This window comes from Callithrix jacchus, chromosome 14, assembly GCF_049354715.1.
Source record: "Callithrix jacchus isolate 240 chromosome 14, calJac240_pri, whole genome shotgun sequence".
Classification (NCBI taxonomy): Eukaryota; Metazoa; Chordata; class Mammalia; order Primates; family Cebidae; genus Callithrix; species Callithrix jacchus.
In genome coordinates, this window is record NC_133515.1 from 25653163 (window position 1) to 25797341 (window position 144179).

General features: G+C 43.4%; 1 protein-coding gene, 2 non-coding genes and 2 pseudogenes across 3 annotated transcripts; 4 read left to right on the top strand and 1 right to left on the bottom strand.

Annotated features, from left to right (window-relative positions):
• Positions 1-12074: 12074 nt before the first annotated feature.
• On the bottom strand, positions 12075-13323 carry LOC144579119 (putative uncharacterized protein CCDC28A-AS1; annotated as a pseudogene).
• Positions 13324-19143: 5820 nt separating this feature from the next.
• Positions 19144-27793, top strand: FOXI3 (forkhead box I3). Its single transcript, XM_035273503.3, has 2 exons — positions 19144-19933; positions 23072-27793. Exons 1-2 carry the CDS (start codon positions 19225-19227, stop codon positions 23689-23691), a joined length of 1329 nt encoding a protein of 442 aa, XP_035129394.1. The 5' UTR covers positions 19144-19224; the 3' UTR covers positions 23692-27793.
• Positions 27794-54996: 27203 nt separating this feature from the next.
• Positions 54997-55104, top strand: LOC118147540 (U6 spliceosomal RNA). The gene has a single exon (XR_004733992.1). It is a non-coding gene; the product is annotated as a U6 spliceosomal RNA (small nuclear RNA).
• Positions 55105-76258: 21154 nt separating this feature from the next.
• On the top strand, positions 76259-105780 carry LOC100388389 (large ribosomal subunit protein mL45-like; annotated as a pseudogene).
• LOC118147562 (U6 spliceosomal RNA) lies at positions 83870-83975 on the top strand. The gene has a single exon (XR_004734013.1). It is a non-coding gene; the product is annotated as a U6 spliceosomal RNA (small nuclear RNA).
• Positions 105781-144179: the final 38399 nt, after the last annotated feature.

Below are 144179 nucleotides of genomic sequence, written 5' to 3' on the forward strand. Positions count from 1 at the left end.
CAGCCTTAAATCTCTGGGCATTCAACACTATATGTGGAGATTTAATTTAAAAATGTTTTACTCTCTGAGCAGCCAATTGGTAGCTACCATTTCTCAGGCTGACAGAGAAGCCAGATGCACAAGGAGTTTGAGTGCCTCCCCCAACAACCCCAAACTGAGGGAAAAATTCCCAAGATCCTCCTCACTTGTAAAATTTAGGCCAGGCACAGTGGCTCACACCTGTAATCCCAGCACTTTGGGAGGCCAAGGCAGGCGGATCACAAAGTCGGGAGTTTGAGACCAGCCTGGCCAACATGGTGAAACCCCCATCTCTACTAAAAAAATACAAAAATTAGCTGGCCTTGGTGACGGACACCTGTGATCGCAGCTACTTGAGAGGCTGAGGTAGTAGAATCACTTGAACCTGGGAGGAGGAGGTCGAAGTGAGCCGAAATTGCACCACTGCACTCCAGTCTGGGGAATAAGAGTGAGACTTCATCTCAAATAAATAAATTTAATTTAATTTAATTTAAAATTATGCATTGTGTTGTGTAATACAGTCACGTCTCTGTGGCTTGCAGGACTTCTGAGAGGCTAAATGGATCAATAAATGGTGGCCAGGTACAATTGGAGAAGGAAGCTTCAATTCCTTGTATTTCAACAGAACCTTTCCTAAGGGTGCTGAAGAATAACTGTGCCAAAGAGACCATAGGCATCAAACTCCCCAGAAGCCTGGGGCCCATATTCACATAAACTGTCTCTATTGCAGACCTCATCAGTTTGACAGGCTAGGTATTTCCAAATCTAACTCTTACCCTCGATGGGCACCACAGTGGTGGGGGCAGGAAGTGGCAAGAGCTCTCCCATTCATGTAAATAAAGGTGACTGCATCCCCCTCATAGCTGTGGGTGGTGGAACTCCTTTTATTTCTAAGATTAAAAGAGCAAGGCTGTAGGGGCCAGAGGAATAACCTGTGGAAGGGAAGGGGCTGGGGTGGGCAGGGGAGTTGGCTTTGAGGAAGCAGAAGTCAGCTGTTTTACAGTATGGATTAGACACACACGCTCCAGGTGCTTTGAAACAAGTTCTCAAAGCACTCAGCGGTCTGCATTCTTTTCCACAGCTCTCTAAGAAAAGTGTCTCTTCTGGCTTAGGAAGAATCATAAAAAAATTGCCACCCTGACCCCCTCATCTTAATCCCTTGCCTTTTGGTGAACAATAGAGAAAACGCACCTGACAAAGGTGTTGGGCTAATGCCACAGCTCCTCGTCTCTTTCTGAAGAGCTGAGCGGGAGGCGAAAGATCAAGCTGAGCCCCTGATTTGTGTGTCTTTTGGAAATGCATAAAGCTGCAGACGGAAAGGCGGCTTTCATGTACAAATCATCTGAGGCTGGCGCTACTAGCCTTGGTCCTACTAGTCTTTGCCCAATGCTTTCTTTAATCTTGAAATTACTCCTCTTTTCAGATCTAATGTTTTTGCCAGACAAGATTTGAAAATACAGAGATACTGAGATGCATTTTCACATCCTCAGTAGGGGGAACGATTTGCCTATTTTGAAGTGGCTACCATTCAAATATTCTGCCAGAGACTTACTACTGAACAAACAGTACAAAAGCGTCATCAGGTATAACAAATATTACAGTCTTCTTTTCAAAAGACTTTCCTCCAAGTACTCTTCATAAAGAGTGTCAGCAATAAAAGTGAACTAATTTCAAGCAATAAAATCTAGCAGGTAGGTGAGGGGCGGTGGCTCACACCTGTAATTTCAGCACTATGGGAGGCTGAGACAGGTGGATCACTTGAGACCAGGAGTTTGAGACCAGCCTGGCCACCATGGTGAAACACTGTCTCTACTAAAATACAAAAATTACTGGGGCGTGGTGGGGCATGCCTGTAATCCCAGCTACTCAGGAGGCTGAAGCAGGAGAATCCTTTGAATCCGGGAGGTGGAGGTTGCAGTGAGCCGAGATTGCGCCACTGCACTCCAGCCTGGGCAATAGAGTGAGACCCCGTCTCAATAATTTAAAAATCTAGTAAGTGCATTCATATTGGAAAGTTACACACTTTGCTGTCCTATTTATTTTTGCAAAAGTGAACAGTGCATCAGGTTATGCAAGGGAAATACACTAAGGATTGGAAGAACTGCCAGCTCATCCATTCTGCTTTTTTTTCCCTTTTACCTTCTTGAAATCATTTAACAGGAGAAAACCTAAACGGAAAACAGGAAGATGGTCTACTATAAAGTGCTTGAATGCCTCAAGTTGATTAAATGCAAAAATTCTTTATTGATCAGTAATAGATATCAATAGACATATTAAACATAATATAGCTCATATCTGTCTGAAATGAAACAGTGCCTCAACAGTTTAATTTTGATAGTCAATATGCATATATTATTAACTAGGAAACCTGTCAACACTCAATAATAATGTCAAAGTGTTACAACAATAGGGAAATGCTGGCATCTTAATTACCTTTGTTTTACCACCACTTCTAATTTATATATTTTGTGTATATACACAAAATATATAAATTATCACTTTTAGATTAAGTAATAGTAAATTCTTGAAATAAATCTCTGACAGGAGATTTAGCTTTGTTTCAGAAAAATGAAGTCATGAAACCAGTAATCTTATTTCACAGAAAGGCTACAAAAATTCCAACGTGGAACATTTCATTAATTCAGCAATTATTTATTAAGCATCTGTGCCTCTTCTGAAGGGACAGAGGCCTCAACCCACACAAAGTAGAGCAGAGTACAGTATAGTCCAGCAAATCACAGTAGGGTAGAGTAGAGTGCAATAAAGTAGAGTAGGGTAGAGTATCATATATCATACAGTAGAATATAGTAGAGTGAAGTACAGTAGATTAGGGTAGAATAGAGTAGAGTAGAGAAAAGTAGAGTTGAATAGACGAGAGTACAGTAGAGTAGAGTAGGGTGGAGTGGAGTAAAGTAGAGTAGGATACAGTAGAGTGGAGTACAGTAGAGTTGAGTAGAGGATGGTAGGGTCGAGTGGAATGGAATACAGTAGAGTAGAGCAGAGTGCAGTACAGTAGAATAGAGTGGAGTGCAGTAGAGTACAGTAGAATATAGTAGAACACAGTGTAGTAGAGTACAGTATAGTAGGGTACAGTAGAGTAGGAGACAGCAGAGTACAGTAGATTATAGAAGAGTGGATTAAAGTACTATAGAATGCAGTGGAGTAGACTGCAGTAGAGTGGAGTCAGCACAGTACAGTAGAATGTAGTAGAGTACAGTAGAGTGGGGTACAGTAGAGTAGAAGACAGTAGAGCACAGTAGATTACAATAGAGTAGATAAAAGTACAGTAGACTAGAGGAGAGGACAGTAGAGTAGGAGACAGTAGAGTAGGGTAGAGTAAAGTAGAGTAGGGTAGAATGGAATAGAGTACAGCAAAGTAGAGTGAAATTAGAGTAGAGTGGAGTGGAACACGGTAGAGTGGTCATTTCTTATCAACACCCCTCTACCCTGAAGGGGTTTTGCCTGTCTATGGATGGCTGCAGACTGTAGTATTCTACATCAGTTTCCACCAAATCTGCCCAGGCTATGTCCACCCCTTCCCTAATTCTCAGTGTCCCTCCACCCACCCACCCTGACAGAGTACCCATGGCATCCTAAGACATCATCTACTTGTGTCAGCCTCCTTCATTCTCTGAGGGCTCTCTGCCTTCCTCTCTCACAATTCATTCATTTGTGGAGGAAATATTTATTGAGCAGCTACTCTGTGCCCTGCACTGTGTTCTATTCCTAGAAGCAAGCAAAACAGTCACAGCCCCTGACCTGGAAGTCCACAGTCCACAGTCCTCTCAGGGAAACCACAACCAAATATTTAAAAATGTCACAGAAACACATCCTAGTTACCAACTGTGAATGAGCTATGAATGAAGATTAATATGAGACTATTATCAAGCATCCCTCAGCCACTTTGGGGAGGTGGGGGAAGAGCCAGGGCTGTCTGAGGATAAGGCTGGGAGCCTCTGAGGAGCAGCAGCAACTAACTGACTGAAAGGCTGGGAAGGTGGTCAGACCAAAGAAGGGAAACTTCCCAAGACCCTCAGGAGGAAAAGAGCTTTCTTTCTTTTTTTTCCTCCTCCCTCCCTCCCTCCTTCCTTCCTTTCTCCTTTCCCCTCCCCTCCCCTCCCCTCCCCTCCCCTCCCTCCCCTCCCCTCCCCTTCCCTCCCTTCTTTCTTTGGTCTTACTTTGTCTTGCCCAGGCTAAAGTGGGAAGGTGGTCAGACCAAAGAAGAGGAATTCAGGAGGAAAAGAGTATTCTCTTTGTCTCTTCCCCCCCTTTTTTTTTCTCACTGTCTTGCCCAGGCTGGAATGCAGTGGTACAATCTTGGTGCACTGCAGCAGCCTTGGCTTCCTGGGTTCAGGCGATTCTCCTGTCTCAGCCTCCCAAGTAACTGGGACTACAGGCATGCATCACTACACTCTGAGAGACAGGGTTTTCACCATGTTGGCCAGGCTGGTCTCCAACTCCTGACCAACATGGTGAAATCCCATCTCTACTAAAAATACACAAAAATTATCTGGGCATAGTGGTGGGTGCCTGTAATCCCACCTATTCAGGAGGCTGAGGCAGAAGAATCGCTTGAACCCGGGAGGAAGAGGTTGCAATGAGCCAAGATTGCGCCACTGCACTCCAGCCTGGCAACAGAGTGAGACTCCATCTCAAAAAAAAAAAAAAAAAATCATAAAGTAAAAGATAAATCAGATTATATAAAAATTGTGAGCCGGGCGCGGTGGCTCACGCCTGTAATCCCAGCACTTTGGGAGGCTGAGGTGGGTGGATCACGAGGTCAAGAGTTCGAGACCATCCTGGTCAACATGGTGAAACCCCGTTTCTACTAAAAATACAAAAAATTAGCTGGTCACATTGGCGCGCGCCTGTAATCCCAGCTACTCAGGAGGCTGAGGCAGGAGAATTGCCTGAACCCAGGAGGCAGAGGTTGCGGTGAGCCGAGATCGCGCCATTGCACTCCAGCCTGGGTAGCAAGAGCGAAACTCCGCCACAAAAAAAAAAAAAAAAAAAAAAAAAAAAAAAAAAAAAAAAAAAAAATTGTGATGGCTAGCCAACACCACAAGCAAAATCAAATGCCAAATGACGAAACTGGAAAATAGTATTTGCAACGCATGACAGACTAAAGGCTAATATTTCATACATTTTATTAGGTGTTGACTACCCATCAGACACTGTGCTGAGTGCTCTTTTTTTTTTTTTTTTTTTTTTTTCTGAGACGGAGTTTCGCTCCTGTTACCCAGGCTGGAGTGCAATGGCGCGATCTCGGCCCACCGCAACCTCTGCCTCCTGGGTTCAGGCAATTCTCCTGCCTCAGCCTCCTGAGTAGCTGGGATTACAGGCACGCGCCACCATCGAGACCAAGTGGTCTCGATCTCTTGACCTCGTGATCCACCCTCCTTGGCCTCCCAAAGTGCTGGGATTACAGGCTTGAGCCACTGAGCCCGGCCTTGTGCTGAGTGCTTTATGAGGACTGTCCTGATTGATACTGACTTCAGCCCTTTGTGGTAAATGCCATACAGCACAACAATTAATCATAGGCTCTGAATTCGCCACTAATCTGTGTGGTCCTGGGGAAGTGACCTAAAATGATGATAATAGTCCCTTCTTTATAGGATTGTTTATAAAAATTAAAGGAAACAGGGCTGCTGCGAATGATTGGGCAGTTTGTGCCTGGAGGAAGGTAAACTACTAAGGGAATAAATAAGGCTGAAATCCAGTGCCTACCCTCGACCCCTGTACCCCACCACAGGGAGGTATGACCCCAAGGAAAGGGTGCCTTTTTCTTATTTGTGCCAAGGCACCATATAGACTAGCAGCCCTGAAATGAGAGAACTGCTTAGAAAAGTACCTGCAGTAAGTGGTCAATACAAGTTACAATTACTATTAGCATTAGATTACTGTTCTTATTCTCCAGATGAGAAAACCAAAGCTTAGAGAGGCCATGTAGTTTGCCCGTCAGAGGGCTAATGCAAAGATTCTTGTCAATATATAAAAATTCAAACAACCCAACAAAACATGCAAAGGACATTGATCACAGAAAAAGAATAAATATACGAGAAGATACAAAAACTTACTTATAATTAAACAAGAAGAAGTTAAAACAATAAAATATCTTTTTCACCTATACGTTTGGTAAACTTTGATTACATCCAATATTGAAAAAGAGTGTGTGCAGGGCATGGTGGCTCATGCCCATAATCCCAACATTTTTGGAGGCTGAGGCGAGAGGATCATGTGAGCCCAGAAATTTGAGGCCAGCCTCGGCAACATAGGGAGACCTTGTCACTACAAAAAATTAAAAATTATCCTGGTGAGGTAGCACACACCTGCGGTTCCAGCTACTTCGGAGAATGAGGTGGGAGAATCTCTTGAGCCAGGAGGTAAAGGCTGCAGTGAGCCATGTTTGTGCCACTGCACTCCAGCATGGGAAACATAGAGAGAACCTGTCTCAGACAAACAAACAAACAAAAAGACTTTGATTCTGATGTTTCTCCCATATCTCCCCAGCTTGGGAATTACTAGTTTATCATTTATGTCTATAAAACAACATTTCTTTTCATTTTAGAGGTTTTAAATAATTAATTATGCTCCAAATTCAGCAGTGCCAGAATCACTGGAGAGGGGAAGGAGGAGATTGGAAGAACTAGCCTGCAGGCATCCCTCTCTAGAAATGCAGACTCTCTTGGAGACTTGGAGTCTTGGGTGGGGCCAAGGAATCTGCATTTTAACAAACTCCCTGGATGACTCCACACTAGGACTGGGAAGCCTGATTAGAAAATTGGGTCAGTTCAACTTCTCCAATCTCAGCCCTGGTGAGTGGGGCTGATCCATGCAGATCTAGAATCAGGAAGCAGCCATATAGTCAAGGTTATCCCAATATTATCACGGTCGACAACAGCAGCAGCAGCAGGAGCAGTATCTTAGTTACTGTCATAGTCATCATCATCATCATCATCATCATCAAAAACATTTATGGGTACCTATTATATGAAAGGTAATCATCAACTTTAAAAAGCAGAAACAAGGGCGGGACACAGTGGCTCATGCCTGTAATCCCAGCACTTTGGGAGGCTGAGGCGAGTGGATCACCTGAAGTTGGGAGTTCAAGACCAGCCCGACCAACATGAAGAAACCCTGTCTCTACTAAAAAGACAAAATTAGCCGGGAGTCATGGCGCATGCCTGTAATCCCAGTTACTCAGGAAGCTGAGGCAAGAGAATCGTTTGAACCTGGGAGGCAGAGGTTGTGGTGAGCCAAGATCGTGCCATTGCACTTCAACCTGGGCAACAAGAGAAACTTCGTCGAAAGAAAGAAAGAAAGAAAGAGGAAAGAAAGGAAAAGAAAGAAGAAAGAAAGAAAGAAAGAAAGGAAAGAAAGAAAAGAAAGAAAGAAGGAAGGAAGGAAAGAAAGAAGGAAGGAAGGAAAGAAAGAAAGGAAGGAAGGAAGGAAGGAAGGAAGGAAGGAAGGAAGGAAGGAAGGAAGGAAGGGAGGGAGGGAGGGAAGGAAGGAAGAGCAGAGGGCTGTAGGATATAAAGGCTGTGAAGAATGAGTCTAGATTCAACCGGAAGTTGCTTAAGAAGAAGTATGGTAAGTCAGTAAAATATATCTGCTGCTTATACAAAGAGATTTCATATATAATGGAGGCCAGAAAACTTATGACACCACTGATTTGATTTTTTTGTGACAGGGTCTTGCTCTGTCACCTAGGCAGGCGTGCAATGGTACAATCACGGCTCATTGTAGCCCCCACCTCTGCAGGCTCAAGTGATTCTTCCACCTCCACCTCCCAAAGTGCTGAGATTATAGACATGAGCCCCTGCACTCAGCCCACTCCTTTCTGTAAGAGACGAGAAGAATTCAATCTTTCCAGAAGAAAACTTGTATCTTCATAGAGATCTGGGTGAGGATTTGCAAATCAGCATATCTTGTAGATAAGTTTTGCTCATTTGAAAGCCCAATTTAACCTTAAAAGACAAGCTTATTTCAGTTTTTCCCAGGAATGATAAAGTGACCTTTGAAATTGTGGAGCCTGGGCCAGGGGTGGCCGGGGCCACTGAGTCCCTTGGTCCCCTGGGTCATGCAGACTGGGAATCTTCTTGTCTGAAGCTCTGTGGGAGCAGGAATTCATTATTTATCTTTTTTCTTTTTTTTAGAAAAATAGTATTTGACTTACTATTTTTCATTGTTTATCAACTATACCTACAGCTAGAGCCAGGGTCTGGCGTGCTCAATAGATAGTTCTTGTATTCATAAATGAAAGTGGTCATAAACTCACCCGAAATGTTTACCGAAAACATTTTGCAGGGCATAAAAACCATTTGATGCAGCTGACAAAAGGTTTTCTTTCTCTGTCTCTCTTTTTGCTTTCTTTCTGTCTTTTGTGAGATAGTCTCACTCTGTCGTCCAGGCTGGAGTGTAGTAGCATGATCTCAGCTCACTGCAATCTCTACCTCCCAGTTCAAGCTCATTCCTCAGCCTCTTAAGTAGCTGGGATTCCAAGTGTGCACCACCACACCCAGCTAATTTTTGTATTTTTAGTAGAGATGGGGTTTCACCATATTGGCCAGGCTGGTCTTGAACTCCTGGCCTCAAGTAATTCGCCTGCCTTGGCCTCTCAAAGATCTGAGATTACAGGCGTGAGCCATTGTGCCTGACCAAGTCAAAAGATTTTCATAATCATAGTCCAGTAACAGTAGTCAGGGACAAGAAATCCTTTCTCTATTCTTTTTTGCATATTATCTTGGATTATACTTAGGTTGGTGCAAAAGTAATTGCGGTTTTTGCCATTAAATTACTTTTCGCCAACCTAACATCTTCATAAATTCACAACAGATCCTAGGATTTCTTAAGATGGCTTTGGGAAACAAATATTTACTGAATAAAATGTAGCAAGGCTGGGCACAGTGGCTCGTGCCTATAATCCAAGCACTTTGGGAGGCTGAAGTGGGAGTATCGCATGAGCCCAGGAGTTCGAGATTAGCCTGGGCACATAGTGAGACCCCATCTCCACTAAAATACAAAAAATCTAAAAGATTAGCTGGGAGTGGTGGCATGTGCCTGTGGTCCCAGCTACTTGGGAGGCTGAAGTGGGAGGATCACTTGAGCCAGGGAGTTTGAGGCTGCAGTGAGCTGAGATGGTGCCTCTACACTCCAACCTGGGTGACAGAGGGAGACCCTGTCTCAAACTGAAAAATAAAAATAAAATAAAAAGCCAAATCTATCAAATGGGGCAATTAAATACATTTTTCATTTCCCATATAGACACGTGAGAGCTGCAAGTCTTCATGCTGGTTTTTTTGGTTTGTTGGTTTGGGGTTTTTTTTGAGACAGAGTCTCGTTCTGTTGCCCAGGGTCTCGTTCTGTTGCCCAGGTTAGAGTGCAGTGACGCAGTCTCAGCTCACTACAACCTCTGCCTCCCAGGTTCGAGCAATTCTTATGCCTCAGCCTCTCCAGTAGCTGGGACTACTGGCATGCGCCACCACATCTGGCTAGTTTTTTTGTATTTTAGTAGAGACGGGGTTTCATTGTGTTGCCCAGGCTGGTCTCAAACTCCTAAGATCAGGCAATATGCCCATCTTGGCCTCCCAAACTGCTAGGATCACAGGCGTTACAAAGTTCAAAAAACAGATTTGTTTTACTAATGTAGAACAAAATTTGAAAATAATCCTCATTAAACTTAATATCATTTTGTTTCTACACCAATCAGAACAGTTCTATTCTTACTGAAGATCTATTTTCAGGTTTAGATCTTTGTTAACCAATGAAATTAACCTGTATTACAATATTTATGCTTACATTTTAAAACATTTAACAACATTACATAAGGAAACAATTTGTGTTTTTGAGACGGAGTTTCCCTCTTGTCACCCAGGCTGGCGTACAGTGGCGAGATCTCAGCTCACTGCAACCTCTGCCTCCCGGGGTCAAGTTATTCTCCTACCTCAGTCTCCTGAGTAGCTGTGACCACAGGCTGGTGCCACCACACCCAGCTAATTTTTGTATTTTTAGTAGAGATGAGATTTCACCATATTGGTCAGTCTGGTCTTGAACTCCTGATCTCGTGATCTGCCTGCCTCAGCCTCCCAAAGTGCTGAGATTACAGGCATGAGCCACCGTGCCTGGCCCAATCTTTGTATTTTTAGTAGAGCTGAGGTTTCACCATGTTGACCAGGCTGGTCTCGAACTACTGACCTCAAGTGATCTGCCCACCTCTACCTCCCAGAGTGCTGGGATTACAGGTGTGAGCCACGGCGCCCAGCCTGGAAACACTTTTATCAGTATTATTAATGATCTATTTATATTGTTTCCCTTCTGTTTATGGCAAGTGATCTTTTCAAATTTTTAATTTACAGTAATGCTGTATGGTTTCTTTTTCAAAAAATGGGGCCAGGTATGGTGGCTCACGTCTGTAATTCCTGCACTTTGGGATGCTGAGGTAGGCAGATCGCTTGTGTTTAGGAGTTCGAGACCATCCTAGGCAACATAGCAAAACTCTACCTCTACCCAAAATACAAAAACTTAGCCAGGGACAGTGGCACTCACCTGTGGTCCCAGCTACTCTGCAAGCTGAGGTGGGAGGATCACTCAAACCCAGGAGGTGGAGGTTGCAGTGAGCCAAGATCACTCCACTATACTCCAGCCTGGCTGACAGACCTCATAGCCAAAAGAAAAAAAAAACGGGGAGAAAAATTGAATGTAAGTTTAAAAATGGAATCAATTAAAAGAAAAACATTAAGTAGTTAGTAGCATAAGTGGTGTAGAGAATCAGCAAAAATCTCAATTGTATACGGTAGATACAAAAAAAGAAGAAAGAAAAAATTTAAAAAGTAAAAAAAAAAAAAAAAAAAGAATTGGCAAAAATCATGAAGAAGTTTTCAGAATGACCAAATTTGGCAAAACAGTGAGCTTTAGAAGAGTATGAAACCAGCATGCAGTGCAGACAAGGCTGGCTAAATGAGCTGCCTCTGCTAGCATCACATGTGTCATGCAGTGGGAGCCACTAAGAGTTGGAAACACGGGAGACTCATGACTGATCTGCCTTCTTAGCAGATCCTTATGAGGGTGGTGTAGAGAAAGGACTGGAAGGCACAAAAGAAGGCAGGGAGGCCAGCAAGGGACTGACACAGCACTAATCCAGGAGGAAGTGAAGGTGGGTGACCCTCAATGCTGCCAGTGGGATAGAGAGAATAAAGTGTTATCATGGCACGACTTGGTGACTGAGGTAGAAGACCCTTAATTTTCTGGCTTAGATAACCAGATCAACAACAGACCCTTCACAGAAATCAGGAACAAAGGATCCATACAGAACAAAAGAGGAGAATCCGGTTTTCAGGGAATTCTGCTGATGGCCAGGCATGGTAGATCAAACCTATAATCCCAGCACTTTGGGAGCCCAAGGAGGGAGGATAGCTTGAGGCCAGGAGTTTGAGACCAGCCTGGGCAACATAGTGAGACTCCATCTCTACAAAAAAATAAAAAATAAATTAACCAGGCGTGGTGGTATATGCCTGTGGTCCTAGCTACTTGGGAGGTTTAGATGGGAGGATGACTTGAGCCTGGGAGTTTGAGGCTGCAGTGAGCTCTATGTCACCACTGTACTCCAGCCTGAGCGACAGAACAAGACTCTGTTTCTAAAGAAAAAAAAAACAGTAAACGGCCGGGCATGGTGGCTCAGACCTGTAATCCCAGCACTTTGGGAGGCCAAGGCGGGTGGATCACGAGGGCAAGAGATTGAGACCATCCTGGCCAACATACTGAAACCCGGTCTCCACTAAAAATACAAAAATTAGCTGGGCATGGTGGCACATGCCTGTAATCCCAGCTACTCGGGAGGCTGAGGCAGGAGAATTGCTTGAACCCGGGAGGCGGAGGTTGCAGTGAGCTGAGATCGCACCATTGCACTCCAGCCTGGCACCTAGCGACGGAGAGAGACTCTGTCTCAAAAAAAAAAAAAGCAGTAATCGGCCGGACACAGTAGCTCATGCCTGTAATCCCAGCACTTTGGGAGGCCGAGGCGGGTGGATCACAAGGTCAACAGATCGAGACCATCCTGGTCAACATGGTGAAACCTCGTCTCCACTAAAAATACAAAAAATTAGCTGGGCATGGTGGCGTGTGCCTGTAATCCCAGCTACTCAGGAGGCTGAGGCAGAAGAATTGACTGAACCCAGGAGGCAGAGGTTGCCGTGAGCCAAGATCATGCCATTGCACTCCAGCCTGGGTAACAAGAGCGAAACTCCGTCTCAAAAAAAAAAAAAAAGAAAAATTAGCTGAGCTTGGTGGTGCACACCTGTAATCCCAGCTACTCGGGAGGCTGAGGCAGGAGAATCGCTTGAACCTGGGACACGGAGGTTGCAGTGAGCTGAGATCTTGCCATGCACTCCAGCCTGGCAAGAGAGTGAGACTCCATCTCAAAAAAAAAAAAAAGAAAGAAAAAAACAGTAATCAAAATTTTTTAAAGAGAAGGAATGGAAACCCACCTACATATTAGTTTGCTAGGGCTGCCACAACAAAGTATGATACAGACTGGATGGCTTGAAGAACAGAAATGTTACTAGGTGCAGTGGCTCGTGCCTGTAATCCAAGCACTTTGAGAAGCCAAGGTGGGCGAATCACCTGAGGTCAGGAGTTCAGGACCAGCCTGACCAACATGGCGAAACCCTACCTCTATTAAAAATACAAAAATTAGCTGGGTGTTGTGGCAGATGCCTGTTATCCCAGCTACTTGGGAGGCTGAGGCAGGAGAATTGCTTGAACCGGGAGATGGAGGTTGCAGTGAGCCAAGATTGCACTACTGCACCCCAGCCTGGGTGACAGAGTGAGACTGTTTAAAAAAAAACAAACCAGAAATGCATTTCCTCATAGTTCTTAGGGCTAGAAGTCCAAGACCAAGGTGTTGGCAGGTTCATTTCCTAAGGGCCTCTCCATTGGCTTGCAGAGGGTTGTCTTCCTGTATCTCCACATGGTCTTTGATCTGTACATGTCTGTGTGCAAAAATTTTATATACCATTTTTAAAAATACCTTGGCCGGGTGTGGTGGCTCACGCCTGTAATCCCAACACTTTGGGAGGCCGACGTAGGCAGATCACCTGAGGTCAGGAGCTCGAGACCAGCCTGACCAACATAGTGAAACCCTGTCTCTACTAAAAATACAAACATTAGCTGGGCATGGTGGCGTGTGCCTGTAGTCCCAGCTACTCAGGAGGCTGAGGCAGGAGAATCGCTTGACCCCGGGAGGCAGAGGTTGCAGTAAGCCAAGATCATGCCACTGCACTCCAGTCTATTGACAGAGAGGGATTCCATCTCAGAAAAGAAAGAAAATTGGGGGGCCAGGGCAATAGATGAGTCATCTGGAGGATGCTGAGTCACTCCATTGTGATAGAGAGCTTGGGGGAGACAGGAAGAGTGTGGACCAGAGAGTAGAGTCTAATGAAGAAGGAGGAGGGAGAGAAGGCAGAACTAAAAGACTTGAAGGAATTTTCAGTGAGAGAGAGGAGAAAGAATGTTCAGGCAGGGGCACTACTGAGCAAAGAAGATATCAATCTGCCTTCTGGCCCTGAGGTGGGAGGAGTCGGGGGAAATGCAGCCTTCAGTGGAGATCGCCTCAGGAGAGGACACCAAGGGAGGATCCTGGGGGAGCCATGATTCAGTCTGGGCAGGGGCATGCTGTCAGAAAAGATCTCCAAGGAAAGCTAAGACTCACCAGGAGGCTGGGGCCAAAGCAGAAGGAAGAGTGTGAGAAGTTAGCTGAGGAAGCTCAAGAATGGAGTTAATCAGCTAGAGCCAGAGGCCAGGAAGCATTCCAGAGACATGGGAGGAGCGAGACACAAGGGGAAGGGGCTCAGGTTCAAGCAGAACTGTAGATCAACAACCTTTGCTCAGGCACAGGAATTGCTGGAGCATGAACATTTTGGCCGATAATTTTTTCTCTATTTCTCTGGATTAAGTATATGAAACTTCCGTGGGATTCTCAGATGCTTAGGCTTCTAGAATCCTCAGGATTCAGTGTTTTTGCTAGACTTTATATGCCTAATGTTTGCAGTGGAAAAGGGCCGTGGGTCTCTGGTGTCAGCTGGTATATGGCTCGGTGGTTCCTGGGCCATGCCCCTGCTTCTGAGCGCCCTGGGTTTCATTTTTGCCCACTCGGTATTTGTAGCTCACTCCAGTCTTCCCCAACTTCCAGATGGCTGAGTGGGGTGACTGCCAGGAGCAGTTTGGTTAATATCAACATAAAGAGCTTGGAAAGGAAAGGGACTCGTGGAACAGAAAACAAACGCCACATTAGTGGAAAGCTTGCTCTCATGGGGGGATAGGGCTGCCTCAGTTTCGCACCAACACTAGACTTTGTAAGTGAAGTGTAAATATTGGTTAGAGGAGCAAATGAATAGTCCCTCTGAGTTCTGTTTCAGTCTGCAAGCCACAGCCTTTGAGGCATCAGAGGAATGGGAGAGAGGCTGTCCAGTTTGCCCCTCTCTAATGACACTACCAACTCTAAAATGAGAACCAAGTGGTCAGAAGTTGGAAATAAATAGGCCGAGCATGGGAGCTCATGCCTGTAATCCCAGCACTTTGGAAGGCTGAGGTGGGTGGATCACAAGGTCAGGGGTTCAACACCAGCCTGGCAAACATAGTGACACCCTGTCTCTACTAAAAATACAAAAAATTAGCCAGGCATGGTGGCGGGCGCCTATAATCTTAGCTACTCAGGAGGCTGAGGCAGAAGAATCACATGAACCTGGGAGGAGGAGGTTACCGTAAGCTGAGATCACACCGTTGCACTCCAACCTGGGCAATAAGAGTATAACTTCGTCTCAAAAAAATTTTTAAAAAAAAAATTGGAAAAAAATGACCAGGCCACATGCAGAGAGGCTCATGCCTATCTATAATCCCAGCACTTTGGGAGGCCAAGGCAGGCAGATCACTTGAGGTCAGGAGTTCAAGACCAGCCTGGCCAACATGATATAACCCTCTCTCTATTAAAAATACAAAACTAGACAGGCATGGTGGTGGGCGCCTGTAATTCCAGCTACTTGAGAGGCAGAGGCAGGGGAATGACTTGAACCTGGGAGGTGGAGGTTGCAGTGAGTCAAGATCATGCCACTGCACACCAGCTTGGGTGATGAAACGAGACTCTCTGAAAAAAAATATGACACCAAATAAGGAATCAGCTTCAGTTATCTCCATATCTTTCCTTAAATACATCATCCTTTCCTCATCAAAACAATAAATGCACTAATTAACTTTATATATTTTGGTCTCTTACTCTAAAAGCTGTATTCTCCGATCACAATTCAAGTTTTCTTCCATTCTTTTCTCACCTCCTTTTTCCTCTCTACTTGCACCAAAGTTTGCTTGTTTTTCGTCTTATCCTAACGTCTTGTTTCATAAAAGCCAAACTTTCTTATATTGTACTGAAAACAAAAAGCAGACATTTTCTAAAATCTTCCCACCAGTATAATAAGTTATTTTCAGAGTGGTGCATTTTCTCCATAATTGGATAATGCTTCTACTCTTTTTTGCTATTGACATTTTTCCCAGGTCCCATTTTGGGTTTTTGTTTGTTGTGTGGGTGTGTACTTTTACACTTCCTTGAATAAGCTCATTTCTGTTCCAACAAGGCATGTGTAAGTAGTCGTTTATTAATTCAACAGATATTGATTTTTCAAAAATTGATATTTGCTTATCCTATAGTGTGCAAGGTTTTTTAAAAAGTAAATTATAAGGCTGGGTGCGGTGGCTAACGCCTAAAATCCCAGCACTTTGGGTGGCCAGGCAGGTGGATCACTTGAGGTCCTGAATTCAAGACCTGCCTGGGCAATACAGTGAAATCCCGTCTCTACTAAAAACAATACAAAAAATTAGCCATGCATGGTGGCAAGCACCTGTAATCCCAGCTACTCTCGAGGCTGAGGCAAGAGAATGACTTGAACCCGAGTGGCGGAGCTTTCAGTGAGCAGGGATCGCGCCACTACAGTCTAGCCTAGGTGCTTGGCCGACAGAGGGAGACTTCGTCTAAAAAAAAAAAAAAAAAAAAATTACACATAAGGATTCATCATCAAAGAGCTTCAGATTTACATACTTGAAGATATCAGAGAAGTATACTAACTAGTGCAAGGTAGAAAACCAGGTAGGAGACATAGTTAGATTGCTATTTGTGGTGGTTTTTTTCACAGATATGAGTAAACCACAGTGCTGAGACGGGAAGAACCTTTTCTGCGCCCAGCAGGACGTTGGTCCAAGATGGCAGCCATTCGAAGTTAAGAGCACTGAAGCTATTCTCAATTCATATTACTGTTTTCTGCCTTTGGAAATATGTAGAAATGTTAACAAAAGCTAATGTGCCAATATTTCTAGGAGGCTAGAAATTAATGTGTAATACATTTTATATTCCATTACGGTATTTATTAAAAATAATTACATTCCATTCTAACTCACTGTTGATGCTCTGCCATTTCAAAGAAGCAACAAGCATGTTACCAAACAGCAGTGGAAAATAAATGAGAAATTTTATTTGGGTTGAATAATTTCTCAAAATGTTTTATTTTCCAGTGATGAAAAACATGCAACTGTCTACTATTTTTTTTTTAGACGGAGTCTCGCTCTGTCACCCAGACTGAAGTGTAATGACGCGACCTCCACTCACTGCAACCTCTGCCTCCCAGGTTCAAGCATTCTCCTGCCTCAGCCTCATGAGTAGTTGGAATTACAGACGCCGCCACTACACCCAGCTAATTTTTGCATTTTAGTAGAGATGTGTTTCACCATGTTAGCCTCTCTAACTCCTGACCTCAAGCAATCCACCCACCTCGGCCTCCCAAAGTGCTGGGATTACAGGCGCGAGCCTCCGTGCAGGGTCTGCAACTGTCTATTCTTATTTTATACTGGCATTGGTTCCTTAATAAGTTGCCTTGATTATATTGTAAAAGGCAATTTAACAAAACATTATTACAAAGAACTTGCATTTTAAACACAGTTTTTATCTGTTTATTTAAGTTCATCAAATGCTTTTTTCTGTTTAAATAAAAAACAGGGACCAAAAACAATTATTTTGATTTTGACATTCAATAATTCAGGCCATGACCAATAAAAATTGTATCTAATTAATACGTGACTGAAAATAGATATGAAAATGTAACTTCCAAACCCCTAGAGGGGGCGTCCACCCCACAGATCCCTACAGAGATGTATGCTGTAACAGAAGTGAAGAGTCGCTAGGTGGCTCTGTCATTTTTAAATAAAACTACGGTACACACACACACACACACACACGCACTAATGTACAGTTAAGAAACAAAATACCCCACACAGGTAGGACCTTTAATCAAAACAAGAAAGAATAATCTGACATCCTGGTCTCTCATTCTGAATAATTTGGAACTATTGGGCTGATAATATAAAGAAAAACTGCAAAGATAAGAGAAATTATTATATTCTTAAGGACATAAATTACTAAAGGAAGATGGTTTCAAATTTTTCGTAATTTATTGTCATCTAGGTTCCCAGCTTTTCTTTTGGAATTTCTCTTTTTAGTTTAAACCTTTACATGTAAGGACAAATATTAAATGTCGGTATTATAACTTATTTTTAAATGTTTTCCAATTTCTTTTCATAGTTGTCATTCTTATTTAAAAAAACCAAACAACTTCATTTCAGGCCATTCAGGAAGAAAAAACAAACAACACAGGGCTTCTCTAAATTATGAAAACATTTTAGATCCTTGAACCAAAATACAATCAAGACAGACACTATTCTCTACAGCATTTGCCAGGAGATTGAATAGAAATAGTGCTTTAAAGGGTGGACAATAATTTCCTTCTGGTCCCAGAAAAGACGATTAAGTAGTGACATTCGAAGTGTGATTTGCATTTTAGATAAACACATTTGCTGATTAAATATCATTGGATTTCGTTTTTAAGAGATGAGATAGCAGAAGAAAAAAAAATCCCCCCAAATACATAACTAATTTCATCATAAAAATAAATGCTTTCGAGGAGAAGGGAAGTTTCCGAATGGTTAAATATTCTGAACTGCCAGTGGGCAATTGGCAAATAGTTTTTCCTCTCCCTCTCGTTTAAATGAGAACCTCAAACCTGTCACGTATTAAGAACACATTTAGGAATACTTTTAAAAGTAAAAGAAACAGTTTTCTTATTGTTGTTTCGAGCCAATCGAGAATGATTACGTGGAATGTGAGGTCGCCACAGTATTTTACAGGTTTTATTTGTTTTCCCGGGTAGAGAGAAGCATTTAAAAACTTAGCAAAGGTTAAAAAAAAAAAAAAAAAGCAAAAGTAGAGGGCAAGTCTTGCCCGTTAGATGAGACTTTTTGTAAATGAGAGCTTCTTGCAGTTTAAATTACTTAAAGCTCTGAAACTTTCGTGCTTAAAATGCTAATTCCGAAGTTACGTATTTAAATATCTTTGAAAATATTCACCCTTATGTTTTTTAAGATAACAAATCACAACGAAAGCCCATACAACCCGCTCAAAAAACGAACAAATGCTTCCCAAATGTGAGCGAACCTACAGTTTGGTTAGAAAAACTCAAAACCGATTTCCTTTCCTCCGATCACAGAATCCCGAGGAGAAGGGGACACGCCAAGGGATCCCGTTAATAAACCCTACTGTATACCCCAAAGAGTTGTAAAGCACATCGATTATTTTCGACTGGAAGGCGATCGGTAGAGACTGGACATGAGTCCCGCAACTCGATCACAAAAGGTTCGGAGGAAAGAGGTAGAAAAGCCAAAGGACTAGGCAGGTGGCCCGAGCGGCCACCCCAAGTTAACCTCTTAGAAATCATTCATACTGTTCGGGTCCTCTTCCCTTTGTTTTAATGTTTGTGGCTTTACTTATTACGATTAAGAAACGCCGGCTAGGAATGGGGTGCTGCTTTTCGCTGGAAACCTGGAGTCGCCGGCCTCCCCGAGGCTCCCGAGGCTCCCAGGCCGGGGCAGAGGGGCAGCAGGGGAGGGGCGGGCGCGCTCCGGGTTTGGGCGCGCGGGCAGGTGGGGCGTGGCGGGGGCGTGGAGAGCCCAGGCCCGCGGCCGCCGCCCCGCTCCGGGTCCGCCCGGGAGGAGCCGCGCCGGGCTCGGTTATAAGAGGCCGGCTCGTGGGCGCTCCGCGAGTACTCGCCAGACGCCGGTCCGGAGTACCGGGCGCCCAGCGCGGGTGGAGGCAGAGCCGCAGGGTTGGCCCCCAAAGGGATGCTCTCGCCCGAGCGGCGAGACCAGCCCCGCTCGCCCCTCGCCGCGGCCGCGCCGCAGCCGCCCGAGGCCGCCGACATGGCCCTTTACTGCGGCGACAACTTCGGAGTGTACTCGCAGCCCGGCCTGCCTCCGCCCGCCGCCGCCCCGGGCGCCCCCTCGGCCGCCAGGGCGCCTTACGGGCTGGCAGACTACGCCGCGCCGCCGGCCGCAGCAGCCAACCCCTACCTGTGGCTCAACGGGCCCGGCGTGGGTGGCCCGCCATCCGCAGCAGCCGCAGCCGCCGCCGCGTACCTGGGCGCCCCCCCGCCGCCACCGCCCCCCGGAGCCGCGGCCGGGCCCTTTCTGCAGCCGCCGCCCGCCGCCGGCACCTTCGGCTGCGCGCAGCGGCCCTTCGCACAGCCCGCGCCCGCCGCGCCCGCCTCGCCTGCCGCGCCCGCGGGTCCCGGGGAGCTGGGCTGGCTGTCCATGGCCAGCCGCGAGGACCTGATGAAGATGGTGCGGCCGCCCTATTCGTACTCGGCGCTTATCGCCATGGCCATTCAGAGCGCCCCGGAGCGCAAGCTCACGCTCAGCCACATCTACCAGTTCGTCGCCGACAGCTTTCCTTTCTACCAGCGCAGCAAGGCCGGCTGGCAGAACTCCATCCGCCACAACCTGTCGCTCAACGACTGCTTCAAAAAGGTGCCCCGAGACGAGGACGACCCAGGTGAGGGCGGCCGGGCAGGTGCGGGGGCGCGAAGGCCGGCGCAGGGTTTGGTGTGCGGCTAGAAAAAGATCTGCCGGGACTCTCGTCCAGGCTGCGGGTGGGTGCAGGTGGAGGAACAACCACCCAACCCAGAAGACAAAGGGAAGGAGCAGGGGATCTTCTGAAGGAAGACTTGGTGAGGAAGGAGCTGACCTTTATATCTTCACTTGCAGAGGCCGGCCAATTAGAGAAAAGAAAAAATCCATATCCCCGAACAGGAGGCTACCCCTGGGTGGTGTTCATCAGGCCTTTTGAAGGGAGGGTCTACTTACAAGTGAGCTCTCAGATAAGGCAAGGTTGTGAGTTTCTCAGAAGACAAGGTGGGAGAACGGCGGACCAGCCAGCCTGTCCCTACGTACACTTCCTCCTCATCGGGTTCCAGAGAGGCTCTCTGTGTCCTGAGCAGAGCAAATACGGTGCTTACCTCTAGAGATAGTGGCATGGGCGTCATGAGACGGGGATCTGGGATGGGAGAACTTTAGCAGGGAATTTCTGCGAATTGCAGTTTGGGTACCTTAACTAGTTAGAAATTTAGAAATGAATATCCCAGATTTGCTGCGTTTGGGTTTAAGCCCAATAGCTCCTGGAGTGAGGAGGGCTGTGGAGTGAGTGTGCTCTTACCTGCCCTGATGAGAGGTGGAGGTGAAAAAATGATTAACGAGAAGAAAGAAACAGAGAATCCTACTTGCGGTTTTCAGAAGGAGCCCAGAACGAGGAAAAGGAAGGGGGTTGTGATTGGAAAAAGGGAATAGAAATGAAACCATTTTAGTTGCACATTACAGAGGTCCAGGATTTTGTGTAAATTATGTGAATATTCTGGAGCTCAGAAAGAGCTCATCCCTGAGGTCACTGTAGAGCAATGCTTTCCAATGGAAATACAATGCAAACCACAGATGATTGTTAATTTTTAAGTAATCCAAAGTTACTAATGAGATTCTTTGTTATTTTCCTTTCTCTTCCCTTTTTCCTATCACGACCCCCTTCCATTTCCTCGTTCTGGGCTCCTTCTGAAAACCTCAAGTAGGATTCTCCGTTTCTCTCTTCTCGTTAATCATTTCTTCACCTCCACCTCTCAGGTGTTGTGAACATCCCATGTGTATTTTACACTACATCTCGATTTGGACTAGCCATATTTCAAGTACCCAATAGTAATGTGTGGCTAGTGGCTACTGTATTGGGGCAGGGTATGCAGTTCTAGAAGACAGATCCTGGATCCTCTTGATTTGACATCTGTGTCACCCAAGATTATCATGTAAATTGTAGAATAAACTCCTCTGGACTTTACGCTAAAAGTTCAAGAGTCTATGGCTAGTTTCTTGTCAAAGAAGTTGGTACCAACGTGGCACAATATACATATCCAGATAGGTGGTGGGATTATTGAAATTGTAGTTAAATAACTTTTTTTCCTGTAACTATTTGCAGAACATGGTTCAGTGAAGGCAGCTTAGGCCAATGGTTAGTTAAAAATGCTGAGGTGTTTTTTTGAGACAGGGTTTCAGGCTTGTTGCCCAGGCTAGAGTGCAGTAGTGTGATCTCACTGCAGCCTCTGCCTTGCCAGCTCAGTTTTGCTGCCTAGCCTCCCAAGTAGCTGGGACTATGGGTGCCTGACACAGTGCCTGGCTAATTTGTATTTTTTTGTAGAGATGGGCTTTACCCATATTGCCCAGGCCGGTCTTGAACTTCTGAGCTCAAGTGATCTGCCCGCCCATTTCAGCCTCCCAAAGTGCTAGGATTACAGGCGTGAGTCACCTTGCCCTGCAAGAATGCTGAATCTTTTAGCCATTCATAGTGGTATGCTCCTGTCCTCCCAGCTACTCTGGGAGGCTGAGGTGGGAGGATCGCTTGAGGCCAGGAGGTCAAGGCTGCAGTGAGCCAAGGTTACACCACTGTACTCCAGCCTGGGTGACAGAAGGAGACCCTGTCTCAGAAAATATAAATAAATAAATAGTTTTTTTTAATGCTGAGTCTGGAGCCAGTCTGCTTACATCCTGACTCATGGCTAAATAGGAATATGGCAAGTTACTAACCAGTCTGCACCCCAGTTTTCCTATCTAAAAAGTGGAAGCAGTAATATTGCCTATCTCCATAAAGCTTTGAGGAATAGCTGAGGTTATCCATGTTAAGCACTCACCACAGGATAAATGTTTTACAATACTTTCAAACTTTGGATGTTTTTTTTTTTGCCAGAAGTGAAAAAGGCTGTTGGGAGGTGAAATCCTCCAAGATGATAGATCTTTTCTACCTCATTTGTGATGAATAGTGAGAGAAAATTTCCAAGAACAAAACTAGCATTACATGCAGAAAAATGAGGCGTTGGTGTCGGAAATTTATTTGCTCAATGGGTGAAACATTTGCACGATTTGTAGGAACAGGTCCTGCCAAAATGAGGAGGGGCTGTGGATTCCAGGAGCTTCCTCATAGTCAAAATTTATGCCATCCAATGCATGGTTAAAACAATTGCTCAGCAATAATTTTTTGTCATTTTGAGATTGCCTTTCTCCAGTGGGGCATTTTTCTCAGGTGAGGAATTATGAACTTTCAATGAATAATAATTATAAGTACTGTTTTTGCACTGCTTGCTGTGTACCAGCTACTATGCTGAAATATTTAATCTTCACAGTCAATCTACTAAATGGTACTACCGTTATCTCTATTTTATAAATAAAGAACAGAGGCTCAACTCTTTTTTTTTTTTATAGACTCGAGATCTCATTATGTTGGCCCAATCTAAACTTTAACTAGCACCAACTTTAAGTAGCATCAGAATTCCATGATTTTGCAATTCCATACAATTTGGATTTAGAATTAGTAAAGGTGTTACATGATTTAATTATAAGTATCTCAGAAACGGAATTAGATCTTTAAGTAGTAGACACTACCAGGAGGAGGTAGAGGTGGCCAGAACATCAGTGTTCCAGATTTCTCCCTGAAGCAAAGAGTAATATCTCCCCCCAAAAGAGGATCAATTTAAATATTAGAGCAAATTGAGCATCTTTGTCAGCATCTAATGAGAATCTGTACTCCTCCTCCCGGAATTGAAGCTGAGTACACAAGCATAAAATAGGTCCTTCTCTAACTTGGTCTTTCTCGTCTTCTCAGGAAAGGGTAATTATTGGACTCTGGATCCAAACTGCGAGAAAATGTTTGACAACGGGAACTTCCGGCGGAAGCGAAAGCGCCGCTCTGAGCCCAGCAATGGCTCCACAGTGGCTGCCGGGACATCAAAGTCCGAAGAAGGGCTCTCCTCAGGACTGGGGTCTGGAGTGGGTGGGAAGCCAGAAGGAGAGAGCCCCTCCACTCTGCTTAGGCCTTCCCACTCCCCAGAGCCTCCGGAGGACACCAAGAGTACTGCCTCATCTCCTGGAGGACCCATGCTCACCTCCACCCCTTGTCTCAACACTTTCTTCAGCAGTCTCAGCTCCTTGAGTGTCAGCAGCAATGTGAGTAACCAGCGGGCTCTCCCCGGCAGCCGCCACCTAGGGATCCAGGGGGCCCAGCTGCCCTCCAGCGGCATGTTTACCCCAACCTCCATCTCAGAGGCCTCGGCAGACACCTTGCAACTGAGCAACAGCACCAGCAATAGCACCAGCCAGAGATCCTATTACAGCCCCTTCCCTGCCAGCACCAGCGGGGGCCAAAGCACCCCCTTCAGCAGCCCTTTCCACAACTTTAGCATGGTCAACAGCCTCATCTACCCCCGAGAGGGCTCCGAGGTATAGAGCAGGCCCTCAGACTTGAGTATGCACACCTGAGACATGCACACATGCTGTAGAATGCAGATTCCAAGTCAGTAGGTCTGGAGTAGGACCTGAGTTCTGCATTTCTGTTGAGTTCCTGGATGATCTCGTGGTCCTTTGACCACACTTGGAGTGACAAGGGTGTAGTAGAGAACTCTTTTCTACAAGCCAGTGAGCTTTTACAGGTTTCTCTGCATGTGGGCCTCTCCAGAGAGAAATCTGCCTCACTCTCTTCTGTGATAGGTAGCCTGTGAGCCCCATGAGGGCAGGGACCATATTTTGTTTATCACTGTATGCCAGGATTGCAAGCTCAAGTGTGTACAGACGCCTAAAAAAACATAAGCCAACGAAGTTACTGGGTGAGAAAGCTAACAGCATTAGGTAACTGAAGCAGTAGGGGGTGGATGGGACAGACTAGCAGAAGGCTGCTGGAAACAGCTGGTTCTCCCTCACATGGCAGCATTCTGATTTCATTAGTATTATTTTATTTTATTTTGACAGTCTCCCTCTCTTGCCCAAGCTGGAAGGCAATGGGGCAATCTCGGCTCACTGTCATCTCCACCTCTCCGGTTCAAGCAATTCTCCTGCCTCAGTGTCCCGAGATGCTGGGATTACAGGCACCTGCCACCACCCAGCTAATGTTTTGCATATTGGCCAGGTTGGTCTTGAACTCCTGACCTCAGGTGATCCACCTGCCTGGCCCTCCCAAAGTACTGGGATTACAGGCATGAGCCATTGAGCCCAGTCAGCATTCTGATTTTCACACTTGATCTAAGCCAAAAGGTGGAGAAGCAATAGCATTGATTTTTTTTTTTTTTTTTTTTTTTTTTACTTCTGATTATTGTGTCAAGCATTTTTTTTTTTTGAGGCAGAGTCTTGCTCTGTAGCCCAGGCTGGAATGCAGTGGCATCGTCATCACTCACTGCAACCTCTGCCTCCCGGGTCCCAGTTCAAGAAATTCTCCTGCCTCAGCCTCCCGAGTAGCTGGGATTACAGGCACTCACCACCATGCCCAGCTAATTTTTGTATTTTTAGTAGAGACACGATTTCATCACATTGGTCAGGCTGGTCTTGAACTCCTGACCTTGTGATCCACCTGCCTTGGCCTCCCAAAGTGCTGGGATTACAGGCGTGAGCCACTGCACCAGGCCAGCATTCTGATTTTTGTAGAAGAACCAAATATCTGAATTTTTATAGGAAACCTCCAATTTTGTGTCTGTTGCCTCTAAAGTGTTTTTTATTTTTATTATACTGTCCTAGGCAACACCAGAAGTCTTTGAGCTATACATAGGCAACTCACAGGGTTACCTCTGTCTGATACATAGTATATTTTAATGGCAACAATACAAGCAGCCCTGTGTGCCTGGCACTGTTACAGGCACTTGGCATGCATTAATTCATTCAATCCTCTCGGCAACCTTGGGTGGTGGATATTATTACTCCCCCAATTTTCCACGTGAGGGAAATGAAAATCCAAGATGTTAGGTTACTTTGTCTATTTTGATCATCACTGTATACCAGGATAGCAAGCTCAAAAGGTGGCTAAAAAACAGTTGTGACTATTTCCAAGGTGAGACTGATAGTAAACTGGAGCCAGGATCAGACCTAGACAGTCTGGTTCCAGAGCTGGTGCTTGTAACTTCTGTGTTCTACTTCCTGCAAGACCAAGAAACCAGCCTCCGCAGGCAGATTTAAGTATATAGAGGGAAGAAATGGAGCTAAATCTCGTTTGACCAAAGATTCTAGTTGAAATAAAAGTCATTTGGTGCATTCCCCTGGGCAGCACCTCTGTCTGAATCCTGTTGCCACAGTCCAAGGTCTGGGGTGACCATTGTCGTAGATTGTCATCATTAGCCTGGCATCCTCTCCCTTTTAGCTTGTATCCTGAATATTTTCTTTTCTAACAAAGTATTACTAGAATTTTATTAAAAATAGCTTGTGTGTGTGGGTTTTGTTTTGTTTTGGTTTGGTTTTTGAGATGGTCTCCCTCTGTTAACCATGCTGAAGTACAGGGGTGAGATTTTGGCTCATTGCAGCCTCGACCTTTCCAGACTCAAACAATGGCCCTCCCTCAGCTCCCACAACCCACTCAGTAGCTAAGCTCACAAAGGTGTACTATGTCCAGCTAATTTTTTAATTTCTTAAATTGTTTTTAACCTTTAATTTATAAAATTTTAAATTTCTTATTTTAAAATAATTTTTAACTTTTTAATTATTTTTTTGATGGGGGGGGTCTCAAAAAAAAAAAAAATACAGACCTCACCGTAGCCTCAGTCTCCTGGGCTCAAGACATCCTCCTACCTCAGCCTCCCAAGTAGTTCTACAGGTGCACGCCACCACACCTAGCTAGTTTTTTGTATTTTTTGTAGAGATGGAGTTTCACGGTGTTGCCCAGGCTGGTCTTGAACTCTTGTGCTCAAGCGATCCACCTACTTTGGCCTCCTAAAGCACTGGGATTACAGGCATGAGCCACCACGCCTAGCCAAAAAAAGAAAAAAGAAAAATGCTCTTACATGGAATTTTAGGCCAGGTGCAGTGGTTTACATCTGTAATCCCAACACTTTAGGAGCCTGAGGTGGGAGGATAGCCTGAGTCCGTGAGTTTGAGACCAGCCTGAGCAACACAGCAAGACTCCGTCTACAAAATATTTTTAAAATAATGAAGAAATGGAATTTTATAGTTTGTAATACAATAAACCATTTGTGGTCAGTTTTTAAAAAGATATTTAATCTTATTTATTTTAGCACTCTCTTTTACTCCTCTTTTTTTTCACTGACCATTGGTGATGAATCTCTTTTACTTCTCAAACGTATCATTCGAATAATTTTTATAGTCAACCTTCTAGTGCCCAGCAGAATGCCTGATACACTCATCCACTAGTTACTGAATGACAATTTATTCAGGATGGGCACAGTGGCTCAAGCCCGTAAGGCCTGGGAGGCCCAGGCTGGCAAGAGCACCTGAGCCCAGGATTTTGAGACCAGCCTGGGCACATGGTGAAACCCCATCTCTACAAAAAATATGAAAACTTGCTAGGTGTGGTGGTGTGCACCTGTAGTCCCAGCTACTTGGGGGTGCTGAGGTGAGAGGATCACTTGAACCCAGGAGGTCAAGGCTGCAGTGAGCTGAGACCATGCCACTGTACCACAGCCTGGGTAACAAAGTATGACCCTGTCTCAGGAAGAAAAAGTTATTCAAAAAGTGTTCATTTGCTACTGCAGGCTCTGAGGGAAAAGTGTTCATTAAAATGCAGATAATTGTCAAATTTATGCAAACAGTGTTCTACAAGAATGAATTTATCGTCCCATGAATTGCCTTTATACCGAGTTTTTGGATATGAACGTGGCTAGTTTGGGTTTTAACTTTTTTAGAAACAGTAAAAGAATCGTGTTGTAAACAAAATTTAATTCCCTATGTATTTTTTCACCCTGAGACTCTCACAGCATTACTTAAAAATTTTTTTATTTTGAAATATACATGCAGAAAATTATTATTATTTTTTGAGACGGAGTCTTGCTCTGTCACCCAGGCTGTTGTGCAGTGGCACGATCTCAGCTCATGGCATCCTCCGCCTTCCAAATTCAAGTGATTGCCCTGCCTCAGCCTCCTGAGTAGCTGGGACTACAGGTGCACGCCACCATGCCCGGCTAGTTTTTTTGTATTTTAGTAGAGACAGGGTTTCACCATGTTGGCCAGGTTGGTCTCGATCTCCTGACCTCGTGATCTGCCCACCTTGGCCTCCCAAAGTGCTGGCATTACAGGCGTGAACCACACGCCCAACCCAAAAATTATTTTTTTAAACAGCTTATTGAGATAAAAATGATATCACCATCACTTTTTTAACATTATGCAGAAAGACAACCAAAGACTACCTACCCCCATAGTATGTGTACAAAAAATGCTTTCTATGGATATTTTTGTATATGAAAATATCATGGACTTATATAAATATTGTTTCTAGCACAACTCTATATTTGTAAATTAATTTATAATGTTAACCGGGGCAGCAAAGAAAAGTTTTCCCGAGAAAGTTCACTGCATGCTGAGAAGAAAAATCACATGAAATAAACTCAAAGTGGGATCACTTCTGGCTTCCTGGGCATTACTGCTTTCCTGTCTTCAGCTTCTTTGTCCTAAAGGACTAGAGATGTGAGCAGCGTGGCAACAAACCACTGTAGGGACTTTGTGTTGAGCAAATGATTGGTTTTTTTGTTTGTTTTGAGGCAAAGTCCCACTTTGTTACCCAGGCTGGAGTGCAGTGGTGCAATCTTGGCTCACTGCAGCATGGCAACCTCCACCTCCTGGATTCAAGTAATTCTTCCTCGGCCTCCTGAGTAGCTGGGATTACAGGCGTGTGCCATCTTGCCTGGCTTTTTTTGGGGGGAGGATGGAGTTTCACTCTTGTTGCCCAGGCTGGGGTGCAATGGTGCAATCTCAGCTCAGTGCATCCTCCAAATCCTAGGTTCAAGTGACTCTTGCCGCAGCCTCCCGAGTAGCTGAGATTACAGACGACCTCCACTACACCTGGCTAATTTTTGTATTTTTTAAAATTTATTATTATTTTTAAAGATGGGGTTTCACCATGTTGGTCAGGCTGGTCTCGAACTCCCGACCTCAAGTGATCCACCCGCCTCGGCCATCCAAGTGCTGGGATTACAGGTGTGAGCCACCACACCTGGCCTAATTTTTGTATTTTTAATAGAGACCAGATTTCACCATGTCGGCCAGGCTGGTCTCGAACTCCTGACCTCAGCTGATCTGCTTACCTTGGCCTCCCAAAGTGTAGGGATTATAGGCGTGAGCCATCGTGCGTGACCTAATTTTTGTATTATTAGTAGAGACAGAATTTTGCCATGATGGCCAGACTGGTCTCAAACTCCTGACCTCCAGTGATCCACACTTCGGCCTCCCAATGTGCTGAGATTACAGGCGTAAGCCACCTCACCTGGCCTGTTTATTTCTAATTGATTAATGGTTCTGCTATTTAGACTAAATTGAATTTCAGTGCAGCAAACAATTGATATTACAGGAAGAAACTGCTTTGAGGCCTCATACCTCAAGGAGAGCTCTGCAGCCTGGGGCACTGCATGTAGCCCATCATTTTGAAGGAAATAGCTGGACACTTGGCTCCTACTAGACCAGTGGTACTGATATTTGGGGCTGGGTAATTCTCTATTGTAGAGGTTGTTCTGTGTTTAACAGGACATTTAGCAGCACGTTTATAACTTTAAGTAGCTGCCTTCCAGCCTTTAGGACCTGGTGAGCCATACAGAGTAAGATGGCAAAGGAGAAAGTGAGGAATTAATAAGCAGGTTTCAGATTTCTTTCTTGACACCTTTAGATTCTTCATCCCATTCTTGAACTTACTGGAAAAACAGCAGCCTGGGAGGCCAGAGGCTTCAAAACTGTGTGCCTTTGTACCCTTCCCCCCTACACCCTCTCCAGCCCCAAAGGGCACTCACAGGTCCCCAAGTCCCTCCCAGGACAAACTGGGCCAATATTTGGCCACAAAAAAACATCTCTAAACTTCAGAGCCAACTCCCAAACTGCTTCTCTTCCCTCCAGAGATATCCCAGAACTTGGAAAGATCCTAAATCCTCAGGGTCTAACGGGTTTTTATTTTCTTCAGCTGCTCTATAGTTAAACCTTGAGGTTGTTAATGCACCCTCCCCTCCTCCTGTTTTCCTGAGACTGGAGACTTGATGGCTTCAGGGCTAGAGACCTGGTGGTCTTGCCTTTGTCATGGAAAGCTGTCAGCTGGGTGTGTGCTGGATGCTGGCTCCGCTGAAGAAAAGGAATTTCTTGTGAGATTTTTAAAACAAAAAAGGGCACAGAAGACTAGATACCTATTGAATTCCTCCCTACTTTTTTATTCATGATGTCCTCACCAAAGCCCTGGGAGGCATGAATAGCAGTCGTCATTTTTAAAAAAAGACAACATTACAATAATAACAACTCACTTACCAGGTGCCAGGCACTACCCTACAGCACATATTAAATATAAACTAGATGTACTAACATCTCAACAACTCTATGAAGTAGATACTGTTATTATCCATCTCATAAATAGAACGCTAAGGCCTGGGGAGTTTGTGGAACTGGGCGGTGGTCACAGATCTAAATGGTTGCTGCAGGTAAGTGGTGCAACAGGGATTCCAAATTGGGCCGTGTGATGTCAGAGTCCTCCTGACCTGAATCTATGATAGTGCCTCTCTCTTTCATTTTTTTTAATTATTATTTTTTAATTTTTAATTTAATTTAATTTTTTTTTTTTTTTTTTTTTTTTTTACAGACGGGGTTTCACCATGTTGGTCAGGCTGGTCTTGAACTCCCAACCTCAAGTGATCCGCCTGCCTTGGCCCCCAAAGTGCTTGGATTACAGGCTTGAGCCACCATGCCCGGCCTCTGTTCTCTGACTTAAATTGCTCACTACCTAGAAAAAGAGACAGATCTTTAGCAAGCATGATGAAGAGCAGTAGCAGATGTCCCCAGGGCAGGGAGGATCCCTGAGGCTGCTCTGAGCTTCCCCACCTAGCTATAAGTGATGGGGAGACAGAAAGGTTTAACCTCCTGGAAGAGTAAAGGACAGCTCCCAGGCCTGGGCCGAGAGGCTGCAGCTTCTGCTGCGAGGAGACAGACCAGAATGGTTTCGGGTGTACAAAGCCATGGTGCTTCTGTAGAAGCGACCGGGTCAAGTCAGGTGGAACTTGCTTCAAGGCCTCAGGCCTTTGCACATGCTTAGAGTCAGTTCCCTCAGCCCTTCCAGCCTCCAGGCACATTCTAGTCAAGCTAACCAGTCAGCATCAGTATCAGCGTCTACACTCCGTCCATACTCCTGGCCCTCAGCTTTCAGCCTCAGTCCTGCGTGGAGAGACTGACTTCTTTGCACTTCGAAGGAGGTTCAAGGCTACTAGTGTGTTGGAGTCTCCCCACAACCCCACCCCTCTTTACTTCCTTGAAATTTATTCAGTAAAACACAATGCAGGGATCCTTCTGTTCTGTAATGGGATTAGAAAGCAGGGCATTAACAAGCATGGTGACCTCTTTTCCCTCCCACCTCCAAGGATTATGTCAACTGACCCTACTCTACTCACCGTCAACTCTCCACACCTGAGCCCACTCACAAGCACTGTGGCCGTAGATCAGTTATACAAACTCAGTCCTGGGCCTCAGCCTTCCCCTCAGTGAAATGGTGATAGCAATATCTAGTCCCACAGGCTTGATGGGAGAGGTACCATTCACCTGTGTGTGGGCCTAAGTGTAACATCAAGAAGGGCCTCTGTGTCTGCTCCACTTGTCTCTTCTCAGAACGTCGGACATCAGTAGTATCCATTTTCCATTTTGTTTGCCTAACGACGCTGGGCAGTATGTTAGCCTTGCATTACAGAAAGGTAGGAAAAGAGTAGGGGTCTTGGCAAATAGCCGCCGGCACGGAAGTCTCACGGGAAAGGGAAGTTCACTCATTTATCAACAACTGCAGTTACCGAGTGAGTCAGTTAATCAATGTACCAAACACCTACTAACTCTTATTTTGCTTCTTCTGTTTCTGTCTCATGTCCCACATTCAAGCCTGAAACAAGAACTGCTCCATGATGTCTCAGGGATTCAGCTGCTGTCACCGCCTCTGTTGCCAGGAGGACCACAGCAGCCACGTCCCTGGGCTCTCAGCCGCAACTCTTCATTCCTTTCTACTGTTCCAAGGTCACTTGCCACTTGGAAGACAGTGGGATATTTATTCATATGGAGACTATATTGTTTTCCTGCTTAGAACTTTTTGGAAAGGTCTACTGGTGAGCAAACTCCCAGGTTCTTCTGTGGCCCTGCATGAACCATAGCTCCTGTCCCTCCCGCCTCTGCCTTACACGCTTTTAGACATTCACCGTCTATAGCTCCTCAAACATCCCACACTCATCTTTTTAAGTGTCTTTGCCGTTCTTCCTTCTGCCACACAAGCTCAATGCTACGTCTTCTCTGGCTTCAACTCTTTTCTTTTTTTTCTTTTAATGGAGAGAGGGTCTCACTATGTTGCCCAGGCTGGTCTTGTACTCCTTGGCTCAAGCAATTCACCCACCTCAGCCTCCCAAAGTGTCGGTATTACAGGCACTGTGCCTGGCCTGGCTTCAACTCGAAGGCCCCTTTTCAGAGCAGCTGTCCCTGAACAATCTAGTCCCTCCCCACCCCCACCAGCTCTCTTCAGGCTGCATTTTATTGATTTTTTTTTCTGCCTTAACTAAGACTTTGATTCAAAACAGAATACAGATATTATAAATAGAATGATTTCTTGGGGTGAGGAGCCAGCAGGGCATGAGAGACCCGTGAGGGCCATGAAATGATTGATTCACCCAGCCACGCTCAAGGGCGATCCCATCCATGCGTGTCTTAGCCTGTCTCATCCTTTTTTTTTTTTTTTTTTTTTTTTTTCCTGAGACAGGGTCTGGCTTTGTCACCCAGGCTGGAGTGCAGTGGTGTGATCTCGGCTCACTGCAAACTCTGCCTCCTGGGTTCAAGCAATTCTCTTGCCTCAGCCTCCCAAGTAGCTGGGACTACAGGTATCTTCCATCATGCCTGGCTAATTGTTGTAGTTTTAGTAGAGACGGGGTTTCCCCATGTTGGTCAAGGTTGGTTGCAAACTCCCGGCCTCAAGTTATCTGCCTGCCTCAGCTTCCGAAAATGCTGGGATTACATGCGTGAGCCACTATGCCTGGTCATCGTCCTATTTTGTGAAAAAGGCTCTGTCCAAGTGAGATCATTGTCGTACTGATCCTAAGAGAACGGTACCTACTTCCTCCTCCCCTTTTGGAGAAACTATTGCTCAGGGCATCCATGTTCCCAGAACTTTGTTTATGATACACCTCACTTGCCAGGCTGGCATTCTTGGGTAGAGAAAACAGAAAAATTTATCTTTCTCCTTTAGTTTTATATGATAGGTAAAATCTCAAGAATTTTTGCTGTGTTTAGCCTGGATTTAGAACTCAGCTTCCTCCATTTCCCCACACACTGCTTCCCCTTCCCATTTTCATACCTCCCCTGTGTCCTCCTATACATGAGAGTCTCTGCCAAACACCTGGAGTCTTTGATCATCAACCCTTCAGTTGCCCCCCAGCATTTGTTCTAGGTAGAAGACTTTCAAGTTCTCCTCTCCCCCTTTACTAGGTTTTGGGAAAGTAAGAAAATATTCACAGCAGCTGTTACAATGCCCTTTTCCCACAGACGGGCGGTAAGAGCCAAAAGATTGCCACTGAAGTAAAGCTTTTAAAAACCTTTCCTACAATAGGATTAACTGCCACGCAGCCAACAATGCCAGCCACAGATCATAGTGAAGTCAGCCATGGGCCCCAGCCTCTTCCGCAGCCTACTCCGAGTTTGTGCTGATGTTCCACTAGATCTACCTTTCTTAATTCAGAAACTAGTGAGAACACGTGTCCTACCTACCATTATAGGGTTTTGCCGTTACTGAAGTAGTTGTGGAAATGGCACTGTGTGGCACTTATCCTCCTTTTTAACATCTTACATGCCAGGTTTTCCCTAGAGAGGCAGCATCACAATTCATTTGATATTTCTGAATTCAGCGTTCCTTCATTTGCTCAGTGATATTTACTAAATGCTTACTATACCTACTGGGAGACACAGCCAAAAGCAATGCCCCAGTAAAGATAGCACTTATATTCCAGTGGGAGCAAAGAAGCAAAGAAGGACTGGCAGCAGGGTGACAAGTGCCTTGATCAGGGAAGCATGGGGGTCAGTGGGACTCTCTGGGAAAACCACCACACCCTGACCTGAGTAGGGGTTAGCCAGACAAAGGGTACGGAAGGGGAGGGACCAAGTGTGAGTGGAAGAAGTCATGCAGAGACCAGGACATGAAAGAACATAGTTCCTATGGGGGGAACTGGAAGAAGCTACCATGGGAGGCAGGCCAGCCCACAGCAGGGTCTCAGGCAGGGAAGGGAAGCAGAGGCTGGGAAGTGGCTCTACAGTCTGCGAAGTCCATTAAGCAAATAGAATTGGATAGAACAGAATAGAATGGGAGGGAGAATCTATTCTTTTTCTTTTAAAAAAAATTTTTTTTAAAGGTGACATGGTCTCACTATGTTGCTCAGGCTGGTCTTGAACTCCTGGGCTCAAAGGACCCATCAGCCTTGGCCTCCCAAAGTGCTGGGATTACAGACCACCTCACCCAGCCATTTAATTTCATTTTAAGAACAAAATCCATGGACAAGTGTGTTGGCTCACACCTATAATCCCAGCACTTGGGAGGCTGAGGAGGGTGGATCATCTAGTTCGGGAGTTTGAGACCAGGCTGACCAACATGAAGAAACCCGGTCTCTACTAATAACACAAAATTAGCCAGGCATGGTGGCGCATAACTGTGATCCCAGCTACTTGGAAGGCTGAGGGAGAAGAATTGCTTGAACCTGGTAGGTGGATGTTGCAGTGAGCCAAGATTGCACCATTGCACTCCAGCTTGGGCAACAAGAGTGAAACTGTCTCACAAAAAAAAAAAAAAAATGAAATTCATTTTAGGCCAAGTACAGTGGCTCAAGCCTGTGATCCCAGCACTTTGGAAAGCTGAGGATCACTTGAGGTCAGAGGGCTGAGGCAGGAGAATCACTTGAACCCAGGAGGCAGAGCATGCAGTGAGCTGAGATCGAGATGGAGCCACTGCACTCAGGTCTTGGCAACAGAGAAAGACTCTGTCTGAAAAAAAAAAAAATTATTTTAAGAATGAAATTTGGGCCAGGCACAGTGTGGCGGTTTTCCCAGAGAGTCCCACTGACCCCCACGCTTCCCTGATCAAGGCACTTGTCACCCTGCTGCCAGCCCTTCTTTGCTTCTTTGCTCCCACTGGAATATAAGTGCTATCTTTACAGAGTGGCTCATGCCTGTAATCCCAGCACTTTGGGAGGCTGTGGTGGGCAAATCATGAGGTCAGGAGTTTAAGACTAGCCCAGCCAAGATCGTAAAACGCCATCTCTACTAAAAATACAAAAAATTAGCTGGGTGTAGTGGTGGGGGCCTGTAATCCCAGCTACTAGGGAGGCTGAGGCAGGAGAATCTCTTGAATCCCAGAGGCAGAGGTTGCAGTGAGCAGAGGTCGCACTGCTGCACTCCAGTCCAGGTGACGGTGTGAGACTTTGTCTCAAAAAAAAAAAAAAATGAAATTTGGGCTGGGCGTGGTGGCTCAAGCCTGTAATCCTATGACTTTGGAAGGCCGAGCCAACGCAGGCAGATCACTTGAGCCCAGGACTTCAAGACCAGACTGGACAACATGGCAAAACCCCATCTATACAACAAAATACAAAAAATTAGCCAAGCCTGGTGGCACACACCTGTAATCCCAGCTACTGGGAAGGCTGAGATGGGAGGATCACTTGAGACAGGGAGGTCAAGGCTGCAGTGAGCCATGACTGGACCACTGCAGTCTAACCTGAGTGACAGAGTGAGACCCTGTCTCAAAAAATAAACTAAAATAAAATGATAAAATAAGAATGAAATTAGCGTTTCTCCTTTCGATTTTGGGTAGAATTAAAAAAAAATTGTGTTTCAAATAGAGCTCTTTGTAGGGAATCCTTTGGACAGACAAGATTTCCTAAAGAGACCATTCTGGAAGCTACTGTAGAAATATAAGTGCCAGCCAGGCACGGTGGCTCAAGCCTGTAATCCCAGCACTTTGGGAGGCCGAGGAGGGTGGATCACGAGGTCAACAGATCGAGACCATCCTGGTCAACATGGTGAAACCCCGTCTCTACTAAAAATACAAAAAATTAGCTGAGCATGGTGGCGTGTGCCTGTAATCCCAGCTACTCAGGAGGCTGAGGCAGGAGAATTGTCTGAACCCAGGAGGCGGAGGTCACGGTGAGCCAAGATCGCGCCATTGTACTCCAGCCTGGGTAACAAGAATGAAACTCCATCTCAAAAAAAAAAAAAAAAAAAAAAAGAAATATAAGTAAGAGGTGACAGTGGTCTAAAGTAGGGTAGGGATGCTGTGGAAGAAAACAATGAGCAGGTTTGGGAGATATTGAGGAGATAGGAGGGAACAGACTTTGTGGTTTCCAAACCCAGTAGTTGAGGGAGAAGGAAGAGTTTGAGATGACCATCAGGTTCTGCCTGAAGCAGCAGGTAAAAGGTGGTGGTGTTCACCAGGTCCGGGCCCTGCAGAGGAGGTAGGATTCTTTGTGGACCACCAGGAGGAACTTTGTAGCAGGAGATGCAGTCTATAGGTCTAGATTAGCAGAGGGGACCAGGCTGGCTTTATACATCTGGGAGGTATCCGGATGTTGAAGACAGATTTAAATTAGTCATTTAATAAAACTTTCATAGCAGCGACTTTGTGCTAGGCCCTGTGCTAGGGGCTGGAGATAAATGATGAGTAAGATAGACTTGTTTCCTTCTCTCTTGGTGTTTACACTCTAGCTGGGGAGACAGACTTCCACTAAATAAATTCGCAAATGAATCTGTCATTTACCAGGCAGCGTAAGTGCCATGAAGGGGCTGGGCACGGTTCTGTGAGCTATAAAAGCAAAGACAGGAATCTAGCCTGGGGAGTCAGAAAAGTTTTCCTGAGGGCATGCAGCTTGAATTGAGATCTGAAGAAGTCATCTTGGTTGAGCCAGGAGACAGGAGGGGAAAGGGCGTTTCCAAACAGAGGGAGCAGCACTTATACAAAGTCTGTGTCGCAGAGGGCTGGGGCACACAGGGACAACATGGTGGAACATCATCAGAGTTGCATTTTGAATGGGTGGGTGAGGTAGGGGAGTCTTCAGGGTTGGATGGACAAATGTAGGAAGCTATTACAGTTGTTGGTAAGTGATTGGAACCAGGATAGTGACAACAGAAAGAGACATGGATTCTCTTGAGAGATATCAAGGAATTAAAATCAACAAGACTTGGTGAGGCATTGGGTATGGAGAGGAAAGCCATCAAAGATGTATTCTGTGGCCTGGGAATTGAGCCAGGAGGAGAGCCATTTTTCAGGAGGGGAAATTGAAAAATTATTTATTTTAGTCTTGATATATTGCGCTGAGTTACCTCTGAGATATTTGAGCGCAAGTGTAGATAGATCAGATGCTCAGAGGAAAAGCCCAGGCTAGAAATTTAAATTATGAATCACTGAGATGGAAATATTAATTAAGGGACTTCTAGTTTCTGGTCTGACATGTGAAAAAGCTTGGAAGTTATGACTTCTGTACTTACAACAAGAAAAAAAAAACTGAACAAACTTTTCTTAGATCCATCAGAGAATTGAGGTCACAGGGCAAACTGCCATCCCAAATACCAGAGAAAGAGGTGGTTACTGAAAACCACAGAGAATCACATTTTACCAGGAACTGAAGCCTGTACTGATAGAAAAACTTAAACTCGGCCGGGCATGGAGGCTCAAGCCTGTAATCCCGGCACTTTGGGAGGCCGAGGCGGGTGGATCTCGAAGTCAAGAGATCAAGACCGTCCAGATAAACATGGTGAAACCCTGTATCTACTAAAAATACAAAAAAAAAAAAAAAAAAAAAAAAATAGCTGGGCATGGTGGCGCGTGCCTGTAATCCCAGCTATTCAGGAGGCTGAGGCAGGAGAATTGCCTGAACCCAGGAGGCGGAGTTGCGGTGAGCCAAGATCACGCCATTGCACTCTAGTTTGGGTAACGAGTGAAACTCCGTCTCAAAAATAATAATTTAAAGGCCGGGTGCGGTGGCTCAAGCCTGTAATCCCAGCACTTTGGGAGGCCGAGACAGGTGGATCATGAGGTCGAGAGATCGAGACCATCCTGGTCAACATGGTGAAACCCCGTCTCTACTAAAAATACAAAAAATTAGCTGGGCATGGTGGCGCGTGCCTGTAATCCCAGCTACTCGGGAGGCTGAGGCAGGAGAATTGCCTGAACCCAGGAGGCGGAGGTTGCGGTGAGCTGAGATAGTGCCATTGCACTCCAGCCTGGGTAACAAGAGCAAAACTCCGTCTCAAAAATAATAATAATAATAATAATTTTTAAAAAAAAAGAAAAACTTAAACTCTAATGGACAAATTGCAGGAGGCTCTGCCTGTGGACAAACTTAAAGAGTTAAAAACTCTGGCCGGGCGCGGTGGCTCACACCTGTAATCCCAGCACTTTGGGAGGCCAAAGTGGGTGAATCATGAGGTCAAGAAATTGAGACCATCCTGGCCAACATGATGAAACCCTGTCTCTACTAAAAATACAAAAAGATTAGCCGGGTGTGGTGGCACGCACCTGTGGTCCCAGCTCCTCGGGAGGCTGAGGCAGAAGTATCACTTGAACCCAGGAGGCGGAGGTTGCAGTGAGCCGAGATTGCGCCACGGCACTCCAGCCTGGTGACAGAGCAAGACTCCATCTCAAAAAAAAAAAAAAGAAAAAAAGAGTTAAAAACTCTGGTGAGGCCGGGCGCGGTGGCTCACGCCTGTAATCCCAGCACTTTGGGAGGCCGAGGCGGGTGGATCACGAGGTCAAGAGATGGAGACCATCCTGGTCAACATGGTGAAACCCCGTCTCTACTAAAAATACAAAAAATTAGCTGGGCATTGTGGTGCGTGCCTGTAATCCCAGCTACTCAGGAGGCTGAGGCAGGAGAATTGTCTGAACCCAGGAGGCGGAGGTTGCGGTGAGCCGAGATCGCGCCATGGCACTTCAGCCTGGGTAACAAGAGCGAAACTCCGTCTCAAAAACAACAACAAAAAAACAAAAACAAAAACAAAAAAAAACTCTGGTGAGGCCAGCACGGTGGCTCATGCCTGTAATCCAAACACTTTGGGAGGCCAAGACAGGCAGATCACTTGAGGCCAAGAGTTTGAGACCAGCCTGGGCAACATGGTGAAAGGCTGTCTCTACAAAAAACAAAAGCAAAAAAACTCTGGGGGTTTGGTCTTGCGAGGGTCCTCATACTTTCCTGAATTTTATTTTATTTTATTTTTGAGACAGAGTTTCACTCTGTTGCCCAGGATAGAATGAAGTGGTGATCTTGACTAACTGCAACCTCCACCTCCCAGGTTCAAGTGATTGATTCTTCTGTCTCAACCTCCCAAATAGCTGGGATTACAGGTGCGTGCCACCATACCTGGCTAATTTTTGCATTTTTAGTAGAGATGGGGTTTTGTCATGTTGGTAATCCACCTGCCTTGACCTCCTAAAGTGCTAGAATTATAGGCATGAGCCACTGTGCCCAGCCTTTCCTAAGTTTGACCTCCAGGATCTCTATCAAGTTCTCAGGGTGAAGACTGGAGGAGAAATCTTCTTAAGGTTCAGCAGGAGGAGGGGAAAGTAAGCATTTTGAAATAAATGGGTCAGCACCGTGGCTCACACCTGTCATCCTAGCACTTTAGGAGGCCAAGGTGAGTGGATTGCTTGAGCCCAGGAGTTCAAGACCAGCTTGGACAACATAGCGAGACCACCATCTTATTTAAATAAATTAAATTAAAAAGAAATAAGCTTGGAACTCTCTGTTTTCTCTAACAACTGACTGCCCTCGAAAATATTTTCCAGAGTATAATTGACTTGTGAGGAGGAAAATACCCAACTCCAGCCCTATCTAGCCTTCCTGCCTCACTTAAAAAGAAGAAGAGGCTGGGTACAGTGGCTCACACCTGTAATCCCAGCTCTTTGGGAGATCTAGGCAGGCAGATCACCTGAGGTCGGGAGTTCAAGACCAGCCTGACCAACATAAAGAAATCCTGCCACTACTAAAAATACAAAATTAGCTGGGTGTGGTGGCACATGCCTATGATCCTAGCTACTCAGGAAGCTGAGGCAGGAGAATTGCTCGGACCCAGGAGGCAGAGGTTGTGGTGAGCCGACATTGTGCCATTGCACCCCAGCCTGGGCAACAAGACCAAAACTCCATCTTAAAAAAAGAAAAGAAAAATGCTGAGAACCACTTGTGAAGGTCACAGCCCAGAGGCACAGGCTTTCAAAAAGGCTAAGACCTACTCATAGGACTATAGAGTAGTTTCTCTTCCCCAACACCTTACCACCACATTAATTGGCCTCCTGCGTAACAGTGGATTATAGTTAAAAGAACTGCAAGGCTCTGACACCATTTTCTGTCACTAGGAAAACAGGGGATACATGTGCGGGCACCATGGCTCACATCTGTAATCCCAGCACTTTGGGAGACCAAGGTGGGTGGATCATTTGAGGTCAGGAGTTCGAGACCAGCCTAGCCAATATGGTGAAACCCTGTCTCCACTAGAAATACAAAAATTAGCCAGGTGTAGTGGTGCACACCTGTAATCTGAGCTACTTGGGAGGCTGAGGCAGGATAATTGTTTCAATATGGGAAGTGGAGACTGCAGTGAGCTGAGATCGCACCACTGTACTCCAGTTTGGGCAACAGAGTGAGACGAAAGAGAGAAAGAAAGAGAAGAAAAGAGAAAGGAAAGAAAGAAAGAAACAAAGAAAGAAAGAAAGGCTAAGAATTTTCCAAAAATGAATGACTTTTTTTTTAACTCAAACTTTCCATAACACTGCAAAATTAACAAAATCTTTTGTTTTTTGAGACAGAGTCTCACTCTGTCAACCAGGCTTGAGTACAGTGGTGTAATCTTGGCTCACTGCAACCTCCACCTCCTGGGTTCAAGTGATTTTCCCTTGCCTCAGCTTCTCAAGTAGCTGGAATTACAGGAACTCACCATCATGCCCAGCTAATTTTTGTATTTTTGTAGAGACAGGGTTTCACTATGTTGGTCAGGCTGGTTTTGAACTCCTGACCTCAGGTGATCCATCCACCTGGGCCTCCCAATGTGCTGGGATTACAGGCATGAGCCAGTGGGCCTGGCTCCAAATTAACAAAATCTTAATTGAGACAGTGGATTTGGATAAAATCATTCAGCAAGAAGAGTGTGAAACAAGGGAAAAGGGTATCACAGCTGCCCCGAGGACCTCCATGACCTATTGCCAGGGAAGGGAGGATAATTCTACAAAGAAGGCACAGAAGGAAAGTGCAGAAAGGAAGGCAAGTAGGTTGATGTATCCCTGGAGCCAAGGAAAGTAATGTAATAAAAGAAACAGTCAATTGTGGTCAGTGCTTCTAAAGGAACACTATATATATACATATAGCATTCCATTTGTGTGTGTGTTTGTGTGTGTGTGTGTGTGTGCGTGTTTGTGTGTGTGTATTTTATAAATACGGACGAGATTGCTCTATGTTGCTCAGCTGGTCTCAAACTCCTGAGTTCATATGAATCTACTGCCTCCATCTCCCAAAGTGCAAGGATTAAAGGCGTGAGTCACCACGTCCGGCCAGAACATTGTATTTTTTATTTTAAAAGAGAATGCCACATTGTTACCTAAAAATTGTAGACATCTTTGTAAGTGTCTATGCCCAAGAGTAGGTGATAGCACTATTTCTTTAAAAAAAAATTTCTTTTGAGACAAAATTTCACTCTGACGCCTAGGCTGAAGTGCAATGAGGCAATCTCAGCTCACTGCAACCTCTGAATCCTGGGTTCAAGTGATTCTCCTGCTTCCGCCTCCCAAGTAGGTGGGATTACAGGCACCTGCTATTATGCCTGGCTAATATTTGTAGAGACGAGGTTTCACCATGTTGGCCAGGCTGGTCTTGAACTTCTGACCCCAGGTGATCCGCCCTCCTTCGCCTTCCAAAGTGGTGGGATTACAGGCTTGAGCCACCGTGCCCAGCCCCCAAAAATTTTTTTTGAGACAAGGTCTTGCTCTGTTGCCCAGGCTGTACTGCACTTACACAATCACTGCTTATGGTAGTCTTGACCTCCTGAGCTCAAGCAATCCTCCCACCTTAGCCTCCCAATTAGCTAGGATTACAGGTGTGTGCCACCATGCCTGGCTAATTTTTAAATTATTATCATTTTTGAAACAGGGTCTTCTTGTTTCTTTTCTTTTTTTTGAGATGGAGTCTCTGTCGCTCAGGCTAGAGTGCAGTGGCGTGATCTCAGCTCACTGCAACCTCTACCTCCTGGTTTCAAGTGATTCTCCTGCTTTGGCCTCCCAAGTAGCTGAGATTATAGGCATGCTTCACCACGTCTGACTAATTCTTTAGTGTTTTTAGTAGAGATAAGGTTTTGCCAAGTTTGTCAGGGTGGTCTCGAACTCCTGACCTCAAGTGATCCTCTGCCTCAGCCTCCCAAAGTGCTGAAATTACGGGCATGAGCCACTGTGCCCAGCTGAGACAGGGTCCTTCTCTATCACCCAGGCTGGAGTGCAGTGACACAACCATTGCTCATGGCTCACTCACTGCAGCTTCAGCCGCCCGGGCTCCGGAGATCTTCCCATCTCAGCCTCCTGGGTAGCTAGGACTATAGGCGTGTACCATCATGCCCAGAATTTTTTTCTATTTTTAGCAGAGATGAGGTTTCACCATGCTGGCCAAGCTGGCCCTGAACTCCTGAGCTGACGGGATCTGCCTGCCTCAGCCTCCCAAAGTGCTGGGATTACCGGTGTGGGCCACCACCCCGGACATATTTGCCGATCTTAAATGTTTGGGTAGAAGGTAAACACATGGATGCTTCCTTCACATTGCTCATGAGTGATTACAAAAATAAATGAGTTCTGTCCAAGTTAAATTTTAAAAAAAGAGAAAGAAATGAGAACTAAACAATTCCATTTAAGTTCTAGTTAAACATGACAAATGAAATGGGGATTTATCTTTATTCCCTTGAGATGTCACTAAACTGAATTAAATAAATAACTGCGTAAAATGAGTAAAAGACATGAGACAACAGGAAAGGGGAGACAGCAAAAAGACCAATGTATATAATTTAGTATCATTTGTGCCAAAAAAAAAGTGGTGGGGAAGAAGAAGAGTAGGTGCATGTTTGTTTACATATGCATAAAATGTTATTTGTGGAAACACAAGACTCTAGTTATATGGACATCCTGGAGAGGTGAGTGGAAGGGCTGGGAGAAGAGTGAGAAGGAGACTTCAATGCACAGCCTCCAGTACATCACCCACAGTGTGAATTCACAGTGTGAATGATGTAAATATTCTGCTTATCCAAGAATAAATTACTACAATTTGGCCAGATGCGGTGGCTCAAACCTGTAATCCCAGCACTTTGGGAGGCTGAAGCTGGCAGATCACCTGAAGTCAGGAGTTAAAGACCATCCTGGCCAACACTGTGAAACCCCATCTCTACTAAAAATACACAAATTAACCAGCTGGGGTGGTGCACGCCTGTAATCCCAGCTACTCAGGAGGCTGAGGCAGGAAAATCACTTTGAACCCAGGAGGTGGAGGTTGCAGTGAGCTGAGATGGCACCATTGCACTCCATCGTGGGTGACAGAGTGAGACTTCGTCTCAAAATAAATAAATAAATATAAAGACAGAAATAAATAAATTACTACTATTTAACATTTAAAATTTTTAAATAAAAATAAAAGTATTTCCAATAGAAGATAGTCATTAAGCAAATAATTGTATAAATAGCTCTATGATTCGTGAAGGAAATATTCAGAGTGTTGTCATAGATAAAACAAGGGAATGGCCTGAGGCCTGGGGCTTTGTGGAAGGCCTCCCTGAAGCTCGCAAATGGATAAGGAGAAGGCATTCCAGATGGGTCAAACATGGACAGCTTGCAGCAGGAAGGGGCAGTGAACAGACCAGTAGGACTCAAGTTTTTCTTTCTTTCTTTCCTTCTTTTTTCTTCAGATAAAGGTCACACTTACTTATTTATTATTTATTTTGGAGACAGAGTCTCACTGTGTGCGCCCAGGCTGGAGTGCAATGGCATGAACTCAGCTCACTTAACCTCCGCCTCCCGGATTCAAGCAATTCTCCTGCCTCAGCCTCCCAAGTAGCTGGGACTACTGGCACATGCTGCCACACCTGGCTAATTATTTGTATTTTAGTAGAGACAGGGTTTCACCATGTTGCCCAGGTTGGTCTCAAACTCCTGAGCTCAGGCAATCCACCCCCTCAGCTTCCCAAAGTGGTAGGATTATAGGCATGAGCCACCATGCCTGGCCTGGTCACAGATATTTATTACTGAACAAATCCACTAGTGCAGAAGCATAGAAACAGAAAATCATTTACTCAATAAAATATGTTCTACTGTCCACATAGCAGTGACATTTTCAGTTTGATATGGTAAGATGACAGTGACCTTGATGCAGCATAAATATATCAGCTCAAGTCCAATTCCTGCTCAGTTATCAGGGAGAACATTTAAGGCAGAGGGTGGAGCACAAGCAAAGACCCTGAGACAGAAGCGCTTAGGATGCTTGGGTGGGTGGGGTATGACAAGCACGTGATAGGGATGAGCTCAGAGATGGCGTGCGGGAGGACGAAAGGCGTAAAGCCTCATCGGCTATTATGAGGACTGTGGCTTTTTCTCTGAGATGATAAGCAACAGTAAGATGTTTCTTAAGAGGGGAGAGGGAGGATCTGATGTGAGCTTTGGAAGAATAAATCAGGCTTAGAGTCTGAGAATGAGCTATAGGGAGAGAAGGCTGAGATAGGGCAATCAGGTTGGAGGCTGTGAGGAGATAGGGATTGTTTGGATCAAGGTGGTAGCAGTGGAAGGGAAGAGCAGATTCTGGTCAGATTCTGGATTTTTTTTTTTTTTTTTAATGGAGTTTCGCTTTTGTTGTCCAGGCTGGAGTGCAATGTCGCAATGTCGGCTCACGGCAATTTCCACCTTCTGGGTTCTAGTGATTTTCCTGCCTCAGCTTTCCATAGCTGGGATTACAGGCGCCTGCCACTATACCCAGCTAATTTTTTGTATTTTTACTAGAGATAGGGTTTCACCAGGTTGGCCAAGCTGGTCTTCAACTCCTGACCTAGAGTGATCCACCTGCCTGGCCTCCCAAAGTGCTGGGATTACAGGCATGAGCCACCATGCCTGGCCCTGGATGTATTTTAAAGGAAGAACTGATACAGTTGTTTTGTTTTGTGTGTTTGTGTTTAAATTTTTAGTATTTGTTTGTTTTTGAGATAGAGTCTCATTCTGTTGTCAGGCTGGAGTGCAGTGGTACAATCTCGGCTCATTGCAACTTCCGCCTCCTGGGTTCAAGCAATTTTCCTGCCTCAGCCTCCCAAGTGGCTGGGACTATAGATGTACACCACCATGACCAGCTAATTTTTGTATTTTTAGTAGAGACGGGGTTTCACCATGTTGGCCAGGATGGTCTCGATCTCTTGACCTCGTGATCCATCGCCTCTGCCTCCCTAAGTGCTGCGATTATAGGTGTAAGCCACTGCACCTGGCAATTTTTAGTATTTTTAAAAAGTTCAGGCCGGGCAAGGTGGCTCACACCTGTAATCCTAGCACTCTGGGAGGCTGAGGTGGGTGGATCACCTGAGGTCAGGAGTTCAAGACCAGCCTGGCCATCATGGTGAAACCCCATCTTTAAAAAAAAAAAAAATTTCAAATCAGTGTGTATGGTTCATTTCAGCTCCTTCACTGACAAATCAGAGGGCAGGGATGCTTCAGTTTCTCCGCCTTCTCTTTGTCCATGATGACCAGAATGTAATGCTATAAAGGTATTTGCTGTATTGAACTTTAAATTTCGCATTGTCCTTTTTTCTTTTGAGAGGAAGTCTTACTCTGTTGCCCAGGCTGGAGTGCAGTGACGTGATCTTGGCTTACTGCAACCTCCAACTCCCAGGTTCAAGCAATTTCCCTGCCTCACCCTCCCGAGTAGCTGGGACTACAGGCATATGCCACCATGCTTGACTAATTTTTGTATTTTTAGTAGAGACGGGGTTTCACCATATTGGTCAGGCTGGTCTCGAGCCTCTGACTTCATGATTGGCCAGCTTCAGCCTGCCAACGTGCTCGGATTACAGGTGTGAGCCGTTGTGCCCAGCTTGTCCTTCTTTTTCTTGATCTTGACAGATTTGACATGTTTTTGCTAGGCTGTGAGCAGAAAGTGCTTGATTTCCTCCATTTTCCCAGGCACGGCAATGAGGCATGCAGGGAGTGGGGCAGACTCCTACCTGGGGTCCCCAGATTTTACCCAGCTTGGATTGTTCCACATTACCCCTCTTGGCCAAATACCACCCCAGAGACCTGATATAATTGTTGATACATCAGTTGCGGATGCATTGGATATGGGGTGTGAGAGGAAGAGAGGACTCCCCCAGTTATCACTGAAGGTAAAAAATCAGTAAGAATGGTGGAAAAGCCAGGTGCTGTGGATTACAAATCCCAGCACCCTGGGAGGCCAAGGCGGGAGGATCTCTTGACCTTAGGCATTCAAGACCAGCCTGTGCAACATAGCAAGACCCTGTCTCTACAAAAACAAACAAAAAATTAGCCAGGCTTGGTGGTGCATGCCTGTAATCCCAGCTACTCAGGAGGCTAAAGTGGGAGGATATCTTCAGCCTGGGAGGTGGAGGCTCTGTTGAGCTGAGATTGTGCCGTTGCACTAAACCTGGACAATAGAGGCCCTGTCTGAAACAAAAATGGAATAGTGGAGGAAGTGTTGGAGGTTTAAGGAGATAATATCAGATAAAAAGAAGTACAAAAGCTTACAAGGGTGAGTCCAGGTGATTTGGGATGATGGAGAAATCTCAGATGTCTTGGTGATTGACTAAATGGTGCAAGGGCACATGGGATAAGTCCTAATGGCTTCCAAGGCAGATTTTGGTGGTGAGGCTGTGAGTATTGAGGTGGAGGGGAGGGGAAAACAAGTAGTGTCTTGTCCTTAAGCAGTATTTTTATTATTTTATGAGAGCAACATTTTGTTTAGATTTACCTAAGTGTTCATTACTTTCTTTGCTCACTATCCCATTATCTTTTTTTTTTTTTTTTTTTTTTTTTGAGACAGTCTTGCTCTGTTGCTTAGACTGGTGTGTTCTTGGCTCACTACAATCTCTGCCTCTCTGGGTTCAAGCTATTCTTGTGTCTCTGCTTCTCAAGTAACTGGGACCACAGGTGAGTGCCACCACATGCAGCTATTTTTGTATTTTTAGTAGTAGAGATGGGATTTTGCCATGTTATCCAGGCTGGTCTGGAACTCTTGACCTCGGGTGATCCAAATGCCTTGGCTTCCCGAAGTGCTGAGATTACAGGCATGAGCCATGGTGCCTGGCCTGCTCTCTATCCCTTTTTGCTGAAGTAAATTGTATAGCTACGCTTTTTTCTCTTTCAATTGTTAAAAAAAATAGAGATGGGGGTCTCACTATGTTACCAAGGCTGGTTTTCAACTCCTGGCCTCAAGTAATACTCCTGCCTTGGCCTCCCAAAGTGCTGGATCACAGGTATGAGCCACTTCCCCTGGCCATATAGCTATACTTTTAATTTTTTTCTAGAGACAGGGTCTCACTATGTTGCCCAGGCTGGAGTGCAGTGGCTATTCACAGGCATGATCCCACTACTGATCAGTACCAGAGTTTTGACCTGCTCCATTTCTGACCTGGGCCGGTTCACCTCTCCTTAGGCAACCTGGTGGTTCCCCTCTCCCGGGACATCACCATATTGATGCCAAACTTAGTGCAGACACCCAATCTCTCTCTCTCTCTCTCTCTCTCTCTCTCTCTCTCTCTCTCTCTCTCTCTCTCTCTCTCTCCCTCTCTCTCGAGATGGAGTCTCACTCTATTGCCAGGCTGGAATGCAGTGGTGTGATCTCGGCTCATTGCAACCTCCACCTCCCAAGTTCAAGTGATTCTCCTGCATTCGAGCGATTGTCCCACCTCAGCCTCCCACTACACGTACGTGCCTCCACACCCAGCTAAGTTTTGTAGTTTTAGTAGAGACGGGGTTTCACCATGTTGGCCAGAATGGTCTTGATCTCTTGACCTCCTGATCTGCCTGCCTCGGCCTCCCAAAGTGCTGGGATTACAGGCATGAGCCACTGTGCCCGGTCCGCAATTCTTATCTTAAATAATGAAATCTGACAGACACTAAATGCCCACTTGTGGAGTACCAGATGACTGTGGGACCTGAGCTACCCATCGTGAGTATTGGGTGCTATTAGATCTACTAGCTAAAAAAAAAAAAAAAAAAGAAAGAAAGAAAGAAAGAAAAGAAAAAAGAGGCCAGAAGTGGTGGCTCATGCCTGTAATTCCAGTACTTTGGGACGCTGAGGCGGGTGGTTCACCTGAGGTCAGGAGTTTGAGACCAGCCTGGCCAACATGGTAAAACCCCATCTCTATATACAAACAATAAAAGAAAAGAAAAAAAGAATTGCATCCTTTTTTTTTTTTTTTTTTTTAAACTTGGCTCTGTTGCCCAGGCTGGAGTGCAGCGGCGCTATCTCAGCTCACTACACCCTCTGCCTCCTGGGGTCAAGTGATTCTCCTGCCTCAACCTCATAAGTAGCTGCGATTACAGGCACACGCCACCATGCCTGGCTAATTTTTGTATTTTTAGTAGAGACAGGGTTTCATCGTATTGGTCAGGCTGGTCTCAAACTCCTGACCTCATGATCTGCCTGCCTCGGCCTCCCAAAGTGCTGGGATTAGAGGCATGAGCCACCATGCCCAGCCAAGGATTGCATCTTAAAAGGAGAAGAATTATATATTGAAAGAGGCATGCTTTTATTGTAACATTTTAGTAACTTCCACAAGTATTCTGCTAACACTTGCCATAGACTCCTTAAAGCCTTCTTATCTGCTTTAGACACATTAAGCACATTGTATATATTGAGATAGGGTGAGAGAGCTCCTTATTACACAATTTGGAGTAAGCTAGAGAGTTTCCTTTCTGTGGACTCCACTCAAGGTTGTCAGATTATAGATTTATCCTTGGGGCAGGACAAACAAAGAACTACAATAATCTCTCCTTATTGATGAGAAATGTTCCAAGACCCCCAATGGATCCCTAAAACTACAGATAGTTCTGAGTCCCATATATACTATGCTTTTTCTTATACATACATACATACATACTTATAACAAAGTTTATTGTATAAATTAGGCACAGTACAAGATTAACAACAATAACAAAATATAACAATTATAAGAATATGCTGTAATAAAGTTATGCAAATGTGATCTCTCCCTCCCCCTCTCTCTAAATGTCTTATTGTACTGTATGCACCTATTGTTTTGTTTTTTTAGAGGGAGTCTCGCTCTGTCACCCAGGCTGGGGTGCAGTGGCGAAATCTTGGCTCACTGCAACCTCTGCCTCCAGGGTTCAAGTGATTCTCCTGCCTCAGCATCCAAAGTAGCTGGATCTACAGGCACATGCCACCACGCCCAGACAAATTTCTACTTTCTTTTTTAATTTATTTATTTCAGATGGAGTCTTGCTCTGTCACCCAGGCTGGAGTGCAGTGCCATGATCTCTGCCCACTGCAACCTCTGCTTCCTGGGTTCAAATGATTCTCCTGCCTCAACCTCCCAAGTAGCTAGGATTACAGACACCTGCCAACAGCCCCAGCTATTTTTTGTATTTTTAGTTGAGACAGTGTTTCACCATGTTGACCACCATGTGGTCTTGAACTCCTGACCACAAGTCATCCAACCGCCTTGGCCTCCCAAAGTGCTGGGATTACAGGCATGAGTCACCAAACCCAGCATATATTCACCTACTTTTTAAAATGTTATTTATTTATTTATTTTAGAGACGAGGTCTCAGCTATATTGTCCAGTTGTCCAGGCCAATCTTTTTTTTTTTTTTTTTTTGAATCTCACTCTGCCGCCCAGGCTGGAGTGCAGTGGCACAGTCTTGGCTCACTGAAACCTCTACCTTCCAGATTCAAGCGATTCTCCTGCCTCAGCCTGTGGTACTTGTGGGGCAAGGGAATCCAAGGGAAACAAGATTACACCTCTTGCTATGCTGTGAGTGATGAAGTCCTTTGACTCTGACCCAGAAGGAGACCCTCTTTCTACTAAAAATACAATAAGAATACTCCACATGTGCCACTATGCCTGAGCCCAGAAGTTCAAGACAAGCCTTGGGCAGGCAAGGTGGCTCATGCCTGTAATCCCAGCTACTCAGGAGGCTGAGGCAGGAGGAAAGCTTGAACCTGGGAGATGGAGGCTGCAGTGAGCTGAGATCACATCACTGCACTCTAGCCTAGGCAACAGAGCAATACCAAGACTCTGTCTCAAAAAAAAAAAAAAAAAAAAAAAGACATGCATGGATAGCTACTTCTTCCTCTCCATTATTATTGTGTCACTATTGGAGATAACTAGTGATGACCTGTGGGGTGATAAAATGGTAAAGTTATCAGCAGATGACACTTGTGGCATGCAGTTTGAGATTTAACCCTCCAGGCAGAGCTGTAAGGGTTTGTAGCTACCCCTACATGAAGAAAGCAAACTACTGGTAATTTCCTGTTTATTTAATTACAAAAAATAAAGCATTGTCACATAAATACTTTCATACCAAATACTATAGGCTATTTTTATTTTCTCCAATAGAAAGACCATATCTCAGGCCGGGCGCAGTGGCTCACACCTGTAATCCCAGCACTTTGGGAGGCCGAGGCTGGTGGATCACAAGGTCAGGAGCTTGAGACCAGGCTGGCCAATATGGTGAAACCCCACCTCTACTAAAAATACAAAAATTAACCGGGTGTGGTGGCGGGCACCTGTAGTCCCAGCTATTCAGGAGGCTGAGGCAGAAGAATCACTTGAACCTAAGAGACAGAGATTGTAGTGAGCGACAACAGAACATGACTCCGTCTAAAAAAAATAAAATAAAATATTTAGAATGGGAATTGCTACTAGTTATTATCAGATTAAGTCTATAACATATTACTATTATTCAAGCCCTTCACTGTTTTACACTTGCTTAACTGGAAAGCTAAATGTGGATATGAAAGGAATGATCCATCTTGCATCTTTCATATGTCAAATGTTTCTGATATCTCGATATTATTTAGCATGGGCTACAGTTGGATCCAGAGTTGCATGCATCTACTTAGTAAATGATTACAGCCTCAGCTTGGCATGGTGGCGCATGCCTATAATCCCAGCACTTTGGGAGGTCGAGGCAGGTGGGTTACCTGAGGTCAGGAGTTTAGGACCAGTCTAGTCAACATGGTGAAATCCCATTTCTACTAAAAATGCGAAAATTAGCCTGGTGTGGTGGTGTGTGCCTGTAGTCCCAGCTACTCGGGAGGCTGAGGCCGGATGAGGTGGAGGTTTCAGTGAGCCGAGATCGTGCCACTGCACTCCAGCCTGGGCGATAGAGGGATACTCCATCTCAAATAAATAAATAAATAAAATTATTACAGCCTCAGCTAGCTGCTCAAATAGCATACTGAATGAAGAGTCTCTGATAAGTGTATTTTTATCTGTAAATTCAGCCAGATCTAAAATTATGTGCTACTCTAAAAACCAAGTTCTACAATGTTTTCTGCTTTACAAAAAAACATAAATTTGTAAATGCCTGGATATTGAATACTATACAAAGCCAAATAATTAAATCTCAGTGAAATAGAAAAATTTATAGGACCATGTCAATTAATAAAACTGACGCTGGGCTGGGCATGGTGGCTCACGCCTGTAATCCCAGCTTTTTGGGAGGCCGAGGCAGGTGGATCACCTGAGGTCATGAGTTTAATAACAGCCTGGCCAATATGGTAAAACCCGGTCTCTACTAAAAATACAAAAATTAGCCTGGAGTGGTGGCAGGCGCCTGTAATCCCAGCTACTCAGGATTTTGAGGAGGAAAATTGCTTGAACCTGGGAAGCAAAGGTTGCAGTGAGCCAAGATCATTCCATTGCATCCCAGCCCAGCAGACAGAGGGAGACTCCATCTCAAAAAACAAACAAACAAACAAACAAAAACTGACACTGATGAGGCAGAAGCTCTGAACAGATCAATACCCATTGAAGAAATTCAAATGGTGGTCAAAAATGTACACCCGAGAAAGGTACTAGGCCAAGACAATTACATGAGTAACGCTACAATGCTTTGAAGACTGTACGTTTTCTTTATTTTATTTTGAGGTGCAGTCTTGCTCTGTTGCCAGGCTGGAGTGCAGTGGCATGATCTCAGCTCACTGCAACCTCTGCCTCCCAGGTTCAAGCTATTCCCCTGCCTCAGCCTTCCAAGTAGCTGGGACTACAGCCCCGTGCCACCACACCCGGCTAATTTTTTGTATTTTAGTAGAGACTGGGTTTTACCATGTTGGCCAGGATGGTCTTGATCTCCTGACCTCATGATTGGCCTGTCTCGACCTCCCAAAGTGCTGGGATTATAGAGTGAGCCACAGTGCTCAGACCCCAATGTTTTCTTTAAACATGTACAAGTATGATAATGTATTAATATTTTCTATGGAGCTAGCAAAATACTGATACCTCTCAAACTGAATAGCTCTCAAAAAAAAAAAAAAAAACTAGAGATAAATTTTACTTACAAATATATGCCAAGGTCTACAAAAGTCTATTGGGAGACACTCTGTGGGTCTCTTGTATATCTGCATATCTTAGAAATAGAAGTACTAACACCCTTTTGTTCCAGAGTACATTTTCTTTCTTTTTTTTTTTTAGAGATGGGTTTTCTCCATGTTGGCCAGGCTGGTTTCAAACTCCTGACCTCAGGTGATCTGCCCACCTCAGCCTCCCAAAGTGCTGGGATTACAGGCGTGAGCCATCGCGCCCGGCCGTCTACATTTTCTTTCTTTCTTTCTTTTTTTTTCTTTTGAGACGGAGTCTTGCTCTATCACCCAAGCTGGAGTGCAATGGCACTATCTTGGCTCACTTCAACCTCCACCTCCTGGATTCAAGTGATTCTCCTGCCTCAGCCTCTGGAGTAACTGTGATTACAGATGGCCGCCACCATCCCAGCTAATTTTTGTATTTTTTAGTAGTGACGGTATTTCACCATGTTGGTCAGGCTGCTCTTGAACTCCTGACCTCAGATGATCCACCCGCCTCAGCCTCCCAAAGCACTGAGATTACAGGTGTGAGCCACGGAGCATGGCCCACGGGTAAGCTAATGTCCCAACATATAGGTTTGATGTAACTTCTGTCATCTTACATTTTCTTCTTCTTTGTTGTTCTGTTCTGTTTCATGTTTACATTTTACTGTAGGGAGTGTATTTTCTGTTTCTCTGCCTATTGATCCTAGTGCAGCTCTGTCACTCAATGTTCGTAAATCTTTCTTGAACTCTAGGCGCCAGGTTACTCTTCTGAAAAATGAAAAACATATTTATTTGCTGTCTCATGGGGACTCATCTTTGCATCCTAGCAATGATTTAGGAACCCTTACTAGGTTAAACTGTCTCTTAAATTCAGTTTCTTCAGTGTTCAAGGGAGAAAGGACCCTTTTCCTTTGGGCTTTTGCTGTCCTCTGCTAACTGTTGATAATAGGTTCCTGTCAGAATAATGAACGGCTACCTCTGATTGCCTGCCGGGCTTTTGCAAGGAAAAAGGACTGTGAAAGAAATTCGGCTTGTTTTTGAGATTCTGAACATTTCCTACCACTGGAACAGCTAACCAACAACCAGTCAGCCAGTCAAACAAACAAAATCCCCTAACTCCTGGCAAAACCTTGCAGAGAAGGGCTCAGGTCTGGTCACACCAGTACCAGTGCCTGCATTTAGCTGCTTCTCTGTAAGACTCATGTCTTCGGTCTACACTACAGTTCTTCAGTTCACCTTAATAAGAGGAGGGCCTGCCTTGACCTTCCTTTCTCCCTACCTCGACCCTCTTTTGGTCTGGACCTGAGGCATCAGTACCTTAGCCTGCCGATAGAGAGGAAATATAGCGTGAGCTCCACCCCACGGCACAGGAGTTTGTACATGCTACTCTGGAAGCAGCTCGCAGTAAATCTGCAACCGCCTTGGTCAAGGAAGGTCCTATTACTAGTGCATTTGGGGCCTTGCCTTTTTATCTGCCCACTCTCCAGGACTGGGCTATAGGATGTCGCAGGCCCTTTTGTTTGCATCTGTTCTAGGGTTTCCCTCTCACTGGTGGGCTCACCCCAAGACAAGGCAAAAACAAGGCAAAACTCATCTCTTCCTTTCCTGATACTGACTTTTTGGCTTGGGGAGGTACCTGGAAGGCCGGTGCTCACCCACACCCGGCAGGTTTGAAATTTCTGCTCTAAGGCACTGGGCACAATCCCCAGGACTCCACTGGAATTACAAAAGATTTGCAAAGCTCTCTGCAGGAAACTCCTTTTTCTGACATTCAAGGTGTGTTTTCTGGTCTTTCATTTGGGAGACTGCCAAAGCAGATAAAAATCTATTCCCAAAGTACCCTAAAGCAGTCTTTCATTCCACCCACAGGAAATCACTGATAAAGAGGGCAGGGGGCTTGCTTTCTTCAATCCTTTTGGTCAGTAGAAAGCAACTCTTGAAGCCAGAATTAGCCTTTGCAAGCCTGTTTCTGGGCAAACCTATCTGCACCCTCTGCAGAATGCAGCTGGCAGTACCCAGAGCAGAGCAACGAACGCCCTGCTGAGAGCTGGGGATGGAAAACCATTTCAATATCCATATTTTAAAGCTTCTTTCTTTTTCTTTTTTTCTTTTTAAAAAATCAATCACTCTTTTAATGCCATGAAAATTCAACCAACTAATTTAAGGGTGTTTTCTGTTACGTTTTATCCATGCTTGGGAACAGGCATCATTGAGCGGAAGAGGAATCCTATCAAAAGGGTTCAAGTGATGCTGAAACAAGGTAGCTGACTGTCAGAGCCTGACAGGTGACACAGAAAGAACATCTTGGCCAGGTGCAGTGGCTCCCTCCTGTAACCTCAGCACTTTGGGAGGCTGAGGTGGGCAGATCACTTGAGGTTGGGAGTTCAAGACGAGCCTGGCCAACATAGTGAAACCCTGTCTCCACAGAGCGAGACTCTGTCTCAAAAAAAGAAAAAAAAGTCAGAACATCTAGAAGACAGGATCTAGGCCCTAGCAAGTTGGAAAACAAACTGCCTCACAGACTTGGGGAAACTCCATCTTCCCCAACTTAATGGGATCCCTCCAGAAGAGATTTAAGAAGGCAGGGTAGGTCTAGATCAGGAGCAAGCAAATCACAGCCCTTGGGCCAGATCCCATCCACTGCCTGTTTTTGCACAGCCTGAGTTAAGATTTTTTTTTTTTTTGAGACAGAGTCTTACTCATTTGCCCAGGCTGGAATGCAGTGGCGTGATCTCGGCTCACCACAACCTCTGCCTCCTGGGTTCAAGTGATTCTCCTGCCTCAGCCTCCCGAATAGGTGTGACTACAGGCACTTGCCACCATGCCTGGCTAATTTTTGTATTTTTAGTAGACACGGGTTTCCCTCTGTTGGTCAGGTTGGTCTTGAACTCCTGACCTTGTGATCCGCCAGCCGTGGCCTCCCAAAATGCGGGGATTATAGGCATGAGCCACCGTGCCCGGCCAAGAATGGTTTTTACATTGTTAAATGGTTGGAAGCAATCAGATGAGTACTCTTTATTTACACATAAAAATTATATAAAATTTTGTGCTCGCTTCGTCAGCACATATACTAAAATTGGAACGATATAGACAAGTTTAGCATGGCCCCTGCACAAATGTGAACACACAAATTCATGAAGCATTCCATATCTTGTTAATTAAGAAAAAGAAAATTATATAAAATTTAAATTTCATTGTCTATAAAGTTTTACCAGAACACAGCCTCTCTGATTCATTTTGTATATTGTCTATGTGTGCTTTGGCACCCATAGACACTGCACGGCTGAGTGGTAGAGAGAGGCCATGTACTCCTCAAAACCTAAAATGTGGCTGGGCATGGTAGCTCACGTCTGTAATCCCAGCACTTTGGGAGGCAGAGATGGGTTGATCATCTGACGTCAGGAGTTCGAGATCAGCCTGGCTAACATGATGAAACCCTGTCTTTGCTAAAAATACAAAGAATTAGCTGGGCATGGTAGTGGGCATCTGTGATCCCAACTACTCAGGAGGCTGAGGCAGGAGAACTGCTTGAATCCCGGGAGGCGGAGGTTGCAGTTAGCCGAGATCATGCCATTGCACTCCAGCCTGGGCAACAAGAGCAAAACTATGTCTAAAAAAATAATAAAAAGCCTAAAATGTCTACTTTCTGGCACTTAGAAAAAATGTGTCAAAGCTTGGACAGAATTGTAGATAAAATAAAGCCCTTGATTTGGCATAGCTAAAGCAGAATAGGTTTTACAGGTAGGCTCAATTCATGGTCCGTTAAAAACATTAACATAGCAAGACCTGATCTCTACAAATAAAAAATAAATAAACTAGCTGAACATGGGGGGATGTGTCCATAGTCCCACCTGTAGTCCCTTTTGAGTAGGAGGCTGAGGCAGGAGGATCATTTGAGCCCAGGAATTTGAGGTTGCAGAGAACCATGATAGTGCGGCTACACTCCAGTCTGGCAACAGAATGAGACCTTGTCTCTTACATATACATATATATATATTATCTATCTATCTATATAATATATATATACACATACAAATACACATAAATAATAAAATATATACAATAATATATATTGGTTATGAATAAATATACAATTATTTTATTTTCAAGAATATGTCAGTGAGATGTCTTGAGCCTCCATGGTCAAAGGTCATCTTTGCTTGCAATTTTTGTTTTCTTTTCCCTTAGCTACTTTTTTATTTCATGATAATGTTCTTAATTACTTTTAAAAGGAAAACATAAAACTTTTAGAACATGGGCAGCATTCAGAGACTTACTCAGTTCCCCCTTGCAGGCACCAGTGCCACCTAATTGTTTGCTCCACACAAAAGGTGGATCAGAGAAAATAGCTTCTTTATTCTTCCCTTTACATCATCTCCCCAGCACCTGGGGTGTCTGGATGCACGGAGACCGAGTACAACATGCATCTGATGATGGGTTACACCAAAGCGCACCAAGACCTAAATCCTTCCCAGATTTATGAAGATTTTCTATAGCTTAACTAGATTTCTAATTGTCCTGCCACCTGTACTGAAATGTACAGTATGTGTTAATCTCGAATTCTTTTCTGTTTCCATAATCTTGGTAAAGTTTCCTGCACTCAAATAGTAAATCCAGTTTGGTCCTTGGGCTTTAAAGAGGGAGCCAAATTCACTTTTATGATTTCCAGTATGAAGGCGTCTTTGGAGGCATTTGGGCATCTAAAAGCCCAGCACAATTTTGCTTTCCTGTGGTCCCTGTGCTGTGGCTTCCAGGTTGAAAACGTAAGTTCACAAGAGTCTGTTGCCTCATTCATTACATGATTTTTCAATCATTTCAGAAGAGTTTAGAAAGAAATAAGTAAGAGTTTCCACATCTTCAGCACACCAGGTGTTCTATTCTCCCCCAGAAAATGTTCGTTCGATGATGACTTGCTGGCTTGTTTATTTCCTGGTGGTATTGAGATTATAGGATGAAAAGGTAGACTCAGTACCTGTTAATGTAATCATTTTTCTGGACATTTTTAAAGGCAGCTCTATCTGAGTCTGTCATGTGAGCTTAGACTATATCAAGTTGAAATAATAACATTATTTGCCTTGCTATCTCACAGGGCTGTTTTCAGGAATTGAATGTGATAAAATATGTAACCATCTCTGAAAAGGTGAAGCCTTTTGCAAGTGAAAAGTACTCAGTCCTCTTTAAAATGAGGCTTTTTGGAGGGGTGAAAAGGGGTATACATATACACATCTTCAGTTGTAAGATGATTAAGTTCTGGCGATCTAATGTACAGCATAGCAACAGTAGTAAATAAGGTATTGTATTCTTAAAATTTGATCAGAGAGTAGTGTTAAGTGTTCTCCCCATACCAAGAAAAACAAAACTAGTTAACTAGGCGAAGTGATGGATATGTCAGTTTGATTGTAGTGATCAGATCACACTGTACATGTATATCAAAACATCACCTTGTGTACCTTAAATATACCCATTTTTATTTGTCAGTTATACCTCAATAACTGGGGTTTGGGTGAGGAAAGCAGGCTTCTTTTTCAGATTGTCACCTCCCTGTCAGCTACTTCCCTACGCCCAAAAGTTAAAGACAGTTTTTCTCTTTAGCTTACACCTTGAGTTTGTCTGTAGGCAAGTTGCTTCACTTGTCAGCTTCAGTTTCTTCTTCTGGAAAGTTTCATATAAAAAATGTATATTATATGTGTACGTTTGTAAGATGGTACATTGGAAGAAGCTGGGAAATTAGGACACAGGTATCTCCTCTCTGTACTATTTTTGCAACATTTTTTGTTGCTGTTTTATTTTGTCTTTTTTTTTCTAATGAGCATTATCATTCCATTTTTTTGCAACTTTCTATGAGTCTGTAATTTAGAATAAGAAGTTTCAAAAATAATGTGTAAAGCACCTGATACAATGCTCGGAAGTATTTTGGAAGTTCATTATTTTGTGCTATAAGCATTATGTAGAACAGAGTTTTATTATTATTTAATATTATTATCTAACCCCATAATAACTAATAATATTCGTTGGATGCCTACTCTGTGCTGGACACAATATTGAGGATTGTATTTTAAAATTCTGACAACATCCTTAAGTGGTAATTAAGGATTATCATTTCTATTTCATGAATGGGAAAGCCAGGGCATAGAGAAGGTAGGTAATTTGTCCAAGCTCACGAAGTTTAGAAGCTGAGGGAGCCAGGTACAAATTCAGATGGTCTGACTCCACAGTTCTCGTTCAAAAACAGATCATGATTTAGTCATTTGTGGGATTTTAGGCAAGATCAAATCTCTGGATGGGAAACCTGTGCCTCTGCCCTCTTATTTCCTGACTTGACTTCACAGTGTTCCCTGCCCGGTGGGTGAAGGATTCTACTTGATGAGATTTTGAGATTCCTTAGAACCCCTACCCCTTTCCAATAATTTACCTTACCCAACTCTCAAGCTGGTGGAACGCCAACTGATAAGATGCTCCTTCAGTTATGATAGTGGTTCCCTCATGGGGATGTCAGACGAAAAGCGCAGCTTCCCTGGTCTCTAAGCTGAAGAGATCTGGCCTGTTACCCTGGAACCTGTTTTTTTGTTTGTTTGTTTTTTGTTTTTTGAGGCAGAGTCTCCCTCTGTCACCCAGGTTGGAGTGCCACAATCTCGGCTCACTGCAAACTTCACCTCCTGGGTTCAAGCAATTCTCCTGCCTCAGCCTCCTGAGTAGCTGGAATTACAGGCATGCACCATGACACCCAGCTAATTTTTTATATTTTTGGTAGAGACAGGGTTTCACCATATTGGCCAGGCTCGTCTTGAACTCTTGACCTCAGGCGATCTGCCCAGCTCAGCCTCCAAAAGTGCTGGGATTACAGGCATGAACTGCTACACTCAGCCTTCCCAGAGCCTGTATTCTTTATTTGGTCTGCAGATAAATTCTTTTCTTTATTTTTTATTTATATAGAGATGGGGTCTCACTATGTTGCCCAGACTGAACTCAAACTCCTAGGCTCAAGCAATCCCCCAACTCAGCCTCCCAAAATGCTGGGATTACAGGTGTTAGCCCCCACACCCAGCCAGATAAATTATTATCTTTAGCCAGATTTGGGAAATCATGATTTAAGATTATGATTTCCAAAGATACCTGCTACAAAGCCATTTCGGGGCATGGGTTGTTATAGCAAGCTCTAAAATCTCACTGAGATTTTCAGACATGTGTGGCTTTGGGAGCAGACAGTCCTCCATTCTAATCCACTCTTCTGTTTTTGTATTTTGCAATTTCTTTAAAATGGAAACCGGCTGGGTGCAGTGGCTCAGGCCTATAATCCCAGCACTTTGGGAGGCCATGGTCGGGGACAGATCAACTGAGGTCAGGAGTTTGAGACGAGCCTGGCCAACACAGCAAAATCTCTTTTTACTAAAATACAAAAATTAGCCGGGTGTGATAGCGCACACCTGTATTGCAGCTAGTTGGGAGGCTGAAGCAGGAGAATTGCTTGAACCTGGGAGACAGAGGCTACAGTCAGCCAAGATTGTGCCACTACACACTAGCCTGGGTGAAAGAACAAGACTCTATCTCAAAGATAACAAAATAAAATAAAATGGAAGCAATTCAACCCACCTCACAGTGCTGCTGTGAAGATTAGTGTTAATGTCATAGGAACTATTGTGCTTTGTGCATTATCATTGCTGTTATTAATTTACCATCTACTACCATATAAATAGGGTTGAATTATCAGCCAAGCAGCCACCTTGAATGGTAGAGAGACAGGCCCTGAGGAAAGGCCAATGGATTCTGTTGCCCAGGCTGGAATGCAATGGCACCAAAATGGCTCACTGCAGCCTCTACCTCCTTCCTGGGCTCTGACAATCCACTAGCCTCAGGCTCCTGAGTAGCTGGGACTGCAGAAGCATGCAACCATGCCTGGCTGGTACGTTCAATTTTGATTAAATGGAGAAAGGTTTCCAGAGTGAGGAGCAACAGGTCCAGGTGGGAGATACAGTAGAAGTTTTTAGCAAGTGAAAACTAATCCAACGGGAAAGCTACTCTGCAGAGACACAAGTCTTACTTAACAAGCCTCGTCTCTTTAAAAGGCCAACAGCCCAGGTGCAGTGGCTCATGCCTATAATCCCAGCACTTTGGGAGGCCAAGGTGGGCAGATTGCTAGAGCTCAGGAGTTCAAAACCAGCCTCAGCAATATGGTGTGAAAGCCTGTCTTTACAAAAAATTAGCCAGGTGTGGTTGTATGCCTCTAGTCCCAGCTACTGGGGAGGCAGAAGTAAGAGCATCACATGAGACTGGGAGGTAGGGGCTATAGTGAGAAGAGATCACACCACTGTACTCCAGCATGGGTGACAGAGGGAGACCCTGTCTCAAAATAAAATGAAATAGAATAGGCCAACAGTGGTCAGTAGGGAGGTTGATGATGAATAATCACAAACTTATTACCACTGTTAAAATAAAGACTTAAGCAAACCAAGTCCACTAACTTTGGAGTAATGATGTCTTTGCATATAAGTACCTAGATTTTCTTTTTTAATTAAATTTTTTCTACATAAAGACGGGGTTTCACCATGTTGGTCAGGCTGGTCTTGAACTCCTGACCTCAGGTGGTCCGCCTACCTTGGCCTCCAAAGTGCTTGGATTACAGGCATTAGCCACCACGCCCAGCCGAGTACCTACATTTTCACCACCCTATTGGTGCCAGAAATGACTCTGCCTTTAGCCTCTTGCCTCCAGGGATGTGGTCCCATGCTTATGGGCCTTGATAGGCTGCATCATCATGACATTGTTCTTGGAAGTAGTGAATTTCCTGCCATGTCTATCTTAATCATATCTCAATCTGCACACCTACAGCAGACATTTCTCATTCTCTCAAGCAGAAGTAAGCCTCAGAAGACACTCAAGTTGCTCAAGTAAAACAGCAATTTGATGGCCATTTAAAGCTTTGATATCTAAATTTAACCTCAGATAAGCAAGGTAAACAACCAAGTATCTATACTGGTAGGTACTATCCCATTTAATTTTTTAAAAACTACTTTTGTATTTTACGAATTGAAACCAAATTCCTGAGGACTAACTTTTATTTATTTTTTTTTTTTTTGAGACAGAGTTTCACTCTTGTCATCCAGGTTGGAGTGCAATGGCACCATCTCCGCTCACCACAACCTCCGCCTCCCGGGTTGAAGCGATTCCCCTGCCTCAGCCTCCCAAGTAGCTGGGATTATAGGCATGTGCCACCACGCCCCGGCTAATTTTGTATTTTTGGTAGAAACCATGTTGGTCAGGCTGGTCTCAAACTCCTGACCTCAGGTAATCCACCCGCCTCAGCCTCCCAAAGTGCTGGGATCAGCATGAGCCATGGTGCCCGGCCTTTAGAGAATTCTTTATACATTCTGGATATAAGTTCATTTTTGGATGTGTGATTTGCAGACCCTTTATTACAGTCTGTTGTTTGTCTTTTTATTCTCTTAACAGAATCTTTCATAGAGCAAAGCTTTTAATTTTGATGAAGAGCAATTCATTGTTTTTTTTTTTTTTTTCAACTTATAAATCATACCTTCATTGTTATGTCTGAGAACTCTTTACCTAATCCTAGGTTATGAAGATTTTCTTCTAAGAGCTGTATGGTTGTTTGGGAGCATGATCCATTTTGAGTTAATTTTTGCATAAGGTGTGAGGTTATGTCAAGGTTTTTGTTTGTTTTTTTGAGACAGCATCTCACTATATTGCTCAGGCTAAGTTAAGTGGCATGATCATTGCTCACTGCAGCCTCAATCTCCTGGACTCAAGCAATCCTTCTACTTCCTGAGCAGCTGGGACCATGGGCATGCACCACCATGTCCACTTAATTTTTTATTTAATCTTTTAATTTTAATTTTAATTTTTAGATGGAGTCTTGTTCTGAGGCCCAGGCTATAGGCTTACTGCAGCCTCCACCTCCCAGGTTTAAGTGATTCTTCTGCCTCTGCCTCTTGAGTAGCTGAGATTACAGGCATGCACCACCATACCTGGCTAATTTTGTATTTTTAGTAGCGACTGGGTTTCTCCATGTTGGCCAGGTTGGTCTCAAACTCCTGACCTCAAGTGATCTGCCCACCTCAGCCTCCCAGAGTGCTGGTATTACAGGAATGAGTCACTGTGCCTGCCCAATTTTTTATATTTTATAGAAATGGGGTCTTGCCATGTTGCCTAGGCTGATCTCAAATTCCTGGACTCAAGTGATCCTCCCACCTCATCCTCCGAAAGTGTTGGGATCCTGGGATTATAGTTATGAGCCACTGCACCTGGCCAATGTTCTTTTTTAACCTATGAATACCCCATTGTTTCAAGACTATTTATTATAAAAGTTATCCTTCCTCCATTGAATCCCTTTTGTGCCTTTGTCAAAAATCTGTTGGTGAATATATGGGCCTATTTTTGTACTCTGTTCTGTTCCAATGATCACAAGTATCTGTTTCTCTGCTAGCACCACACTGTCTTAATTACTGTTACCATATAATAAGTAAGTCTTAAGATCAGGAAATTTGATTCCTCCCATTTTATTCTTTTTCAAAATTGTTTTAGCTATTCTAGTTCCTTTGTCTCTCTGTAAAAATTTCAGAGTCAGCTTCTCTACATCTACAAAAAATCCTGTTGAGGCTTTGGTAGATCAGTTTGGAGACCATCGACACTTATGGTTAGTCTTCCAACTAATGAACATGGTATGTCTCATTTATTTAGGCGTTTTAAAAACCTTTTTCACCTGTATTTTACAGTTTCTATTATACAGATGCTGTGTATGTTTTGTTAGATTTATACACAGTATTTCCTCTAGTTTTGAGCAATTATAAATGGTATTGTGCTTTAATTTCTGGTTTTTTTTTTTGTTTTTTTTTTGAGACGGAGTTTTGCTCTTGTTACCCAGGCTGGAGTGCAATGGCACGATCTCGGCTCACCGCAACCTCCACCTCCTGGGTTCAGGCACTTCTCCTGCCTCAGCCTCCTGAGTAGCTGGGATTACAGGCACACACCACCATGCCCAGCTAATTTTTTTTTTGTATTTTTAGTAGCGACGGGGTTTCACCATGTTGACCAGGATGGTCTCGATCTCTTGACCTCGTGATCCACCCGCCTCAGCCTCCAAAAGTGCTGGGATTACAGGCTTGAGCCACTGAGCCCGGCCTAATTTCTGTTTTCAATTGCTCATCACTAGTATATGCTTGTTAGCATGACTCCTTTTTGTATGTTGACTTTGAATCCTGAAAACCTAAATTCACTTGTTAGTTCTTGGCATTTTTCTCTTTTGGTGGATTCCTTGGGATTCTCCAGACAATCCTTCCTCAACAAATAGAGGCAGTTTATTTCTTCCTTTCCAACATGTGTGTCTTTAATTTCCTTTTAATTCATAGGCATATACACTTGTTTGTTCATTTTCCAGTTGTTGAAAACCTGATTTTTATTTTATTCTAGGTACCTCTTCTGATGTCATCATAAGCCTACGCTCTTTATCCAGATCTCTAGGATGCAGTCATATGTTGAAATTCTAAACTTTTTGGATTTTATTTTATTACTTGTTTATTTATTTATTTTTGAGACAAAGTCTCACTCTGTCACCCAGGCTGGAGTTTAGTGACGCAATCTCGGCTCACTGCAAACTCTGCCTCCTGGGTTCAAGTGATTTTCCTGACTTAGCCTCCCGAGTAGCTGGGATTAAGGCATCTGCCACCACATCCGGCTAATTTTTGTATTTTTAGTAGAGGTGGGGTTTCACCATGTTAGCCAGGCTGGTCTTAAATTCCCAGTCTCAGGTGATCCACCCACCTTGGCCACCCAAAGTGTGGGATTACAGGCATGAGCTACTGTACCCGACCTAATTTTTTTAATTTTAGAAAGATTGTTTCAAAAAAATTAACCAGGAATGAATGGTGCCAGCCTGTGGTCTCAGCTACTCAGGAGGCTGAGGTGGGAGGATCACTTGAGTCCAGGAGTTTAAGGATGCAGTGAACTATGATCACACCACTGCACTCCAGCTTGAGTGACAGAGTAAGACTGTCTCCAAAAAAAAAATAAAAGAAAAGAAAGGTTGTTCGTAGTATCTGTAAGAGTCAGGGTTCCCTAGAGGGACAGAAATAACAGGTTGGGATTTTAGATATATGTATCTAAAATTTTAATATATGTGTGTGTGCATCTGTGCATTATAAATGTATAAAACAGGCAGGGCTCAGTGGCTCATGCCTGTAATCCAAGCACTTTGGAGGCCAAGGTGGGTGGATCACCTGAGGTTGGGAGTTCAATACCAGCCTGACCAACACGGTGAAACCCCATCTTAAAATAAAAATAAATAAATAAATAAACGTATAAACAGGCTGATACAGTGTATTGGATCCAGGTGGGAAGTGAATCTTTAATGTATTGGATCCAGTCTGTTAGTGTTAGTGAATCTTTTATATATATATGTATGTATATATATGTGTGTGTGTGTGTATATATATATATATATGTAAAGGGGAGTTTGTTAAATATTAACTTAGACAATCACAAGGACCCACAATAGTCTGCTGCAAGCTTGAGGAACAAGAAGAGCCAGTCTGAGTCTCAAAACTGAAGAACTTGGAGTCCATGTTTGAGGACAGGAAGCATCCACCATGGGAGAAAGATGTAAGCTGGGAGGCTAGGCCTGTCTCAGTTTTTCACATTTGTCTGCCTCCTTTATATTCACTAGCAGCTGATTAGATTGCGCCCACCAGATTAAGAGTGGGTCTATCTTCCCCAGTCTACTCACTGACTCGAATGTTAGTCTCCTTTGGCAACACCCTCATAGACACACCCAGGATCAATACTTTGCATCATTCAATTCAATCAAATTGGCACTCAGTACTGACTATCATAGCATCTACTGCAATTTCATAACGCTTCCAATGGGTCTAGGGTAGCACCCTGTAATCAGACATACTAACTTTTTTTGCAAAGAAAATGAATATTCACACAAAGTAAGATAAATAAAGTCTACAAATAGTTTTACATCAGTCCTGGTCAGGTTTTGCTGCAAATGAGTTTGTGCTAAACTTAGGGGAAAAAAATCTTTCTGTTTTGAGAAACTTTTGGATTTAAGAATTGCAGAAAAGAGACAGTGAATCTATTATTTGACTTGGAATTTGCTGTTTCTCTGGATTTCTTTTTCTTCACCTGTAGATTTTTTTTTTTTTTTTTTTTTTTTTTTTTGAGACAAAGTTTCACCCTTGTTGCCCAGTCTGGAGTGCAATGGGGCGATCTTGGCTCACCACAACCTCTGCCTTCTGGGTTCAAGCGATTCTCCTGCCTCAACCTCTTGAGTAGCTGGGATTACAAGCACGTACCACCAAGCCTGGCTAATTTTGTATTTTTAGTAGAGATGGAGTTTTTCCACATTGGTCAGACTGGTCTCGAACTCCTAGTCTCAGGTGATCCTCCCGCCTCAGCCTCCCAAAGTGCTGGGATTATAGGCGTGAGCCACGGCACCTGTAGTTTTTTTTTTTTTTATAAAGACAGGGTTTCACCATGTTGGTCAGGCTGGTCTTGAACGCCCGACCTCAGGTGATCTGCCCGCCTTGGCCTCCAAAGTGCGTGAGCCACTACAGGCGTGAGCCACCATGCCTGGCCACCTGTAGTTTTTGACTGAATATGTTTGGAGTTTCTCTTCTCATTCATCTGTTTTTGTTGTACATTCTGTCTTCTGGGAATTCTCCATGATTTCTGGTCTGTTACTGACATCTATTCTCATTTGCTATAATAAACTTATCTTTCTTTAAGCCACTTTTCTGTCATTTTAAGGGATTTGGGGTTGGTGAGTATAAGAGGTGTGTTTGCACTTGCCACCTGAATCCAATATACCATATCAGCCTGCTTTCTGCTTTATGCATTCATGATGCACAGATGCACACACACAATGTTTTTTTAGAATGATCATGTGCTACTTTTGGAATCAATAAGTAAACATGGTCTTAAGCAGTTATGAATAGGATCCCGCCACCCTACAGCAAGGCATATACTGGCTATTCTACTTGTAAGAGAATGGAGGAAATATAGAGGGAAGGGGCGTGCCCAACAGAGCTGGGTCTCTTGCCACAGCTTCACCACTTCACAAGATATGGGACTGAAGGAGGCAGAAAAACACCAAATGGAAGCTCACTGCAACCTCTGCCTCCTGGGTTTGAGCAATTCTCTGCCTCAGGCTCCTAAGTAGCTGGAATTACAGGTGCCTGCCACCATGCCTAGCTAATTTTTTTGTATTTTTAGTAGAGGTGGGGTTTCACCATCTTGGCCTCAAGCACCATCTTGAGCTCCTGACCTCTACTGCACCCGACGACTGTGTTTTATTACTTTTCCATATTTTCCAAATTTTCTCTGGTGACCATGTAGACTCTATTTCTTTTTTTTAAATTTTATTTTATAAAAAAAAGAATTTAAAAAAACACAAAAAGATGGGGTTTCACCATGTTGGCCAGGATGGTCTCGATCTCTTGACCTCATGATCCACCCGCCTCGGTCTTCCAAAGTGCTGGGATTACAGGTGTGAGCCACTGTGCCCGACTCTATTTCTTTTTAAATTATTAAACATTCATTATGGCTTGGTTAAAAATTGATAATTTGATTCTTATCTCTGCTTTTTTATTCAATCCATTGTACTACTTTTTTTTTTTTTTTTTTTTTAAGATGGAGTCTTGCTCTGTTGCCCAGGCTGGAGTGCAGTGGTATGATCTCGCCTTCCCCGGTTCAAGGGATTCTCCTGCCTCAGCCTCCTGAGTAGCTGGGATTACAGGCATGAGCCACCACGCCTGGCTAATTTCTGTATTTTTAGTAGAGATGGGGTTTCACCATGTTGGTCAAACTTTTGTACTGTGTTTTATTGCTAAATTATAGAAAGAAATTCATGATGTTTTGAGCTGAGTGACTTTTTAAAAAAGAAAAATCCAGCCTCACATGAGTATACAGTTCAAAAGGTAAAAACTCACAGATACCCCTGCAAAACTTTCAGAATTTCCAGGGTTCTTTGCCCAGAATTTGACAATTATTTTTCTTTTTTTTTTCTTTTTGAGACAGAGTTTTGCTCTTGTTGCCTAGGCTGGAGTGCAATGGTGTGATCTTGCTCACCACAACTTTTGCCTCCAGGTTCAAGCAATTCTCCTATCTCAGCCTCCCAGGTAGCTGAGACTACAGGTGCCCGCTACCATACCTGGCTAATGTTTGTATTTTCAGTAGAGCCGGGCTTTCACCATATTGGTCAGGCTGGTCTCGAACTCCTGACCTCACGTGATCCACTCACCTCAGTCTTCCAAAGTGCTGGGATTACAGGTGTGAGCCACCGCTCAGGCCAACACTTTTTCTTTTTTAGAGTAAGATTAAGGTGCACTTTATACTTTTTGTTAAATGTACAGTTTAATGATTTTTAGTATATCCATGGAGTTGTGTAACAAATACCATAATCAATTTTAGAATACTTTCTTTATTTTGGAGATGGAGTCTCACTCTGTCACTCAGGCTGGAGTGCAGTGTCGTGATCTCGGCTCACTGCAACCTCCGCTTCCCGGCTTTACACAATTCTCCTGCCTAAGCCTCCCAAGTAGCTGGGATTACAGGTGCCCGCCACCACGCCCAGCTAATTTTTGTATTTTTAGTAGAGACTGGGTTTCGCTGTGTTGGCCAGGCTAGTCTTGAACTCCTGACCTCAGTTCTGCCTTGGCCTCCCAAAGTGCTAGGATTACAGTCCTGAGCCACTGCGCCTGGCCATAGAACATTTTCATCACTTCAAACATAAATGTCACATCTGTTAGCTATCCACCCCTCAACCATTTATGTTCCCCACCCTGAAGCAACCACTAATCTTTCTCTCTATATCTGCCCATTATAAATATTTTATATAAATAAAATAATATGCATTTTGTGTGTGTGACAGAATTCTTAGCATGTTTTGAAAGTTCACCCATGTTATAACAACTATCAGTACTTGATTTCCTTTTATGATCAAACACTATTCTGTTGTATGGATGTGCCACATGTGTTTATTTATCAGCTGATGCACAGTTGTGTTGTGTTCACTTCCTATTATAATACTGCTCTAAATATTCAGCTACAGCTTTCTGTGTGAACGTAAGTTTTCATTTCTCTTGGATATGTATCTAGAAGTGGAATTGCTAGATCAAGAAGTAACTCTATGTTAAACCATTTGAGAAACTTACAGATTATTTTTCAAAATGACTGCACCATTTCACATTCACAGCAGCAGTGAAGGTAACCACATAGACTTCCACAATAAAAGACATTTGTATTTTCTGTTTCAGGAGAAAGGAAAGAAACATTGAAAAATAGTTGTGGGTTCTAATTTTGTGTTTTCTGCAAAGAGGAAGTCACTTTGTTTTTATCAGTAAAATGGGAACAACCAAGAGTACCATCTGGAATTTCTGACCAGCACAACAGGTCTGTACTTGCTAAATACCATGAACAGAATTCTTTCACGGAAGCTCTTTGAACCTGAAACTGAGTAGTACTCAGTGACCATGGGTCCTCAATCTTAGGAAAGCCTTAATCATCCTTGGCCAGGGAGGCAGAACCGATACAGGAGTATGTGGGGTCTGCCCCCAACCCTCAATTAAAGGGCAGTTTATGCAACATGCCTTCTTTTTGAATCAGAGCCAGGGTCATTGTTGGGCTGAGGTAACATTAATTATTTTTCCGCTTGTCGGATTCCATGAAAAAGATGTGAAAATGGCCTGTTTGTGAAAGAGTGCAGGCAGAGGCTGTGAGCTGATTATGTCAAACCTAGTCAAAGCCTCCTTGGTGTGGGAGATTGTAATCAACAAAGCATGGCGGCATCTGCGCCCAGTTCAGGAGGAGCCCCATCAGCCTGGCTCCCCAGTGGAGACAGGAAGCCAGCTTTAACCCTTGCTGGGCTGAACTGGATTGACTATGTAAAGAAAATGTACTCTCACATCAATTTCCCAGTATATGTTTAGGGGACAGGGAAATGAAGGAGGTAATTATCCTTGTTTTGGGGGTGGGAAAAGCATTCAATTGCTCCCCTGATAGAGAAGCATCAATTCTTTCTGTGACTTGGGTAGCTATACTGATAGGTTAAGGCATAGAACTGCAAATCTTGAAAGATGCAGAAATAAACTGGGAACCAAAAGTCTGAAAAAGAACTTAGACTTAGCTAGCAGGGTGCCCCAGACTTTCTACACAGATGGGGCTCATGGCCTGTGCTCTGTTAGAAAGACATGTCCCAAAGTGGCAATGGACCTGCACTCACTTTATGCCAGGTTGAGATTTCTCAGTTATCCTTGTCAGAGAACTGAGTGGGGTAGCTAATGATGCTATGGGCAAACTAAAGCCGCTCACCCAACCCTGCTGTGCCCTGCTCCTGCCCTTGGCAGTCCACCCTTAGATCCAATGTTATCAATCCCTTTGCACCCAGTTTTCTTTTTCATAACCAATATTTGTTACGTCTTCTTTCCTTTTCTGAAATGAAATATATCCATGATAAAGCTTATTTATATATATGGCTATAAAAGAACAATATGCTGTAAACATAAAATAAATTGTTACTGGTCTGCAATGAGTTAAAAAACTTACACCGGAATAAAAACCAATACATCACTAAGCACACTAGTTTTGTTGACTTTCGGATTGTTTTTTTTAGTCTTCATCGAGCAAGACCTTTCTTTTCTTTCTTTCTTTTTTCTTTTTTTTTCTTCAGAGGGGGTCTTACTCTGTCACCTAGGCTGGAGTGCAGTGGCGCGATCTTGGCTCACTACAACCTCCACCTCCTGGGTTCAAGTGATTCTCCTGCCTCAGCCTCCCGAGTAGCTGGGACTACAGGTGAGTGCCACCACACCCATCTAATTTTTTATTTTTGGTACAGACGAGGTTTCACCATGTTGGCCAGGCTGGTCTTGAACTCCTGACCTCAGGTGATCCACCGCCTTGGCTCCCCAAAGTGCTAAGATTACAGGTGTGAGCTACTGTGCCTGGCCTAATTTTTTTTTTTTTTTGAGACGGAGTTTCACTCTTGTTACCCAGGCTGGAGTGCAATGACGTGATCTCAGCTCACCACAACCTCCCCCTCCTGGGTTCAGGCAATTCTCCTGCCTCATCCTCCTGAGTAGCTGGGATTACAGGCACGCGCCACCATGCCCAGCTAATTTTTTGTATTTTTAGTAGAGACGGGGTTTCACCATGTTGACCAGGATGGTCTCGATCTCTTGACCTCGTGATCCACCCACCTTGGCCTCCCAAAGTGCTGGGATTACAGGCGTGAGCCACCGTGCCCGGCCACCTGGCCTAATTTTTATATTCTTAGTAGAGACAGGATTTCACCGTATTGACCAGGCTGGTCTCGAACTCCTGACCTCACTGGCCTTGGCCTCCCAATGTGCTGGGATTACAGGTGTGAGCACCGCACCCGGCCAAAGACTTTCCTGATGAAAGAAGCAAGATGTTGACAGAAACATTCTAGTGCAGACTCCTTATCAGTATACTGACACTTTTGCCTGCTCTAGATGACGTAACATGCTTGAACCCCTACATAGAGACAATGTGAATGTTATAGCTACAAGCAAAGACTCATCCAGACATGAAATACTGGTAATTTAGTTAAAACCTATGAGTAGTGATGCAATATTCCAAAGTTTCTGGCAAAGTTAAGAATATATAAAGTACAACCCGCTCTTGATTTGCAATGTAGTTTGCATTCCTGGAAATATTAGTGCATATTAAGTCATTTATGTACAGTTTGGAATTAGGTTGTAGGCTCAGAGTGTTGGTATCTGAGATAATCTGGTTTTTTGTTTTTTTTTTAACTTCCTATGTGAATGTCCAGAAGAACATCAGAAAATCACAGAGCCTTCAAGATGTGAAACTATCTGGCATGCCACAAATCTCTAGCATCCATGGTCCTTTTCCATGCCCCAAGTCAGTGGTAACCCCCTATCACTGACAAGCAAAAATGGCCTCATACATTTACACACCCTATAGGGGTAGTGCCATTCAGTCTAATTCAACCCCTCCCTTAACAGATGGTCCTGGGAGGAAAGTGGCTTCCCCAAGATGAAACGTGTTTGAGGGGACACCAGGACTAGAATTTAGGTGCTTGATTCCCAATTCAGTCCTGTTGTCATAAGCCAGGAGTTTCCTAGGGACATTCTGACACTCACCCTGCTCATTTCTGCTCTCTGCCTACTAGTCCTGCTGGCCATTAGTGCACTATTACCCGTAAAGCATTAATGATCTAAGATGTTAACTTAAACCCTTGAAAGTCTCTTTGCAAGATTTTGATAAAGTTACCCTCAGGCGATTCTCAGGTAGAATGTCAATGGCTCACACATCGAGAACCAGTCCCTAAAGTCAGTGCTGGATGAAAAAAGTGGTTCTATGGTCAGATGTGTTTTGGAAATTCTGAATTAGCCAAAGTTAAAAAATTATTTTTCATGACCCTCATCCCCCCCTTTTGTTTAGAGGTTGTCTGGCTCTGTCGCTCAGGCAGAAGTGCAATGGCGAGATCTTGCCTCACTGCAACCTCCGCCTCCCAGGTTCAAGTGATTCTCCTGCCTCAGTCTCCTGAGTAGCTGGGATTACAGGTGCCCACCACCGTGTCCAGCTAATTTTTGTATTTTTAGTAGAGACAGGGTTTTGTCTTGTTGGCCAGGCTGGTCTTTAACTCCTGAACCCAGGTGATCCGCCCACCTTGGCCTCCCAAAGCTATGGGATTATAGGCGTGAGCCACCGTGTCCGGCCTCAGGCCCTTTAATAAATAAGTGAATATGTGTGTAAATCCCCAAGATGGAATGTGACTTGACTCATTTTCCAAATTTATTTGCTCCCAATCACCTCTTTGGTGTTTTCTGGTTAAGTAGCTTGTTGCTAATCAGATGTAGATTATTCACATCTTTACCCTCACTTTATAGATAAAAGAAAGGGGGGAACAGATACCACCTAAAGTGAGTAGTTTCAAAAAGCTGTAGGAAGTTTGTGTATTCTTTTAAATAGAACGTAAAGTAGACAGTTGGGCACAGTGGAGCACACCTGTAGTTCGAGCTACTCAGTAGGGTGAGGCGGGAGGATCAAGGAGTTGAGCCCAGGAGTTCAAGGCTATAGTGTGAAATTATTGCACCTGTCAATGGCCACTGCACTTCAACCTGGGTAACATAGTGAGACTCTGTCTCAAAAAAAAATTTCTTTTGACAACTGTTTTCTCTTCAAGGAAGAAAGAAAGGAGAGATATTTTTGATTTTTTAATTTTAATTTTCTAATCCTCATAAGGACAATTTTACGTTGATTCTTTTGCAGTTGGGGGATCTTATTCTTTTCATTGCTTGGGCACTGGCCAGTAGTTGTTAACCAAATAATGTTTGCTAAATGAATTCTTTGATAAATAATCAATAGCAGTCTACTTAAAAGGTGGCAGGATAGCTTCAGGTCATTCTGAGAAGTGGGATTGTTCTCTGTATTTCTTACGAAGAGCAAAAAGATCTGAAATCTTAAAGAATACGGAAAGAGCATTACAGTAAAACCTTTTAACCTCCACATATAAAACTAACCATAATTGACCAAACGCAATGGCTCACGCCTGTAATCCCAACACTGTGGGAGGCCGAGACAGGCGGATTACAAGGTCAGGAGTTCAAGACCAGCCTAGCCAATATGACAAAACCCTGTCTCTACTAAAAATACAAAAATTAGCTGGGTGTGGTGGCATGCTCCTATAGTCCCAGCTACTCTTGAGGCTGAGGCAGAAGAATCACTTGAACCCAGGAGGCAGAGGTTGTGGTGAGCCAAGATCGTGCCACTGCACTCCAGCCTGGGTGACAGAGCAAGACTCCATCTCAAAAACAAAAACAAAAACAAAAACAAAACAAAACAAAAAACTAACCATAATCAAGACAGGCAGGAACAGCTGGGTAGGTTACGTACTATATAAATTCTAGTGATGCCATTCACTATTTCTAAAATGTGTTTTTTCGGTTGACCTGAGCTAATATGACATATATATAGAAATAATTAAAAAACAAAGAGATTTATAGTTTTTTTATGTTCCGGGGGTGCTGTGATTCAAGCTTTGAGATGTATATACACATATGCATATATATATATATACATTCATGTTTTTTGTTATATATGTATTTTTTTAGATGAAGTCTCGCTCTGTCACCCAGGCTGGAGTGCAGTGGTGCAATCTCAGGCCTCTGCCTCCCAGGTTCCAGCAATTTTCCTGCCTCAGCGTCATGAGTAGCTGGGATTATAGGTATGCACCCCTGCGCTGGTCTTGAACTCCTGATCTAAGGTGATTGCCCACCATGGCCTCCCAAAGTGCTAGGATTACAGGCGTGAGCCACCATGCCCAGCATTTTTTGTTATATTCTTGGTTGGCCTCATGGAATACAACTAATCATGAACTACAGGGAATACACCGTGTGAGTGTTCAGCAAATTTTTATATGCTAAAGACTTATTGTCCCAAACCTGCTCATTCTCACCTATTACCCCTTCTCAGTCAAATGCTAGATCGCCATGTTTTTGCCCAGGCTGTTTTCTCTACTTAAATCACCCTCTCCCCTCATCTTCCTGACACATTGCAACTTATTCTTCAGGACCCAGTTTAATGTCACTTCTCCTCTGTGGTTTTTCTGAAACCTTTCTTTGTCACCCTCCTGCCACTGGGCAGAATGTCAGGCCAATTTTTTTTTTTTTTTTTTTTTTTGAGAAAGGAATCTTGCTCTGTCACCCAGGCCGGAGTGCAATGGTACAATCTCAGCTCGCTGCAACCTTCACCTCCCAGATTCAAGCGATTCTCCTGCCTCAGCCTTCCAAGTAGCTGGGGCTACAGGCATGTGCCACCACACCTAACTTTGTATTTTTAGTAGAAACAGGGTTTCACCAAGTTGGCCAGGGTGGTCTCAAACTCCTGACCTCAGGTGATCCTTCCGTCTTGGCCTCCCAAAGTGCTGGGATTATAGGTATGAGCCACTGTGGCCCAGCCTAAATTTTCTTTTAATAGTGACAGGGTCTCACTATGTTGCCCAGGCTGGTCTTAAACTCCTGAGCTCAAGCAATCTGCCTAACTTAGCCTCCCATAGTGCTGAGATTGCAGGCATGAGCCACCATGCCCCAGTCTATACTGTGTATTTCAATGTTTATTACATCTCATCTAATCATCTATCCACCTACCTAACAACCCACCTACCATATACCTATCTGACTATCTATCTGTCTCTCTATCTATCTATCTTCTAGGTATTACAGTAATAGCCAGGGATTGAGTCGATAGCCAAGAACTGAGACTCATGCTTCAATTCTTCTGCAGACTTCTATGCTTATGGACTTTCTAATTTTCTCAAGTCATGTTTTGTCTTATTGTCTCCTCATCTATATGTAGGTGGCTGGATAGGTATGCAACATACCCAAACTTGTTCCAAAAAAGAAATTGAACTGATGCTCATGTTTCAACGAGAACATTCTTGACAGCAGATGGCTACGTTTATGTTTTATATTGGAAGAGTTATCAAATATAAAAATACCAGCACTACTTATTTGGTTAAAAGATTAATTTATGATTAAATTTGAAAATGCATCTTTTATTTCTTTTCTCTGCCTGCAGCACCTTTCCTTTTGGTTCGTGAATTAGCTACCCCTTCCTAATTCACCCATTGTCACGGTAATGCTAATTTATCTGAGCCAGTGAAAAGGCAATGGTAAGCATCACTGTCATGTTTCCTATATCAATGGCTGAAAACTCCTAGAACCTGCTAATTCCAACCCCCGTAAGGTAGGTATGCCAACCATAGAAGTTAGTATAGGTTAGTATGCCTTGACCAGAAAACTGAGCCTGGTGTTTACAGAGCTAGCATTCCCATGGATGCAGCTGAACAGATTTCTCATGCTTAACAAAGGTTGAAAAATTCACCATCTGGAATATCATAGCAATGATCAAGACTCTTTCCAGCCTGACCAAGGGATAGTCTTAGAAAGTCAAACCTGAATCAATACACTATATATTTCCTGGGTAAGGTTTAGTTAAGGACCATCTTCCAGCTTTTGATCTCCAGATACACCTCAAGAAATGTAACACAAAAATAAAGTCGATGTCTAATCTGTATAAATAACAGCCACTGTCAGTTTTTAGGAGTTTCAGTAATAGCCACATTCCCTCAAACTCTGCTGCACAGCTTCATACATATGGGCTTTCTACTTTTCTCCGGTTAAGTTCTGTGTCATTGCACCTTTATCTAATGTGGGCATAATGAAAACTCTATTAAACACATTACATCTTCTTCATCTCCCTCACTAACCCAACTCCATCTTTCCTTTTAAAATTATCTGCTTGTACCATACATAAGTTTCAAACTACCACTCTTTTTTTTTTTTTTTTTGAGATGAAGTTTCACTTTTGTTACCCAGGCTGGAGTGCTATGGCGCGATCTCGGCTCACCACAACCTCCGCCTCCTGGGTTCAAGCAATTCTCCTGCCTCAGCCTCCCGAGTAGCTGGGACTACAGGCGTGCACCACCATGCCCAGCTAATTTTTGTATTTTTCGTAGAGACAGGGTTTCACCATGTTGACCAAGATGCTCTCGATCTCTTGACCTTGTGATCCACCTGCCTTGGCCTCCCAAAGTGCTGGGATTATAGGCGTGAGCCACCGCACCCGGCACACTACCACTCTTTTAAACTCTCTATATCCTCTTATGATCTTTTTCAATAAAAACTCTCAATTTTTTACTCATATGAATTCAATATATACCTATTTTCTCTTTCCTTTTCTTGGTTTATCTTTATTTCTCACCTGCTCATAATATATTAACTATAATTTATGTAATTGTTATTTGAAAAATATGCAGTTTGTTATCTTGTTAATAAATGAAAGTCAGACCAAGCACAGTGGCTCACGGCTGTAATCCCAGCACTTTGGGAGGCTGAGGTGGACAGATCACTTGAGGTGAGGAGTTGAAGGCCAGCCTGGCAAACCTGGTGAAACCCCGTCTTTACTAAAAATACAAAAATTAGCTAAGCATGGTGGGCACCTGTAATCCCAGCTACTCAGGAGGCTGAGACAGGAGAATCACTTGAACCCAGAAGGCAGAGTTTGCAATGAGTCAGATTGAGCCACTGCCCTCCAGCCTGGGCAACAGCGGGAGACTACATCCCCCCCCAAAAAAAAAAGCTTGGCACTATGGCTCATGCCTTGTGTTAGTCTGTGGGTTGCTATAAAATACCTGAGGCTAGGTAATTTATAAAGAAAAGAGGTTTATTTAGATCATAGTTCTGCAGGCTGTTCAAGCATGGCACCAGCATCTGCCTGGCTTCTGATGAGACCTGAAGAAACTTACAATCATGGTGGAATGTGAAGGGTGAGCCAGTGTAGGAGTGTCACATGGTGAGAGAGAGGACAGGGACATCTCAGATTCTTTTAAGTAACTGGATCTCATGCAAAATCATTACCATGAGGAGAACACCAGCCATTCATGAGGGATTTGCCTCCTTAACCCAAACATCTCCCACTAGACCCCAACTCCAACATCGTGGGTCACATTTTAACATGCAGTTTGGAGGAGACGAGCATCCAAACTATATCATTCCACCACCTGCCCCCACATCTCATGTCCTTCTCCTATTGCAAAATATGATCATCCCTTCTGAATAGTCCCCAAAAGTTTCAATTCATTCCAGCATCAACGCAAAAGCCCAAAGTCCAACAACCTTGTCTGAGACTCAAGGTAAGAGTTCCTTCTACTTATGAGCCTGTAAGTTCAAAAAAAAAAAAAGTTGTTGTTTATTTATTTATTTTTTGAGATGGACTTTCATTCTTGCTGCCCAGACTGAAGTGCAATGGTATGATCTTGGCTCACTGCAACCTCTGCCTCCCGGGTCAAGCAATTCTCCTGACTCAGCCTCCCAAGTAGCTGGGATTACAGGCATGTGCCACCACCCCCAGCTACGTTTTTTTTTTTGTATTTTTAGTAGAAATGGGTTTCTCCATGTTGGTCAGGCTGGTCTTAAACTCCCGACTTCAGGTGATCTGGCAACCTTGGCCTCCCAAAGTGCTGGGATTACAGATGTGAGCCACTGCACCTGGCTGGAAAGTTGTTTATTTCTAAGACACAATGGTAGAATAGGTGTTGGGTAAACCTTTCCATTCCAAAGGAGAAATTAGCCAAAAGAAAGTGGCAACAGGCCCCACACAAGTCTGAAACCCAGCAGGGCAGACATCAAATCTTAAGAGTCCAAAATAATCTTTGACTCCCTGTCCTGAATCCAGGGCACACTGGTATGAGGGGGGAGTTCCCAAGGCATTGGTCAGCTCCATCCCTGTGGCTTTGCAGGGTGCATCCCTTGTGGCTACTCTCATGGGTTGGAATTTAATGCCCCGGGCTTTACTAGGCTCAGGGTGTAAGCTTCTGGTGGCTCTACCATTCTTGGGTCTGGAGGGCCGTGGCCCCCTTCCCTTACCTCCATTAAGCAGTGTTCTGTTGGGGACTTTGTGTGGGGGCTTCATCCCTGCAGTAAGCTTCTGCCTGGGCATGCAGGCTTTCCCATATATCCTTTGAAATCTAGGTTTAAGCCTTCACTCTTGCATTCTTCATGCCAGTGGACTTAACACCATGTGAAAACTGCCAAGGCTTACAGAAGCTTGCAGTCTTTAAAGTGGCAGCCCAGGCTACACCTGAGACCTTTTGAGCCGAGGCTGGAGCTGGAGCAGCCTGGCTATGGGGAGCAGTTTCCCAAGGCTGCACAGGGCATGGGGCGCTGGCCTGGCCTCTAAAAACATTCTTTCCTCCTAGGCTTTTTGGGCCTGTGATGAGAGGGGCTTGCTCGAAGATTAGCAACTGGCTCCCTTTTAGCCATGCTAATGTCTCTAGCAGTGGCTGCCCCATAGCCTGTGCAAATTCCTCTCCTGAAAATGCCTCTCTTTTTTTTTGAGATGGAGTTGCCCAGGCTGGAGTGCAATGATGCAACTTTGGCTCACTGCAACCTCTGCCTCCAAGGTTCAAGCAATTCTCTTTCCTCAGTCCCTGGAGTAGCTGGGATTACAGGTGCCTGCCACCACCTCTGGCTAATTTTTTTGTATTTTTTGTACAAATGGGGTTTCATCATGTTGGCCAGTCTGGTCTTGAACTCCTGACCTCAGGTGATCCACCCACTTCGGCCTCCCAAAATGCTGGGATTACAGGCACAAGCCACCATGCCTGGACCTGAAAATGCTTTGTCCTTCTCTACCATGGGGCCAGTTTGCAAATATTCCAAATTTTTGTACTCTGCTTCCCTTTTAATTATAAGTTCCAACTTTAAGTAATTGCTTTCCTCCTGAACCTCAGCATAGGTTGTCTGACCAGGCCACATCTTCATCTTGAGCGTTGCAGCTTAGAAATTTCTTCCACCTTGCCAGGCATGGTGGCTCACGCCTGTAATCCCAGCACTTTGGGAGGCTGAGGTAGGTGGATTATGTGACATCAGGAGTTTGAGATCAGCCTGGCCAATGTGACAAAACCCTGTCTCTACTAAAAATATAAAAAAATTAGCTGGGCTTAGTGGTGGGCGCCTGTAATCTCAGCTACTTGGGAGACTGAGGCAAGGAGAGTAGCTTGAACCTGGGAGGTGGAGGTTGCAGTGAGCTGAGAGTATGCCATTGTACTCTAGCCTGGGCAACAGAACGAGACTCTCTCTCAAAAAGAAAAAAAATTTCTTCCACCTCTCTTAAGTTTAACCTGTCACAAATTCCTAGATCATGTACACAATCTAGTCAAGTTCTGCTAAGGTATAACAAACTCGAATTTTTTTCCAGTCTGAGGTTCCTCATTTCCATCTGAGACTTCCTCAGACTGGCCTTTACTATTGATATTTCATCAGCATTTTTGTCACAATCACTTACCCGGTCTCTAAGACATTTGAAACTTTCCCTTCTCTTCCTGTTTTCTTCTGTAACCTCCAAACTCTTCCAATCTCTGCCCATTACACAATTCCAAAGCCGCTTCCACAGGTCAAGCAATTCTCCTGACTCAGGAGATATCTTTATAGCAACACCCCACTAGTCAGTAGCAATTTTCTGTGTCAGTCCATTAGTGTTGCTCTAAAGGAATGCCTTAGGCTGGGTAATATATTTCAAAAGAGGTTTATTTGGATTGTAGTTCTGCAGGCTATACAAGCACGGCACCAGTACCTGGTCAGCTTTTGGTAAGGCCTAAAGACATTCATGATAATGGGTGCCAGGTGCAGTGGCTCATATCTGTAATCCCAGCACTCTGGGAGACCAAGGCAGGAAGATCACCTGAGGTCAGGAGTTCAAGACCAGCCTGGCCAACATGGCGAAACCCTGTCTCTACTAAAAATACAAAAATTAGCTGGGCATGGTGGCATGCACCTGTAATCCCAGCTACTTGGGAGGCTGAGGCAGGAGAATCACTTGAACCTTGAAGGCAGAGGTTGCAGCCAGCCAAGATCATATTGCTGCACTCTAGCCTGGATGATAAAATGAGGCTCCATATCAAAAAGAAAAAAGAAAGAAAGAAAAGAAAAGAAAGAAACTTACAATCATGGTGGAAGACAAAGGGTGAACAAGTGCGGGGATGCCATATGGTAAAAGAAAAAGCAAGAGAGAGAAGGAAGAGATCCTAGAATCTTTTAAACAGCCAGATCTCATGTGAACTCATTCGTATGAGGAGGGAATGAATGAAGCCATTCATGAAAGATACACCCTTATGACCCAAACATCCTACTAGGCCTCATATCCAACGTTTAGGATCACATTTCAACATGAGATTTGGAAGGGACAAGCATCCAAACTATATTATATCTGTGATTTCAACACTTTGGGAGGCTGAGGTAGGAGGATGGCTTGAGGCCAGGAGTTCAAGACCAGCCTGGGAAACATGGTGAAATCCCATCTTTACAAAAAATAAAAAAATTAGCCAGGCATGATGGTGTGCATCTGTGGTTCCAGCTACTCAGGAGGCTGAAGTGAGAAGATCACTTAAGCGCACGAGTTCAAGGCTGCAGTGAGCTATGATGGCCCCACTGCATTCCAGCCTGGGAGACAGCAAGACCTCATCTCTAACAATGATAATTTAAATGAAAGTTTTCTTAGTCTATCACTTATTTTTGTCATTGGGGTTTGCTTACTTTTTTTTTGTTTTATAAATGCCACTAGTAGGAATATCTTTGTATACTTCATTTTTGGTTATTTTTTGAAGGGGTTTATTTTCAGATAATTTCCAAATGGAATTACCTGACCACACCTCTTACAATATTGCAAGTTACTTACCTGAAGCTATCAAGTGATGTGCAAGTGAACCCATTTCTCATAATCACAGAGTGTTACCCTTTTAATTTTTGAAATCAACTCAATAGAGATATAATATCTTAAACCTATTTGGTGTTGTATTTTTTGCCCTCTACTGGGAAGCTTGTAAGTTTTTGAAGTGATTATAGACTGTCTGCATTTCCTTGAGTATAAAATATATTTGGTCACATTGAGTAGTTGCTCACTTTCACTCACTTGTGTTGCACATTTAATAATAATCAAACATAGGCCGGGCGCAGTGGCTCACACCTGTAATCCTAGCACTCTGGGATGCTGAGGCAGGCGGATCACCTGAGGTCGGGAGTATCATACCAAACTGTTTTCATGACTCCATAATATTCCATTGTATAAATATACAGGTTGAGTAGCCTTTATTCAAAATGCTTGGGACCAGAAATGTTTCAAATTTGGGATTTTTAAAAAATCTGGGCTGCCAAGATGGGTGGATCACCTTAGGAGTTCGAGACCAGCCTGACCAACATGGAGAAACACTGTCTCTACTAAAAATACAAAATTAGCCAGGTGTGGCGGCACATGCCTGTAATCCCAGCTACTCCGGAGGCTGAGGCAAGAGAATCGCTTGAACTCGGGAGGCAGAGGTTGCAGTGAGCCGAGATCACGCCATTGTACTCCAGCTTAGGCAACATGAGTGAAACTCTGTCTCAAAAAAAAAAAAAAAACTGGGAATATTTGCATTATACTTACCGGTTGAGCATTCCAACTCCCAAAATCCAAAATTCTAAATGTTCCAAACATTCCTTTAAGCATCATGTCAGTGCTCAAAAAGTTTCAGATTTTATATTTCGGATTTTCATGGAATACTCAACCTGCACTACATTTTATTTATCCACTCATCTGATGATAGACATTTGGACTGTTTCCACTTGCTGACTATTATAAATAATGCACTACGAATATTCATGTTAAAGCTTTTGTGTGGACATAACGTTTTCAGTTCTCATGAACTAAGAGTAGACGTGCTGATTAATTCTATGCATAAGATTGTATAGTAATTCTATGTTTGACTTTTGAGGCAATGCTATACTTTTTCCAGCATGTAAGTGGCTGCATCATTTTACATTCTTAGCAGCAATGTATAAGGTTCTGATTTTTCCTTGTCTATACTTCTCATTGTCTATATGTCTGATTATAGCCATCTTGGTGCATGTGAAATGGTAACTCATTGTAATTTTGATTTGCATTTTCTCAATGATTGTGTTGAATGTTGTTTCATGTGTGCTTATTGGCCATTTTCATTATTTATTTATTTAATTTATTTTTTTGAGACAGAGTCTTGTTCTGTTGCTCAGGCTGGAGTACAGTGGCTCAATCACAGCCCACTGCAGCCTCGAATTCCTGAGCTCAAGCCATCATTCCACCTCAGCCTCCCAAGTAGCTGGAACTGCTGGCACCAGGCACGATGCCCAGCTAATTTTTTTTCTTTTAGTAAAGATGAGGTCTCTCAAAATTGCCCGGTCTGGTCTCAAATTCATGGCCTCGAAGATTCCTCCATCCTCAGCCTCCTGAAGTACTGGAATTACAAGTGTGAGCCACTATGCTCTGTGCCTTTGTATATTTTCTTTGTAGAAATGTCTGTTTAAATCTTTGTAAACTGAATTATCTTTTTTTGGTTTTGCCTTGCCTTTGTCAGGCTAGTATTGTTTTTCTATTGTTAAGCTGTCATTTTTCTTTATATATTTTGGATACTAGGCCACTGTCTGGTAGACAATATACAAATATTTTTTCCCATTCTGTGAGTTGTCTCTTCTCGATGATTATAAATTACAGGATTTGATTTTCCAAGTTCAAGCTAGTTTATATTTGTCAAGTTTACTCATGCTATAATGTGTGGTTTGGCTTATTATATTTTGTGTGGGATTTTTACTTAGGTACTAATGTGTTTCTCTCTCTTATTTTAAGGAGGGTACCCATTTGTTATATCACATAACAAAAGATCCAGATGTGGATGGGCTTAGATACCCTTTCTCTGAAGTTCTCTGGGCTCTTCCACTTTCCAGGAACATACTTTTTTTTATTTTTATCTTTTTCTGCTTCAGACTGTTTGTTGTCAAATAGAAGTACCATCACTCAGGTCTACCCACAAACCACCCAGACACTCAGCATGGCAGGCAAGAAGATCCCAGGGCTGAGCCAGTACAGCTGTCACAAGGCATTGATGATCAAGGTAACATCACCCAGTAGAGAGGCAGTAAAGGGTGGTGTCACCGCTGTCAGCCTTGCTGAGGTCACCGGCATCCTCTGCTTCTGTGAAGGGGCTGGCAGGCAGGCATGCCTCACCTCTGCAGGCTGCCCTAAGTTTGCCCAGGGTGGCAGGGGTGGGAAGTGCCAGCCAGCACAGAATGAGGGGAACCCAGGTAGCAATTAAGTGGGGATAAATAGCCATTACCAAGGAGGCATGACAACTGCAGGAGACCGCAGTCTATTCACAAGCAACTGCTTATTTTCCCATTGATCCTTGGCGGGATAGGGCCTTGCCTTCTGCAGCACCCCAAATAACAGGCTCGCAAAGCCCAGTGCTAAGAGGTGGCATCTGAGAAGAATCCGCTCAGGTCTTCCTGTCTGTTTTATCTTAAGGCCTGCCAGGAGAAGAGATAATTACAGGTCTGATATTTTGTTCCATCATAGACAATGGAGGGATCAACACATGCCTCTCTGAAATCAGATTAAAAAATTTTTAAAAGGTTTCAGCTCAGGAAGATATCAGCATTTCCCACAGGTTTCAGTTGGATGACAAGGGAGAGATTGAGAAGGAAGAAAGGAAGAAAGGGAGGGAGGAAGGAAGGAAGGAAATGAAACTTGATGACTCTAAAAACAGAAATCATCAACATGGAGGGTGCTAAGCAGACTTTGCTTTTCTATTGTCCCGTCCCCTCCCCCCGAATATCTTTCCCTTGGCTCGTCACACAATCTGAAAGGCACCCATTCAGGACTTATTCAATCTGAAGCCAAGAATCCCTATTGAAGCCTAATCTCTCCAGGAAGGTTTGCATGGATGTTAGACCCTCTGCTGGACCTGCCTTTATCCTTCAAAGTCGCTATAAAGCATGGTTTGGGTCTCTTTAGGGAAGCAGTACAGTCTAGAGTTAAATGCACAGGGTTCAGAATTAAATTTCTACATTTGACTAGAGTCCTGTATTCACTAATGTTGACCGTGCACTATGTGACCTTGAGCTTCAACTCCCCACGCCCTTATCTGGAAAATAAAGAGAGCAGTGCCTTATCTTGTATTATGTCTGATGACAAAATACGTGAAAAGACACTTAGTTCATTCATAGCAAGGACCAGTAAATGTTAGCTGGATTTTTCCCCATCCTGATGAGGGGAGTAATCAGTCCAAGAATGAGCACTGAGCATCCAGAAGGGGTTGCAAACTCACATGGCTTCAGGGGTCCAGTGATGCTGGAGACATGTTAAGCAGGCAGGGTGTCGCTTTTTCAACAACCACACTTTTTACAGCAGTGTCATGTAATTTGTTTCCATTGTAAATGACTCCCTATTGAAATTTGAGGCATTTACCATTCCCCCCAAATCTAAGTCATAAATGTTTATATTACTTTGGTTTGGTTTGGTTTCTGCAATAAGAATGTATATTTTTATAATAATTTTTAAAAACCAATGAAGATTTGGCTAGGTTCCACAGCGCATATACTACAAATTAGAACAATACAGAGAAAATAAGCATGGCCTCTGCACCAGGATGACATGCAAATTCAAGGAGCATTCCATCAAAATAAATAAATAAATAAGGATTTGAAGTAATGAGAGAGAGAGAGAGAAAGGGAAATTGAGATGAATGAAACCTAGTCTAAGCCAGAAAGGAAAAGTCCTTTCTTTTTCTCTCTTCCTTCCTTTCTTTCTTCCCTCCTTCCTTCCTTCTTTCTATTCCTTTTTTTTTTTTTCTGATATGGAGTTTTGTTTTTGTTGCCCAGGCTGGAGTGCAATGGTGCAATCTCAGCTCACCACAACCTCTGCCTCCCAGGTTCAAGGGATCCTCCTGCCTCAGCCTCCTGAGTAGCTGGGATTACAAGGATGTGCCATGCCCAGCTAATTTTTTTGTATTTTCAGTAGAGACGGGGTTTCTCTACTAAAGCTCAAGTTGGTCGGGCTGGTCTCAAACTCCTGATCTCAGGTGATCTGCCCACCTCAGCTTCCCAAAGTGCTGGGATTACAGGCCTGAGCCACTGCGCCCAGCTTTCTTTTCTTTACTTTTTTCTTTTTTTAATTTTCTTTTCTTCTGATACAGGGTATCACTGTGTCACCCAGGCTGTAGTGCAGTGGCACGATCTCTGCTCACTGCAGCCTCAATCTCCTGGGCTTAGGAGATCCTCCCACCTCAGCCTCCTGAGTAGCTGAGACTACAGATGAAAGCTACTATGTCCAGGTAATTTTTGTATTTTTTGTAGACATGTAGTTTCACCATGTTGCCCAGGCTGGTCTCAAACTCCTGGGACTCAGGCAATCCATCTGCCTAGGCTTCCCAAAGTCCTGGGATTACAGGCATGAGCTACTGTGCCTGGCCCAAAAAGTTCTTTCATATTAAATGATTTTGTTTTCAGCTTTATTGAGTCATAATTGGAAAATAAGTATTGTATACATTTTAGGTGTACAATGTGATGTTTTTATATATGTATACATTGTGAAATGATCACCATAATCAAGCTAACTGGCATATCCATCACCACTCATACTTAACTTTTTTTTTTTTGGTGGTAAGAACACATCAAGTCTTTTGTGACAGTTTTAAGAGTGGAAGGAGCAGGCCGGGTGCTGTGGCTCCCGTCTGTAATCCCAGCACTGTGAGAGGTGGAAGCGGACGGATCACTTGATATCTGGAGTCAACACTATCTTGGCCAACATAGTGAGACTCCCTCTCCACAAAACAACAAAAACAAAAACTAGATTAGCTGCGCATGGTGGTATGTGTTTGTGGTCCCAGCCACTTGGGAAGCTGAGGTGGGAGGATCCCTTGAGCCCTGGAGGTTGAGGCTGCAGCTACTATACTCCAGCCTGAGCCACAGAGTGAGACCCCTGTCTCAAAAACAGAGAGCAAAGAGTGGAAGAAGTCAAAGGACCCGAGTCCGGCCACAGTGGCTGTCTCTAGGTCTGAGTGGGCTGTGAAGAACTTCAGCAGGGATGGCTCACACAGAAGCTGTGGCTCTGAGCCTGGCAAAGCTCTGATCTATAGAACAAGGACTCAGAGAGGCCATGAGGTGGAGCCAGGTTAGATGTGGAATCAGAAAAGCCAGATCCCAGTACTAGCCTCTGAACTTGCCTAGCTCTAGGCTCTTGAGAAATTCTTCAAACTTTTTTGAATCTCACTTTCTTTGTCCCCAGGATGAGGATACAAGCTGATACCTCGAGGGGTGGTTGGAAATATTAAAGGGGTTATATATGTAGAAATCATATGTAGGTTGTTAAACTATACTTTGTAAGTGTAAATTACAAAAGAGTGTTGAATTTGTAATCTGAATGTCTAGTCCTCACTTTCTCACTTGCCAATCTGAGCATCGGTCATCTCTTATATAAAAGGGATTTAGAAACCTTTCTCCTACCTTAGCAGGTTGTTTGGGGTGATGCCCAGTCTACTCAGTGTACTTGGAAGTACATTGGTTGTGGAACAGGTAAAACATAACAAGAATAAATGACTTTTATTTGTATTATTTCCATCAGAATTGCTGCGCTATCTAACACAATGCCTTGCCCCGACAGCTATTTGGTGAATTAAAATGATTCTGATTAATTTCATCCTATCATTTTCTGGTAAGCAACTAAGGTGGTTTCTTATTGGCTGCAGGATACACCCAAGCTCCTCTTCAATCTTCACACCTCTTTCTAATCTTGTCCTACCCATGTAAAGATAAATAAATAAAACATGAAGGGCGGGCACAGTGGCTCTCGCCTGTACTCCCAGCACTTTGGGAGGCCGAGGCAGGTGGATCACCTGAGGTCAGGAGTTCCAGATCAGCCTGACCAACATGGTGAAATGCTGTCTCTACTAAAAATACAAAAGTAGCCAGACGTGGTGGTGGGTATCTATAATCCCAGCTACTCAGAAGGCTGAGGCAGGAAATTGCTTGAACCCAGGGCTGGAGGTTGTAGGGAGCCAGGATTGTGCCATTGCACTCCAGCCTGAGCAACAGAGCAAGACTCCATCTCAAAAAATAAACAAACAAACAAAATCTTGATTGAGGTATAATTATGTACAGAAAATGAACCCGTTTCGGTAGTCATTTGGCTATGTTTAGGTACTTATAAAGCCATTTACGCACCATCCAGTCAAGATGTAGAACACTTTCTTCACCTCACAGAACTCCCTCCTGCCCCTTTGTGGTGACTGCTCATCCAGCTCATCACAGATCTTATTTCTGTCACCATAGTTCAGTTTTGCTTGCTATAGAACTTCATATAAATGAAATACACAGTGTAGTCTTTTTGTCTGGTTTCTTTCACTCAGCATGATAATTGTGAGATTCATCTGTGTTATTGGAGATATCAATAATTCATTGTCTTTTTCTTGCTGAGTTATATTCCACTATGTAGATGTACTTCAGTTTCTTTATCTAGTCCCCCATTGATGAACGTTTGGTTGATTTCCAGTTCTCAGCTATTATGAATAAAGCTACTGTTTTAGTCTGTTTTTGCTACTATAATATTAGAATGCTAGACTGGGTAACTTTTTTTTTTTTTTTTTTGAGGCAGAGTTTCGCTCTTGTTACCCAGGCTGGAGTGCAATGGCGCGATCTCGGCTCACCGCAACCTCCGCCTCCTGGGTTCAGGCAATTCTCCTGCCTCAGCCTCCTGTGTAGCCGGGATTACAGGTGTGCGCCACCATGCCCAGCTAATTTTTTGTATTTTTAGTAGAGACGGGATTTTACCGTGTTGACCAGGATGGTCTCGATCTCTTGACCTTGTGATCCGCCCGCCTCGGCCTCCCAAACTGCTGGGATTACAGGCGTGAGCCACCACGCCCGGCTAGACTGGGTAACTTATAGAAAACAGAAATTTATTTCTCAGAGTTCTGGAGTCTGGAAACTCCATGACCAAGGCATCAGCATCTGGTGAGGGCTATTCTCTGCTTCCAAGATGGAGCCTTGAACATCGCATCTTCCAGAGGGGAGGAAAACTGTGTCCTCACATGGTGGAAAGTGGAAGGGGAAAAAAAGGGTCCAATTTCTTCCATTAAGCTCTTTTATAATAGTGTTAATCCACTCATGAAAGCAGAGCCCTCCTGATCTGAACACCTTCCCAAAGGCCCTACCTCTCAACACTGTTGCATTAGGGATTAAGTTTCCAAAACATGGCCAGGCATGGTGGCTCACACCTGTAATCCCAGTACTTTAGGGGGCCTAGGCAGGAGGATGTCTTGAGCCCAGGTGCTCAAGACCAGCACGGGCAATATAGTCAGTATTCATCTTTACAAAAAATAAACAACTAGCCAGGCATAGTGGTGTGCACTTGTGGTCTCAGCTACTCAGGAGCCTGAGGCATGAGGATTGCTTGAACCTGGAAGGTAAAGGCTACACTCAGCCATGATCATACCACTGCATTCCAGCCTGGGCCACAGAAGGAGAACCTGTCTTTAAAAAATAATAGTAAAGTAAAATAGGTTTCCAATACATGAATTTTGGAGGGACACATTCAGAACACGGCAGCTGCTATTGTATAAATATTTATACGGAAGTGATTTTGTGGATATCTGCTGCTGCCTAGAAGTGGAATTTGCTGGATCATAAAACAGGTGTTTTTGTCATTTTTATATGAAATTTATAATCTGGTATACAAAGGTGATAGTACCATTTTATTCTCTTATCATCTGTGTATGAAGTTCTCGTTTGTTCCACACCCCCTTTTTTTTTTTTGAGACAGAGTCTTGTTCTGTCACCAGGCGCCAGGCTGGAGTGTAGTGGCACAATCTTGGCTCACTGCAATCTCTACCTCCTGGGTTCACGCAATTCTCCTGCCTCAGCCTCCAAGTAGCTGGGACTACAGGCACACGCCACCATGCCCAGCTAATTTTTGTATTTTTTAGTAGAGACAGGGTTTCACCATGTTGGCCAGGATGGTCTCGATCTCTTGACCTCATGATCCGCCCGCCTTGGCCTCCCAAAGTGCTGGGATTACAGGCGTGAGCCACTACACCCAACCTGTTTTGCATCCTTATCAACTCTTGCAATTACCAGTCTTTTAACGCTTAGCTATTATTGTGGTTTTCATATGCATTTCCTTGATGATTCATTATGTTGAACATAACTTCTTGTGCTTATGAACCATTTGATTATCTTCTTACGTGATTTCTGGTCAAAATTTTGACCATTTAAAAAATTGGGTTGGGGGCTGGGCATGGTGGCACACACTTGTAATCCCAGCACTTTGGGAGGGATTTTTGAGAAATTCTTTGAATATTTTTGAATTTCATTGTCTTTGTCCCCAGGATGAGAATATAAGCAGATACCTCATGGGGTGGTTGGGAATACTAAAGGGATCATATATGTGCAAATCTACCTGGGAGGCTAAGGTGGGAGGATCCCTTGAGCCCTGGAGGTTGAGGCTACAGCTACTGCACTCCAGCCTGAGCAGATCACTTGCAGGGCAAGAAAATCATTTGAGCTCAGGAGTTTGAAAACAGCCTGGGCAACATAGCAAGACCTACTCTCAAAAAAATGGGTTGGTTTTCCTATATTAATTTGTATGAATTATTATTATTATTTGTTTGTTTGAGACAGAGTCTTACTCTGTCGCCCAGGCTGGAGTGCAGTGGCTTGACCTCAGCTCACTGCAACCTCTGCTGCCCAGGTTCAATTGATTCTCTTGCCTTAGCCTCCCAAGTAGCTCAGATTATAGGTGCCTGCCACCATACCCAGCTAATTTTTGTAGTTTTTAGTTGAGATAGGGTTTCACCATCTTGGCCAGGCTGGTCTTGAATTCCAGACCTTGTGATCCACCTGTCTCAGCCTCCCAAAGTGCTGGGATTACAGGCGTGAGCCACTGTGCTTAGCTATTGGTGTTATTATTAACTAATTTATTTATTTATTTATTTTCGAGACAGAGTTTTGCTCTTGTCACCCAGACTGGAGTGCAATAGCACAGTCTTGGCTCATTGCAACCTCAGCCTCCCAGGTTCAAGGGATTCACCTGCCTCAGCCTCCCAAGTTGCTGGAATTGCAGGTGCCCACAACCACACCTGGCTAATTTTTGTATTTTTAGTAGAGACAGGGTTTCACCATGTTTGTCAGGCTATTCTCAAACTCCTGACCTCAGGTGATCCTCCCACCTCAGCCTCCCTCCCAAAGTGCTGGGATTACAGGCGTGGGCCACCTCGCCCAGCCTGAATTATTTCGTATTGTGATTCAAGACATTTGCTACAAATGCACATTGTGAATATTTTCCCTCAGTCTGTAGCTTGCCCTTTTATTATCTTTGGAGAATAGAAGTATTTATGAAGTCAAATTTATTTATTTCTTCTTTAACATTTTTTGTGCCCTGTCCAATAAATCTTTGATAACTTCAAAATTGTTTTTCTGTTGTGTTTTATTTCTGGAAGCTTTCTGGTTTGGGTTTTTATGTTTTGTCTGTGATTAATTTCAAGTTAATTTTATATGTGGAGGCCGGGCGTGGTGGCTCATGCCTGTAAACCCAGCACTTTGGGAGGCTGAGGTGGGTGGATCTCGAGGTCAGGAGTTCAAGACCAGCCTGGCTGACATGGTGAAACCCCGTCTCTATTAAAAATACAAAAATTAGCTGCCTGTAATCCCAGGCAAATCCATCTAAAAAACAAAACAAAACAAAAAACAAAAATAAAATTGCATGTGGAATGAGATTGTGCTGGGATTAAATTTTTTTCCTTAAAAGATATAGTTTCAACACTGGTTTTTTTTTTTGAGATAGAATCTTGCCCTGTTGCCCAGGCTGGAGTGCAATGGCTCGATGCTGTTGGCTCAATGCAACATCCGCCTCTTGGGTTCAAGCGATTCTCCTGCCTCAACCTCCCGAGTAGCTGGATTATAGGTGAGCACCACCATGCCCGGCTAATTTCTTTGTATCTTTAGTAGAGGTGGGGTTTCACCATGTTGGCCAGGCTGGTCTCAAACTGCTCACCTCGTGATCTGCCCACCTCAGCCTCCCAAAGTGCTAAGATTGCCGACTTGAGCCACCGTGCCCAGTCAGCACTGCTTTTTAAGAATAACTTTCTTGACCAGGCTCAGTGGCTCACGCCTGTAATCCCAACACTTTGGGAGGCTGAGGTGGGCAGATCATCTGAGATCAGGAGTTCAAGACCAACCTGGCCAACATGGTGAAACTCCATCTCTACTAAAAATACAAAAATTAGCTAGGCATGGTGGCAGGTGCCTTTAATCCCAGCTACTTGGGAAGCTGAGGCAGGAGAATTGCTTGAACCTGGGAGGCAGAGGCTGCAGTGAGCCACTACACTCCAGCCTGAGTGACAGAGTGAGACTCTGTCTCAAAAAATAATAATAACAGGCTAAGCATGGTGGCTCACACCTGTAATCCCAGCACTTTCAGAGGCCTAGGTGGGCAGATCACCTGAGGTTGGGAGTTTGAGACCAGCCTGACCAACATGGAGAAACCCCGTCTCTACAAAAAATAAAAATAAATAATCATTCAACAGATTTAATAGCTATGAAGCTATTTAGATTTTTAAATTTCTTCTTGGGTCCATTTTGATAAATTACTTTATTATGGCTTTTTAAAAATAATTTTTCTTCTTTTTTTAATTTTTGATTTTTAAAAAAATATGTATTAGTTTTTTTTTTTTTAAGTTTTTGTTCTTTTCAATCTAATCTCATGACAGATTAGATAAATTATGGTTTTGGAGGCTGGGCGCGGTGGTTCACGCCTGTAATCCCAGCACTTTGGGAGGCTGAGATGGGCAGATCATAAGGTCAAGAGATCAAGAGCATCCTCGCCAACATGGTGAAACTCGTCTCTATAAAAAAAAAAAAAAAAATTCTGGTTTTGAAGGAAGCTGTCCATTTTATCTCGGTTGTTGAACATATTGGATGAAGTTCTTTATAAGATTACCCTATTATTTGTATATATGTGTAAGATCTATAGTAAATAAAAAGAACACTCCTGCACTGAATAGGAGTTGGCAGAAAATCTCTAAGAATCTTTCTAATGTGAGACTTCAGGAGTGATAACCTGTTATGAAATGAGAGATCATATGGGCCTTCTCTGCAGTTCTCTGCCTCTAGATTTTCTTAGTTCTTCAGCTATCAATCAAAAGTAGGCATCATGTTCTCACCAGTAACATTCTTTCCTCTCTACCTCATCTTCCTTTCTCTCCCTCCCTTTTAGAGGAGTTGCTCCAAGCTTTTGCTCTATTGCAAATGAACCTAAAATGGCAATTTAAATTTGCAATGGTAATTTGAATGCAGTGGTTTCCTTAGCAACAAAAACTTATTTGTGGTTCAGACTTTGGAATTTAAAAAATCTCAGAGGTCTAATTAGTACTTTTCCTGAGCAAGCCATTTACAACCAATATTTTGAAAACCCAACATAATTTTAATATAATGAATTAAGATTATTGTATCACAGCAGGTACATGGGGCATTGGATTCCCCAACCCACTTTCCACAAACTTCCTGGAACTAAAACTTAACAAAAATTCCTAAGGACATAGTACCAGCTTCTCCAACCCAGCAAGTCCTGCGTGGATGAAATACTGACCACAGAAAAGACAGCCATTCTTGCCAAATCCCTGACCATTTTAACCCAGTAACAGGCATGGCTTAGAGTTAGAAAGGTTTCATTCTTGGGTGGCACAGGCATACGGTGTCAAATCCTCCTCCCAAACCACCTGCTACCTCCTACCTCCAACACGTACACACAGACACACGCGCGCGCGCGCACACACACACACACACACACACACACAGCAGTGTTCTGCACTGTTTCTTCTCCAAATTATCAAATTATCCAGTGGTCAAAAGGTATTTGGTCCCATCCAGTCTCTCTCAGTTTGTGGTAGGACTAATTTGTTAATGGGGCTCCAGAAGGAAAGTGCCTAATGTTTCTTCTAATTGGACATGACTGCTTCAGAATGACTGCGGCTGCCAGCCAGTTCTCACTGTCCCCGAGGCTGGATAATAAGCTTCTCCCATCGGGCCCTGGGTCCTGACCAGGACCATCTGCGGTAATGAACTTGGAAGGCTCATTGTAGATTGCAAAAAAGGAAAAGAGAGAGAAAAGCACAGTCCAGCTCTTGTCAGGGGGCTCAATTATGGCTTCTGTCAGCTTAACAAAAGAAATTCAGAAAAAGCTAGGATTAGAAGGGGTGCGGGGGAGCAGGCAAAGAAGGACGGGTGATGGGGGAGACCCATGATGGCAGAATCAGACTGAAATTCCTCCAGGGCCAAGGTTTCTGGAAGGAGAAGCTCAGAGGTCACCACAATAGGGATTCAGTTTCCAGCGTCCAAACGTGAGGCTCTGCAGCGGTGGGCACCAGGGATCAGGGTTCAGTGCGTGTCACTTATTTGAGGGTACAAGCTTCTCCCTACTCGCTGCAAGTCCCCAGAGGGATGGGGACTATGTGCACATTATAGGCTGATTATTACTATCATCATTGTTGATTGTTTTCCAAAACAAGATCTTGGAGAATTAAGATATTTTTTTAAAGCCCTTTTATTGTGAAATGATACATATACAGAAAAGTACCTATCACGTAACTCTATGGCTTAAAGTATTATTAAAAAGGAAACACGTGTAATCAGCACTCAGGCAAAGAAATAGAACTTTGTCAGAAGTCTCATCCTGCTCCCTTCCTGATTGCAATGCCTTTCATCATCCCAAAAAAGAAGTCACTCTCCCATGCTGATAAGTTCATTGTCTTTATAGTTTTACCATCTAAGTAGGCAGCTCTAAACATTTTAGTTTAGTTTTGAGTGTTTTAAGCTTTATCTAAATGGGAATTAATACAGTGTATATTGGTCTGGCTTCTTTTGTTCAACATTGTGAGATTCATCTAGGTTGTTGCATATGTCCACAGTGGGTTAATCATGATAGTGGGTTTATAGTTGGAATATTATGTCATGTAAATATAGCACAACTTATGTGGTCAATTGCTGAATGGTGTTTGGGCTGTCAAATATTTTTTGTCCAGGAGCAATGCTTTTAGGGATATTCTTGTCCATTAGTACACATATTTCCAGAGAATATAACTGGAAGAGAATCTGCTGAGTGAGAAGCATCCCAGAGAGATTTGACAAGACTAGTTCTTGAGTCATTGTAAACAGCTAGAGAAGAAACTGCTCATCAGAAATTTGTCTGTTAGACCAGGTGAGGTGGCTCATGTTTGTAATCCCAAACTTTGGGAGGCTGGGGTGAGAGGATCGCTTGAGCCCAGGAGTTAGAGACCAGCCTATGTAACATTAGAGAGATTTTGTTTCTACTAAAATAAAATTAGCTAGGCATGGTGGTGAGTGTCTATAGTCCAAATTATCTGGAAGGTTGAGGTGGGGAGATCACTTGAACCCAGGAGATTGAGGCTGCAGTCAGCCATGATTGTGCCACTGTACTCAGCCTAGGTGACAGTGAGCAGTAAGACTTTGTCTCAAAAAAAAAAAAAAACCTTTTCTTCTGCCCAGATTACCAGCCTCCAAAAGGGCCTTGAATGATCCTCATATTCTGATATTCATGTTGTTCTGTAGCCACTTTCCACACTGTATCAAAGGTGGGTGTGGCCCATTGAATAGGGTAGAAGTGATGGTCTGTGACTTCCAAGGCTAAGTCATTAAAGACATTGTGGCTTCTATCTTGCTCTCTTGGGTCATTCCTTCTGAGGGAAGTCTGCTGCCCTGTCATGAGGATACTCAAGCAGCCCTATGGAGAGGCCCAGCTGGCAAAGAGCTGAGGCCTGGAGTAAGCATGGATGAACCATCTGATTCTCCAGCCCCAGTCAAGCCTTCAGATGACTGCAGCCCTGGCTGTATCTTGACTTCAATCTCATGAGAAACTTGGAGCCAGAATTACTAGCTAAGCAACCCTTGGATTCCTGACTCTTAGAAACTATGTGAGATAATACATGTTTGTTGTTTTAAGCTACTAAGTTTTGGGTAATTTGTTATGCAGCAGTAGACACCTTGGTTTATTTAGTCTGGCAGAGGTGGGAAAACAAAGCATTCCCAATTATCAGCTGTTCAGAAACAACCTATAGTGTATATTTATCTTCTTCTACTTGGCTTAGAAATTAAAATAGTAGTCACCATCAGACTGAGTTTTCATTCTTTTTCTCTTTCTTTTCTTTCTTTCCTTCCTCTTTCTCAAGTGTCCGCTTTGACCTAAATTCCTGTGATTAGAATTCCTCTCCTCTCCTCCTCACCTCTATTTCTTCCTTTCCTTTTTTTTCCTTCCCTTCATATTTTCTCTTCTACCTTCTCTCCTCTGCTCTCTTCCCTGTCCCATCTCATTCCCTTCTCTCTTCTCCCATCTACTCCCCTTTGTTCCTCTCCTCTCTTCTTTATTCTCCTGATTCATTTATTCTTCCATTTCTATTTTCTCATCTTCCGGCCCCTGCTACTCTCCCCATTTCCCCTTCTTGCCCCAGGGAAGGAAAACAAGTTTTACCTTGGCTGGGACTCCCTGCCAAGAAGAAATGAACCATTTCTTTTTTTTTTTTTTTCAGACACAGTCTCGCTTTGTCACCCAGACTGGAGTGTGATGGCGCAATCTCGGCTCACTGCAACCTCTGCTTCCTGGGTTCAAGTGATTCTCCTGTCTCAGCCCTCTCGAGTAGCTGGAACTACAGGTGCACCACCACGCCTGGCTAATTTTTGTATTTTTAGTAGAGACAGGGTTTCTCCATATTGATCAGGCTGGTCTCGAACTCCTGACCTCAGGTGATCCACCTGCCTTGGCCTCCCAAAGTGCTGGGATAACAGGTGTGAGCCACCATGCCTGGCCCAAAATGAACCATTTCTAATTGTAGAGTTTGGATGTAGTCCTTGCTAAACCTTATGTTGAATTGTAATTCCCAATGTTGGAGGTGGGACCTGGTGGGAAGTGATTGCACCATGGGGACATTTCTCATGAATGATTTAGTGCCATCCCTTTGGTATTGTCCTTGAGATAGTGAGTTCTCTCTTCCACTCCTGGTCTGTGTGAGGCTTTCTGAAACCTTTTCTGTATATCCACACAGGCATGGTGGCTTTGTTGTATTTACATGAATGGGACTACACACTCTATATGTGCTGTGATTTTCTTCCTTTACATGCAATATTCAGTACCATGGACTTCTACCCATGCCAGGACTTCCTGATCTTCTTCATTCTTTTTAATGGCTGCATATGTACAACCATTTTACCATCCCTTTCTTGAAAGGTATTTACATTCTTAACATTTTTTTTTGCTCTTAAAAAATGGCAAGGCTGGGTGTGGTGGCTCATGCCTGTAATCCCAGCACTTTGGAAGGTGAAGGCAAGAGGATTGCTTGAGCCTAGGAATTTGGGACAAGCCTGGGCAACATTGTGAAACACCTTATCTATTAAAAAAAAAGCCGATGTGGTGGCTTTCACCTGTAATCCCAGCACTTTGGGAGGCCAAGGCTGGAGAATCCCTTGAGCCCAGGAGTTCAAGATCAGCCTGAGCAACATGGTGAGACCCCCCTGCCATCTCTACAAAAAAAAATCTAAAAATCAGCTGGGCATGGTGGCACATACCTGTAGTCCCAGCTACACAGGAGGCTGAGGCTGGAGGATTGCTGGAGCCTCGGGAAATCAAGGTTGCAATGAGCCATGATTGTGTCACCACTGCACCTCAGCCTGTGCAACAGAGCAAGACCCTGTACCAAAAAAAAAAAAAAAAAAAGCTGAGCCCGGTGTGGTGGCTCAGCCATATAATCCCAGCACTTTGGGAGGCCGAGGCGGGCGGATCACAAGGTCAGGCGATCGAGGCCATCCTGGCCAACACGGTGAAACCTCGTCCCTACTAAAAATGCAAAAATTAGCTGGGCATGGTGGCGTGTGCCTGTAATCCCAGCTACTCAGGAGGCTGAGGCAGGACAATTGCTTGAACCCAGGAGGCGGAGGTTGCAGTGAGCTGAGATTGCGCCACTGCACTCCAGCCTGAGCCTGGCGACAGAGCAAGACTCTGTCTCAAAAAAAGAAAAAAAGAAAGAAAGAAAAAATTAGTGAGAAGTGGTGGCACGCCTATAGTTCCAACTACAAGGGAGGCTAAGGTGAAAGGATCACTTGAGTCCAAGAGTTCAAGGCTGCAGTGAGCTATGACCGCACTACTCCACTCCAGCCTGGGTGACAGATCAAGACTCTGTGTAAAAATTAAAAATTAAAAATGCTGCAATAAGCATCCTTTTAATGTTATGGAGTACTATTTGAATATTTCTTCATAGGGGCTCATGGGCAGATATCTTACATCTTGACAGTTACTGTCAAATTGCAACAAACCCAAAGAGAAAGAGGCAGCCAATCATTGAAGGAGTCTTGAAAACACTCCAGGCTAAAGGACCTTGAAGGCAAAGGCAGAGGAGAGGGGCAGAAGAGAGTTAGACAAGAGGCTGAAGAAAAGTAGGGTGGTTGAGTTTGGCGAGAAAGGAGATGAGGAAAGTGACCTTAACTGAGGTTAGTAAGATAAGGTCCCAGTCAAAAACAGAAATTGGGAGATTGCATTCTATTGTCTGCAGTATTTGGCACCATAGAGAGGTATTAAACAAGTGTGACCCCAGAGGGCTGTGATTACCTGATGCCTTCAGGCACTCACCTTGAAGTCAAAGTCAGCCTTCAGCCTTAGGTCATTCATGGACAAAGATACAGGAGGCTACATGGATTGTTCTGGAGATAACCTAAATGATTCAAGCTCCAATACAGTAAGATCTCTGTTTCCATGGGTTCTGCATTGGTGGATTCAACCAACTGCAGACTGGAAATATTTGATCAACACTGACGACTGGAGAAAGAAAAAAAAAGACAAAAAAATTGGAAACAAAATTGCATCTGTCCAGGTGTGGTAGCTCATGCACGTAATCACAGCACTTTGGGAAATGGAGGTGAGAGGATTGCTTGAACCAGACTGGGCAATATGACAAAACCCATCTCTACAAAAAAAAAACAAAAACAAAAACAACAACAACAACCCACAAAAATTAGCTGGGTATGGTGGTGTGCACCTGTAGTCTCAGCTATCAGCTACTCGGGGAGGCTGAGGTAGGAGGATAGCTTGAGCCCGGGGGGTGGAGGTTGCAGTGAGCTGAGATTGTGCCACTGCAGTCCAGCCTGGGCAATCGAACCTTGTCTCAAAAAAGAAAAAAAAAATCTGTACTGAACATGCACAGACTTTTTCTTGTCATTATTCTCCAAACAATACAGTACAACAACTGTTTACATAGCATTTACATTCTATTAGGTACTATAAATACTCTAGAGATGATTTAGAGTATACAGGAGGATGTATGTAGGTTATATGCAAAATGCTATGCCATTTTATATAAGGGACTTGTGCATCCACAGATTTTGGTATATGAGCGAGTTCCTGGAGTCAGTCCCTCTTGGATACCAAGGGACAAATGCACTTTTCAATTAAGTGACTTAAACAATGGCAGAAAAAGTTCATTTTAGTCATGGGCATACAAATTCTTTCAAGTTTATGAAAGAAGTTGGCAGCTCAGAACTCCAACCAGGCTGAGAGACTCTTGGGCTTTAGGCTGATGGGAACAGAGTTTGGGAAACGGTAGGGGAGATTGAGGCAGGGACGGGTGCATCGTTGCACCAGAAAAGGAAGAGAGTCTAAGGTTGATGGGGTGGATCAAGTGGCTCCTTGTGGTAGGAAATCTTGAAAAAAGAATTTTTAAAATCAGTAAATATTACAAGCAGATGTTAAGGGAAAGGAGTTCCCAGGTGGGTGGATCACGAGGTCAGGAGATTGAGATCATCCTGGCCAACATGGTGAAACCCCGTCTATTAAAAAAAAAAAAAAAAAAAAAAAAGGCAGATGCCGTGGCACCTGCTTGTAGTCCCAGCTAAACAGGAGGCTGAGGTGGGAGGATCGCTTGAGCCCAGGAGTTCTGGGCTGTAGTGCTGTATGCCGATCGGTGTCCGCACTAAGTTCGGCATCAATATGGTGACCTCCTGGGAGCAGGGGACCACCAAGTTACCTAAGGAGGGGTGAACTGGCCCAGGTCGGAAACGGAGCAGGTCAAAACTCCCGTGCTGATCAGTAGTGGGAGTGCGTCTGTGAATAGCCACTGCACTCCAGCCTGGGCAACATAGCAAGACCCCATCTCTCTTTTTTTTTTTTTTTTTTGAGACAGAGTTTCACTCTTGTTACCCAGGCTGGAGTGCAATGGCGCGATCTCAGCTCACTGCAACCTCCGCCTCCTGGGTTCAAGCAATTCTCCTGCCTCAGCCTCCTGAGTAGCTGGGACTACAGGCGTGCATCACCATGCCCAGCTAATTTTTGTATTTTTAGCAGAGATGGGTTTTCACCATGTTGACCAGGAAGGTCTTGATCTCTTGACCTTGTGATCCACCTGCCTCGGCCTCCCAAAGTGCTGGGATTATAGGTGTGAGCCACTGCGCCCGACATGCGAGACCCCATCTCTAAAGAAAAAAGTTTTTAGGCTGAGGTCAGGAGTTCGAGACTGGCCTGGCCAACATGGAGAAACCCTATCTTTATCTTTTTTAAAAAAATAAAATAAATTTTTAAAAAGTTTTTAAATTTTAAGTTTTAAAAGAATTAAAAATGTTTATAATTTTATAAAAAATAAAAAAGATTGTTTCTCCAATTTATATTTATCCAATATAATCTAAATTCCAGTGTCTTTGATATTTATCAGCCACTGGAAAATACATAAACAACCTTTGTAAAATTGGAAATTTTATATTTCTTTTTTCCTCCCAGAATCTTATCCTAATATAATTTTGCTTGAAAATCTTTTATTGACCAGACATATGGCTCATGCCTGTAATCCCAGGACTTTGGGTGGCCAGGATGGGAGGATCACTTGAGCCCAGGAATTCCAGACTAGCCTGAGCAACATGGTGAGACCCTGTCTTTATGAAAAAGTTTAAAAATTAGCTGGATGTGAGGACCGGGAGCAGTGGCTCATACTTATAATCCCAGCACTTTGGGAGCCCGAGGCAGCCAGACCATGAGGTCAGGAGTTCAAGACCAGTCTGACCAATAGAGTGAAACCCTGTTTCTACTAAAAATACAAAAAAAAAAAAGTTAGCTGGGCATGGTGGCAGATGCCTGTAATCCCAGCTCCTCAGGAGGCTGAGGCAAGAGAATCACTTGAACCTGGGATGCGGAGGTTGCACTGAGCCAAAATTGTACCATTGCACTCCAACCTGGGCAACAAGAGCAAAACTCCATCTCAAAAAAAAAAAATTAGCTGGCTGTGGTGGTGCATGCACTTGTAGAACGAACTACTGTGAAGGCTTAGGTGGGAGGATCACTTGAGCCCTGGAGGTCAAGGCTGTAGTGAGCTGTGACCATGCTACTACATTCCACCCTGTGTGACAGCAAGACCCTATGTCAAAAATAAAATAAATGAAAACCATTCAGTGAAGAAAATAATGCCAAGTTATTAGTGTTTTTCCCTCTCTCAATTCCTGAGAAATATATCAAAAAATCTTATACAAAGTTAACAAATAATATTTATTTATTTATTTATGCATCACCTCCCTCCCCCTGCCTGCTAACAAATAATTTTTAATTATATCTGTTACCCTTTCTCTTAGAGACACCTTGTCAATGAAACCAGGTTAAAAGCTATTTTCAAATGGGTAATGGTGCATTTTACAATTTTTCCTGACATCTGTGAACAAAGTTCCAAATATACACACCATATTTTATTTTATGTTAATTAATAAATTACCTTAAAAATAAAATAGAGATAATATATTGCTATGTTGTCCAGGCTGGTCTTGAACTCCTGGATTCAAGTGATCCTCCCACCTAGGCCTCCCAAAGTGCTAGGATTAAAAGTGTAAACCACTGTTCCCAGCCCACAGTTGATTTTTAAAGATAATTTTGGAGGCCAGGTGTATTGGCTCACATCTGTAATCCCAGAATTTTGGGAGGCCGACACAGGTGGGTTACCTGAGTTCAGGAGTTCAAGACCAGCCTTGCCAACATGCTAAAACCCTGTCTCTACTAAAAATACAAAATATAGCTGGGTGTGGTGGCAGGCACATATAATCCCAGCTACTTGGGAGGCTGAGGCAGGAGAATCACTTGAACCTGTGAAGTGGAGGTTGCAGTGAGCAAGATCGTGCCATTGCACTCCAGCCTGAGAGACAAGAGTGAGACTTCATCTCAAAAAAAAAAAAGGCCAGGTACGGTGGCTCACGCTTGTAATCCAAGCACTTTGGAGGCCAAGGTGGGCGGATCACCTGAGGTTGGGAGTTCAAGACCAGCCTGACCAACATGGTGAAACCCAGTCTTTAAAAAAAAGAAAAGATAATCTTGGAATATCTTTAATGACCATGATATACCAACATGTATAACAGACACCTGAGAATTGAAGTTTAGTAATTTCATTTTATAATGAAACATGATTATGTTTAATAATAAAATATTTGCAAACAAACTGATATAATGTCTAGGTTTTATTTCAAAATAATGAAGGTAAAGAAGTGGGTGACAGTGGGCCGAGCATGGTGGCTCATGCCTATAATCCCAGCACTTTGAGAGGCCAAGGCGGGTGGATCACGAGGGCAAGAGATCGAGACCATCCTGGTCAACATGGTGAAACCCCGTCTCTACTAAAAATACAAAAATTAGCTGGGCATAGTGGTGCATGCCTGTAGTCCCAGCTACTCAGGAGGCTGAGGCAGGAGAATTGCTTGAATCCAGGAGGCGGAGGTTGCAGTGAGCTGAGATTGCGCCATTGCACTCCAGCCTGGGTAACAAGAGCGAAACTCCCTCTCAAAAAAAAAAAGAAGTGGGTGACAGTATAGAAGAAAGAGATTTTCCATTATTGAACTTTACTGAAGCTGGATGATGTGTACATGAGATTTCATTACACCATTCTTTCTAACTTTCTAACTTTCCAGTATATTTACAATTTTCCAGAATAAAAAGTTCACACATGTAATCTCAACACTTTGGGAGGCCAATGCAGGAGGATCACTTGAGCTCAGGAGTTTGAGACTAGCCCAGGCAATATATTAAGCCCTCCTCTCTACTAAAAATTAAAAAAAAAATAGCCAGCTGTAACAGTCTATGCCTGTGGTCCTAGCAACTCCAGAGGCTGAGGCAGGAGAATCACTTCAGCCTGGGAGTTCAAGGCTGCAGTGAGCTATGACCACGCCAGCCTGGGTTACAAAGTGAGACCCTGTCACTAAATAAATAAATAAATATTAAAAATACAAAAATAAAAAGTTAGAAAAAAGAGACAAAAAATGAGTTATGTTTAAAATCATGGTTAGAGGCTGGGCACAGTGGCTCATGCCTATAATCACAGCACTTTGGGAGGCCAAGGCAGGTGGATCACTTGAGCTCAGGAGTTTGAGACCAACAGGGTGAAACCCTGTTGCTGCTAAAAATACAAAAATTAGCCAGGGGTGGTGGCACATGCCTCTAGTCCCAGATCCTCAGGAGGCTGAGGCAGGAGCTTGAACCTTGGGAGGTGGAGGTTGCAGTGAGCCAAAATTGTGCCTCTGCATTCCAGCCTGGGCAACAGAGTGAGACTTTGTTTCAAAAAATAATGATAAAATAATACCATGGTTAGAACAAAATTAATAAGCATATCAATAGGTTAGAAGGATGAATTAATCTTAATAAACTGATACTCATTTTTAAAACTTCTGGTCATTATGTCTTATATCGAATTTAAAGGAATGGAAGAGGCCAAGTGCAATGGCTCATGCTTATAATCCTGGCATTTTGGAAGGTCAAGGTGGGCAGGTAGTTTGAGACCAGCATGGGCAACATGGTAGAAACCCCCTTTCTACGAAATATACAAAAAAATTAGCCAGGTATGGTAGTGGGTGACTGCAGTCCCAGCTACTCAGGAGGCTGAGGTGCTAGGATCATTTGAGCCTAAAAGGTTGAGGCTGTAGTGAGCCAAGATTGTGCCACTGCACTCCAGGCTGAGCAAAAGAGCAAGATCTATCTACATAAATAATATTAAAAAATAAATAAATGACGCCGGGTGTGGTGGCTCATGCCTGTAATCCCAGCACTTTGGGAGCCTGAGGTGAGAGAATCACCAGGTCAGGAGTTTGAGACCAGCCTGGCCTACATGGGAAACCCCGTCTCTACTAAAAATAAAAATAAAAAAATATTAGCCAGACATGGTGGCACATGCCTGTAATCCCACCTATACAGGAGGCTGAGGGAGAAGAATTGCTTGAACTGCGGAGGCAGAGGTTGCAGTAAGCCGAGATCCCGCCACTGCACTCCAGCCTGGGTGACAGAGCGACACTCCATCTCAAAAAATAAATATAAATAAATAAACAAACAAACAAACAAATAAATAAAAGAATAGAAGAGAAAATCAGAAGAGTAAACAAAGAAAAGGCACTGGTAATGACAGTCTATAAAAGTTATATGGTATTTACTTCAGCAGCACATATACTAAAATTAGAATGATGCCAAGAATATTTCGATGGTCCCAGTACAAGGATATTTTTTAAATAAATTTTTAAAATTTAAAAGTTATACCCATAATCGTTATTGAGAGCATTATTTATAGTCAAACCCACTCACCACATAAGGCAGAGGTTCAAAGGTAATATTTCACTGTCCTGCTCAGACGTATCAAAATCTTCCCAAGGCCCGGTAAGATAGTCCAAACCCCATGATAGACTCTTATCATGACAGTTCTTGCCCATTTTCTCCAGTCCACCTTTCACCAAGCACCACACCATTCCACACTCTGCTCTCCAGCCATTAAAACTTTTTCTCACATTTCCACTCAATTACACATTTGGGTGTTGGAACATTTGGAAGAATTCACTTGTAAATCCATTTGGGTTTAGTGTATTCTTTGTGTGAAGATTCTCAAATAGTCATTCAATTTCTTTAGTCGTTATGGAGTCTCCATGTTTTGTCTTTATTCTCAAGTATTTTAAAATTTATTTTTCTTTTTCAATCCCAGCTGATATGTAGCATCAAGTAAGATTTTTTTAACTTGAGGCAAAATTCACATAATATAAAATTAACCATTTTAAAGTATATGATTCAGTGGCATTTAATATATTAATAATATTGTACAACCACCACCTCTAACTAGTTCCAAAATATTTTTATTACCCGCAAAGGAGATTTCATTCCCATTAGCAGTCACTCTCTATCTTCCTTTCCTGCCTTTCTCCTCCGGCCTTGGTAAACCACTAACCTGCTATCTGACTTTATGGGTTTGCCTATTCTGAATGTTTCATATAAATAGAATCATGTCATATGTGACCTTTTGTGTCTGGCTTCCTTCATTTAGCATGTTTAGCATGTTTTAGTGGTTCATCTGCATTGTAGCATGCATCAGTTCTTCCTCATTATTATTTTTTTTTTCTGAGACAGCGTCTCACTTTATAGCCTAGGCTGGAGTGCAGTGGCGTGGTCACAGCCCATTGCAGCCTCCACCTTTTGGGCTCAAGTGATCCTCTCACCTCAGCCTCCCAAGTAGCTGGGACCATGGGCATGTGCCACCACATCCAGCTAATTAATTTTTTTTTTGTTTTTAGAGGCATGGTCTCCCTATGTTGCCCAGGCTGCTGACACTCCTGGGCTCAAGGGATCCTCCAGCCTCAGCCTCCCAACATGTTAGGATTACAAGTGTGAGCCACCATACCTGGCCTTTCATTCCTTTTTAAAAATAGTGATAAAATATATAGAGCTTTGGCCGGGCATGCTGGCTCACGCCTGTCATCCTAGCACTTCTGGAGGCCAAGGCGGGTGGATTACCTGAGGTCATGAGTTTGAAGCCAGCCTGTCCAACATGGCGAAACCCTGTCTCTACTAAAAAATACAAAACTTAGCTGTGTGTGCCTGTAGTCTCAAATACTCAGGAGGCTGAGGCATGAGAATCACTTGAACCCAGGAGCAGAGATTGCAGTGACCTGAGATTGCACCACTGAACTCTACTAGCCTGGGAGACAGAGAAGACTCCATCTCAAAAACTAAAAAAAAAATAAAAATAAACATCTTCCTGGTGGCCTTTGTGTGAACAAATGGCAGCCCCCATACCTCAGGGGTTGTCTCTTTTATCGAGGGTTCTGGGCTGGTGGTCTTGGCAGCTAGTTCTGGTGATTCAGTCTGCAGCTATATTTCCAGTAAAAATTAAAAAACGTTTCACACCTCCTATTTATCAACCTAAATACAAAACCTAAAAGGAGTTTATGGAACATGCCTGGAAAGCAGGACTGGTTATTCCTCCAGAACCTTTGGATTGTCTCATACATCTGGCCTGTACAGCTGGTGTCTTTGATGCCTATGTTCCTCTTGAGGGTGATATTCAAATGTCATCTCTTTTTTTTTTTTCAAAGACAGGATTTCACCATGTTGGCCAGGCTTATCTTGACCTCCTGACCTCAGGTGATCTGCTCGCCTTGGCCTCCCAAAGTGCTGAGATTACAGGCGTGTAATTCATTTGTTCAATTCTCTGTTTCAGTCCTTCCTTTGAAAGAGACAACATATGCCTGGCCAAATGTCATCTCTTTCAAAGGAAGGATTGAAACAGAGAATTGAATGAATGAAGAATAACGCAGCATTACAATTAATCCAGAAGACAAAAGAGTATGTTGATAGCCAGGTGCGGTGGCTCACGCCTATAATCCCAGCACTTTGGAAGGCTGAGCGGATGGATCATGAGGTCAGGAGTTCGAGACCATCCTGGCCAACATGGTGAAACCCCCGTCTCTACTAAAAATACAAAAATTAGCCAGGAGTGGTGGCTCACGTCTGTCATCCCAGCTACTCAGGAAGCTAAGACAGGAGAATCTTGAACTCGGGAGGCGGAGGTTGCAGTGAGCCGAGATCATGCCACTGCACTCCAGCCTGGGCGACAGTATGAGACTCTATCTAAAAAAAAAAAGTATGATGACAATTTTGAAACAAAGGACTTTCCTGAGAAAGCTAAGGATGTCTTTAGTGAACCTTACCTTTGTCTAAACAACTCACACATGACCGCCTTCATACCTTGGTAACTGAACACTTTTCCAGACATGACCTGGGATATCAAATATAAGACCATCTGCTGGAGCTTCATGGATGCTTTAGAGCCCTATCATGTGGTTTAAGTTTGCTGTTCAAATCTGATAAACGAGGGCAACATATACGGCTAGGTCACCGTAGGCATGCACACCCAGCAGACTCTGGCCATCCATGACCAGTTTGGCCGGTTGTTGTATGGACAGGGAGATGTACTCAAGGGTGTCTTGGAGTATGTTTTATTTGAAAAGCACCTGACAAACCCCTATGGAAGCTCGAGAATGCATGGCAAGATTGTTCCCCATCTAATCTAAGCACCATCCTTAAGACGGTGATGATCCCTGGCCCTCAGCTGAAACCAGGGGAACAGTATGAAGAAGCACAAGGAGAGGCCCAGAATTCTCAGCTAGTCTGATGGCAAAAATAACTTCTGGGGTGAAGCGTGGGTGATGAGGCTTCTGGAAGTTTGATGTTTTCCATCCCTATCATGCTATAGAAAGAAATACCTTTGTTCTCTCCCAACCTGCTCAGGTCTTTTCAGCAGTCTCACCATCAACAACCATGGCTGATGGCTGGGCCCAGGCAGGTGACAGGTGTAACGTGGCCACGAATCCTGTTCTTCTGTTTTAAATTGTATGTCTAGCTTCTGAGTCTAGATGAAAGGCAGTATGTTTCAGAGAACGTTGGATACCAGTTTTTCTCACAGCAGAGACTGTGGGAGATAACCAGTAGAATTCTCTTTGTAATCACAGGGCAGAGATCAGAGTTTGAAATAAAACACTGTCAGAGTGCTGCAGTGGTGGTGGTGGGGAACAGAACATAAAATTTACAATGAACCTGTTTTTTTTTTGAGATGGAGTCTCGCTCAGGCTGGAGTGCAGTGGCACCATCTCAGCTTACTGCAACCTCTGCCTCCTGGGTTCAAGCAATTCTCGTACCTCAGCCTCCTGAGTAGCTGGGATTACAGACATTAATCTATGGTAATCCCATAGATTAATGTGGGATTACCATAGCCAGGTAATTTTTGTATTTTTAGTAGAGATGGGGCTTCACCATTTTGGCCAGGCTAGTCTCAAACTCCCAACTTCAGGTGATCCACCCACCTCAGCCTGCGAAAGTGCTGGGATTACAGGCAAGAGTCACCGCACCTGACCCAATTTAACCATTTTTAAGTGTACAATTCAGTGGCATTGAGTACATTCACATTGTTGGGTAACTTTCACCATTTCCAGAAACTTCATCATCCCAGACTGGAAGTCTGTACATGAAGCAGTACCTCCTCATTTCCCTCTTGATAACCACTATTCTACTTCCTGTCTCTATGAAGTGAACTATTCTAGGTTTTCCATATAAGTGGAATCATACAATGTTTATCCTTTTGTGTCTGGTTTATTTCACTTAGCAGAACATTTTAAAATTTCATCCCTATTGTAGTATGTATCAAAATTTTCTTCCTTTTTAAGGCTGAATTATACTCCATTATATGTATATACCACATTTGTTTATCCATTCATTTGTTGATGGACATTTAGGTTGTAACTACCTTTTGGCAATTGTAAATAATACTGCTGTGAACCTGGGTGTACAAATATCTGTTTGAGTTCCTATTTTCAGTTATTTTGGGTGTATACCCAAAGTGGAATTTCTGAGTTCTATGGTAATTCTACATGGTTTAACTTGTTTATTTGTTTTAATTTACTTTGTATTTCAATAGGGTTTTTTGGGAACAGGTGGCGTTTGGTTACATGAGTAAGTTATTTAATGGTGATTTCTGAGATTGTGGTGCCCCAATCAACCAAGCAGTGTACACTGTACCCAAATATGTAGTTTTTTATCCCTTATACCCCTCCCACCCTTTCTACCAAGTCCCCAAAGTCCATTGTATCATTCTGATGTCTTTGCCTCTTCATAACTTAGCTCCCAATTATAAGTGAGAACATAGGATGTTTGGTTTTCATTCCTGAGTTACTTCACTTAGAATTGTCTCCAATTCCATCCAGTTGGCTGCGAATGCCACTATTTTGTTCCTTTCTTATGGTTGGATAGTCATATGGTAGATATATCTACCATATTTTCTTTATTCACTCGTTGATTTTACTTTTTGTACAACCACCGGACTGTTTTCCACAGCAGCTGCACCATTTTACATTCCTACCAGCAGTGCCTAAGGATTTCAGTTTCTCCACATCCAGCCAACACTTGTTATTTTCTGTTTCTTTGTTTTTTTGAGACAAAGTTTCACTCTTGTCGCCCAAGCTGGAGTGCAATGGCATGATCTCGGCTCACTGCAACCTCTGCCTCCCAGGTTCAAGAGATGATTCTTCTGCCTCACCCTCCCGAGTAGCTGGGATTACAGGTGGCTGCCACCATGCCCAGCTATAGTAGAGACTGGGTTTCACTATGTTGGCCAGGCTGGTCTTGAACTTCTAACCTCAGGTGATCCACCCATCTAGGCCTCCTCAAGTTCTGGGACTACAGGCCTGAGTCAAGTGCTTCGCCTCTGTGTTGTTTTTAGTAATAGCTATCCTAATGTGTGTGAAGTCCTATCTCTTTGTGATTTCAATTTGCATTTCTTTAATGATTAGTGATGTTAAACACCATTAAGAATACAGAAAATGGCCGGGTGTGGTGGCTCAAGCCTGTAATCCCAGCACTTTGGGGGACCGAGGCCAGCAGATCTTAAGGTCAAGAGATCAAGACCATCCTGGCCAATACGGTGAAACCCCATCTCTACTAAAAATACAAAAAAATAGCTTGGCATGGTGGCTCATCCCTGTAATCCCAGCCACTTGGGAGGCTGAGGCAGGAGAATTGCTTGAACCTGCGAGGCGGAGGTTGCAGTGAGCCAAGATCACATCACTGCACTCCAGTCTAGCAACAGAGTAAGACTCCGTTTCGAAAAAAAAAGAATATAGAAAATTAGAACCTATTGAAAAGGTTGATTGTTGCTCTGATGGGCACATACAGAAACAATTGGAGAATATAACATCTCTTGAAGGACATAAGAAAGCTTTATGAACTTGACTAGGCACTAAGCCGTAATATAGAACTCAACTTCAAAAATCTAGTGTAGCCAGGCGCGGTGACTCGTGCCTGTAATCCTAGCACTTTGGGAGGCTGAGGTGGGTGGATCACCTGAGGTGAGGAGTTCAAGACCAGCCTGGCCATCATGGTGAAACCCTATCTTTAAAAAAAAGAAAAGAAAAGAAAAAAAAAACAAAACGAAAAATCTAGTGTAGACTTTAGGTTCTTTGTCAATAAAGATTTTCAGTAAGACATCATTAATAAAAAACTTAAAAAATTACTTGGAACCTTAAAAACACACTTCTATTGGACTTGAATCTTCTGTAAAGAAAAAAAACACACTTCTAATTATCTCATGGGTAAAGAATCTTTGACTTGAAAGAAATATTGATTTCCAAATCTGTTGAAAATTAAAAATCATTTAGAATTTAATTTTAGCAAAAATATAAACAATTACAAGATGCAGTTAAAGCTCTGATCAGCTAAAGCTCTCCTGCTGAGGCAGAAGAATCCTTTGAACCCTCGAGGTGGAGGTTTCAGTGAGCCGAGATTGTACTGCTGCACTCCAGCCTGGGAGACAATATGAGACTCTGTCTCAAAAAAAATAATAAAAATAAAAATAAAATTTAGATCTTCAAATGCTTGTATTAGACACTAAGAAAAATTGGCCACGTGCAGTGGCTAATGCCTGCAATCCCAGCATTTTGGGAAGCCGAAGTGGGTGGATCAGCTAAGGTCAGTTGTTCGAGACCAGCCTGGCCAACATGGTGAAAGACCGTCTTTACTAAAAGTACACAAATTAGCTGGGCGTGGTGGCTGGCGCCTGTAATCCCAGCTACTCATGAGGCTGAGGCAAGAGAATCGCTTGAACCTGGGAGGCAGAGGTTGCAGTGAGCTGAGACTGCACCACTGCACTCCAACCTGGGCAACAGGAGGGAAATTCCTCAAAAAAAAACAAAAAACAAAAAACAAAAAAAAAAAACAGAAAAATAAATAAACTAAGAAAAATGAAAATTAATGTAGTAAGCATCTTACTAAAAGTTAGGAAAAGGATACTATCTAACTTGCTATGCATTACAGTCTCTGAGTTTGTAATTTTAATTCCTGGAATTTTCCTATCATTTCCATTTTTTTTTAAGCTTGCCTCTTTATTTCTGATGTTTTTCTATGTTATGCTCATTTTTGTGATTGTATCCTTTATTTCTTTAATCATCTCACACACAGCTTTCTGTATTCTCTACCTGACATTTGCAACTAATTTTTTATTTTTAGTTGAGAAGGGGTTTCATCATGTTGACCAAGCTGGTCTCGAACTCTTGACCTCAGGTGATCTACCTACCTCAGCCTCCCGAAGTGCTGTGATTATAGGCATAAGCCAGCTGTCTATTCTGTACTCTGGCAAATTTGAATTATTATTATTGTTTTTGTTCTTTTCTTTTTCTATCCAGCAGTCTCACAAACCAGAATAAGTTCAGAGAGATTTTCTGGTATTGTTTTATAGTGGAAATGTTGTTCAACAATTCCCCTCTTGTTTACCATTTTCTTTGCTAAAATTGCTTCTTGACTCTCAAATCACCCTTTGACATTAAAATTTGGCTTCTCAAAATACACACTTTAGGAATTCCATTAGTGACGTTTTATTCCTACAAACTCCCTCAGTTTTTCTTTTCTCTTTCTTTCTTTCTTTTTTTTTTTTTTTTTTTGAGATGGAGTTTTGTTTTTGTTGCCCAGGCTGGAGTGCAATGGCGAGATCTCGGCTCACTGCAATCTCTGCCTCCTGGGTTCAAGCGATTCTCCTGCCTCGGCCTCCTGAGTAGCTGGGATTACAGGTATCTGCCACCACGAGTGGCTGATTTTGTATTTTTTACTAGAATCAGGGTTTTTCCATGTTGGCCAGGCTGGTCTTGAACTCCCGACCTCAGGTGATCCACCCACCTTGGCCTCCCAAAATGCTGGGATTACAGGCGTGAGCCACTATACCTGGCCTCATTCAGTTTTTTTTTTATCTAACAAAGGCCTTCATTTTTTCAATGTGAAGCTAGCTTCACATTGAAGATATTTTTCACTATCTTTGATATTCATTTGTTCCTGTTGAGAAGCTAACTTCCAGTCTAATTCTTATTACTACACAGAGATTCTTTTTTTTTCTTAGTAACTTTTTTCTTTGAGACAGTTGTGCTCTGTCACTGACGCTGGAGTGCAGTTGGCATCATCTCGGCTCACTGCAACCTCCACCTCCCTGGTTCAAGCGATTCCCCTGATTCAGCCTCCCAAGTAGCTGGGACTCAGCCACCACAGACGCATGCCACTACACCCGGCTAATTTTTGTATTTTTAGTAGAGACGGGGGTTTCACCACGTTGGCCACGCTGGTCTTGAACTCCTGACCTCGTGATCCATCCACCTCGGCCTCCCAAAGTGCTAGGATTACAGGTGTGAGCAGCTGCACCCAGCCCCCTTTTTTCTTTTTTTAATCTCATGTCCATCTCTGATCCATTCTTAGTTACTTTTCAGTAATCTTGCTGTCTTCAATGTTCTTCAGATTTATTAAGATATGTCTCAGTATGGAGTTCTTTTTATATTGCTCTCAATGAGAGTTTTTATCTTTTCAATGTCCATCATCAATTTTGAAAAATTCTAGCAACCATCTTTTTGAATACCACCTCTCCTTCATTGTTTCTATTCTCTTTTCTAAGAGTTTACTTTAATATATGGTAAAACTCATTCCATCATTTCTTTTACTTAACCTCTTCATTATATTTTCCACCTTTTTTTCTCCAAGTCACATTCTTCATAATTTCTTTATATTTATCTCCCTTTCATCAGTTCTCGCTTTAATGTATATTCTCCTATTTAATTTTCCTATTGAATCTTAAAAATCAAATTTAATTCTTATTTATAGAAATATATTGGCCGGGCACAGTGTCTCAAACCTGTAATCCCAGCACTTTGGGAGGCTGAGATGGGTGGATCATGATGTCAGGAGTTCAAGACCAGCCTGGCCAACATGGTGAAACCCCATCTCTTAAAAAAAAAAAAAACCTGATTAGGTTTCTGAGTCGATGTCCAATTTATTGATTCCCAGTGCTGGGATTCAAGCAACCCACTGCGCTGGCCAAAACAGCAGCAATAAGACTGATGGTGCTCTTCTGCCCAGGAATCTCTGGTCTGGCTTCCTTCTTGAGTCCGCAACAAGTGGCTCTGCCTTCCCGGAGCTCCAAACACCGGTCAGTAAGGGAACCAGTCCCGTTTACTCTTCATGAAGAGCTGCCGCGCCAAGGCACCAGCAAAACCGCTGCGTCAGCCACAAGAGTCGTGCTGGCGACCCGTGGGGCTCCTCCACTAGAAATCTGCTGGTCCCTGAGCGACAAAAATTTGTCTGAAAGTGTGGCGTCCTCTCGTTCTCTGAGCTTTCACTGGGAGCTACAATCCTGAGCTGTAGAATGAATCCAAGCTGGAAAATACTTTTCAGGATATTATCCAGGAAAATTTTCCCAATCTAGCAAAGCAGGACACTATTCAACCCCAGGTAATACAGAGAACACCACAAAGATATTCCTCAAGAAGAGCAACCCCAAGGCACATAATTGTTAGATTCACCAGGATCAAAACAAAGGAGAAAATACTAAGGGCAGCCAGAGAGAAAGGCCAGGTTACCCATAAAGGGAAGCCCATTAGACTTACAGCAGATCTCTCAGCGGAAACCCTACAAGCCAGAAGAGAGTGGGGGCCAATATTCAACATACTTAAAGAACAGAACTTTCAGCCTAGAATCTCATATCCAGCCAAACTAAGCTTCACAATTGAAGGAAAAATAAAATCTTTTATGAACAAGCAAGTACTTAGAGATTTTATTACCACCAGGCCTGTTTTACAAGAACTTCTGAAAGAAGCATTATACATAGAAAGGAACAACCAGTATGAGCCTTTCTAAAAATATACCAAAAAGTAAAGAGCATCAACATAAAGAAGAATTTACATCAATGAATGGATAAAATAACCAGTTAACATCAAATGGCAGTAACCCTAAATTTAAATCGACTAAATCCCCCAATCAAAAGATACAGCCAAAACCTAACGGTATATCCAAAGATACACAAAGACTCAAAACAAAGGGTTGGAGAAAAATTTACTAACCAATGGAGAGCAAAAATAAATAAATAAACAAAAAGCAGGAGTTGCAATTCTCACATTTGATAAAATAGATTTCAAAGCAACAAAGATACAGTGGTAAAAGGATCAATGAAACAATAAGAGATCTTAATACCCAGAAACATAAGACCCATAACGAGATTTAGACTCAATGAGACAGAAAATTAATAAGGATATCCAGGACTTCAACTCAGATCCAGAACAAGTAAACTCAATAAATATTTATAGAGTTCTCCATTTTAAATACACAAAATATTGATCAGCCATTATTAATACCCATTTTTAGAATGAAGCAATATTCCTGTTCTCTCTCCCTCTTTTTCTTCCTCTTTCTTCCTCTCCTTCTCCCCTTTTTTTACTTTTCAACATCCTAGTTCCTCACCTCTACTCAATACATTGCTCTGAACACCTGATTCCTTGTGATTCTCCCATCCCACTGAAACCTCCAATCCATTAAAAAAAAAAAAAGAAAAAAATATACTGTGTATTCATACTAATTTTTATTTATAGAAATATACTAAATAAGTGTATTCATACAAGTGAACATTTGTGTGTGAGTCTGTTTCTGGACTCTTTATTTTGTTCCATCAGTCTATTTGCTTATCCTTTGCCAACACCACAATTCTATCACAATTGCTTTACAGTAAGTTTTGATATCAGCAACACTGGTCCTCCTACTTTGTCTTTTTCCTTGAGATTGTCAGTTATTCTTGGCCCTAAGGAATTATAAACACACACACAGGCACACACACAGTTGAGATTTTGATGGTGATTGCATCAAAACTATAGATTATGTTGGAAACGGACATCTTTATAAACTCGAGTCTTCAAATCTATGAAGGAGGTATGTCCTTGTATTTATTTAGATTTTAATTTTACTCAGTAATGATTTTAGTTTTCTCTGAAATGCTCTGTTCTTCTTTTGTTGGATTTTTCTTAGGTATTTGGTGGTTTTCAATGCTATTGGAAATGATGTTCTTAAAATTTGATTTTTGAATTATATATTGCTAGTATGTAGGAATGCAACTAAGTTTTCTAAAAAGGTTTTGTATCCAGCAATTTTGCTAAGGTCACTTACTAATTATTTTGTATTACTTGCACATTTATTAGAATGCACAAGTAATAAAAATTTTATTATTTATCTATTTATTTTGAGATGGAGTCTCGCTCTGTCTCCTAGGCTGGAGTGCACTGGTGCGATCTTGGCTCACTACAACCTCTGCTTCCCAAGTTCAAGTGATTCTGCTTCATCCTCCCAAGTAGCTGAGACTGAAGGTGTGCATCACCACGCCCAGTTAATTTTTTTGTATTTTTAGTAGAGACCAGATTTCACCATGTTGGTCAGGCTGGTCCCTAACTCCTGACCTTGAATGATTCACCCCCCTCAGCCTCCCAAAGGGCTGGGATTTACAGGTGTGAGCCACCATGCCCAGCCTTGTATTTAATATTTTTGAACCATATAGTTGATGTCATGTAACTGAAACCATGGAAAATGAAACCCACCAGGCACAGTGGCTCACACCTGTAATCCCAGCATTTTGTGTAGTCGAGGCGGGTAAATCACTTGAGGTTAGGAGTTCAAGACCAGCCTGGCCAACAGGGAGAAATCCCATCTCTACTAAAAATACAAAAATCAGCTGGGCATGGTGGCGCGTGCCTGAATACCAGCTACTCGGGAGGCTGAGGCAGAAGAATCCTTGAACTGGGAGGTGGAGGTTGCAGTTCCACCAAGATCGAGCCACTGCACTCCACACTCTAGCCTGGGTGACAGAGTGAGACTCTGTCTCAAAAAAAAAAAAAAAAAAAGTGAAACCAGGACTAAGTGGGGGACTTCTGTAACTCTTGAATTTCTTTAAATAAATATATTTATGTTGATTCTACAGCTTTTTCTGCTGACTCTTGGTCTTGAATCTTTGATCTCAAAACCTTGTCATGTGTATTTCTTTCTTTCTTTTTTTTTTTTTTGTTTTTTTTTAGATGGAGTTTCGCTCTTGTTACCCAGGCTGGAGTGCAATGGTGTGATCTCGGCTCACCGCAACCTCTGCCTCCTGAGTTCAAGCAATTCTCCTACCTCAGCCTCCTGAGTAGCTGGGCCTACAGGTGCGTGCCACCATGCCCAGCTAATTTTTGTATTTTTAGTAGAGACGGGGTTTCACCTTATTGACCAAGATGGTCTCGATCTCTTAACCTCATGGTCCACCCCTGGGCCTCCCAAAGCGCTGGGATTATAGGCGTGAGCCACCACGCCCGGCCTGTCATGTGTATTTCTACTGTGAGCTCATATTAGTTGAAATGTTACCGGTGAGAAGCTTCTGAGGTTTCTGAAGAAGGTATATGTCTTAAGAAAGGATTTGTATTATTTTTCTTGATACATCTTAAAGCATTGCCAGGTTTGGTCCACTTTATTTTTAACTCATGTAGAAATTTCCAAATGTGCAAAATTGGAAAAGTATAACATTCCATCTATCCATCATCCAACTTCAATAATCATCATGTCATGGACATTCTAGTTTCCACTGATAGCCTCTACCCATGTCCCCCTCAATTATCATGACATGTAAATTACAACATCTTATAATTTATAATTGCACCTATAAATATTTCACTATGTACATCTAATAGATAAGTACTTTATTAAAAGCCCCAAACCACATTACCATTATCACACCTAAAGAAACCCAGACCTTTGACTATGAGTTTTCTGAGAAGACTCCCTGAAACCACCTAGAACCAAGCCCAAGACAAACTCTTTTCCATGCTGTCTTCTTCCTATACATTTTTTTTTGGTCCTGTCGCACTCCTTCCTTATGGTGTAGCCCTTTGTGGAGGTCCAGCTTTAAAAGGGGGTGTCTGATTTTACTCCTGGCTCTGACCTGGGGTCTTTGTCTAGTTCCCAGCAAGTGGTCTAAACTCTAGGCACTAGTGGTGAAATGGTGCCCTCAGGGCAGCTGAGGATTCAGAGCTGCTGATTACCCAGCATTGCCTCTTCTCACAAGGATTTCCCTTTGTTGTTTGACCTTCTTTTTGCAAGCTCATCCAGGCATTAAAGGGTGGAGCTGTTTTGTATTGGAGAATTTCAGTATATTTAGGTTACCTTATTCCTGGAAATCCTGAACTCATACTTAATCATGCAGTTTTAGAATTATCATTTAACTATCCCTTATCTAGAATTTTGAGCAGAAAGAATGCGGTGCTGCATGGAGATTTCCTCCATAAAATGATGTTAAACCCAAGACTTCGTAAGAGAGGGCTGGGTAAAGAGCAGGGAGGACGTAGTGTTTGAAAATTGGGAATAGTATTTTAAACAGAGGAGGCAGTCATATGAAGCCTTTGCGGCAGGAAAGGGAGACACAAAGGAAGAGGACTCAGTATGAACCAACCCAGAAAGACCTGCTTCATGCAGTCTATTAGACTGGGTTGGAGCAATGAGATTCCCCCAGAAGTTGAAATCTTTGGTGTGATTTCCCCAGGTAGCCCCTCTTTATAAAAGTTCCAGGATATACAGAGGACGTTCCCAGCTCTCTTCAACAGCAGGTGGTTATTGTCATTGTATCAGTTAGGACATTGGGGCTGGAAAACCTAAACTGCCCACAAGCTTGGTTCCATACTTAATAGATGAGATTACCCTGTACATTTAGTAAGACTTACAGCAAGTGGCTGGTCTGGGTGGTAAACAAGACACCCTCAGATTCCTTTACTCAGTGTCCCACCTTCCTTTTCTTGTGCTGTTTGGGAGACATTTTCCTCAGCAGGTAACTGGAGCCCCAAACTAACCCAGGAAGCTTGGGTGGCTTCCCCTTGGGGGGCAGCTGCCTGGGAAGGCAGCCAACTTGCCTTTTGGTCTTCTGAGGGAAAGCCAGGGCACAGGTTGGGGCTGGGTAGAGGGGGGCTCAGCCCTCTCATATGCCTGCCAGTAGCCTTGCACACTTCTGTTACCAGCATCACTTTATTAAAAATGCAAGTAGAATGACTCCATTAAATATCAATTACTTGGTGGTTAGTAGACTTTAAAAGAACTCACTCAAATAATGCATGAACCATATTTCTCCTTTTGTTAGAGAATGCATTGGTTTCCCAGAATTGCCTCAGCAAAATATACCACAAACTAGAAGATTTAAAAGAGGAGAAATTCTCCTCACACAGCTCTGGAGGTTAGAAGTCCAGAATCAAGGTGCTGGCAGGGTTGGTGCCTTTGGAAGGCTCCCAGGGAGAATCTGTTCCGTGGCCCTCTCCTAGCTACTGGTGCTGCTGGCAGCCCTTGGCAATCCTCAGCTTATAGGTATGTTATTCCAACCTGTGCATCTGTGCTTCCATCTTCACATGGCTTCTCCCTGTATTCTTTTTTTTTTTTTTTTTGAGACAGAGTCTAGCTCTTGTTGCCCAGACTGGAGTGTAATGGCATGATCTTGGCTCACTGCAACCTCTGCCTCCCAGGTTCAAGCGATTCTCCTGCCTCAGCCTCCCGAGTAGCTGGGATTATAGGCATGCGCCACCATGCCTGGCTAATTTTGTATTTTTGGTAGAGACAGGGTTTCTCCACGTTGGTTAGGCTGGTCTCGATCTCCCCATCTTAGGTGATCCACCTGCCTCGGCCTCCCAAAGTGCTGGGATTACAGGTGTGAGTCACTGCGCCTGGCCCTGTGTGTTTCTTACACAGACAATAGTCATATTGAATTAAGGACCGACTGTAATTGAGTAAGATTTCATTTTAGCTTAACTAATTACATCTGTAATGATCCTATTTCTAAATAAAGTTACCATCTTTTTTTTTTTTAGGCAAAGTCTTGTTCTGTCGCCCAGGCTGGAGTGCAGTAGCACAATCCTGGCTCACTGCAACCTCCATCTCCCGGCTTCAACCAATTCTTCTGCCTCAGCCTCCTGAGTAGCTGGGATTGATTACAGGCCCCCGCCACCACACCTGACTACATTATGTATTTTTAGTAGAGATGGGGTTTCCCCTTGTTGGCCAGGCTGGTCTTGAACTCCTGACCTCAGGCACTCTGCCCGACTCGGCCTCCCAAAGTGCTGGGATTATAGGTATGAGCCACCGTGCCCAGCTAAAGTTACCTTCTGAATGAAGTATTGGGGGTTAGGACTTCAACATATCTTTTTGGGGGATGCAACTCAACCCATAACAGAGAAAAAAATATAAAATATGTGAAATACAGTACTGTAATCTCTGTGGTACAAAGTTCTTTCCTCAACAGTCTGGCAGAAAGTCATCTGCTGATTTTTACCTCTGGTATTCTAGGCTTCTGCGTCAGGAAGGAACAGCCTGACTCCTCAAAGAAGGCAAATACATTCTTCACATTTTCCTTACTCATGAACTCAGGCAGAGTCTGGGGTCACCAGTGTCAGTGTCCACAGGTTTCTGTTCTTGATGAGTCCTTTGCCTACAGACACAAGGCCTGACTCATGAGAACTATGGCAAGATTTAAAGTCACAAGTGGAGGGCATAGTGGCTCAAGCCTGTAATTCCAGCACTTTGGGAGGCCGAGGCAGGTGGATCACCTGAAGTCAAGAGTTTGAGACCAGCCTGTCCAACATGGAGAAACTCCATCTCTATTAAAAATATAAAAATTGGCCAGGTATGGTAGCGAATGCCTGTAATTCCAGCTACCCGGGAGGCTGAGGCAGGAGAATCGCTTTAACCCTGGAGGCAGAGGTTGCAGTGAGCCAAGATCATGCCATTGCACTCCAGCCTGGGCAATAAGAGTGAGACTCTGTCTCAAAAAATAAAGTCACAAACAAGGGAGGAGAAATACTAGAATCATTTTGGAACTGATTTTGGAGTATGATGGGATCTTATTTTATAATTATTCCAAATGATTATCCAATTCTCTCTCTATTCTTTTTGGGAATACATGTGTAGTATATTGATTTCAAAGTGCCTCCCCTTATTACACACTGAAGTTTTATGTATATTTGTGTCTTTCCATTTTCCATTCATCAAGTGTCCTTCAGAAAGTGCTAAAGTTTTAGCCTAGGCAACAGAGTGAGACCCCAAACCTATAAAGATTAAAAAAAAAATTACCAGGAGTGGTGGCATGCCCCTGTAGTTCTTGTTTACTCCGGAAGTTGAGGCAGGAGGATTGTTTGAGCCCCAGGAGTTCAAGGCTGCCATGAGCAATGATTATGCTATCATTCCACAGTGCTGTAGCCTGGGTGGCAGAGCAAGATGGCTGAAAAAAAAAAAGTGCTGAAATTTTGTTCATCTACATTCTGGACATTTATTTCTTGCTCTTTTGCTTGTTGTTACTATTGTTATCAAAAGGAAAACCTTTTTACCCATTGCTTACTTCTAGAATTTTTTAAAAAAATCAAACTTGATTTTTTAAAGGTATATTTCGTAATCAGGTCTAATTAGCTCTAACACTTTTTTTTTCTTTTGGAGACAGAGTTCCGCTGTTGTTGCCCAGGCTGGAATCAATGACATGATCTCAGCTCACTGCAACCTCCGTCTCCCGGGTTTAGGTGATCCTCCTGCTTCAGCTGCCTAAGTAGCTGCGATTACAGACATGCACCACCACCCCTTGTAAATTTTGTATTTTTAGCAGAGACAGGGTTTCTCCATGTTGGTCAGGCTGGTCTCAAACTCCTGACCTCAGGTGATCCTCCTGCCTCAGCCTCCCAAAGAGCTGGGATTACAGGCGTGAGCCACCGTGCCTGGCCTGTAATACTTTTTTAGATGATTTTTTTGTGTGTTCTCAGTGTAGATCTTCACATCATCTGAAAATAGTAATACCATTCTTCAACTATTACCTGCACTTTCTTGCTTCAAGGTCTTTGATTCTCATGTTATTGTCTGAATTTCTATCATTCCTGTCTTTCAGATGCCTACTCTTCATCAGGACCCAATTCCTCTGTGAAATCTTGTTCAACGTCCCTGGAAGAGTTAATTTCCATCTCCCTGAACTGCCATAAAACTTGGTACATGCCTTTATTATAACCGTATCATACTGCATTGTAATTATCTGCTTATAAAACTGCTTTCCCCCAAAAAACTTAAAACAACACACGTTTCTTCTCTAGGCCATGAGTCAAGCTGGAGAAGTTCTCTGTGGAGAAGGGAGGAGTGATGCTCTCTAATTCATCCAGGTGCTCCCTCCTCAACAGTTTGGTACCGACAGAGAAGAGAGAGCGCGTGGGTCCACCAGGAAATTAACGAGGAGACAAAGGAACCCGCTAGTAGGGGACTTGCTGGAACCTGATCTAGGACCCTGGCAGCTCTGCCCCACTGTGATGCCTCGCTAGATGCTGAAATCCAGATCGGGGACCTTTCGTCTCTGGGCTGGTAGCTCAGGTGGGGCTTAATTAACTTGGAAAAGTGGCGCTACTCTGTGTCCTGTGCCTTTCCCACGCCTCCCTCTCTAAGCCACAGCCCCAGGCCCTGCCAACGTTTCACCCACGCGTCCCCGGGAAGAATCGCGCCACCTAGAGGCCCAACCTGGAACTCCTCTTCCTGCAAGTTGGACCGCGGTCTGAATTCCAACCCCCACCCCCCACCGCCCTTCGCGCGCAGGTCCATCTCCTCCCGCGCAGCGCTAGGTGTTTGAGGCGCGGTCCCCTGGCTAGGGGCTACCCAAGCGTTATGGGGCCACACTTGCTGAGGTATTAGCTTATCTTCCTCTGCTTCCCACTGCGAATTCCCAGGTGGGCCAGAACAAGCGGCGGGAAGAAGGCTCTCGGCTCGCTGTGATTCAGCCGGGTCGCCGCGCTGGGATCCTCCCTCTCACCAAAAAAACCTCCGGGAAGCCCGGGGTTACCAGGCGCGGGAAACAAGGCGGCTTTATTTTGCATAATGCCTTCGGACAAACGGCCCGGGAAGGCGGCGGGGGAGGCGGCTGGCAGGCCTGGAATGCACACACCTGTACCTGAGAAGGCTCCTTTGAATTCCTTCTGCTCTGTGGTCTCCTGGGGGCTTCGCCGGCGGCGGTGGGTGGGAGTTTGGCAGACTGTGCCCTCGGGAGGAGCACCCCACCCAGACCTCCAAGTGGGGCGGCCACCAGGGGAGGGGAGAGGTGGCGCCAGCCTGTTTATGAACTTCCCTCTCCCACTCCCTCTCCACCTGCAATTCCCACCCCTCCCCCGCCCTAGACCCACTGGAAGCAAAGCTTTCGGGAAAGAAATAGTTTGGTGACAGTTTCCTGAAGGGATTTCAGGTCTGGAACGGGGCATACAGCGCATGCAGCGGGGCCCTGTGTCCTGCCAGCCTGAGTCGTGCCTGTCCTTTTTCTTGCTTCACCTGACAGGTGAGGACACTAAATCCCAGGAAGGTTGGCTCTCCGCGATGGGTGGCAGAGCAGCATTCGTGTCTATTTATCTTTTCTAGCCTGTTCTGTAAAATTATTTCATAGCTTAGCCTGCTTGACATTATCAGGTTAATACTGCGCACAAACCAATAGTTGGGAAACTCCACCTGAAAGGCCCTCCAAGGCCGTGAGCAGAAATACTGCGTTCTCTGAACCTGGCCTAGTCCTCCAGAACACCGCCTCATCCCATCTGCAGAAGTCCATCAGCTGCCACTCAAGAGAGGCGGAGGCGGAGAACTCGTTCCCTTGAGCCTGGGCTTATCGGGCCCCAGCACCTGCACCTTCAGCCCAGAAGGTGGCTGAAGCAGGAGGGAAACGCATCAGTTACATAAAGTTGTTCAGGCTATCGTTCTAGCAGTTGCTTTCCTTTAAATCCACGGAGATCCTTTCAAAATGTTTAAGAATATAGTGGGTTTTCTTCTGAGTTAGGGCAGGCAGAGGAGAGACAGAGTGCTCAGGGACGCAGAGCCTGTCACAGTTCAAGCAGAGCCCCAGGAGGGAAGGAACCAGAGAAGGTGGAAGCCCCTATGGCCCCAGGCCACCATCTCTTCTAGAAGGGGGAGGTCGTTTCTCACCTCCAGCGAGTCCCTCTGCAGCTAAAACAGAAAGAGCCAAGGCTGCATTCTAGTTTTTTTGTTTTGTTTTGTTTGAGACAGAGTCTTGCTCTGTTGCCCAGGCTGGAGTGCAGCGGTGTGATCTCAATTTACTGCCACCTCTGCCTCCTGGGTTCATGCGATTCTCCTGCCTCAGCCTCCTGAGTAGCTGGGACTACAGGCGCCCACCACCATGCTCAGCTAATTTTTATATTTTTAGTAGAGATGGGGTTTCACCATGTTGGCCAGGCTGGTCTTGAACACCTGACCTGGTGATCCACGCACCTCAGCCTTCCAAAGTGCTGGGATTACAGGCGTGAGTCACCATGCCCGATCTTTTTTTTCTTTTCTTTTAGATTTAGGGGGTACATGTGTAAGTTTGTTACCTGGGTATATTGCATGATGCTGAGGTTTGAGGTATGAATGAGCCTGCCACCCTGGTACTGAGCATAGTACCCAACAGCTTTCAACCCTTGCCCTCCTCCCTTTCCACCCCAGTATTTCCCATTGTCTATTGTTCCCATCTTTGCATCTGTGTGTACTTAATGTTTAGCTCCCACTTATAAGGGAAAACACACAGTATTTGACTTTTTGTTCCTGCATTCATTTGCTTAGAAGAATGGCCTCCAGCTGCATCCATGTTGCTGCAAAGGATATGACTTCATTCTTTTTTATGGCTGCATGGTAAGCCTGCATTCTTGAACAAGGCCTGGTGCAGATGAGAAAGTGAGTGAGAAGAAGAGGAAAGCAAGAGAAGGAAGAAGGGGAGGAGATCACATGGCTACAGGAGCCACTAGGTCTCTCATTAAAAAGGCATTTCTTTGAGGCAGAGGATCCTGTGCAAGATATGGCGAGCAGGCTGGTGATGGAGTTGAGCATAGTGCTCAGAAGGGTTCCCCGGCTAAAGCAGGGGAGGGAGGGACTTGCTTGTGGCTGAGCACAGGACTCCCACAGAGGGTGTGGAAAGGCCTGGGCTACAGTTCCAGCCCTTATGCCAACACAGCCAGGCCCACATCTTTCAGATGGGATGTCCATGTCAACCAGAGACAAGGGAAGGGATATGATGAATGAGAACCTGTAGGTAGAAAATGATCCTAGACATTTCTTATCCCTCAAACACTTCTGAATGAACAGCAATGTGACAAACCACAAGAGCTCCAAGAAGGCAAACAGACATGAGATCACTTTGGTTTCAGAGCTAGAAACCTTTCCCTTTGTCTTTTGGGCCCAGCTGGACAGGTGGTCAGGGACAGCTATGAGACTCCACTGCTCTCATGAGGAACAGAAGGCTCACCAAGGGCTGAGGTTACAATCTGGACACTGTCCAAAGCAAGTCACATTTTGACTCCTGTAGTGTGTTGTATTTTCCAGAAATGGCTCCAACAATATTTTGAGTCTCACGTGCTTTGTCTCTCCCCCATAAAGAGGTGGAGACTATTTCCCCTCCCCTTGAACCTGGGCAGGCCTTTGTGACTGCTTCAGCTGATAGAATGCAGGGTAGTGATGATCCCTGACTTATGAGGCTTGGTCTTTTTTTTTTTTTTTTTTTTTTTCTGAGACGGAGTCTTGCACTGTTGCCTGGGCTGGAGTGCAGTGGTGCGATCTCGGCTCACTGCAACCTTCACCTCCTGGGTTCAAGCATTTCTCCTGCCTCAGCCTCCCAAGTAGCTGGGATTACCAGTGCCTGCCACCACGCCCAGCTGAGGCTTGATCTTAAAGATGATAAATATCACTTCCACCTGCCTTTCTCTCCTGAGATGTGTGTATTGGAAGCCCTGAGCTGAAGTTTAAGAAGTCTGACTATCTCGAGGTCATCATCTAAAGAAACGAGAGAGAGAGGGAGAGAGAGAGAGATTCTCATTGAGCTCCAGTTGTTCTAGTCCTGGGATATTCAAATCTTCCCAGTTCAGGTGTCAAACATGGGAGAAAGTGAGCTTCAGAGGGCTCCAGCCCCCAAACCCTCCAGATGATGCTGAATGAAGCAGAGATGACCCGCCCCTGCCAATCCCTGCCCAGATCATGACTCATGAACAAAAATGCTGTTTTAGGGATGGGCATGGTGGCTCACACCTGTAATCTCAATACTTTCGGAGGCTGAGGCAGACGGATCACTTCAGGTCAAGAGTTTGAGACCAGCCTGGGCAACATGGCAAAACCCCATCTCTACTGAAAACACAAAAATTAGCCAAACACGGTAGTGCACACCTGTAATCCCAGGTACTTGGGTGGCTGAGGCAGGAGAATTGCTTGAACCCAGGAGGCTGAGGTTGCGGTGAGCCAAGATTCCACCACTGCACTCCAGTCTGGGCGACAAAGTGAGACTCTGTCTCAAAAAAAATAAAAATAAAAAGCTGTTTTCATTCACTAGGTTTTGGGGCAGTTTGCTGTGCAGTATTGAATAATCAGAACACAGAGTCTCTTGGCCTTATTTATGCTCTCAGTAACTATGAAGAGGTGTGAGTTACCGTCCTTAATTTACAGGCAAGTCCACCAAGGCACAGTGGGCATTAGTCACAAGATGTTATGGACTGAATTGTGTCACAAAATTTATATATTAAGGCCCTAACTCCCACTGTGACTATTTGGAGATAGGGCCTTTAGGGAGGTCATTGAAGTTAAATGAAGTCATCAGGGAGGGGTCCTAGTCCAATAGGACTGGTGTCTTTGAAGAGAGACACCAGAGCTCATTCCTTCTACACCGTGTAGGCACATTAATGATAATGGGAAGCAGTAGTAGAGTAAAAATCAAGATATTTCAACCTATTTTGGGTGCTGGCTAATTGATCACAGTGTCTCCAGGAATGAAACGGATGAAGAACCTACTAAAATATTACTTAATCTAACCAGGTGTGGTGCCTCATGCCTGTAATCCTAGCCCTTTGGGAGGCAGACGTGGGTGGATCACTTGAGCCCAGGGTTTGAAACCAACCTAGACAACACGATGAAACACCTTCTCTACAAAAAATACAAAAATTAGTTGGGTGTGGTGGCATGCACCTGTGGTCCCAGCTACTCAGGAGGCTCAGGTGAGAGGATTGCTTGAGCTTGGGAGGTTGAGACTGCCGTGAGCTATGATGGTGCCAGTGCATTTCAACCAGGAGAGCAGAGCAAGACCCTGTCTCAAAACAAAACAAAAATTACTTAATCTATACAACAGGGAAAACTCCAAGTCAGGAATAATGAAAGGAAGAGGTTGGGATTATTACAATAGCAGCAGCTTAATCCAGTTTGCAGTTTTTCTAATACTTGCAGAACCAGCTTTATAATGCCTCATTCAGAAACACCAGCACTAGCTGGCTGGTGTCCCCTCCTTAAAGATATAGCTTTTTTTTTTTTAAATAATAGAGATGAGGTTTCTCCATGTTGGTCAGGCTGGTCACTAACTCCTGACCTCAGGTAATCTTCCCGCCTCGGCCTCCCGAAGTGCTGGGATTACAGGCACGAGCCACTACACCCGGCCTAAAGGTTTAGTTTTTGTGCTCACAGGACTCTCCTCTGAACTCAGAGACATCAACGCCAGCTAAGTAGTACCTCTATAGCACTTTGACTTTCGGCTCTTCAGTGCCCTTCTTCTAAGTTTCTAAGCATTAATATTTTCAGCCTCTTCTCTATGTTCCTTCAGTCCTGAGAATGACAGGAGCTCTCTGTAATTCTTACCTTTTTGATGCCTTTAAGGTTAGGATTTACCCTTCTAGTTACCTAGTTAACAAATGTACACCTAGGTAGTGTTTTTAACATTATCTTTTGTCTACTGAAGTAATGATGCAGATTGGGTCATCTGGACGGTCACTGACATACAGAAGTTGGTAGCAAAAGTAACACTCTTAGGAAACACTCTCAGAGATGGCATTTTGGGATTGGTTTGGTCACAGCCTTGCATTTCTTGCCAATGGAAAATGGGATGCTAGTATCCAGGCACACAGTGGCATCATGTGTGTTGGATTATGCTGAAGTATCTACTGAAGACTTCTCCCAAAAATCTTTCTGCCATTTTCTAAAATGGTTATAAGAATCATTTAATAGAATTTCTCACTTACTGAGAAAAGGGAATTACCCAGAGCTCTCAGGAATTACTAGGCTCTTGCTCTAAATGATGCTGATTCCTGAAGACTCAAAATGCCACATTGCCACCAATAAAATAAGGGCTATTGTGACCAGGTGACATGGAATCTTAAATCAATTTCAGATCACAGATGGCCCAATATGTCCAGGGACCAATTGTGTAGTTATTTCCCCAGTTAATTAATGTAAATTGGATAGACATATTTAGCAACTAGAATGCCAACCTTGGCTGTCTGACCCCTGGAGTAAGGAGCATGATGATTGGAAAAATTAAATGGAAGCCACTGGAACTTACTCTATCTATCAGGACAGTAAACACAAAAACGATGCCATATTACTGAGAGAACTGCAGAGATTAGCACCACCATCAGAGACTTAACAGATGCTGAGGTGGTGAAACCACATCTAAGCTTTCCTGTTTGCCCATGCAGAAGGCATTACATTATCATAAACTTTATCAGATAGTTTTCCAAGTTTCGATACTATATATGGAAACTTTACCGGAAAAAAATATATAGCTCCTATTACCTGGTATGTAGCTACTGACCTAGCAAATACTTTTCTCTCCAAACTAATTTGTAAGGACCATCAGAAGCAGTTTGCTTCTGTCCCACAGGGCCAACAGCATACCTTCACAAACTCGCCTCAGAGCTTCATCAGTTCTGCTCTCTGCCATAATACATGCTGGCGGCATCGCGATCATCTTGATATCACACTGGTCTACAATCTTACTAAGATTACATTGATCTGATCTGTTGAACTAGAAGTAGCAGTAATTTAGGTGCCTTCAAAAGACTTATGCAAATCAGAGAGTAGGAAATAAACCTCATGGAAATTCAGGGCTTGTCACCCCAGGGAACGTTCTAGGTATCCAGTGGTCTGGAGCATATCAGGCTATCCCTGAGGTGAAAGATGAGTCGCTATACTGTGTACCACCTACCACAATAAAAGAGACACAATGCTTTGTGGGCTTTCCTGAGGGTTACAAATAACATCTACCACATTTGAATGTGCTTTTTATACACATTTACCAAGTAATATGGAGGGCTACAAATTTTGAATGATGATCGAAGCAAGCGAAGGCTCCATAGGAAGTCCAGTCTGCTATGCAAACTGCTTTTCCTTTTGAGGCTTTTGATCCCCAGACTCTTTCCAACAGCAGTTTCTGCTGCATTGCCTTCTCTCCATCAGTATACTCCAGTGGTCTCATGCAGTCTTGTGACCAGTTGACCAAGGAGAGAAAAAAAACTCTTCTACACATAAATACATAAATCAGATAGAATTTTACATTGTAGAATGAGTTATATGCTTTGAATTGGAGATCATATTATGTTTCTCTTTCTCCCACTCTCCCATTGCCCTAATATATGGGTCTGAAAATCAAGAGCTAGAAATGAGAGTGAGTCTTTTTACTATTTCATCTAATAGGCCATTTGTAGAATTTGTTTCTCATTCTCCACATTTTCAGATCTGGTTTGTTTGTTTGTTTTTGAGATGGAGTTTTGCTATTGTCCCCCAGGCTGGAGTGCAGTGGCGCGATCTTGGCTCACTGCAACCTCCAGGTTCAAGTGATTCTCCTGTCTCAGCCTCCCAAGTAGCTGGGATTACAGGCAGGTGCCACCACACCTGGCTAAATTTTGTATTTTTGGTAGAAATGGGATTTTACCATGTTTGTCAGGCTGGTCTCAAACTCCTGACCTCAGGTAATCCTCCCACCTCAGCCTCCCAAAGTGCTAGGATTACAGGCGTGTGCCACCATGCCTGGCCTGAGATCTGCTGACTTCAAAATTTTTATTCCCCCTAAAAAATGCTTCTACCAGGAGAAACATTTATAGTTCCACTGGCCTCCTAGATGAAACTCTTTGGCTAGTTTGAGCTTCTCATTCCAAAGACCCAAGGGAGAAGGAAGGGTATTACTCTTCTTTGTGGAGATAGAGTAATTGATCTTAGTTGCTAAGAAGGAATTGAACTGTGGTTACACAACAGGAACATGAAAATCAATGTTTGGAGCATAAAAGATTCTTAGAGATTGAGGTATCTCTAAGAACAGGTTGTGTGTTGCTTAAGATGGGGATAGATTTTGAGAAATTTGTCAGACCATTTCATAGTTGTGTGAACGTAATAGAGTGTACTTACATCAACCTAGATGTTACAGCCTAATACACCTATGTACCGAGGCTATATGGTATAGCCTACTGCTCCTGGGCTACAGACTTGTACAGAATGTTACTGTACTCAATACCATAGGCAATTGTAACATAAGGGTAAGTATTTGTGTGTCTAAACATATCTACTCAGAGAAGAAAATACAGTAAAAATACAATATTATAATTTTATGGACCCTCTGTCATATATGCAATCCGTTGCTCACCAAAATGTTATTATGTGGCACATGACTTGACTTTCATGTTCATTAGTAAAACATAATAGAAAACTTCAGCAACCAAAAATTTCAAAGACACTGAAGATTCAGACCTTTCAGGAATGAAGGTCTGTGCTACTCTACCAGGTAAAGGACCCTGATCAGCTGAGGTTCTGACTGAAGACAAAGAAAACATAGGATGAGTAGTAGAAGAAGAAAGTTCGTGAGCATCAGCTACAACCTTGTGACCATTTACAGAATTCAGACTGTAACAACTGTGCCTATTTGCTTTGTCATTTGTGTGCATATGTATTAATTATTTTCCTCTTCTTTCTCCTCGTTTCCTTTATTTATTTATTTAGTAGAGATGGGATCTCACTGTGCTGTCCAGGCTGGTCTCAAACTTCTAGGCTCAAGCAATCCTCTCAGTCTCCCAAAGTGCTGGGATTACAGGCATAAACCACCAGGCCCGGCCTCCCTTATTGTTTTAGACAAATTTTGTTAGAAGCTAACTTCACAATTTAGTACTTAGATAACAGACTATTCAAATAAGATTTTGAATACATTTGAGAAATGATTAGCATAAGTCAGAGATGGATATCATGACCATCGGGCTTGGCATCTCTTTCTTTGGGGTAGAAAGATCTGTCTATCTGGACAGTTGCTATGAGAAAGGAATCACAGAATTGTTTTGTTATATGAATACTCATATACATGTAGAGAGTGCCCAAAAGGGAGAACTGTGTCAGTGAGTAAGTTATTGTCTTTCAGCTCCATCTCTACTCAGTTTTGTGACACTGGGATTGGGACTCTGTACACTACATGTTTTCTTTGCCTACTGGCTCCCTGTTAGGCTCTGCCAATACGAATCGCTAGAGCTGCTTTTCTTCTGATGCCTGTGATCATCATCCCAGGGAGGCTTCTTTATCCTGGCAGCAGCAATTCCTTCTTGTGTCAGAAGCTGACTGTAGTTTGCATTTTGTCCAATATTTGAAGAACAAGCCTCATTGTACCCACCTCAGAGATACCAGCCATCACAGGGTGGGAATATCAGCTCAGATCCCTGAGTTTTAGCTCTGTGGGGCCCCTTATCTGAGCTTCTAAGTTTTCAATATTGTAGCATCTTCTTTTGGTTCCCTAGATCTTAGAGCTGGCAGCTGCTTACCGCAGTTGCTAGACATAGACATACACGTGGCAACTGCAGTAAGCATATAGCCTAATGTTGGTATTTGTACCTTCTTTGTCAGCTAATTGACAACACTGTGCCTAGTTAATAGTTCTTTATATTACATTCTATCTATTTAAATAATAAGTGTGGTTTCGGTCTCTAAACTGGACCGTGGCTGGTATGGACTCTTTGGTCTGTTTGAAATTTTGGCATGAACTGGAGCTGCAGCCCAAGTTTGCATCTCTTTGCTGCCTTTACTCTCGCTACAGGAAATGTAATGCTAATGAACCTCAAATTCATACTTCTTGCCCTGGCCTATCATGACAATTACAGGCATATATTTTACTATCTACTTGATATCTCCACTTGACAATTGAAATATATCTCAAATTTAATATGGCCAAAATGGGACTCATAATTGTCTATGTTCATATCACCCATCCAAGTCTGTTCTTCCTAGGTTCTTTTCATTACAGTAAATGATACCTGCCACCAGTTCCTCAAGTGTAAGAACATAGAAATCTTCCTTGATTTCTTTCTTCCCCTCACTCTTCATATCCAATACATCAGCAAGTCTGATAGAAATACCTCAAAATATCTCAAAAATATTCCACGTCTCGCCACTCTGGTCAAAGCCACCAGACTCTTCAGTCTGGTTATCTGCAGTAGCCTTCTTTCATTTTGTTTGAAACAGTCTTGCTCTGTCACCCAGGCTGGAGGGCAGTGGTGTGATCTTGGCTCACTGTGACCTCTGCCTCCTGGATTCAAGCTATTTTCCTGCCTCAGCCTCCCTAGTAGTTGGGATGACAGGTGTGAGCCACCATACCCAGCTAATTTTTTGTATTTTTAGTAGAGACAGGGTTTCACCACATTTGCCAGGCTGGTCTCAAACTCCTGACTGCAGGTGATCCATCCTCTTTGGTTTCCCAAACTGCTGGGATTACAGGTGTGAGCCACCATGCCCACCCATGCCTTCTAAAAGGTATCTCTTCTCCTGCTCTTACTAATCCCCTATACTCTATCCTCTATGCAGCAGCCAGAATATTCTTTTAGAAACATAAATCGGAGACTGGGCACAGTGGCTCATGCCTGTAATCCTAGCACTTTGGGAGGCCGAGGTGGGCAGATCACGAGGTCAGGAGTTTGAGACTGCTTGGCCAACATGGAGAAGCCTTGTCTTTACTAAAAATACAAAAATTAGCCAGCATGGTGGCACGCATCTGTAATCCCAGCTACTCAGGAGGATGAGGCAGGAGAATTGCTTGAACCTGGGAGGTGGAGGTGGCAGTGAGCTGAGATTATACCACTGCACTCCAGCCTGGATAACAGAGCGAGACTCCATTTCAAAAAGAAAAGAAAAGAAGAAACATAAATTAGAGCACATTAAATCCCTCTGAAGCTTTTTTAACATAAATATTATAAGGTGAACATGCTTTATCCTAGCCTAAAGGCCTTATCAAATGAGGCCCCTCTTCATCTCTCTGAATCATCCCCTGCCACTCTTTCTGCAGCTTTCCTCTTAAAGCCGATGCATTTGTGAAAGTCCTAGAGTTTCATAGAAAGGAGCACAAACCTAAATAGGTGGAGATACACAGACAAAACTCTAAGGCTTAACATCTCATGGCCCAGAAAATGTTAGTTTTAGCCATAATGAGCTGAGTATGCACTACCTACCCATTCCCACCCTGACCTGAAGCCTATTCTTTTTTGTTTTGTTTTGTTTTTCAGAAAAAAGTGGTACAAACAGCCTATTCTTTAAGATAAATTTCACTCCTGGAGATCAACCTTTCTCTGACCCACCTCCATCCACCTCACTACAGACCCTCAATAACTGACAAGTTCCTTCCAATCCATTCGCAGAAATTACAACGCAGAGGAAACAGAGAAGCTGCTTGCTTATGTCCTATATTGTGCATCCGGCTGTTACTCTCCCTGACTTCGGCTATTAAAGCTTTTGTCAGAGTGGATAAAATAAATTCTCTGAGCTTGAGTATAGATTATCTTTGGCTCTGGCTGTTGCAATTTGAAACCTTCCCCAAGTTTCCAGTAAAAGATCAGGGCCTAGAAGAGAGAGCCTGTGGGTTTCTTTTTTCTGTCAAGATGTATCCTCTTTCGTACTTGTGGTTGTTGAGGTGAACTTAATAGTGAGATAATGACTAGATACATCCGTTTCACTTGGTATTGGAGACACAAGCAAGGAGATCATGTCAGTTGCTCTGTCAATCAATCAGGAATAATCAGGTAAGTTTAGAAAGAAAAATCTCTAAGCCCTGCCTCAAAACTGTGGCATCAGAATTTTCTGGGCTGGAGCAATGTTTATTTGAAATTAAGTTTTAAAAACTTCATGAGTGGAGATGATCCAAGATGGGCAAATAGGAACAGCTCTGGAGTGCAGTTCCCAGCAAGAACTCAGAGGGTGAGTGATTACTGCATTTCCAAACGAGTTTTAACTGCCCACAGACCAGGACATTCCCGGGTGGAAAAGTGCAACGAGTTACCAGTATAGCTGTTTCAGCTGGAGCAGCGGGTCTCTGCAGAAAAACTCACACAAATCTGGACAGCCATTTCAACTGATGCCTGGAACACCTAGAAGACAGAGTCTCCTTCTCAACTGAAAAAAAGGGGGATGAAACAGGGAGCCAGGTGATCTGGCTCGGTGGGTTCCACCCCCACAAAGACCAGCAATCTGAAATGTTCTGGATTGAGAGTTTTGCAGCAAGCACAGCTGGATGTGGGATAGTCCACCACAACCGAGGCAGTCTGCCATTACCGAGGCAGTCCATCATTACCGAGGCAGTCCACCATTAACGAGGCAGTCTGCCATTACTGAGGCAATCTGCCATTACCAAGGCAGTTTGCCATTACAGAGACAGTCTGCCATTACTGAGGCAGACTGTCATTACTGAGGCAGTTCTAACTATACTTCTATAAACAAAACCACAAGGAAGTTCATGCAGCAGCTAGGCAGAGCCCACGGCAGCTCAGCAATGCCTCTGCTGGTAGACTGTGACTAGGCTACCTCCTTGCTGGGCAGGGCATCTTGGAAAAAAGGCAGCAGCACATCAGGAACTTATAAATAAAGCCCAATCTTCCCATGACAGAGCACCTGGGAAAAAAAGGCAGTTATGAGTTCTGCTGCAGCAGACTTAAACATACCAGCCCAGCACCTCTGAATGGGACAATGGAGCTCACAGCTCAGCACTTGAGCTCCTGTAAGGGACAGACTATCTCCTCAAGCAGCTCTCCAACCCCTGTATATCCAAAGAGACACCTCATAAAGGAGTGCTCAGGCTGACATCTGGTGGGTATCCAGATCCAGACATGTGGTGGTACAAAGATAACAGAAGAAGAAACTGGCAGCAACCCTTACTGTTCTGAGCCACTGCAGGTGATCTCCAGGAAAGCAGGGTCTGGAGTGAACCTCCCGCAGTCCTACAGCAAAGGGCACTGACTGTTAGAAGGAAAACTGAAAAACAGAAAGAAAGAACTTCCTCATCAATAAAAAGGAGGTCCACTCAGAGACCCCATCTGAAAGTCAACAACAACAAAGACCACAGGTAGATAAATCCACAAAGCTGGGAAGAAACCAGCACAAAAAGGATGAAAAAACCCCAAACCAGAATGCCTCTCCTCCTCCAAGGGATCACAACTCCTCACCAGCAAGGGAACAGGGCTGGGTGGAAAATGAGTCTGATGAATTGACAGAAATAGGCTTGAGAAAGTGTGTAATAACAAACTTCTCTGAGCTAAAAGAACATGTTCTAACCCAATGCAAAGAAACTAAGAACCTAGAAAAAAGGTTTGACTAAATACTAACAAGAATAAACAGCTTAGAGAAGAATATAAATGAATTGATGAAGCTGAAAAACACAACATGAGAACTTCACAAAGCATACACAAGTTTCAATAGCCAAATCGACCAAGCAGAAGAAGAAAGGACATCAGAGATTGAAGATCAACTCAATGAAATAAAACGAGAAGGCAAGATTAAAGAGAGTTAAAATAAATGAACCAAACCTCAGAGAAATATGGGATTATGTGAAAAGACCTATTCTATGTTTGATAGGTGTACCTGAATGTGACTAAGAGAATGAATCCAAGCTGGAAAACACTCTTCAATATATTATCCAGGAGAACTTCCCCAACCTACCAAAGCAGGCCAATATTCAAATCCAGGAAATACAGAGAACACCACAAAGATATTCCTCAAGAAGAGCAACCCAAGGCACATAATCATCAGATTCATCAGGGTTGAAATGAAGGAAGAAATGCTAAGGGCAACCAGAGAGAAAGGTCAGGTTACCCACATGGGGAAGCCCATCAGACTCACAGTGGATCCCTCTGCAGAAACCCTGCAAGCCAGAAGAGAGTGGGGGCCAATATTCAACATCCTTAAAGAAAAGAACTTTCAGCCTAGAATTTCATATCCAGCCAAACTAAGCTTCATAAGCGAAGAAGAAATAGAATTCTTTACAAACCAGCAATTGCTCAGAGATTTCATCACCACCAGGTCTGCCTTACAAGAGCTTCTGAAAGAAGCACTAAACATAGTAAGGAACGACTAGTACCAGCCACTCCAAAAATGTACCAAATGGTAAAGAGCATCAACACAATGAAGAAACTGCATCAACTAATGGGCAAAACAACCAGCTAGCATCAAAACAGCAGGATCGAATTCACATATAACAATATTAACCTTAAATGTAAATAAATACACAGACAGGCAAATTGGATAAAAAGTCAAATCCCATTGGTGTGCTGTATCAGGAAACACATCTCATGTGCAAGGATACACATAGGCTCAAAATAAAGGAATGGAGGAAGATTTATCAAGCAAATGGAGAGCAAAAAAAAGCAGGAGTGGCAATCCTAGTCTCTGATAAAATAGACTTTAAACCAACAAAGATTGAAAGAGACAAAGAAGGAAATTACATAATGGTAAAAGGAACAATGCAACAAGAAGAGCTAACAATCCTAAATATCTATGCACCCAATACAGGAGCAGCCAGATACATAAAGCAAGTTCTTAATGACCTACAAAGAGACTTAGACTCCCACCCAAAAATAGTGGGAGACTTTAATACTCCACTATCAATATTAGATAGATCAATGAGACAGAAAATCACCAAGGATATCCAGAACTTGAACTCAGATCTGGACCAAGCAAACCTAATAGACATTTACAGAACTCTCCAACCCAAATCCACAGAATATACATTCTTCTCAGCATCACATCACACCTACTCTACAATTGACCACATAATTGTAAGTAAATCCCTCCTCAGCAAATGCAAAAGAACAGAAATCATAACAAACACCCTCTCAGACCACAGTGCAATCAAATTAGAACTCAGCATTAAGAAACTAACTCAGAATGGCACAACTTCATGGAAACTGAACAACCTGCTCTTGAATGTTGACTGGATAAACAATGAGATGAAGGCAGAATAAAGATGTCCTTTGAAACCAACAAGAATGAAGACACAATGTACCAGAATCTCTGGGACACATTTAAAGCAGTATCATCTAGAGGGGAATTTATAGCAATAAACGCCCACATGAGAAGCAAGGAAAGATCTAAAATCGACACCCTATTATCAAAATTGAAAGAGCTAGAAGAGCAAGATCAAAAATCTCAAAGGCTAGCAGAAGACAAGAAGTAACTGAGATCAGAGCAGAACTGAAGGAGATAGAGACACAAAAAAACCCTTCAAAAATTAATAAATCCAGGAGCTGTTTCTTTGAAAAGATCAACAAAATAGACCACTAGCCAGATTAATAAAAAAGAAAAGAGAGAAGAATCAAACATATGCAATCAAAAATGATAAAGGGGATATCACCACAGATTCCACAGAAATACAAACTACCATCAGCGATTACTATAAAGAACTCTATGCAAATAAACCAATAAACCTGGAAGAAATGGATAAATTTCTGGACCCTTGCACCCTCCCACACCTAAACCAGGTAGAAGTTGAAGCCTTGAACAGACCAATAACAAGGGCTGAAGTTGAGGAAGCAATTAATAGCCTACCAACCAAAAAATGTCAAGGTACAGATGGGTTCACAGCTGAATTCTACCAGACATACAAAGAAGAGCTGGTACTACTCCTTCTGAAACTATTCCAAACAATCTAAAAAGAGGGAATCCTCCCCAAATCATTTTATGAGACCAACATCATCCTGATACCAAAACCCAGCAAGGACTCAACAAGAAAACTTCAGGCCAATATCCATGATGAACATAGATGCAAAAATCTTCAATAAAATACTGGCAAACTGATTGCAACAGCACATCAAAAAGCTTATCCATCACAATCAAGTAGGCTTCAACCTGGGAATGCAAGTCTGGTTCAACATATGCAAATCTATAAACATAATCCACCACATAAACAGAACCAAAGACAGAAACTACATGATTATCTCAGTAGATGCTTCAACAGCCCTTTATGCTAAAAACTCAATAAACTAGGTATGGACAGAACGTATCTCAAAATATTAAAGCTATTTATGACAAACCCACAGCCAATATCATACTGAATGGGCAAAAACTGGAAGCATCCCTTTGAAATCTGGCACTACATAAAGATGCCCTCTCTCACCACTCCTATTCAATATAGTATTGGAAGTTCTAGCCAGAGAAATCAGGCAAGAAAAAGAAATAAAGGGTATTCAATTAGGAAAAAAGGAAGTAAAATGGTCTCTATTTGCAGACAACATGATTGTATATTTAGAAGACCCCATCATCTCAGCCCAAAATCTCCTGAAACTGATAAGCACCTTCAGCAAAGTCTCAGGATACAAAATCAATGTGCATAAATCACAAACATTCCTATACACCAACAGCAGACTTAAAGAGAGCCAAATCAAGAATGAACTCCCATTCACAATTGCTACAAAGAGAATAAAATACCTAGGAATACAACTAACTAAGGATGTAAAGAATCTCTTCAAGGAGAATTACAAACTGCTGCTCAAGGAAATAAGAGAGGACACAAACAGATGGAAAAACATTCCATGCTCATGGTTAGGAAGAATCAATATTGTGAAAATGGCCATACTGCCCAAAGTAATTTATAGATTCAATCCCTCTTCACAGAACCAGAAAAAAACACCTTAAACTTCATATGGAACCAAAAGAGAGCCAACATAGCCAAGTCAATTTAAGCAAAAAAACAAAGCCAGAGGCATCACACTACCTGACTTCAAACTATACTACAAGGCTACCATAATCAAACAGCATGAGACTGGCATCAAAACAGAGATATATTCAGAAGAATAGTTTTTGAAACAACAACAACAACAAAAAACCAGAGATATAGACCAATGGAACAAAGCAGAGGGCTTGGAGGCAACACAACATATCTACAACCATCTGATCTTTGACAAACCTGACAAAAACAAAGAATGGGGAAAGAATTCCTGTTTAATAAATGGTGTTAAGAAAACTGGCTAGCCATGTGCAGAAAGCAGAAACTGGACCCCTTCCTGACACCTGACACTAAAATTAACTCCAGATGGATTAAAGACTTAAACATAAAACCTAACATCATAAAAACCCTAGAAGAAAACCTAGGCAAAACCACTCAGGATATAGACATAGGCAAGGACTTCATGACTAAAACACCAAAAGCATTGGCAACAAAAGCCAATAGACAAATGGGATCTAATTAAACTCTAGAGCTTCTGCACAGCAAAAGAAACAGTCACTAGAGTGAACTGGCAACCAACAGAATGGGAAAAAATTTTTGCAATCGACCCATCTGAGAAAGGACTAATATCCAGAATCTACAAAGAACTAAAACAGATTTACAAGAAAAAAACAAACACACCCAATCAAAAGTGGGTGAATGGACACTTCAAAAGGAGACATATATGAGGCCAACAAACATGAAAAAATGCTCATCATCATTGGTCATTAGAGAAATGCAAATCAAAACCACATTGAGATACCATCTCACGCCAGTTAGAATGGCGATCATTAAAAAATCTGGAGACAACAGATGCTGGAGAGGATGTGGAGAAATAGGAACACTTTTACACGGTTGGTGGGAGTGTAAATTAGTTCAACCATTGTGGAAGACAGTTTGGCGATTCCTCAAGGACCTAGAAATAGGAATTCCATTTGACCCAGCAATCCCATTACTGGGTATATATCCAAAGGATTATAAATCGTTCTACTATAAGGACACACGCACATGTTTGTTGATTGCGGCACTGTTTTCAATAGCAAAGACCTGGAACCAACCCAAATGCCCATCGTTGCTAGACTGGATTGGGAAAATGTGGCACATATACACCATGGAACACTATGCAGCCATAAAAAACGATGAGTTCATGTCCTTTGTAGGGACATGGATGAATCTGAAAACCATCATTCTCAGCAAACGGACACAAGAACAGAAAATCAAACACCGCATGTTCTCACTTATAGGTGGGTGTTGAACAATGAGAACACATGGACACAAGGAAGGGAGCATCACACACTGGGGTCTGTTGTGGGGGGACTAGGGGAGGGACAGTGGGGGTAGGGAGTTCGGGAGGGATAACATGGGGAGAAATGCCAGATATAGGTGACAAGGATGTAGGCAGCAAACCACATTGTCATATATGTACCTATACAACAATCCTGCATGTTCTGCACATGTACCCCAGAACCTAAAGTGCAATAAAAAAAAGAAAAAATATATATATATATAAACAAAAAACAAAAAACTTCATGAGCAATTCTGATGCACAGCCTAGATTAGAATGGATGCTTTTCTAAGCTTCTCAGGTGATTTAAATGTCCCTGCCCTCCAAGGAGTCACATGAAACTCCAACTATAGCTATAGTCTAACAATTCCCTCAAGCTCATTATATGAAATTTGAGAAAAACAGCCAAGGGAGTTAAGCAGCCCTCTCCCCAGGCCACACAGCTTCCCAGAGGCAGGGCCAGAGCCTCAACCCATGTCTTTGAATGAATAATGCAGAGGGGAAGGCAGAATTGATCACGACAGGACCAATTAGAGAGAGAACTTCCAGCAATAAGGAAACTCCTGAATAGGCTTTAAAAAAGGAAGTTAATATGGATAGTTCCAAGGCAGACCGGTCCATATGGAGGAAAAAAGTAAGGCATCCCCTCACCCAACCTGCCGCCTCCACTGTGTGATGAATTTTTCCAGTGAAGGTAAACTCTACCTGGCAGGATTGCTGGAAGAATGGGAGGGTAACATCTGGTGAGGGATAAAAATAGAAAGTATTATTGGGCTTTCTGAGGCTGCTTACTTGAAAGAAGAGCATAAATCATTCCTTTGCCCAGAGCCCTTATCTGCTCTTTATGCCTTTGACTGTGGGTGTGCAGCAGGTGGGATGAGAGAAGGGGCTGGTGAGGAAATTTCTCATCAGTGGAAATCCCCTCTTGGTCATACATCCATTTAAAGAGGTTGGAGGTGGGGTGCATCCATAGTATCTATGGTCGTGGAGTATATCCAGAGGATAACAGAGACACAGACATGAATGAGAAAGAGGGAGAGGGTCAAGACAGACAGACATGGGGAGATACAATGATAGAAAGTCCTACAGAAAGTAGGAAATGAGAAAGGGGAGAAGAAAGGAACAGGATGGAGCTGACCACACTCTAAGATGTATCTTACATGCCTCACTGAAGTTGTTTGTGACCCTTTGGTACCCTGGGTCCCCTGGTGTGTTGCCTCCATGTCTCCCAGGGCTTAGCCCTTCTTTGTGTTCAGTGAGGTTCCTTCTAGCATTTCAGTCAATAATTTGGGAGGTCTGAACAGTGTTTGAGAGAAATAAAATTTAAAAAAAAATTGGGGAGGAAGGCCAGGTGCAGTGGCTCACACCTATAAATAATCCCAGCACTTTGGGAGGCCGAGGCAGGTGGATCACCTGAGGTCAGGATTTCTAGACAAGCCTGGCCAAAATGGTGAAATCTCATTTCTACTAAAAATACAAAAATTAGCTGGGCTTGGTGGCAGGCACCTGTAATCCCAGCTACTCAGCAGGCTGAGGCAGGAGAATCACTTGAACCCAGGAGGCAGAGGTTGCATGCAGTGAACTAAGATAGCACCACTGCACTCCAGCCTAGGTGACAAATGGAACTCCATCTCAAAAAAAAAAAAAGAATTTGAGAGGAGATCGGAGGCAGGGGGAACTCTGGCAGCCCTCAGCCGACAACTCCTAACCAACAAGGACCTAAAAGGTCCCTACACCTTGGCTTTTCCCTATAGGCTGAAAACCTGGCATTCTTACTCACCTTTGACTTCTAGCCCCCTCCCACTTTGAGCAGCCAGGCTGCTGAGATATTCTTTTAATGTGCTTCTCCTCTTAGTCAGCACAAAGGCCTCTATTCTGTTCAACTGATACCCTGCTCCTCTCCCTACAGTCAACATTTCTTTAGCCTTAATCCCTTAAAATCCCCTTAAACAACTCAAAAGCAATAAAGAGATAGTTCTTGGTTACATTTCTCCCCCTTGCTTTGTTCTTCCTAAACCTCTTCTCAGATTGCAGGCCAGAAGGTCTTTGTGTGAATGTTGACTCATCTCATTCATTCTAATGAGCTCACCGACAGCATAAACTGGGTGGCTGGCTGCTCCCAGGCTGGGTGTTGGGTAACAGAGCTGTCTGGCTATGGGACTGAGCTTCCTGGAAGGGAGGAGAAGGGGGAGGACCTGCTAAGCCTGGGACTTTACAACATCAGTTACTCCCAGAAGCCTAACGGCATGGTCTTCAGATGTGGCAGCGTGGCTTATCCCCAAGTGACTAGATCTCTTCTGTCCTCCTGCTGCAGTCCCCAAACGCCTACACCTGTAATGTGGTCAGCAAATCATCTTCTGTCTCACTCCCTGTGGGTTAGTATTACATCGTCATGTGAAAACGCATGTTACTTATTAAACTATTAATTTTAATTCTGCTTCATAGCACAAAAATGTCTGACAGAATTAGCTAGGACAGCTACATTTTGATGAAGGAAAATAAATAAGGTTTTGGACTATAGCTGAGGAGGACAAGCCTTGGTTGAATGGAGGAAGAGAGAATACAGCATGCAGTCCATAGGGGCCTAGGTGGAGTGCCTACTAGTGAATGGTAGATTTGGACAGAGCCCACTGCTTCTCTTAACCTAGGAACCTCATCTGTAAAATAAGGAACATAGAATGTTGTTAGGCTGGCTGACATTGGCAGGTAGATACAAACAAAAATGAAATGGATCAGTATATTGGCTATAAGACAGTAATCAGCAGGCCAGGTAATGAAACAAATTATGAAGGGGGTGTTATCACCTGGATGCTGTGTGTGCACGCATGAGTGTGCACAATTAACCCCAAACATGCAGCATGGAGATCCGCGGCAGCCACAGGGACAGGGAGGGAAGCAGGCAGGGAAGGGGAAGGGCAGAATTCTACCCAAATAAAACAATTAAAGGTTATAAAGGTAATTAACGTAAAATAAAAAATGTATATATTTACATACACATATATATATACAAAACACACATATATATGTATGTGCATGTATGTGTGCATATATGTATATAAATATATCTGTATGTGTAAATATATTTCCCTAGATTTGCAACATTTCTTACCAATAAAGAAGACTGCATTTAGCATTTAGGCTAAGATTCCTGGGTTGAAGATTCAGGTCCATGACATAGTCAAGTATTAGGTTATCGGTTAAAGGCATGAGGCCAAAGTACAGAAATGGGCACCACATCTAGAATAATGCTACCCAACTACCCAAGACACAGTTAATACACAGAGCCCCTTCTTATTTGGGGACTTTTTTCAAGCCCACGTCTCTTTGTGCATCACCTTCACAAATCCCTTATGGTGACCATATTTTTTATATTACATGTGGAAGGGGATGAATGAATATCCACTCTCTTCTCATGGCTGATAGAACTCATGAGTAGTCCCCTTTTATCTATGGTTTTACTTTCTGTGGTTTCAGTCACCTGGGTGGTATATATGTTTATATATATATATGGCCAACTGTGATCTGAAAATATTAAGTGGAAAATTCTACAGGTAAATAATTTATAAGTTTTAAATTGTATGCTCTTCTAAGTAGCGTGGTGGAATCTCTGGCCATCCTGCTCCATCCCACCTGGGATGTGAATTAGCTCTTTGTCCAGCATATCCATTCTTTATACACCACCTGTTAGTCACTTAGAAGCCGTCTTGGTTATCAGATAGAGAAAACATACTATACATAGGGTTCAGTACTATCCATGTTTTTTTTTCTTCAGATGGAATTTAGCTCTTATTACCCAGGCTGGAGTGCAACGGAGCGATCTCGGCTCACCACAACCTCTGCCTCCTGGGTTCAAGCAATTCTCCTGCCGCAACCTCCCGAGTAGCTGGGACTACAGGCGTGCGCCACCACGCTCAGCTAATTTTTGTATTTTTAGTAGAGACGGGGTTTTACCTTGCTGACCAGGATGGTCTCGATCTCTTGACCTCGTGATCCACCTGCCGTGGCCTCCAAAGTGCTGGGATTATAGGCTTGAGCCACCGCGCCCCACCCTATCTGTGGTTTTAGGTACCCTGTGGGGGTCTTGGAATGTATCCCTTAAAGATAAAGGGGGACTACTCTAAAACCATTTGGGCCTAGGATTTTTACTGTGAGAAGGTTCTCAATTGTGAAATCAAAATGTTTATATGGTATTAGGTTATTCAAATTTTCTATTTCTTCTTGAGGAAGTTTTGTAAATTTGTGTCTTTCAAGAAGTTGGTCTATTTATCTAAGTTTTTCAATTATATTGGGGTAAAGTTCTGGATTTTTGTTGTTGTTGTTTGAGCTAGGATCTTGCTGTGTCACCCAAGCTGAAGTGCAGAGGCGTAACTATGGCTCAGGGCAACCTCAACCTCCTGGGCTCAAACAATCCTCCCACCTCAGCCTCCTGAGTAGCTGGGACTACAGGTGTGCACCACCATACCCAGCTAATTAGAACAAAAAATTGTAGGCTGGGCGCTGTGGCTCATACCTGTAATCCCAGCTCCAGGAAGGCAGAGGAGAGAGGATAGCTTGAGCCCGGGAATTCGAGACCTGCCTGGGAGATATAGTGAAACCCCGTTCTCCACAAAAATGATAAAAACAAAAAGACAAAAAAAATTGTAGAGATGGAGTCTTACCATATTTCCCAGGCTGGTCTCCAGCTCTTGGGCTCAAGAAATCCTCCTGCCTCGCCTCCCAAAGTGCTGGGATTACAGGTGTGAGCCACTGTGCCTGGCCTGAAATAATTTTAAATTATTTTTATAATTTTAAAAACATCCAGTGGTGTCCACTCGCATTTCTCATTTTGGTAATTTGTTTCTTTTCTCTATTTTTCTTGACTAGCCTCTCTAAAATTTTGCCAGTTTTTTTCTTTTACTTTTTTTTTTTTTTTTTTTTTGAGACAGGTTTTCACCATGTTGGCCAGGCTGGTCTCGAACTCCTAACCTCAGGTGATCCGCCACCTCAGCTTCCCAAAGTGCTGGGATTACAGGCATGAGCCACCGCGCCCAGCAAATTTTACCAGTTTTATTGATACTTTCAAGGAATGAGCTTTTGGTTTTATTGATTTTTCTCTATTCTTTGTTAATTTTGCTTTTTATTGATTTCTGCTCTTATTTTTACTATTTCTTCCTTCTATTTATTTTGGGTTTAATTTGCTCTTCTTTTTCTAATTTCTTAGAATGGGAGTTTAAATCATTCATTTTAGGTCTTTCTTCTTTTCTAAAATAAGCATTTAGTTTAATGCTATAGGCCAGGTGCGATGGCTCATGCCCGTAATCCTAGCACTTTGGGAGGCTGAGGTGGGTGGATCATGAAGTCAGGAGTTCAAGACAAGCCTGGCCAATATGGTGAAACCCCATCTCTACTAACAATACAAAAATTAGCCGGGCGTGGTGGCACGTGCCTGTATTCCCAGTTACTCAGGAGGCTGAGGCAAGAGATAGTTTGAAGCTGGGAGACAGAGGTTGCAGTGAGCTGAGATTGCACCACTCCAGCCTGAGCAATAGAGCGAGACTCCATCTCAAAAAAAAAAAAAAAAAAGCTGTATATTTCTCATTAATCATAGCTTTAGCTACATTCCACAAATGTCGATGTTATATTTTTATCATTTTGTTTAAAGATTTATCTAATTTCTAATGTGATTACTTTTTCAATCTATAAATTACTTAGAACAATGTTTCTCAATTGGGGTGATTTGTCCCCCAGGGAATATTTGGCAATGTCTATAGACATTTTTGGTTGTCACAATTAGAAGGGTACAACTGGCATCTAGTAGAAATAGACAAGGATGCTACCGAGCTTCCTAAGTGCATAGGACAGCTCCCCACAACAAGAAATCTTCCAGCCAAAGGGTGGTAAATATTGCGTAAACTATGTGGTTTAATTTCCAGATGTATGTTTTTTTCCTAGTCATTTGTATGGTCATTGATTTCTAACTAATTCCATCATGGCCAGAGAACATAGTTGATATGACTTTAATATTTTTTCTTTCTTTCTTTTTATAGAGATGGGATCTTGCTATATTGTCAGGCTGGTCTTGGACTCCTGGTCTCAAACAATCCTCCCCTTTTGACCTCCCAAAGTGCTGCAATTATAGGTGTGAACCACCACACCCAATCTATTCTAATCTTTTAAAATTTATTGAGACTTGTTGTATGGCACAGTGTGTATTCTATTCTGGTGAACGTACCTCATGCACTTGAGAAGAATGTGATAGGTGGACTGTTCAAGGTGGTTGATGGTGTTACGCATTTTGTCTGTTTGCTGATTTTTTTTTTGTTTTGGTCTGATTTTTATATTACTTGTTGATAGGGAGACAAGTGTTAACGTTTTAAAATATGATTGTAAAATTGTGTCTTTCTCTCCTTAATTCTGGGAAGTTTTACTTCATGTATTTCAAAACTCTGTTATTTGGTGCATATATCTTTATGACTAATGTCGTCCTGATGAATCTATCTTTACTATTATCAAATGTTTCTCTATATCTCTAGTAGTACTTTTTGTCTTGAAATATATTTTATCTGATATTACTATAGTCACTTCAGCTTTATTCTCTGCTCACTGTTTGAATAGTATGCACTTTCTTGTCTACTGACTTTTTTTTTTTAAGAAAGAAATACTTTTTTTTTTTAAAAAGACGGGGTTT

Coding starts and splice junctions, on each gene's coding strand:
- FOXI3 (XM_035273503.3), top strand. CDS start 19,225: ATGCTCTCGCCCGAGCGGCGAGACCAGCCCCGCTCGCCCCTCGCCGCG. Junction 19,934..23,071: donor CCGAGACGAGGACGACCCAG/GTGAGGGCGGCC, acceptor TCGTCTTCTCAG/GAAAGGGTAATTATTGGACT.